The sequence below is a fragment of the Trachypithecus francoisi genome, unplaced genomic scaffold (assembly GCF_009764315.1).
Source record: "Trachypithecus francoisi isolate TF-2019V2 unplaced genomic scaffold, Tfra_2.0 Lachesis_group5, whole genome shotgun sequence".
Classification (NCBI taxonomy): domain Eukaryota; kingdom Metazoa; phylum Chordata; class Mammalia; order Primates; family Cercopithecidae; genus Trachypithecus; species Trachypithecus francoisi.
Window position 1 is genome coordinate 29,447,538 of NW_022681470.1, and position 144,179 is coordinate 29,591,716.

At 38.7% G+C, this 144,179-nt stretch overlaps 1 long non-coding RNA gene across 1 annotated transcript; it reads left to right on the forward strand.

Annotated features, from left to right (window-relative positions):
- Window positions 1-348: 348 nt before the first annotated feature.
- LOC117075555 lies at window positions 349-119,789 on the forward strand. The gene is made up of 4 exons (XR_004434051.1): window positions 349-1,318; window positions 51,178-51,310; window positions 81,092-81,398; window positions 119,678-119,789. It is a non-coding gene; the product is annotated as an uncharacterized LOC117075555 (long non-coding RNA).
- The last annotated feature ends 24,390 nt before the right edge of the window (window positions 119,790-144,179 follow it).

Here is a 144,179-nt window from a genome sequence, read left to right on the forward strand (position 1 = left end):
AAGAGATTACAGTCACGTTGATAGGACAGGCTTTCTATGTAAATGTTTAGATGATCACAAAGAGATTAGAACCATGGCAGTTCTGGGCATGACAAATGTCAAGTAAAAGTTCTGGATCAGCTCTGGTCTGAATTACAGGAGTCAGGGGATTCATTTCTAGAGAGAATGTGGGTCAAGAGCTCGACCTATATCCCTTGAGAGATGGATGGGAATGACCCAGCAGGCAGATGTGAACAAAGACAAGAAACAGCAATGCTCTCGGTGTGGGCAAGGCCCAGTAAATCACTCCTTCTGTCACCGTGCTGAGCAGATGTTTCATGAATAGGGGAAGAGTGGGAAAAACAACAGATGAGAGCTATAAATCCTTTTAAGGTCTCCTTCTAGTCAATAGTTGTGACTTCCCAACTCAATGAACCTTTAGTTTTTAAGTCACTAAGAAGAAACAAAACTAAGAAATTGTCCATTCTTTAAAGGCAGACCCCCTCACCTCTTCCCTGCTGTGGGTGGTACTTATAGAGATGGCACATGCAGAGATGGGCAGAGAGAGGAAGAGGACGTGACACCACTCGGACAGACAGGTCAGAGGGATCAACAGCCTGCTGTCTGCCAGGACTTTTAAGAAAGTGCTCCTTGGTCTTTGACTGTGTCTTATTGACTTAACCTGTGTGTAGAGGAAAGGAATTTTTGTAGGTCAGTCAAATGTATAAGTGCCCTTATAAATTAATATGTCAATGACATATTCAATACATACACCACCTTTCAACTTCTGTAGCTTTTATACCTTGTATGAAAAGAAGGAACATTGAAGGAGCTTGCTAGATTATCCAGCTCAGACCCACCCAGGCAATTCATAGGGAAAATGCTTGTTTCCTCAGAGGGTTTGCAGGAATAAGCTGGTGTGGGGCGAAGGGGGAGGGAAGGAAAGGAAAGTGAAAACAATGTGTAGAATAAAAATCACGAAAAGAAGGCCCTGGCTTTGTCTCCTTCCACTGTCACTTCCCCATCTCAATAGCACTCTCTTAGTGATTCCTTCCTGTCCCTCACTCTGGCCTCTTCCAAGTGCACTCCCAGTTACCTTCCAGGCCTTTGTGTCAGGAAACCAGCCTCTGCTTATCTGTGGTTAGGATGAATCAGTTGTCAAAAGCAATTCTCTAGCTCCAGACCTCTCATTCTCCTCCTAAGTTACCTTTCTGAGCCCTCCTTCTACATAGCCAAATGTCTCTTTCCTCCCAGAACAAAAGAAGAGAAAACTGCTTTCCTATGAGCCCCATCTTATGAAAAGACATTTCCTGGCAGTGTGCTGTGGTCTCGTCTGAAGGTAGGCTTTAGTTGCTTGAGGTTTCAGTAATTTTCATAACGAACAAGAGCTACAAGTAGGTAAGCCTTATTTACTTTTGGTAAGTAGACATTTGGGGGGATAGATGATTCATTTTGACATGTTCTGCTACCATTTTACCATCATTGCAAGAGATTAAACAGGAAAACAATAGCAGGGACGAGCACTGGAGAAAAAACCAAATAGATAAGCCCACTCCATCTTATAACACTATAGTTATAGCCATTGGACAGAGAGGTTTTCATTTAGCCATGCCACAATGTGTACATATTTCAAATTATGTTGTACATGATAAACCCATTAGATTCCCAATTAAAAACCTAGTTAGATTCTGAACAATGTGTGCCATAGATAAAAGACACTCCCAGGAACCTTGGAATACTTTAAAATATGGTTGATGGTTGTTTAAAATCTATTCCTTTTCAAGAAAAATACAATTCAAGTCATTTGCTTGTTTGTATATAGTGGTCAATAGTTATTACATTTGCTTGCTTGTATATAGCAACACATTTACTTGCTTGTATATAGTGGTAAATAGTTATTAAATATAGATAATAGTGAATATAAATGAAATAGGGTCTCCTTAACTGAGCATATAGACATCTTATTTAATCATGCCATTGAACACTCATGAATCCAAATGTGAAGTATCTGCATTATTCTCTGAGGCTGTTTTGTTCTCCTCTTTGTGGATCCAAATACTAGGACTAATAAAAGTCATGTGCTGACATGTCCTGTTGATGTCTCTTTGGAATAGAATAATGATGGTCCAGGCGGTGTGACTTTCATGAAGACAGCCTGTATTGAGCATGGAAGAGCTTAGACAGTGGGATAGAACCCTTTTTTAAGATTTTATTTTTTCAATCTCATCGAAGATCATCTCTGGTCATCTCAGAAGTACAGAGTGCTGTATTATGGTTCTTTTATTGATCTTCTGGAAAGAGAAGCAAAGCGCAACATACTGCGGGCCCCTACCTTAAATGGGAATGTTGGGTAGTTACTCCAGCTAGAAAACCACAAGGGCCAGGTGTGTGTATTGGTCATGGAGGCTTTGTTGTGCATATAACTAAGTACCCAAATTCAGTGTTGAAAATAAGATCCCCAGATTTCTGAGCCTACTTTTTAAATATTTGATCAACATATTTCTTGAGAGAGATAGAGAGCAAACTTAGCTGTCTCATATGTACCTGAAAATGAACATTCCTTAAACTAAATTATGGCCCTTGTCCTCCTCCCTATCACCTGCTCCACCCAACTTCCCTGCTCTGAATCTCAGTAAATGGCATTATTCTCCATGCATGAGGCCAGGGATCAGGGATCTCTTCTGATGACTCTCTCTCCTTTACTCATCTCTCCCACCCATCATCAAGTCTATCACCTCCGTGCTTTCCATCCCCTCAGATTCTTTCCCATCCTTGTCCTTTCACTTAGTTTCCTGCTCTTCTGGCCCTACTGTTGACCACCAAGAATCCATTCTTCACCTTGCTATTGGAGTATTCTTTTAGGATCACACATCACACATCTGGTTCTGCTGTTCACTTCTTTGCTTAAAACTCTTCCAGGGCTTCTCATTGAGGTTAGCCCCAATTTCTTAACTTGGCTCACCTACTGATGTGGCCACTGGCTACTTGTGCCGCTACACTGACTCTTACCCGTCCAGCCTCTGTTGAAGCCTCCCACTTTCTGTTCCTGCCATCTTCTGTGTGGACCTGAACACTAGGGCCAATTAAAGGTCATGTGCTGAAATGTCCCTTCATGTGCTGTCCCTTTACCTGACCCTTCTCCCCCCGAGTCACACACTCTTTGTTTAAATAACTCCCACTTATTGTTCCACACTCAAATTAAATATGACTTTCTTTAAGAAGGCCTTCTCTGACTCCACTAAACCCTGTAAGTTCCCCTAGTTGTACATGTCCAGAGGCCCCAGTATTCTTCTTTGTAGTACTTTTGCACATTAGAAATTTCTTCGTTATGTATATTTGTGTATTTAATGTGTGTCTTCTCCACTTGACCATAAGGGAGAATTCTCTTCTATTCACTGCTGTGTACCTAGTGTCCAGTGTTGTGCCTGGCACATAAAGGCACCCAAAAAACATTATCTGACTAATGTTGACTCCCAGGATCAGGGTGATTTTGCCAGCAAGTAGCAGAATTCTCACACTCAAATGTGCCTTTAACATAAGGTTTGCAATTCTTTCACGTGTCAGAAAGTTCAGAGGTAGCGCAGGTTTCAAAGTGTTGATTTAGCAGCCCAAAGAGTTATAGTATTCTGCTTTCTACCATGCTGGCTTCTTCTTGGGTCAATTTCTCTGTGTGGTAATCAGAATACTTGCACAGAGTCTGCCTTGTTTCTCAGCAAGAGTGAGTGGGAAGTGACTGTGGCCATGGATGCATCAGAGAGAGCCAGTCTTAGGGCCTTCAGAAGGGACGAGGCCCCATGGGTTGGCCACGGCACATCCTGCCTGCTGGTACTACTAATTCAGCAGTGGTTTCCAAGACCCCAAAGATTCCACGAAAACTAGCACTTAGGTAGTATGCTTTATTGAAGATCTCTTAAATAAAGTATTGACCATCACATTCTCAGTTCAATGCGGGCTTCTCTGGCAAAAGAACAAAAGACAGCGAAATCAACCGAGGGTGAGAGCAAAATTGACCCTCAGATTGTCTTCATTTTCCAAGGATTCAAATTGAAACAACACTTGCAAGCAAACCCTCTTTTCCAGGAGAGCTAGAAGTGGACCTATTTCACCTTTTCTGAAAATAAATGAAGGTTTCCTGAATGTTTGACATCTTAGTGACTTCAAAAATACCACCAAATTTCCATTTTGGAATCCTATGGAGATGTTTAGATTCTGAATATAAACAAGCAGTACTTAACATTTATTTTTATCCTTTAGATAATGGGCCTGAATTTATGTATACTGAGTTAAAACCTCATGCTCTAATTAAAAAGAAACAAGATTGTCTTTTTCTGTTTTCTAAATTCTGTGGGAACCAATAGTTAACCTTCAGACTCTTTGCTTTGACAAGACATTTAAATTTTTAAAAATTACATATGAGGAGCAGAGAGAGTGAGAACAGATCTCGACAATAAATAATGCATGAATTGACTTTAGTGGCAAAAGCGTGGCAAGTGCTGTGGCTAGGGCTTCATTCATGGTGAATGAAGAATCCTTGGACACTGACAGATTCAAGTAAACGAAAACCCTCGGAACCCTCGGTTGGTGACTGCTGAGAAAAATGTTTTCCTGGCGGGGGTGTGGGAATCAGGTTCTGATGTGTCTGTAGGTACAGCTCATTCTCTCTGATGGTCTTTTTTTTTTTTTTTTTTTTTTGCTTATAACTTGATGAGACTGCATTGTTGTTCTTTCTAACCTTTTATTTTATTGTTCTTAAAACAACTTAGTGATCTAAAGATACTGGGGAAATCTGTTCTCAGGTAAAACTTTTGTTTCCAAGTGGGATGTGGGAGGTGGAGGTCACCTTGGGTACTCCCTGCTCTACCTATTTCTGAGTGAGAAGACACCTGCTTCAGTTGACAGGCTGAAAACAAGCTCAACAACGAGAGCTTTTTCTTTTGAGCTCCCCCATGGTATGGGATTTCCTCACCTCGCATTTGCTGAGCATTGATTTCCACTGCAGATATAAGGTGTGTGAGCTTGTCATTGTTTCCCCACACTGTTTGTCAACTTTTACTTTTTGTTTAATCAGGTAACCCCATGTGGGTGGAATATTATTCATTGTTCCAAGTAGTGCATAATCAGACAATGTGAGGATGTTTGCAGTCTTTGATGCATAAAATTGTCTGTCTCTGGGGACTCCTCAGCTGCAGATCTGATGGGTGTTTTCCATGTTCGCTTTGCAGGCTGAATTGTCTACTCGTTATGTGGCGGGGAGATGAGAAGTAGGGGAGAAGAGATGAGAAAATTGCTTCTCTTTTCTGCTAACCTATGCATTTGTTTTTAAGATACTTGCAGAGTACCGAAGAAGATAATCTAGCTTTGAAGTCTGTACCTAACCTTCTCCCCATACTTACACCAAGTGACTCTGAAATGACCCAGTGGATGGGACTGGCTGGTTGGGGGCAACTTCTTTATCCTTTCTCTATGTCCCTCCAGAAGCTTCAGCCTCAACAGTAGGGACTGCATTTTATAAACAAACAAGCTCCATTCTGGTGTCAAGAGTATTTGAGTAATTTTCTCTTCGGGTTGAAGAACAAAATAAAATGATCAGAAAAAAGCTAACCAATTTCAATTAGTAGAGGACTATCCTTCTTTTACGCATCTCACTCAAACCTTTAAGATCAAAATGTTACAACAAAATTTCTTCATTCAACCGAAAAACTAAATCCCGTCTCAAAGAGGTTAGTAACTTTCATGACAGAACCTGATTTACAAAGCACTTGGGCTCCTCTTGTTCATTTTCATGCCAGCAGCCACAGTAATGATTTAGAAAACGTAAATTAGATTGTACAACTCCCCAGCATTAACCCCTTCATAACTTTCTGTTACTCTTAGGATAACATCTAAACTTTTGACCATGGCCTGTCTGGCCTGTGTGGTCTGGCCCCTTCCTACCTCCCCAGCCTCATCTCGCCCCACTTTCTCCATGCTTCAGCTGCACCGGCCCCTTCAACTCCAGGAACCATCACAGTCTAACCCCAGAGTCTTTGCACATGCTATTTCTTCTTTTTGAAATGCTTCTCTTTACTCTAAACTCCCTACATGGCTTGTTTGCTCTCAGGTAATCTCAGTAAGGCCTTCCACAGTCACGCTAACAAGAGCCCTCCCCGCTACTCTGTATTACACACTCTGTTCGATTATCTCACGCATTTACCAATAACTTTATATTATCAGTGTGCTTATTTGCTTGTGAATTGTCTGTCTCTCCTTATTGGACTACAAAGACTATGCCTGTCTTTTATTCTTCTCTTTTCTTCTCTGTTTTCATTTCTTTTTTTTTTTTTTTTTAAGGTGAGCAGGTAAACTAGGAGAAACACTTATATATAGGTTTATTTTAAAAGTTATGGTATAATTCACATAAAACAAATAAGGAATATTTTAAATTTTCAGTAACCACCATGCTTAATAAGATGTGGAGTTTTCCCAATATCCTTGAAAGTTCCCTTATGCCCTTCTCCAGTTAATCCCTCACCAAAGGTAACCATTTTTGGACTTATATCACTATACATCAGTTTTTCCTGTTCTTGGCTTCTTACTTTCATTATGTTGTAATGTCTTTAAGATTCATTCATGTTGTTGCTTGTATCAGAAGTTCATTTATTTTTATTGCTGAATAGCTTCCATTGTAAGAATACACTAAAAATTGTTTCTCCATTCTCTGTTGATGACATCTGGGTCATTTCAAGTTTTTGCCTTTTATGGATAAATTTGTTATGAACATTCTTGTACAACAAGTATTTTATAGGCATATTATTCATTTGGGGGGGCATTTACCTAGAAGTGGAATTGCTGACTCATGGGGTAGATGCATATTTAACCTTATGAAAAATGACCAAAAACGTTTCCATGAGCAAGGGCTTAGCTTAATTACAGTGATTGATTTGCATTCAATTGATGTAGGATAGAATCTTGCAGTCCTTAAAGTTTATTACAGAAAGTTTATTACAGAAATTAACATTTACCTTAGTAAGTAGAATATACTTTTATTCATTGAAATATAACTGCTTTTTTATTTTAGGGCTTGTTTTATTCTCTAAAATATACCTGATTCTTTATTCTAGGGCTTGATACATGGTGGTTATTTATGATATCTCTGTTGAATGATTTAATGCTCTTTTTAGCCTTCTGACTTCCTGAGAGGCATTGATCAATTATTCAAGGATGGAATTTGTATTGAGAAATTATGACTCTAAGGTAAAATTTAAGTCATCATTATGATAAACAGTCAAATACAAGGAAAATACACAAGATAAATTTTGAAATTAGGCTTCAGTCTCAGGATTGTTTTGCCCTTTCTTCCTTCTTTCCTTCCTTCCTTCCTTCCTTCCTTCTTCCTTCTTCCTTCTTTCCTTCTTCCTTCCTTCTTCCTTCTTCCTTCTTTCCTTCCTTCCTTCCTCCTTCCTTCCTTCCTCCCTTCCTCCCTTCCTCCCTTCCTTCCATCCTTCCTTTCTGTTTTCCTTTCTGTCTTTCTTATTTTCCTTCTTTCTTTATCTTTTTCTTTTTCCATGACCACTACTTCCTAAGCAGAAAATATTTTCTACCCTTTGGTACTGTAAGTTAAACCTTGTATGGGTTTTGATTATAATTTTTCTTCCTGAGAGATCAGAATACTTTGTAAGGAGGGCTAGTCATTTAGCATCCATTGAAAAACTGATGGGTAAAATATGCTTTGGATCTTCCAACAGGTCAAGGGCAGAGCAAAGTTACATCACTCAGCTATCCTTACTCCTGATCATGAATTCACTATGAAAACTCATTGCTTCCTGTCAATACCAATGAGTCAGGCCCAAATCGACGTTTGGTGGGTGGGCACATGGGGTGCTTCACTCAGGGCGAAGTCTCAAGGAGTCTCATTCCTGATTTGAAATGATTCAAATGGGTTACCACTTCTCTTTTGGAACCTTTATTCCTTTGTTTTTCCTGGAAAGTCTTCAGGAAGCCTCTGGAAGTTCCCTTAGATGAGTGAATCTGGATTGTGGGGGAATGAGAGTGACGATGGGAAAGGGAGGAAGAGAGTAGGAAGTGGGTGGCAATTACATTGATTTAAAAAATCAGATGCTGGTTTTGTGAGTAACTCCTTAAAAGCCAAAGTCCTTCCGCTGTTCATGAATATTTGCATAACTGTTAATTAATGCTTGGGAGAACTGAATCACTGGAATATCATGAGGGCAGATTATTTTTACTAGGCCTGGTGGAATCCTCTTGTGGTGGGCATGACCTGCCTGGGCTTCTACAAATGCTATCCAGGTGTAGACTCCATTTCTAGCAGTGGATTAGGGTTGTAGTGCTCATGAACATTGATGACTCAGAAAGTGTCTAGAACTTAGATGGGGGAGGAGGAGGTAAAGACTCTTTGATTTTCCTTTCCCAGAATGGGAAAGAGCTCATACAATATGTTGATAGAAGGGCTTTATAATATATTCTGCAAAGCCATTAAGAATAATTTGTTCGTATTTCTCACTCTTCCTATTTCAAAAAACATCTTGTGTCAAGCTATAATTTTTAAAAGTATAATATAGGACACGTAAAAGAGTATAACAGAAACTATTTTAAGGGAAAGGAGGCAACTTTACAGCAAAACTGAGATGATATTTTCATTATCATTAGGTACTACATTTCGCTCTGACTTTCCGGGCAGTCTTAGCAAAACAATGGCAACAACTAGTTCCTGTGATCTGGTTAAACAGAACTATAAAAATTCATTTCTAACAAATTAACTTAGTGGGTTTCCTTATAATGGATAATAAATACAGAAATCGGCAATGCCTGTGCAGATATTCTATGGGTAGATGCCTCTTATAATCACTCAAAATTCAAGGGCATCATATTAAGTTGTGCTCATTGAAGGAAATCTTATGGGGAGCTAAGCTAATATTATTTTGTTTAAAGATTATCTAATTTGACATGGTAATAGCATTTTGTTGGAATTGACAATTTATTACTAGAGTTAACTTTCTAATGCTATGGACCTCTTTTAAAATAGTATTTTATATGCATACAACAAAGTATATAAGATTACAAGGAAATTAATCATATTGAAATACAGTTATTGAACTATGAAAAATTGTGATATATTAATATATATTAACACATTAAATAACAAGATCAGCTTGTGTATAAACTACCATGGTTTAAAAGTGATAAATGTAAGTGCTATCTCAACAAATTTGTATAACTTTAATGTGATAAGAAAAATATCTGTAATTTCCCTTATCAGTCATATATACTGCTAATATTACTGTGGTTTATTTTGTGCATTCATGTAAGAAGAGAATGTAAAATATTAGTTAGAAGTAAGCAAAAATAAAGATGTATTTTTTTTTCCATCTGAGTTAATGAACCCGTTGTATTTTATCCATGGGATCCTTGGAAAATACGGACATCAGTTGATAAGTAATAACTCTGAGAAATGAAAGTAGGTAAGATAACCTATCTTCACTTAATTTTGTCAGGAACTCGATAAGAGTCAACCCAATACTGATTGAGTGACTTAAGTAAAAATATAATTGTGGATTATGGCAGAGATTCTTCAGTTTTAGATAACAAGAAACAAAGTTAACATTATATTGTAAAAACATTTTCAGTCTTCCATTTGCTTTTCTTTGTTATCTTGATTTTTAATTATTTCTTGAATAACTGTTTAACAACAATGAAAAATATGTCTTATTTCATTTTTATCTCATGCCTTGGCAAGAAGATAGAAACATACTTGCTGATGTTCGAATAAATGAAAGAATGAGTGAATGAATTTGTTCTTTATATTCTTATTCTCTAGCTTCAGTTCTTTCAATAAGTCTTTCTCTGAGATGCTAACAAGTAATACATAAAATTGATTACAGTAAATGACGAGTTAATGGGTGCAGCACACCAGTATGGCACATGTATACACATGTAACAAACCTGCACGTTGTGCACATGTACCCTAGAACTTGAAGTATAATAAAAAAATTAGCATAGAAATGAAGAAAAAATTGATTACATAGAATTTCCTTTTCTTTTATCTCTCCAATCTATTGCTTTGTGAAGATTTCAACACTTTTAGCAATAAAAAATAATGTATTTGTATATTAAGATCATTGTATCATCAGCACCTGATTCATGGAAATTTCTTAAATTTAAGGACATCAGTGAATGACTGTATGGTACTCAGAAAGTCTAGACAAGTGAGGCCTTTTCTTCTGCTTCCATTTTCTTTTTCTATGATTCATAGCTGACAGTGCAAAAACAGAGGGGAAAGAAGCAGTGTAAAAGGAGGAAGACAGAAAGGGTGGTGAGAAAACAGAAAAGTAATAGGGAGACAAAGGGATGGAGGAGGAGAAAAATAAAAGGAATCCTTAGTTGTGCCAAAAATGTACTATCATTTCATCATTCACATGGATCATTCGTAGTGGCTTTGTGTATACCTATGGGGTGATAAAGTTTCTATAAAAGGGTATCTCAAAGCGTGGACTGAAGAACACCTGTGGTGTTTGTTTCTAGTATAGTTTCCTAGACCTGCCTCCCAATATACTGAATCAAAATCCCCGTGGGACCCAAGATTGTACATTTTTACAAGCTTTCCAAGTGGTTCCAGTGCTCATGGAGAACGACTGATCTTGCTAAGAGGTAAAAGCTTGGTTGACTCTTGCTAAGGTAAAGTGTATATAATTTCCACCGTCTGCATTAGGCAGGAAAGAAAATCTGCTTTTTCACCCACAGATACCAACACTGCACTACAGTTCAGGGATTTTGACATTTGGGCAAATAATAGGTTAAGCATTTTATTCATCTTAGCCAATGATTAACAAGAGAAAATGGTAGCTTGTACACTTGAGTTAATTTGCAGGGGCCTCTTGTTTTCCTCCTCAGCTTGTAAGAAAAGAAGGGGCAGAATCAAGCTCTCCTGCTGATCCTGAGTATGTGAATTTCTTTAGGGGAGATTTTTACCCATGGGAATTTGCCAGTCATTCTTGGATGATAGCTAGCAGAGGCAGAAATCTATATATTGAAGTACCTTTGTATTATTCTCTAGAGAGAAAGAGCTATAAAACCAACCCCCAAATAATTTACATTAGCTTTTGAAAGTGTAGTCTTCATTATATTGCCTTTTCTGTTAGCATTGGGATTTGTGTTCTTAAACCTCCTTTAAAATTCATTTTTTTTTTCATTTTTGCGAGGGTACTTCATGAAGCTTAAGTATCCAAAATAGCTGTATTCACTGTAGAAATCATCTAGAGCACTTTTCTAAGCTCTCTTTAGTCCACAATATTTCTATTAATTCCCCAGAGATACCAAACAACACTAAAAGGACCTCTGGCAATCCGGCCACCTCTCTAGCCTCATTCCACATCTCAAGATCAGAAACAAAGATGCCTTAAATGTAAATGTAACAGTGAAACAAAATTAGATGAGAATGACTATTTGAAAGTGCAAAATTCTGAGACAGAAGTAAACTATCAACCTCCCTCTGATAACAAATAAAATACAATTTAAAAAGACAATACTAGTGTTTTTGAAATCTGTGATTTCTTTTTGAAGAAGATTCTTCACATATTTCTTTTGAAGCTACATGGGACTGGACTTTTCCACCAACATTCAAGTTATCCTACTGTTAGACACGATATGGATCTGTCACACAAAAAGCATTTTCACTGATATTTAAGTAATTTCAAAACTGGCTATACAGCATTTAACTGAGGCACTAACCACTTTCTTGGTTTTCTTGGAATCATTGTCATTTAAAGGAAAGAGGCCTAAATCCTGGAAAAATAATCTATTTGAGAATGATGATAATTCCTTTCTACCAATCACCTGAATGACACACTGTCATGCTTTTCAGGACAGACTCTTTACCTTAAGAATTAGTCAATCTACATTACTCTGCTAACATTTTGTTATTTCATAGGTTAAATAATATAGCATCACTTCAAAGTTTAGAGTATTCTGAAGCATTAATTACAGAATTAACAGTTGTAAACAGGCTGGAAGAGATGGAGAAGTCAACCAACATCATCTTTCATTCTTCTGGGTACACCGCCTAGTGGTACTGTATCTGTTCATATTTAATAACTTCTCAGAAGTTGCTAAGTTGACTCCTAGTTGCTTTTTTTTTTTGTAATGTTCAACGTTTCTTTGAGAAATTACTTCATTTATCAACTATGTAATAGGAACAAGTTTTAACCATGCAGGACTGATGAAAGTCTGTCTTAACTTATATGGACTGGCTTCTGTGTCTTTCTTATGACCTCCATACACTCTTGACTGCCAGTTCTCCTTTGCTCATCTGGATTGGGTTGGTCTAGAGTTGAAATATAACCAAGGACAACTGGATATGTGTCCAGTGGATTATAATGTTTAAGTATTTTTACCTACTTTTGGAGAGAAGGCTGTTGAGGAAAGGTAGAAGCAACGATTGTATATTTCTGACTCAAATGTGGTCCAAGCGGCTGCCCTTGGAACAGAACATGGAAGGTGATCTTCCATTCTCCGTACTGGTTAGACTATACTTGGAATTCTGTGCCTAGTTCAGTGAGCATCCTGTGGAAATGTCCTGGACAAGCTGCGGCATGTTGAGTAGAGAATGATCAGGACATTTGAGGGGGTTTTCATCCTTTAGATAGGTAAAGAGTTCAAAAGAATAAAGGTGTGTAGCCTGGAGAAAATTAAGAGTAATAGGAAAAGAAAACAGGTTTTTGTACTAAATGACTTCCAAGGCCACACGCAGCATTAACACTGTGAGTCCAGGAGAAATCTACCCCAGTCTTGCTCTTTTACTTGAAGTTCGTCTCCATGGCACCACCTCTTTACTGCCCATCTGGGGGCCTAGAGGCTTTGCAGCAGTGACCTCTCCTGATGGACTCCTTTGTGTGCCTTTAGGGCTCCATGGCACCACCTCTTTACTGCCCATCTGGGGGCCTAGAGGCTCTGTAGCAGTGACCTCTCCTGATGGACTCCTTTGTGTGCCTTTAGGGCTCCATGGTACCACCTCTTTACTGCCCATCTAGGGGCCTAGAGGCTTTGCAGCAGTGACCTCTCCTGATGGACTCCTTTGTGTGCCTTTAGGGAGACGCCTGAGCAGCATGTCTAAAACAAACCAGTTTCTATTTCATCAGAGTGAGCCATTGGAGAGAGGTCAGGATAGTCTGCAAAGTCATCCAGCAGACACAGTCTATTCCGTGTTTGTCACAAAAGTTATTGTTCAGGCCAACCGACTTGCCCATAATTCCAGAGCTGAGCTTCTTAACATACTTTAATAATCATTGTTCAGAGTATCACCCAGTGTATGTGAAGATAAAGTTACTGATTTGCAGACTTTTGGACTTACCCTCCAGAACCATATGTAATCACTGTTCCCCATTCAAAGCATTATTTCTCTCCCTGTTGGCATAGGCTGGCGTGGTGTCATTTAGAGACCTGTCTCTCATCTTCCTCCACTTGTGCATAGGCAGGGTTTCCTATCCTCGCCTCCTCTTCTCCCTCCCTTTGACTCTCTGTCATGTGATGGAAACATGCAGAGGAGATTCATCTTGTGCTGCTCTCTGGGGAGGCCTATTCTAAAGTACAAACAGAAGACCAAATAGAATGATTGAAAAAAATAGTTGAGATTATTTTGGATAGTCAATAAGAAAACCATGTTGCAAAACCCACATCAGAAGCCCAGCTGCTGGGGTATACCTTTCAAATTCCACTGACTACAGAGGCCACATACAGAGGGGGTCATGGAGGAGGAGGCGTGCTTGCAAAAATACAGAAAAGGTCAGGGTGATAATGAAAAATAATTGCTTGAATAACAAGCTGGAAGGAGTGAGGCAGAATATTTCTACCATGAAGACTGAAGAGTTTAGCTGCCAAGAGACACAGGTGACCTCTTATTGTCATCTTACTTTGTGAGCAATTATTTTCAGAAAGTCTTTCTGATGGATATCACTGGAAAATATTTTGATGAGTTTTCCCCCTCTTTGGGCTTTTTAATTTTTTAAATCATGAAATAAACCTTACAGATCCACCTTAGAAAAGGGTGATTTTGTAGCTTGGCTAAGTGAAAGTGGGCAATGGGCAATTTGAGCATGGTGGGGGTTGGGGGACATTTGAAAGCCTTTTCCCAGACTCAGTCTGAGAGTGGAGACCGAGCCGTTCAAAATCATATCCTGGAGGTGCTTTGGATGATGCTGTGGGTTTGTGATCTGGCTCTCATCTTCTTGGCAAGTGTGCTACCAGCAATGTGTTTATGAAGCCACATTGTCGCAATGTTTGCTTTGACTCTGTTTTGCCCGGCAATGTCAGTGACTAGAGACATTTTTCTGTGATGTCACCAGAGCTCCAGGAATGATTGCTTCTGAGCGTAGAGAGATCATGTGGAGACATGTGATCAGTTCCTGGCCTGGGAATCACATGGAACAATTCTGTTTGTTCCCAGGAGCCTTAATCATTAATCTAGCAGCATTTTAGTCCTGTGGATGTGTGTGATTAGGTGAAGTTATTTAAAAGAGGTTCCGTAGAAAGCCTGAGGGTTAAGGGAAAGGACTAAGGCGAGCTCCCTTGCTAATGCCAAAGGGAAAGACACAATTTCCTCTTTTAGGGATATTGATATATGAATGCAGTAATTTGCAGTTAATGGTTAAGGTTTTGGGGCCAGACCATTCTGGGTCAAATCTTACTCTAACAAAAGTAAGATTGGGCAATTTTCTTATCCACAAAACAGCGATAATGCTAGCAATTATATGTGTCAGTTAAGATGGAGTTAATGGGTGCAGCACACCAACTTGGCACATGTATACACATGTAACAAACCTGCATGTTGTGCACATGTACCCTAAAACTTAAAGTATAAGAAAAAAAAAAGATGCCTTTGGTTGTGAGCAACAGAAAGTTTAACCCAGGCCTGTTTAAAGGAACTATATTTGTGAAGTCCTGAAGTGGGCCTGACTTCAGGTGTGGTTTGATTCAGATGCTTACAACGCCCTAAGGTCTCTTGCATCATTACTCTGCAATTCTCTTCACTATACTTCCCTTCTGCTATTAGCTATGTGCTCAGGCAGACTTGCTGCAAGGCAGCGTCAACGATTCTGGACCTTATGTCCTCACATTGCACCACATAAAAGAGGGGAATTTCTCTTCTGGTAGTTCCCATGGAAGAAGGAAAAATCATTTCTGAGAAGTCTTCAACAAAATCTCCTTATGTCTCAAGTCCTGCATTAGTTCACAAACACAATTCTGAACAATCATTGGGCCAAAGAGATCGAATATTAGACTTAAGGCTCACTCCTAGATGGGAGAGTGGAATCAAATTCACATCGACCACCTTGCAAAGGATGTAAGAGAGGCAATTCCCCAAAGGAAACATGCATATTGTTCTAGGAAAAAGAGAAAAATGATGCTATGAGGCATCCAACAATACTAAGATGGTTGTGAAGGGCTTAGCAAAGTGCCTGACCCTTGGAAGAACTAGATAAAATAACCAGTGATTATTATGCTGGTGTGAACATGGAGCCACTGTTTCAGCCAAGAAACAGTGCCACCTCACCTTTTGTTCTTTCATCTGTAATCCCTGCCTCTCCTCTTTACCACATGTGAATAACTGGATTCTAGCCTTTGTGCTGTGTCTGAATTGCTGGATGGCCTTGGCCAAGTCCCTCAATTCCTATCTGTCAAAGAGAAATTTGAATGAAATATGAACTAAGGCACGTCTCCAGAAATAAAGTAGCATTTTTTTTTTCCTTGGCTCCCTGGGAAGCCTCACATAAAGTTGGTTGTTTGAGGAGCTGTTTTGTGGTTTAACGTGAAGAAAAGACTTTGAAGTCAGGCATATCTAACTTGCTTGGCATCTGCGAGTGCTATGATGGTAGCGAACTTAATCACTCTGAGCTTCAGCCTCCTTTATGGTACAAGGAAAGGAGCGATAAATAATACCTAACTTTCAAGGCTGACTTAAATGAATACGATAGAGTTCAAATGAGGCACAAAAAATTTATACACTGGCAGAACAAGTAGAACAGTGACCTACATTTAAAAAATGTACGTTGATTATTTCATCTGCTTTCATTTTCAATGTCCTATCATTTGTCTGATGATTTCATATTTTTCCCCTTCAGGGATATTGAGATGTTGGAAAGCTAAATTGGGAGAATACCTGTGGATATATCATGATGTGGAATCAGAGGGCACATGTCTCCCTCCCCTACCAGGCTGATGATCATCACATATAGGTCTAAATGAAATATAAGTAAATATTCAACCAGTATTAGTAAATATTCAACCAATATCCCTCCTTTTCTTCTCTCTTTCTTTTCTGGAGTTTTGTTTTTGTTTTTGTTTTTTTAATCCCTGCATGTACCTTTGGCTCACTGGTTCTACCTAGTGGCAATTGTAGGTATTACTTAAGCTTGATGGTGGCATCAGTCTTTAAAGAAGTGTATGATCCTTAAAGCCTAACAGAGTCCTGAAGTTGAGATCCTGCCCTATCCCAACCGTGGAGCATCAACTGTGAGGCTCAATGCTGGGGAGCTTGGAAGAAACCTGTCCTGATAATGAGTGCTTGAATTCTTCTGCCAGTTGGCAGCTTAGTCAGCAAAACCAGATTTTGGGGACTGGAATTTTGTAATACATCAGTGCTTTTTACCTTAACAAGCTGAGATGAACTGATTCAGATGAGTGTGAAAATCTGAGGGGAACATAAATTGGAGAACAGGGGTTATTGAGCTGGTAGATGAGATTGACAAGACAGCTCCCCAGCTCCTATAGAGTAGGGGTGTTATGCCCAGACCGTTTGTTCCCCGAAGAAGACCACCAGAGTCCAGAGTCAAAGCCAAGCGGCAAGGATCTTTAATGCAAGTTCGAACTTGGTCCCTCCGTTCTACAACATACAAGAGGGCCCCAAACAATGCGTGCGCTTGCTATTTATAGCTCGAGGTAAACAGGACTTGTCAGGTTACAGAGGAACAAGGCATTTCTCTAGGCTACAGCATTACAATTGGTTTACATGTTAATGTGAAGTTATGCTTTTAACAGCCTTCTTATCGGTTCCTGCGCTTTTACAAACGGTTGTAACCTTATTGGAGCTTCCCCAGGTGTTGTTTTTCTTCATGTGTTTGTGTCGGGCAGGCATATGGGGCTCAGGAAGTTGGGACAAAATAGAGGATTGTTTGTACTGGGCCCAGGACTAAGATATGTGGCAGACACTGGTAATTAGAGCAGGACAGAGACTTTCACAACGTTTGTCCTTACAATGTCTGGAGTCTATAGATAACCTTAATCGGTTAGGTCCGGGGTCGATCTTTAACTAGGCTCAGGGCGCCACCCGGGCTGTCAGGGCGCCGCCCGGGCTGTTTGCCTGTGGACTTCATTTCTGCCTCTTAGTCTCTTCATTTGATCTCTTTCAGGGGCTGTTATTGGTAGGTTCCTCAGGTGAAACCATGTGTCCAAACACCTGAGTGCTCTGTATTAATGTAAAAATGTTGATGATGTATCAAACCTCCAAAGACTTTGAAATAATATTTTTTATGGCATTCCTGTCACTGTAGGAACAGGATAAATTCTAAGTAATGGAAAGGATAGAATGCAGAATTGTTTTAGTTTCAAAAGACTGCGGGACTTCTTTACTCTCCAGGTGGTAAATACAATGGAGGAAGATGTGTCCTCAGGGTTAATTCCAGCAGGCCTGGAATTAGCCTGAGGCATTTTGCTAAAGTTCTTGCATGGCATTACGTTGGTTACTGAATACTAGTGTTACTCTGAGGAGTTTTGGGGCAGTTTGTACTGGCTTGTGAGAGTAAGATTGTTGATTTGCACCTGATGTTAGTGAGCTTTCTGGAGGGCTCTGCTATTGGGTTTGTTGCATAGCAGGAATATGTGGGGGCTTTTTTGTTTTTGTTTTGAGATGGAGTCTCACTTTGTCACCCAGGCTGGAGTACAGTGGCACTATCTCAGCTCACTGCAGCTGTTGCCTCCTGGGATCCAACGATTCACCTTCCTCAGCCTCCTGAGTAGCTGGAATTACAGGTTCACACCACCACACCCGAGTAATTTTTGTATTTTTAGTAGAGACAAGGTTTCACCATGTTGGCCAGGCTGGTCTCGAACTCTTGACCTCAGGTAATCCACCTGCCTTGGCCTCCCAAAGTGTTAGGATTACAGGTGTGAGCCACTGTGCCCAGTCAGAAATATGCGTTTTTGATCAGCAAAATAGATATACATAAAAGAACAACCCTCAGTTGAGATTCCATTTTGGGCTTTGTGGTTCCAAGTTGTTCCATGCGTTTGTAATTGGAGAAAGTGTGTTCAGTCACAGCCTTCACAGAGAGGGGATAGTAGGAGCCTGTACCTGGTCTCCCCAGACCCCTTCCTGTGGGTCAGGCTTTAGCCATGATGTGTATCCTTATAATAATGCTGTTACAATAGTGTATCCTTTGTGTGAGCCATCATCATTTTGGGTCCTGTGACTCTTCTTTGGCAATCCAGCCCCGTTTAACTGCCACTGTTTGTTAGTGATGGAGTAACATATTTTTCTCTTCTTGCACAAAAACCCTGGATTTTGACCCGGGAGCCAATAGTAATTAGCTTTGCAACCTTGGGTAAGTGATCCCCTAGCTTAGGGTTTTTAGGCTGTGCAATCAAGAAAGCAATATTATCTACTTTATTTAACTTTGGTATGAAAGAGATTAATTTTGAAGCATTGTGTAATAATTTATTATCTTTATTATTATAAAAATTAATACTAGTAACAGTTTTAGTAATAGTAGTAATACTTTTAGGTGATTGTAGAACAATTAGGCAGTATAGAGAAACTCCTGGAATTGAAATGCAGGGTCAGGGAAAGTTGCCTTTTAATAAACAAAATAATGAAAATCAATCAATAATTAGTACATTTTGTTTGCTAAGCTATTCCTGGAACCAGGCCAGGTCTGACTACATTTTCTCCAGGCCCAATAATGAGAAGCAGACAAACTAGGAAAGAAGGGAATTTATTGCTGTAACCAAATACACGGAGAAGGCCGGATGTAATTCCACCAACTCACAGTGTTACAATTTTCTTAGTGCTTATATAGGCTGGGGTTATGTGCCTGTGTGCAGTATAACATTCACCTGAGTCTATTGGTAACTAATTTTGTTTCAACTAGAAGGTCAGAGGCAAAAAATGCTAGCTAAGTCCAATTAAAAAGGCCTCAGTACCTTCAAGGCCTGTCTACTGTGGTACCACAGTGATTATTTCTATCTTACCTCCTTTACAGTTTGGTCTGGAGAGCTGCCTTACACTCTCCAATGAATCCATTCAAACAGCTGCCTCTGTTACCTTGACTTGTCTCAGATTTTGTCAATGCGAGATGGGTCCTGGCACTAGGAATATAAGACTGTCTCTATTATTTTGGCTTGCTCCAGGTTAGGGAGAAGCCCATGCAAGTTTCCTACTGACCATATGTTTCGTTTCTAGTTTTGATGTCTGGGCATTGATTTCCCTAGGTTTGACTATTTGCTCAGTGGTAAGGCAGTGCTATGGAAATCTGTGTGTGTAACTGGAGTGTTATGTAGGCCTGTCTGTGTGACTGTCATGCAGGCCTGTCTGTGTGATTGTGTGATTGTCAGGGAGAAGTGGCCTGCCACAAAGCCATCTGTAAAATATCCTACTCTAAAGAATAATTTCTAACTATGTTGCTGATGGGAATTTAAGAGTTCTTCACATACAAATAAGAATAGTTACATGTAACTAACTTTTACTGACTAAAATGTATATTTTAGAGGCAGGGCACAGTGGCACACACCTGTAATCCTAGCACTTTGGAAGGCCAAGGCAGGCAGATTGCTTGAGTCCAGGAGTTTGAGATCAGTCTAGGCAATATGGTAAAGCACTGTCTCTACAAAAAATACAAAAATTAGCCAGGCATGGTGGTGCATTCCTGTAGTCCCAACTCCTCAAGAAGCTGAGGCAGGAGGATCACTTGAGCCCGGAAGGTTGAGGCTGCAGTGAGCAGAGATCATGCCACTGCACTCTGACCTGGGCAACACAGCAATACCCTGTCTCATACACAAAATATGTATTTTAGTGTTAGACAACAATAATATTTTGATAGTATGCATTTTTCTCTTTAGCTATTACTATTTCATGTTGCAGACATCAGTTTTGGGTTTCACATGTTTGAAGTGGCCTTAAAGGACATCTAGTTTATTCCAATCCTTGACTGTAAACAGATTCTTAAAATGAAGAATCTACAATCTAGGTGGGCTGGAACTTCTCCAGATGAGGTGCAAATTATTAGCAGGGTAGAGCGTAAATCCCAGATCTGACTTCCCATCGCATATTCTTTCAGATATTGTGGCTTGATTGGCCTTATTCCGGACCCTTGGAAGTTCAGGTGTCAAGGGTAGGGAAGGTCTTTTTCGGTAAGAACTTTGCAGTCTAGTGGAAAAAAAACAAGTAAGGACTGAACTCTGACATTTTTACTTTCTCAGATTTCCTTCTTTTCTTTTCTTTTCTTTCGAGATGGAATCTGGCTCTTGGCTCACTGCAAGCTCTGCCTCCCAGGTTCACACCATTCTCCCACCTCAGCCTACCAAGTAGCTGGGACTACAGGTGCCTGCCACCACGCCCGGCTAATTTTTTGTGTATTTAACAGAGATGGGGCTTCACCGTGTTAGCCAGGATGATCTCAATCTCCTGACCTCCTGATCCGCCCGCCTTGGCCTCCCAAAGTGCTGGGATGACAGGCGTGAGCCGCTGTGCCCAGTCTCAGATTTCTTTTTAAGGGGCTCGGAGGGAGTCACATCTACAAGACATAAAATTATGTTAAGTTTTTTTAGCCCAGTATATTGTGACTTACTTTTGTGACCAGACTCTGGTATGGCATCACATAAGAGATAACAGAACCCCTTGTCTTAACTGAAGTATTCCTTTCTACTGACTCCAGGGTTTTAGACAAAACTAAACTCTTTCAACCAATTGCCAACTAAAGAATTCCTAAACTCACCTATGGCTTGTAAGCTCCCACTGCCAGATACCCTGCCTTTTTGGATAGATTCAATGTACAGCTCCCATGTATTCATTTATGTTTTGACATGCAATTTCTGTCTCCCTCCCAAACGTTAACCCAACTGCCTTGGGCACACCTTCTCAGGACCTCTTGAGTCTGTTTCCTTAGGCTATAGTCACTCATATTGGCTCAGAATAAACCTCTTTAAATATTCTGGCAGAGGTTGATTTTTTTTTTGTTGTTATCGGTAACTGGCACCTATACTAAAAGATAGAATGCAATTAGGGATACAGTGAATATATAAGCAACACACATGTTTTTAGAAAACGGTTGAAGAGATACTTTGCTCTTCTTGTAAAAGATTAAGGAAGGCTTATAGAAAACTTTTTAAAAATATATATAGCAGTATTCATTTTCAGGACTCTGAAATAACAGGGAAAGCTCCCAGGAGCTTTGGCATTGTGACCCGTAAACAGTGACCTGAAAGCATGAGCATGAGATGTTTTTAGCAATTTCAGTCCAATATGCATAGCATAGTCTCATTTACGAACAATATATGTGTATGTCATGAACACAGAGTGGAAAAATAGACATTGGAGATAACAAAAGGTGGGAGAGTGGGAGGGGCATGATGAGAGTTGAAATATTACCCATTGGATACAATGTTCACTATTCAGGTCATCGGTATACTAAAAGCGCAAACTTCACCACTAAGCAATATATACATGTAAGGAATCTGTGCTTGCACCCGCTAAACATCTAAAAATTTAAAATATTAAAAAATAAACAGAATATTTGTGTATATGTGTGTGTATAATCGCAGAAAGAAGTCTCTAAAGTTATATAACAAAATGACTGTAGTTTCTCAGGAGTGGGAGGGGTGGGGTTAAGATGAATAGGGATGGGGTAGGCTCAAAGCATTCTAGGAATGAAAGGGAAACTTATTTAGTTATTTATGTCCTTTTTATGTGATGAAATTATGTGAGGTTTTTACTTTACTGTATATATTTCAATTAAAGAAAAGATGTGCAAGTCTCTTTCATCCTTGTTTTGCTCTATGGGTTTCAAATCAGAATCCTTTGTACTCTTGATGTAATGGCAAAGATTCTTGGGAAACAGTTTATTTTTTAATTCTCTCTTTATTAGAGCTCCTCCTCTCAAAGATTCTGGCATAACATGTAGAGCCCTGTCACTGGATAAGAAGGCACACTATTCTCTCTCTCCAATTCCACCCTTGGACCAAAGTCAGGCACATGCACTCTTTCTGCCTTGGAATAACTTCCTTCCCTTGTATTTGAATAACTTTCTGCCTTGGAACAACTTCCTTGCCTTGTATTTGAGGCTACTTGATAGATTCTCTAGATGAATTCAGACAACTGAAGCTATTAATCTGTGACCTCAGTACACAGGAATTATTATCCCCATCATGTGGATGAGGCAGCTCAGAGAAATTGAAAAGCTCACCACAGTCACCTGCCAAACAAATGGCAAAGCAAAGCTATCTGAAGCGAGATCTACCTGACCCCCTAAGCCCACGCTCTCCCCTAGCACCATCTGTGTCATGTCTAATGTACAATTGTCTCATGCTCTAAGATTGTAGGGGTGCTGTGGTCACCTAGTAGCAAAGCTTGCTGGCAAACAGAGAAGATCTTCCTCTTCTTGAAGCCACCTCAAACTGCCTCTGGGAAGGAATTAGCATGGCTACTAGTAGAAGCCTAGGTCCTCAGGACCTGTGTGAAAACTAGAGTGGACATAGGACACAGGTGGTAAGCAGAGAAGACCTCACTTCAGATAGCTTTACTTTGCCATTTATTTGGTAGGTGACTGGGGTGAGCTCTTCAATTTCTATGACCTGCCTCATCCTCATGATGGGGATAATAATTCCTGTATACTGATGTCACAGATTAATAGCCTTAGTTGTATTCGTTCTGAAAGTCAATCTTGTCTGAATTCATCTAGAGAATCTACAAGCACAGGTGGTAAGCAGAGAAGACTTGCTTCCTCTTGAAGCCACCTCAAACTGCCTCTGGGAAGGAATTAGCATGGCTGCTAGTAGAAGCCTAGGTCCTCAGGACCTGTATGAAAGCTAAAGTGGACCTAAGGAGAAGAGGGCTAGAGACCTGACACTCAAGCTGTTTGCATTTACAACTAGTGATCTCTATATTACGGATTTTCAAACTATATCCCAAAGAAGAGTTCAGTGAAAATATTTCCTGGATTCCATAAAAATGTGAGTCATATATATATATATATTTTTTTTCTTCTTTTTTTATTTTATTATACCTTAAGTTCTAGGATACATGTGCACAACGTGCAGGTTTGTTACACATGTATACATGTGCCATGTTGGTGTGCTGCACCCATTAACTCGTCATTTACATTAGGTATATCTCCTAATGCTATCCCTCCCCCCTCCCCCTACCCCATGACAGGCCCCGGTGTGTCATGTTCCCTTTCCTGTGTCCAAGTGTTCTCATTGTTCAATTCCAACCTATGAGTGAGAACATGTGGTGTTTGGTTTTCTGTCCTTGTGATAGGTTGCTGAGAATGAGAGTTTCCAGCTTCATCCATGTCCCTACAAAGGACATGAACTCATCCTTTTTGATGGCTGCATAGTATTCCATGGTGTATATGTGCCACATTTTCTTAATCCAGTCTATCATTGATGGCATTTGGGTTGGTTCCACATCTTTGCTATTGTGAATAGTGCCACAATAAACATAAGTGTGCATGTGTCTTTATAGCAGCATGACTTATAATCCTTTGGGTATATCCCCAGTAATGGGATGGCTGGGTCAAATGGTATTTCTAGTTCTAGATCCTTGAGGAATCACCACACTGTCTCTTGCACAGTGGTTGAACTAGTTTACAGTCCCACCAACAGTGTAAAAGTGATCCTACTTCTCCACATCCTCTCTAGCACCTGTTGTCTCCTAACTTTTTAATGATCACCATTCTAACTGGTGTGAGATGGTATCTCATTGTGGTGTTGATTTGCATTTCTCTGATGGCCAGTGATGATGAGTATTTTTTCATGTGTCTGATGGCTGTATGAATGTCTTCTTTTAAGAAGTGTCCGTTCATATCCTTTGCCCGCTTTTTGATGGGGTTGTTTGATTTTTCCTTGTAAATTTGTTTGAGTTCTTTGTAGATTCTGGATATCCGCCCTTTGTCAGATGAGTAGATTGCAAAAATTTTCTCCCGAATAGGTCACCTGTTCACTCTGATGGTAGTTTCTTTTGCTGTGCAAAAGCTCTTTAGTTTAATTAGATCCCATTTGTCAATTTTGGCTTTTGTTGCCATTACTTTTAGTGCTTCAGACATGAAGTCCTTGTCCATGCCTATGTCCTGAATGGTATTGCCTAGGTTTTCTTCTAGGGTTTTTATGGTTTTAGGTCTAGCATTTAAGTCTTTAATCCATCTTGAATTAATTTTTGTATAAGGTGTAAGGGAGGGATCCAGTTTCAGCTTTCTACATATGGTTAGTCAGTTTTCCCAGCACCATTTATTAAATAGGGAATCCTTTCCCCATTTCTTGTTTTTGTCAGGTTTGTCAAAGATCAGATCAGATGACTGTGGATGTGTGGTATTATTTTTTTGCACATGACATGATTGTATATTTAGAAAACCCCATCGTCTCAGCCCAAAATCTCCTTAAGCTGATAAGCAACTTCAGCAAAGTCTCAGGATACAAAATCAATGTGCAAAAATCACAAGCATTCCTATGCACCAATAACAGACAAACAGAGAGCCAAATCATGAGTGAACTCCCATTCACAATTGCTTCAAAGAGAATAAAATACCTAGGAATCTAACTTATAAGGGATGTGAAGGACCTCTTCAAGGAGAACTACAAACCACTGCTCAACGAAATAAAAGAGGACACAAACAAATGGAAGAACATTCCATACTCATGGATAGGAAGAATCAATATCATGAAAATGGCCATACTGCCCAAGGTAATTTATAGATTCAATGCCATTCCCATCAAGCTACCAATGACTTTCTTCACAGAATTGGAAAAAACTACTTTAAAGTTCACATGGAACCAAAAAAGAGCCTGCATTGCCAAGACAATCCTAAGCCAAAAGAACAAAGCTGGAGGCCTCACGCTACCTGACTTCAAACTATACTACAAGGCTACGTATCCAAAACAGCATGGTACTGGTACTAAAACAGAGATGTAGACCGATGGAACAGAATAGAGCCCTCAGAAAGAATACCACACATCTACAACCATCTGATCTGTGAGTCATATCTTTTTAAAATATATTGTAACTATTTAGAAAAGCTTTTAAAAACCCTTTTAAAAATAGACTGCAGAACAAAACTTCTTTTGCCATCACTGTAGACATACATGAATACCTTCTGAGAATTAAGGAAAGATAGCTGTATAGCAGCCTTGCTTTGAATTTAGAGCTGAATATGTCTGCTGGTATAAAATTGTATCAGTAGGTATGTGTGTATTTTCCCCAGTTGTGTCAAGCACAGATCAGACACCTCTCCTCCCCATGCTATAATACACATTACGAATGCAAAAACAAGTTAAAGTGGAAGAAGATGGGTAACATAAAACCTTAATTTTGATCATTTTAGTGTTTAAGTTCTGGGTGATTTTGTCTGATTTATAGTTATGATAATGAATAGAATCAGTTATTAAATATTGTTGGTGACTTGACTTTAGAACCAACAATTAAGACTCATGATTTTTTAAGTGTCTCGATCAATTTAATTGAAGCTATCCTGAGATTTCAATGTGAGCTGTTAACAATTAACAATTGCTTCTCCGTTTGACTTGATTTCTAAAGATCTGGCTCCCTCAATGTGTAAGTCTCATGTAAGTGTAGCAAACCAGTAATTTTCCTTCTCAACCTTCAGTTTTCTGGTCTGTACATTGAAGCATTTGAAACGGATGATCATCATGATGTCCTTCAGCTCTGTAACTCTCTGAGGGTTCTCTTTAGTTCACAGCTCATTTACACAATTAATAAAATTCACTTCTGGGAACTCCTCTGCATGTCCTCTGACTACTAATGTCAAAACTGCAGAAGTATACTAAATAGTAAAGTGACTTATAACTACAAGTAGATTAAATGCTTACTTGTACTTTATATTAGGTTCTCAATGACATTGCAATTTGTTAAGAATTATGTAAAAACTGGAAGGATTAAACATAGCTGACTAGATGTGGCTGGGATGCACCTCTTCCAGGCAGAAAAACCAACATATTGAGTAAACCTTCACACTTCAAACAGATCTTTTGAGAGAAAACACTGAAATTTAATAGAGAAGTAACAGAAGACTTTGTGGCTGAAGAAAGAGAAAACAGGGCTGCCTGCTTGGCATCAGGACTGACGCCTAGACCCAGGTCAGACCCAAGGAAGCAGTGAGTGAAAGAACCCTGGGACACCTCATTCCTACTGTGGACCTCTGAGCTCCTAGCTACACGAGTTCCTATGACCTCCACAGACTGGCAGGGAGAGCTGCCTAGAGACCACACCAAGGGACTGCCTGAAACTGCATGGAGCCTAAAGGTCTTTTTTTCACAGTTGCAGCAAAATGCAACTCTGTGTGCCCACCCTCCAAGGTTTTACATCCTGCCCTAAGAAGTTGCAGCTCCTGTTGTCTGCCAGGCCAGGAGAGAGTGGAGGTCAAGCACTCTCATGCACCCAAGACAAGCCTCAGTGCCATTGCCACAGGACCAAGATGCATCCAAACCACATGGCCCCATGCCTGCTGGTTCCTCCTAAGACTGCCTGCCTGGCCATTCCCAGGAGGAGCTGGGAGGAGACCCACAGTACAGCCTCTATTGCTCCGCCTGAGTGGTTTTTCGGTGGCAGCCTGGGAGCAGTTCACTCCCCCATCACAGCTGGTGCTTGACCCCAAGGAGACAGAGGGTAATTAAGTTGGCCTGGTTCTGGTTTTCTAGGACTCAAGCACTCCACCCAGAGGTATGGAGATAAGATCTATGGCCTAATCTCTAGTGGAGGATCTCCTCTGTCAGAACACAGAGAAAAGTGTGTCAGGTTCATCTGGTGGTACAGGAGCTGGGCATCCCTCTCTTCACCAGGCTGGTGGGAAGAGCGTGGCCTGATAATAGCGATTTCTGTTGCAGGGTGTCTCCTGGTCTAGAATATGTGGAATAGCTTGGTGATCTTGGCATGGATGGGTTGAGACTATCCTAACAGGTTAGGCCTGTTGTTCTTGGGGTTTTAGGAGCTGAGTGGGCCCGACAGCTGCCTGCTGGGCTGAAGACCCTGGGTGCCTCTCTTCCCCTGAATGTGCTCTGTGGTGTAGGTGAAGGACCTCTGCCCCTTCCTGGAGGGTTGTACCAGAGGCCTGAGAGCTACCCATAGAAACCCACCAAGCTTGGTGCTTGCACCCAGACAGGAGAGCTTGGTTGTGGGCTCACCTAACATAGCCTTGCTCAGCTTTCCCCCCTTCAGCCACCTTGGCAGCAGAACATGGGACATAACCCCTGAGAACTCCACACTCTGCCAGTCACCAGGGACACACTGGTACATTCCCCCATCAATAAAGTCCAAGTAAAAATTCCACTGCCATCACTGCAACTGCCTTTTGCCTGCAAGCACCACCTGCTGGCCAGGAGGTCAAACTGCATGGCCCATCACAACTGCTGACATCAGTGTATAGCACTTGATTGGCTCTTACCAACAAGTGTCACCTATTGGTCTGTAGGGTGAACCACACAACCCCAATATGATTCCTGCTGACACAAGGGCACAGTGCTGGGAAACAAGGTTCTCAAAACTTCTACATCCCCATTTCTATAGGAGGTAGTGAGACTGACCACATGCACAGCACACAAATACTACAATCTACAAGCAACTAGCATTTGTGAAAACACTACACTAAGGCTATCTATGACCAAATAATTCATATAGAGCCTTGGTTCCCTAAAATCACATAGAAACAAAACCAAAGAACTCTATCCCATATATGCAACAGTCACACCCTCAAGGGGGGAAGAAAAAAAAATCTCATCCAAATGAAAGTAAATTCACAATAAGAAGTGACAGCTTCTACAGATGAGAAGGAACCAGCACAAGAACTCCTGCACCATGAAGAAATGGAATGTTGTGAACACTCTCCCAAAAATACACTAGCTCTCTAGGAATGGATCCTAACCAAAATGAAAACTTTAAAATGACAAAGAATTCAAGATATGGATTTTTATTAGTCCATTTTCATATTACTATGAGGAAATACCCAAGACTGCGTAATTTATAAAGAAAAAGAAATTTAATGGACTCACAGTTCCACATGGCTGGGGAGGCCTCACAATCATGGTGGAAGGTGAAGGAGGACCAAAGGCACATCTTACATGGCAGCAGGCAAAAGAGCACATGCAGGGGAACTGCCCTTTATAAAACCATCAGATCTCATGAGACTTACTCACTATCATGAGAACAGCACAGGAAAGACCACTGCCATGATTCAATTACCTCCCACTGGGTCCCTTCCATGACACACGGGGATTATGGGAGCTAAAATTCAAGATGAGATTTGGGTAGGGGCACAGTCAAACCTTATCAGAATTATAGGAAAGCTCAATCATATCCAAGAGAAAGTTGAAAATCAACACAAGGAAACCAGAAAAACAATTCAGGAGATGAAAGAGAAGATAGACATCTTTCTGAAAACCCAAAAAGAGTATCTGGAAATGAAAAATTTACTGAAGGAATTTCAAAACACAGTTGAAATCTTTAACAATAGACTAGACCAAGCAGAAGAAAGAATTTCAGAGCTGGAAGACTGGTATTTTGAATTAATCCAGTCATACAAAAATCAAAGAAAAATGCTAAAAAATGAATAAAGTCTTCAAGAAATATGGAATTATGTAAAGTGACCAAACCCACAAATTACAGACATTCCCAAGGAAAAAGAAGAAAAAGTAAGAAGTTTGGAAAACATATTTAAGGAATAATTCAGGAAAATTTTCCAGATCTTATTAAGATGTAGAGATCTAGGGAGAAGAAATTCAGATAACACCTGGAAGATACTATACAAGACAAACATCACCAAGGCATATAATCATCAGACTATCCAAGGTCAATGTGACAGAATAAATATTAAATGGAGCTGGAGAGAAATGTTAAATCACTGATAAAAGAATTTCCATCAGACTAACAGCAGACTTCTCAGCAGACACTTTACAAGCCAGAAGAGAAAAGTGGGCCTTTTTTTCACTTCCTTAAAGAAAAGAAAATGCCAGCCAAGAATTTTATATCCTGCCAAACTAAGCTTCATAAATGAAGGAGAAATAAAGACTTTTCCAGACAAGCAAATGATAAGGAAATTCATCACCACTAGACTGACCCTGCAACAAATGATCAAATGAGTCCTAAATATGAAAACAAAAGGACAATACTTGCCATTATAAAAGCACATATAAATAGAAAGCCCACAGACCCTATAAAGCAATTGCACAATTGAGACCCAGGGCAACTAGCTAACAATGCTATGAAAGAAACAAAACTACGCACTGAATATTAACTTTAAATGTAAATGGCCAAAATGTTCCACATCAAATATATATACTATAGATCTAGGAAAACTGGATTAAAAGAACCAAGATCCAATCATCTTTTGCCTACAAGAGAACTACTTAATGGTTAAAGCACCTATGGACTCAAAGTAAAGGGATGGAAAACATATACCATGAAAATGTAAAACAAAAGAAAATAGGAGTGGCCATCCTTATTGTATCAGATGAAACAAATTTTAAACCAATAAAACTTAAAAAAAGACTAAAAAGGGTATTATGCAATTATAAAGGGTTCAATACAACAAGCAGATTTAACCATCCTAAATATATGTGTGCCCAACACCAGGGCATGCAGATTCATAAAACAAATACTGCCAGACCTAAGAAAAGAAATGGACAGCAAAACAGTAGTAGCCAGGGACCTCAACACTCCCCTGACATAACGAGAGAGGTCATTGAGGTAGAAAGTCAACAAACTCTGGACTTAAACTGAACTCTAGACCAAAGGGACTTAACAGACATTTACAGAACATCCTACCCAACAACCAGAGAATATACAGTTTTCTCACCTGCACATGAAACATTCTCCAAAACTGACCATATGCTTGGCCACAAAACAAGTCTCTATAACTCCGAAAAATTTAAATCATATCAAATGTCTTCTTGGACCACAGGGAAGTAAAATCAGAAATCAATGCCAAGAGGAACTCTGAAACTTACACAAGTACATGGGAACTAAACGACTTGCTCCTGAATAACTTTTGGGTAAACAAAATTTTGGCCAAAATCAAATTTTCTTTGAAACAAATAATATAGAGGCACAAGATGCCAAAACTTCTGGGATGCAGCAAAAGTAGTACTAAGAGGAAAATTTATAGTATTATATGCCTACATAAAAAAGATAGAGAAATAAAAAATTAGCAACCTAACTTTGCACTTCAAGGGACTAGAAAAGCAAGAGCAAATCCAACCCAGAGCTAGCAGAAGAAAAGAAATAACAAAGATCAGAACAGAACTAAATGAGATTGAGACAAAAGAAATGATAAAGAACCAACAAAATGAAAAATTGATTCTTTGAAAGGATAAATAAAATAGGTAAATGACTAGCTAGTTTAATCAAGAAAAAAGAATCATGTAAGTAAAATCACAAATGGTGAAGGTGACAACATTACAACTGATACCACAGAAATACAAAAGATCTCCAGAATTGGCCGGGTGCGGTGGCTTATGCCTGTAATCCCAACACTTCGGGAGGCGGAGGCGGGTGGATCACATAAGGTCAGGAGTTCGAGACCAGCCTGGCCAACATGTTGAAATCCCGTCTTTACTAAAAACAATAATAATTTTAAAATTGGCTGGATGTGGTGGTGGGTACCTGTAGCCCCAGCTACTTTGGAGGTTGAGGCAGGAGAATAAATTGAACCCAGGAGACGGAGGTTGTGGTAAGGTGAGCTGAGACTGTGCCATTGCACTCCAGCCTGGGCATCGAGAGTGAAACTCTGTCTCAAAAAACAAAACAAAACAACACAACTCCAGAATTACCAACATTCCTATATGTACACACTAGAAAACCTGGAAGAAATGAATAAATTCCTGGAAACATGCAACCTCCCAAGTTTGAACTAGGAAGAAATAGAAATCCTAAACAGACCAATGACAAGTAATGAAATTGAATCAGTAATAAAAAAAAATCTTTCAACAACAACAAAAAGCCCAGGACCAGACAGATTTACAACCAAATTTTACCAGATGTGCAAAGAAGGGCTGATACCACTCTTACTGTAGTTTTTTCACACCATTAAGGGGGAGATATTCCTCCCAAGCTTATTCTATGAAACCAGTATCACCCTGAAACCAAAATCAGGCAATGACACTGAAAAAAAAAAACTATGGGCCAATATTTCTGATGAACATGTTAACAATAGCAAAGTCGTGGAATTAACCTAAGTGTTCATGAACATTTGACTGTATAAAGAACATGGGGTATATATAGTATACCATGTTTGCCTAACCCAGATTCACAAAGATTTCTCCCTATTTTTTTTTCTAGAAGTTTTACAGTTAAGCCTATGATCCATTTTAAGGTAACTTAAAAAATATATATGATATGAGACAAGACTCATTTTTCTGCATACGAATGTGCAATTTCCCCAGAACCATTTGATGAAAAGACTATTGTTTCTCCAATAAATTGATTTTGCATCTTTGTCAAAGTCAATTTGTGTTGGTCTACATCTAGACACTTTAGTCTTTCTTTCTTTCTTTCTTTCTTTCTTTCTTTCTTTCTCTCTCTTTCTTTCTTTTTTCCTTCCTTCCTTCCTTCCTTCCTTCCTTCCTTCCTTTCTCCTTTAGTTTATTATCTTTTTGTCAATACCACACTGACTTTATTACTGTAGCCTTATTGCAGAATTTCTCACCCTTAGCCCTATTGATATTTTGGGCCAGATAATTCTTTGCCATGGAAGGCAACATGCAAATTTTAGCAGCATGCCTGACTTCTACTTACTAGATGCTAGTAGCATTCCCTGAGTCACGACAATCAAAAATTTCTTCAGATGAGCTTGGAGGGCATTATGTTAATTAAAATAACCCCGGTACAGAAAGAGAAATATTGCATGTTTTTACTCATATGTGGGAGTTAGAAGAGTTAATCTCATGGATGTAGAGAATGGTCACCAGGGGCTGAGAAGGGTAGGGGGCAGGGGGTATGAAGAGAGTTTGGTTAATGGGTACAAAATATCTAGTTAGAAAGAGTAATTGTTGGTGTTCAATGATGGCACAGTAATGTGACTACAGTTATCAATTATTTATTGTGTATTTCAAAAGCTCAAAGAGAAGATGTGGAGTGTTCTTGACACAAAGAAATTATAAACGTCCAAGTTGATGGATATCCCAACTACCCTTATCATTACACATTGTATGCATGGTATCACATGTATGCCATAAATATGTAAAATTATTGCATATTAATAAAAACATGTACTCAGACATTACTAAATATCCTGTGGCAGTGAGGTGGGGGTGGGGATTGTCTCCAATTGAGGACCACTTTTTTATAGTAAGTCTTGAAAATCAGACTTAATTTTTTATCCAAATGGTTTTGACTATTCTCATATCTTTGCTTTCTCATATGCATTTTAGAATCAGCTTGTTGATATCTACATAAAATCCTGCGGGGGTTCTGATCGATATTGCATTGAATCTATACATCTATACAGTTTGAGAAGAACTGACATCTTAACAATATTGAGGCTTTCAATCCATGAACACAGTATATCTCTACATTTATTTAGGTCTATTTTGATTTTTTTCCATTCATTTTGTGTTATTTTCAGCATACAGATCCTATGTATGTGTGTGTGTATCAAATATGCTATATTAATAAATATATAATGCTTAAATATTTTATTGTCTGTGCTATTGTAAACAGAACCTAAGATTTTAAAAAAATTAAAAGATTAGAAAATTGACCATTGCTGTTATTGAGAAATAGAATCAATTTTGTATATTGGTCTTGTATCCTGCAACCTTGCTAAACTCACTTATTAATTCCTGAGGTCTTTTTGTGGATTCCTTAAGATTTTCCTCATAGACAAACCTATCTGAATAAAAAGTTTTATTTCCTCCTTTTCAATCTGTATGTTATTTACTTCCTTTTTTTGTGTTACTGAACTAGCTAAATATAAAGTACAATGTCAAATAAGAGTAGTGAGAGCAGCTAGCCTTGTCTTGGTTTCAAGTATTCACTATTTCTCCATAAAAAAGTTAACTGTACATTTTTCATAGCTGCCTTTAATCAGTTTAAGAAGATAAGCTTATATTTATAGTTTGCTGTAAGTTTTTTAAAAAATTATGACTGGATGTTGAGTTTGGTCAAATGTTTTTTTTCTGCATCTATTAAGATAAGATAATCACATAGTTTTTCTTTTTCTTAATTTGTTGATATGATTAATTATACTGATTGATTTTCAAATGAAGAACATCCTTTCATTTCTTAGATAAACTTCTCTTGCTCATGGTATATATTCCTTCTTATATGTTCCTGGATATTACTTGTTAATAATTCATTGGGAATTTTTCATGACCATGTTCATGAAGGATAATGGTTTGCAATTTTATTCTCTTGCGTACATCTTGTCTGGTTTTGGTATCAGGGTAATGATGACCTCACAACAAATTTAGAAAATATTCTCTCCTAGTCTATTTTCTGGAAGAGATTATGTTGATTTGATGTTATTACCTTCTTAAATGTTTGGTTGGGCCGGGCGCGGTGGCTCAAGCCTGTAATCCCAGCACTTTGGGAGGCCGAGACGGGCGGATCACGAGGTCAGGAGATCGAGACCATCCTGGCTAACACGGTGAAACCCCGTCTCTACTAAAAACACAAAAACTAGCCGGGCGAGGTGGCGGGCGCCTGTAGTCCCAGCTACTCGGGAGGCTGAGGCAGGAGAATGGCGTAAACCCGGGAGGCGGAGCTTGCAGTGAGCTGAGATCCGGCCACTGCACTCCAGTCTGGGCGACAGAGCGAGACTCCGCCTCAAAAAAAAAAAAAAATGTTTGGTTGATGTTAGCAGTGAAGTCTTGTGGTACTTTTCTTTGTTGGAAGATTTTAAATGACAAATTCAGTTTTTACTATTCAGTTTACTTATTTCTTCTCATGTGAATTTTGGTAGTGTATCTTTAAAGATTTACTCCATTTTATTTAAGTCATTGAATGTATGGGCATAAAGTTATTTGTAGTATTCTCTTGTACCCTTTTAATGTCTGTAGTACCTATAGTAATATCCCTTCTTTCATTCCTGATATTGATAATTTGTGTTATCTTTTTTTCTGTCTTAGTCTGGCTAGGGGTTTATTAATAATTTTGATGTTTTCATACAATGGCTTTTACAGATGTTCTCAGTTTTTTTAAATTTTATTGATTTGTGCTCTTTCTTATTTTCTTCCTCCCATTTGCTTGTGTTTAATTTGCTCTTATTTTTCTAGTTTCTTAAGGTATACACTTGAAATATTCAAGACGGATTAGAGACTTAAATGTTAGACCTAAAACCATAAAAATCCTAGAAAAAAACCTAGGTAATACCATTCAGGACATAGGCATGGGCAAGGACTTCATGTCTAAAACACCAAAAGCAACGGCAACAGAAGTTAAAATTGACAAATGGGATCTGATTAAACTAAAGAGCTTCTGCACAGCAAAAGACACTAACATCACAGTGAACAGGCGACCTACAGAATGGGAGAAAATTTTTGCAACCTACTCATCTGACAAAAGGCTAATATCCAGAACCTATAAAGAACTCAATCAAATTTACAAGAAAAAAGCAAACAACCCCATCAAAAAGTGGGCAAAGGATATGAACAGACACTTCTCAAAAGAAGACATTCATACAGTCAACAGACACATGAAAAAATGCTCATCATCACTGGCCATCAGAGAAATGCAAATCAAAACCACAATGAGATACCATCTCACACCAGTTAGAATGACAATCATTAAAAAATCAGGAAATAACAGGTGCTGGAGAGGATGTGGAGAAATAGGAACACTTTTACACTGTTGGTGGGACTGTAAACTAGTTCAACCATTGTGGAAAACAGTATGGTGATTCCTCAAGGATCTAGAACTGGAAATACCATTTGACCCAGCCATTCCATTACTGGGGATATACCCAAAGTATCATAAGTCATGCTGCTATAAAGACACATGCACACGTATGTTTATTGTGACACTATTCACAATAGCAAAGACTTAGAATCAACCCAAATGTCCATCAGTGACAGACTGGATTAAGAAAATGTGGCACATATACACCATGGAATACTATGCAGCCATCAAAAAGGATGAGTTCGTGTCCTTTATAGGGACATGGATACAGCTGGAAACCATCATTCTCAGCAAACTATTGCAAGGACAGAAAACCAAATGCCACATGTTCTCACTCATAGGTGGGAATTGAGCAATGAGATCACTTGGACACAGGAAGGGGAACATCACACACTGGGTCCTATTATGGGGAGGGTGGGGGAGGGATAGCAACAGGAGATATACCTAATATAAAGGATGAGTTAATGGGTGCAGCACACCAACATGGCACATGTTTACATATGTAACAAACCTGCATGTTGTACACATGTACCCTAGAACTTAAAAGTATAATAAAATAAATAAATAAATAAATAAATTTAAAAGCTTTATTCTTTTCTTTTTTTCCTCATGTTTCTTGGCTGGAAGTCAACGGATATTGTCCAGAGTTGAAACATTATTTATTTATGTAGTTATGTTTTGAGACAGAGTCTTGCTCTGTTACCTAGGCCGGAGTGCAGTGGTGCAATCTTGGGTCACTGCAACCTCCGCCTCTTGGGTTCAAGTGATTCTCATTTCTCATGTCTCAGTAGCTAGGACTACAGGTGTGTGCCACCACACCCCTAATTTTTTGTATTTTTAGTAGAGATGGGTTTTCACCATGTTGGCCAGACTGGTCTTGAACTCCTGGCCTCAAGTGAAGCACCCGCCTTGGCCTCCCAAAGTGCTGGGATTACAAGTGGAAACCACCATGTCTGGCCCTGTATTTTAATATTTAGGTAATTTAGAATATTTTCTGAATTATCTTGAGACTTCCTTTTTGATCAATGGGTTGCTTAGAAGGGTGTTACTTAATGTCCAAAATTTTTGGAACTTTCCGAATACCCTCATTATTAATTTCTAATTTAATTCTCTTAAGGTCAAAGAATAAAATCTGTGCTTTATATTGTTTTAAATTGGCCATAGTTTGTTTATGGTCCAGAAGATCGGTAGGCAACTTTTTCTGTAAAGGGTCAGTAGTAAATACTTCTGGTTTTAGGGCCATATGGTCTCTCTTGCACTAGTCATCTCTGCCTTTGTGACACAAAAATAGCCACAGACAATACACAAACAAATTGGCATGGTTGTGTCTCTATAAGACTAATTTACAAAAATAGATGGTGGACGAAATTTTGTCCACAGGTTATAGTTTGCTAATCTCTGGTCTACCTTGGTGAATGCTCCACACTCACTTGAAAAGAATGTATATTTTCTTATTGTTGGGCAGAATACTTCATAAATATTAATTAGGTCAAGTTGATGGATAGTGTTCAGATCTTCTTCTTTTTTTTTGTTCAGAGTCACTTTATTTGAAAGGCTCTGTACATATCTTCGCATACCACAAACAACAAAAACAAATTATCATAAATTGGAGAATTGAAAATAAAACATATTGATACAATATTTGAAATATGAAAGATCTTGAAAAGTCATATTTGGTAGTACATTTCAGACATGACAAGCAAAAGTTTGCTATTCTGAAAAAGAATGAGAAAAAAGGATGAAAGAGATTTTATGTATTTCTTTCTTCTTCTGTCCAAAATCTAGTTCTTTTGTTCACTATTTTCACTGCTATAATTTAATTAAAAAGTATGTAATCATCTAAAAATTTCTGGTATAATGCTATTAAAAATACACAGAGATAATGTTTTCACATATGTGATATTTTCACATATTATATAATATGAAAGCCTATCATTTTCAAAATCAGTCTTCCCTTTTATAGACTGACGCCTGCCACAAGTTATTTATTTTTAAAAGATATTTCCTTTAAATACACTAGTAAACTATCAGATCACTACATTTCACAGTCTATTATACACAACTGATAACATCAGAACCTAGAAACTGAATTGGCAGAAGCAATGGTTAAATCTAGACATAACTAAGAAAAAACAAAATTAAGTCCCCAGGAAAAAGCTAAGAGAAGGTACTTTGGGCATTTCTGACACAATTTGTCATAATATCAAAATAACATTACTTTGTAAATAATAGTAACTATATGTAATATTTCTGCCATACAAATGACCTAGAGATTGAATTATAACTTCTGTTAATTTGTATAAAAGATAAGTCCTTTCCAACCAGTATTTAGTTGATGAAGAATAGTGTTCATGGAACTTGGGTCAAATATGGTTGTTCATAAAATAAATCCATTTTTATCTTTTCTAGAGTATGTTTTTCTCTCAAAAGACAAAGAAGGGACTGAGCAGCTATAAAATGTTCACTTTTCTGGTTGTTCAGGTCTTCTTAATTCTTGCTGATTTTCTACTTCTATTACTTATCAAGAGGTGCTTTGATGTCTCCAAGTATAATTGTAGATTTGTCCATTCTTCCTTTTAGTTGCATCAGTTTTCGAGTCATGTATTTTGAAGCTCTGTGGTTTTGCACTTACATACCTGGATTGTTTTGTTATGTGTTCTTGGTGTGTTTGTTCTCTTTCTCCCTGGTAATGTTCCTTGTTCTGAAGTCTGCTTTGATAACAATATAGTCATTCTTGCATTCTTTTTATCAGTGTACGTTGATGGTTTGTCATTTTCTATTCTTTTATTTTTAGCCTATCTATATAATAATATTTATAGTAAGCTGCTTGTAGACTTTAATTGTATCTCCCAATTTTTGATACTTTTTTCATATTTAAGTAGTTCAAAATATTTTCTGAATTCTCTTGAGACTTTTTGATCAATCGGTTATTTAGAAGGGTGTTATTTAATTTCCTTCCTTCCTTCCTTCCTGCCTTCCTCTCTCTCTCTCTCTCTCTCTCTGTCTCTCTCTCTCTGTCTCTCTCTCTCTCTCTCTCTCTCTCCCCTTCTCTTTCTTTCTTTCTTTCTTTGCAGAATCTTGCTCTGTTGCCCAGGCTGTAGTGCAGTAGCATGATCTTGGCTCACTGCAGCCTCCACCTTCCAGGGTCAAGCTATTCTCCTGCCTTAGCTTCCTGAGTAACTGGGATTACGGGTATGTGCCACCAAGCCCAGTTAATCTTTGTATTTTTAGTAGAGAATGGGTTTTGACATGTTGGCCAGGCTGGTCTTGAACTCTTGACTTCAATTGATCCGCCCACCTTGGCCTCCCAAAGTGCTGGGAGTACAGGCATGAGCCACTGTGCCTGGCCTTAATTTTCAGTTATACAGAGCTTTTAGGTGATCTTTTTTGTTTTCCCACTCTGACAATTTCTATCTTTTAATTAGCATGTTGAGACCATTTATATTCAATGAAATTATCAATATGGCTACATTTAGGTTTACTTTTTTATTATTTTATAATTTCTTCCCTCTGGTTTTTATTTCTCTATTACCATTCTTCGCTACGCTTTATATTACAGGCATACCGTGCCTTCAGTAAGTCATAATCTTTTTGCTGGTGGAAGATTACATTGAATCTGTAGATCACTTTGGGTAGTATGAACATTTTGATATTGATTCTATAATCCATAAACACAAGATATCTTTCCATTTATTTGTGGTTTCTTTTTCTTCCACTTCTTTCACTAATGTTTTAAAGTTTTCAGTATACAGATCTTTCATCTTCTTGGTTAAATTTATTCCTAAGTATTTTCTTCTTTTTGATGCTATCGTAAATTGAATTGCTTTCTTAATTTCTTTTTTGAATAGTTAATTGTTAACGTATAAAAATGCAACTTATTTTTTTACGTTGATTTTCTGTTTTGTAACTTTAGTGAATTCACTTGTTAGTTCTAACAGTTTTTTTGTGTTTGGAGTCTTTAAAGTTTTCTATATATGGCCATGTCATCTGCAAAGAGAGAAAATTTTACTTCTTCTTTTTTAATTTGGATAGCTTTTATTTCTTTTTCTTTCCTGATTTCTCTGGCTAGGACTTCCAGTCCAATGTTGAATATAAGTGGTGGGAGTTGGCACCCTTATCTTGTTCCTGATCCCAGAGGAAAGGCTCCCAACTTTTCACTATTGAATAAATGTTAGCTGTAGACTTGTGATATATGACCTTATTGTGTGGAAGTACATTATTGCTAAATGCAATTTGTTGGGAGTTTTTGTCATAGAAGCATACTGATTTTTTTTTTCAAATGCTTTTTCTGCATCTATTGAGATGATCATACACTTTTAATCTTTCATTTTGTTATTGTGGTGCATCACATTTAGTGAGTTACATATGTTGAACCATCCTTGCATCGTAGATATAAATCTCATTTGATTATAGTGTAGCATTCTTTTAATGTGCTGCTTAATTCAATTTGTAGCTGTTTTGTTAGTGGATTTTTGCATTTATGTTCATCAGGAATATTGACTTGTAATCTTTTCTTATAGTGTCTTTGTCTGACTTTGGCATCAGGATAGTACTAGCCTCATAAAAATCCATTTGTAAGTTTTCCCTCCTGTTTGATTTTTTTGGGAGAGCTTGAGAATGATTGGTATTCATTCCTCTTTCAGTGCCTAATAGAATTCACCAGTGAAGCCATCTATTATTGGGCTTTTCTTCGATGGGAGATTTTTGATTCCTGATTTAATGTCATTACTCATCATTGATATGTTCAGATTTTCTATTTCTTTTTGATTCAGACTTGATAGGTTTTATATATATATATGTGTGTGTGTGTATATATATATGTACACACACATACATATTTAGGATTTATCCATTTCTTCAGTTTTTTGGTGTATAATTGTTTCTTGTAGTCTCTTACAATCTTTTGTATTTCTGTTGTATTTGTCATAATATCTCTTATTCATTACTTTTTTTTTTTAGTTTTCTTTCTTTTTTCTTAGTCTAGCTGAATTTTAAAAATCTTCTCAAAAAAACCTTTTAGTTTCATTGATCTTTTATATTGCTTTCTAGTCTCTATTTAACTTATTTCTGCTTGGTTCTTTCTTCTACCAACTTTGGGCTTAGTTTGGTCTTCTCTTTCTAGTTCCTTGAAGTGTAACATTAGGTTGTTTACTTGAGTTCTTTCTTTTTAATGTAGGCATTAACTGCCATGAACTTCCCTCTTACAACTGCTTTTGCTGCATCCCATAAGTTTTAGTATGTTTGTTTTCATTTGTGCTTGTCTCAAGATATTTTAAAATTTCCCCTTTGATTTTGTTTTTTCACCCATTAGTTGTTCAGGAACACATTATTTAACTTCCACATATTTTTGAATTTCTTGTTATTAATTTCTATTTTTATACCATTGTGATCAGAAAAGATACTTGGTATTATTTCAATTTTCTAACATATTTAATTACTTCCTTTGTTGCCTAACATAGGATCTATCCCAGAGAATGTTTCACGTGCACTCAAGACAAATGTGTACATGCTTCTGTTGGAGAGAGTGTTTTGTATATATCTGTTAGGTCCATTTGGTCTAAAGTGTAGTATAAGTCCAATATTTCCTCATTGATTATATGAATGATCTATTAATTGTTGAAAGTGGGGTACTGAAGTCCTCCACTATTATTGTTTTACTGTCTATTCCTCCCTTCAGATCTATTAGTATGCGTTTTATGTATTTAGGCACTCTGATGTTGGGTGCGTATATATTTATAATTGTTGTGTCTTCTTAATGTATTGATTCCTTTGTCATTAAAAATTGCCTTCTTTGTTTCTTTTTACAGTTTTGACTTAAAGTCTATTTTGACATAAGTATAGCTCCATTTACTGTATTTTCCTTTCCATTTTCATGGAATATCTTTTTCCATCCCTTTGCTTTCAGTCTATACATGTCCTTGAAGCTGAAGTGAGTATCTTGTAAACAGCATATAGTTAGGTTTTTAAAAAATCCATTCAGGATGGCTCATCCCTGTAATCTCAGCACTTTGAGAAGCTGAGGCAGGCAGATCACTTGAGATCAGGAGCTTGGGACCAGCTTGGCCAACATGGGGAAATGTGTCTGTACTAAAAATACAAACAATTAGCCAGGTGTGGTAGTGTGCACCTGTAGTCCCAGCTATTTGGAAGGCTGAGGCAGGAGAATCACTCGAACCTGGGAGGCAGAGGTTGCAGTGAGCTGAGATTATGCCACTGCCCTCCAGCCTGGGTGACAGAGTGAGACTCCATTTCAAAAACAAACAAACGAACAAACAAAAAAACCCCACCCCATTCAACCACTCTATTTCAGTTAGAGAATTTAATCTATTTACTTTCAAGGTAATTATCAATAGGTAAGAACTTCCTATTGCCATTTTATTAGACCTTCCTTCCTTCCTTCCCTCCCTCCCTCCCTCCCTCCCTCCCTCTCTCTCCTTCCTTCCTTCCTTCCTTCCTTCCTTCTTTCCTCCCTCCCTCCCTCCCTCCCTCTCTTTCTTTTCTTTCTCCTTTCTTTTTTTTTTTTTTTTTTGCTTATTTTGAATCTTCTTTTGTGATTTGATGATTTGTTGTAGTGGTATGCTTTGATTTTTTTCTTTGTCTGTTATATATCTACTATAGGCTTTTGTTTTGTGGTCACCATGATGTGTATATGTAACGTTTTATAGGTATAACGGTACGTTTTAAGCTGATAACTCGTTAAATTCCATTGCATAGAAAAACTACACTTTTCCTGCTCCCTACATGTTATGTCTTTCATTTCATAATTTACATATTTTAAGCCATTATTTCTTCAAATTTTTTTTCTGTGCCAATCTCTCGCTCATCTTTTTCTGGGATTTCAGTGATATGAATATTAGACTTTTGAATATTTTAAATATTTTCCCTCTGAATTCTTCAGATTGAATAATTTTTATTGATCTATACTTGCTTGCTGACTCATCTGTCATCTCCCTTGAGTACATCCAGTAAATTTTATATTTCATATATTATACTTTTTAGTTCTAAAATCACCATTTGGTTCTGTGTTTGTAGCTCCTGTGTCTCTACTGAGCACTTCTATTTTTATATCCATTTCAAAAGTGGTTCCTTCTAGAAGAACAATTATAGTAGCTGCTCTAAATTCTTTGTCTGATTCCCATATCTGGGTCATCTCAGGATTGACAACTGTTGATTTTGTTTTCCCTTATGAGTGATTAGATATTTTTGGTGCTATGTTTGTCAAGTAATTTTGGATTTTATTGACAATTGAGTATTATATGGGGAGACTGTAGGTCCTAACAAAGTCCTCTGGGGAAGGTTATTTTTTGATTGTTGCTATTTTGCTTTTGTAGATACTCAATTTTGTTAGGTTCAGTCTGCAAGTTTTAGCTCACCTTTCTGGATGGTGGTTCCAATGTTAGTTACATTTTCATGGCCTTTGCTCTGCTGCTTTGGGTCTGCCTGTACATGTGCTACTCAGAGATAATTCCAGTACGTCTTTAGCTGCAGAATTAGAAGATTTCCTTCTCCATCTCTTTCCTCTCAAGTATTTCCTTCCCCCAAACTCTCTGACTTCCAATGGCTTTTTTTCCTAGTTATGTGGTCCCTAGAAAGATAAGGTTTAACTTGAAACTATAGTGACCATAATACCCATAATTCCTCATGATTAGGGCTGCCTTCAGGGCAAAGTGGTAGACAAAAGAGAGAGGAAGATAAAAATAAAAGTGATTCATCTACCCTTTTTGTACTACAGGATTTCCTTTTGGTTCCTTTCTAGTTCCTCTGGCCCGAAATCTGGTTTTCCCTCAAGGTGTTAGGTACTGGAGCCATTGTTGCCACCATATTGTAGGTTCATGGGTGGGCTGCCCTTGGTGTAGAACTGGGGAAAAATAGAAAAACTGATGGGAATTTTCTACCCTTCCCATTTTTCCCAGTCCTCTTTTTATGGGGACCTCTTTTCTGGGCCCTCTGATCAGAAATACTCTTAGAGCTTTTCCTGCTTGGTTCCATGATGGAACCACTCTTGAGTCAAAGTGGGAAAACAAAAGAAGAAAAATACTAAGGAAATTCACCTGTGAATGGATTTTTCTTCAAGTTTAGCTTCTCCTTCCTAATCTGCTTGCATTCTTAATTTTTTAGAGCTCTCAACTAGTTACAGTTTATGTTTTGTTCACAATTTTCAGTTGTAATATGTGAGAGATAGTGGCTGTAGTGGACTTGTTCTATCTTGGCTAGCAATGGGAGTTCTCTGTATCTATGCACGTTTGTATTGATTCTTCATAACTCACAGTGCCTGTCACCTAGGTGATGAGCAAAACTTATGTATTGAGTGAAAGGATGAATGAACAAAGGAATGAAAAAATAAGAATATGAAAAAAATAAAAGAAGGAGGAAAGAAAATGAATAGATGGATGGGCAAGGAACATGTGGTTCCTACAGGTGTGTCAATCTTTAGGCATGATTCTACTTTATGGTCGGCAGATGGCAGTAGAAGACAGTGCCTACTCAGTGATTTTTTTTAAAAAAAATGTATTGAACACTTATTGACAGTCTACTATGGGCAAGTCCCTTTATTAGGAACTGAGAGGGATGAAAGTGGGGAGCAGGATGGGGTCCAAAGAAAAATAAGAGTCAATTTCTGGCCTTTAATAATTCACAAGTTGACAAGTACAGAAAGATTAACCAAATTATGGACATATATGGTATATAACTAAATTATGGACATAATGGGGTGAGGGTCCATAGCCTCTACATTCATGAGGTCATGGCCCTGTCTGCAGGCTGAGAACTAGGTGGGTGGGCAGATTTTAGCTGCAGTACACTGTTCTTTGGTGGTGGGGTGGCCAGCCACTGCTGGATCAAAAGCCAAAGACTCAATTGCTTCTAGGTTCGCAGATGGAGGCTGAGTGACTACTGCAGCCTGCTTGTAGTAGTCACTTGACCCTCAGAAGGGCCTGGATGGACTCAGCTTGTTCTCATGTGGAAGATGTGTTACCAGATCTTCCATTTCTCATGACAAATCAAAAATACAAACTGATATGAAATTTCCTGATTTGTAAATGCTGGCACTAATTCACAGTTTACAGAGCACTGAGTGAGTCAGTCAAAACACATCTATGGGCTTGGAGTTGGCTCTTGAACCATCATCACTTCATGGTCTCTATTCCAGAGAGTCGTCTGTGAGTTCCTTTCATGGTCTCTGCCATGGATGAGATCCAGACCAAAGTGTCCTTTGAAGGAGCTCCTCCTTTTTCCCCCCCTCTTCATTCCCCATTCCTAATGTACAGTGATTCCCTTAAGAGAGTGACACTTATCAGCCTTTCTTCCTGCCAGTGAGCCCTACCTGATCTCTCCTCTAGGAAGGAGCCACCAGGCTGGCCAGTCAGGGCAGGTGGCTGGGTTTCAAGCACTCCATTTCTGGTGTCCTTCTTACATCTCAGATACATCAGTTTGAGCATGACCCTAAATGTTCATTGATGTGCAGAAAATATTCAGAAATTATTTTGATTTTAAAGGTTAATTTTCTTTTTAAATCTATTTAAAATTTCCCTCAAACATTTAGGTTACATTTAAAATATTATTATTCTATTTACATGTCTACATACATACTTTATTAATTGTTTAATTGCTTCTTATTTTTTAATAGTTAGATCTGAAGGAGAATTTAGATTTTGAGTTTCTCTTGCTGATTCCTTATTACAACTATCCAGGACAAAGGTAAAGGATGATTAGTATTCCACATTCCTTAAGGCCATGAAAGCTGGGAATCTGGTCCAAGGGCACTAGGGTGCCTGAGAAATGCAGTACCAAGAGGCACCGAATGTCAACTCAGGAAGGAGGTAGCAAGTTTCTTTCCCTCTTTCTCTCCTCCAGTGATCAGTACTCCAGGTGGCATAGCAAGAGTCAGAAAAGTACAGCAGTTGCAAGGACGTTTCTCTCTGAGGTTCAGCCTCAACTCTTCCCCTAAGCAGAGACATCACTTTGGACACATTGCCTAGCCTCTCCACGCCTGAGTTTTCTTTCTGTGAAGTGGGAGTGTTAACATATCTCTGGGAGGTATGGGGAAAGGGAAGATGTTGATCAAAGGGTATAAAGATTCAGTTAGATTAGAGGAATATATTTTAGTGTTCTATTGCACTGCATGATGGCCGTAGCTGATAATATGTTATTATATATTTCAAAAGTACTAAAAGAATAGATTTTTAATGTTCTCATTACAAAAAATGATAAGTTGGTGAAGCGATTGATATTTTAATTAGCTTGAGTCTTTCTACAATGTATACATAGAAGAAAACATCACATTGTACCCCATAGATTTACACAATTACATATATTATCTCATAGAGCTATTCTGAAGATTAAGTAAAATGTCTGGCCTAATATAAACAGGAGGTAAACAGATAGGTATTTATTTCTTCTTTCTTTGATATAAATGTTGACATCAGATTTATTTGTTAAGACCAACTGTAGACAAGATGGTGAGAACCAGCAAGATGTCCTCAGGAATTCCAGCTTCACTTATCCCACAGGGCTGATCGTGGCCCCTTCAGAAGTCCAGATACTTTTTATTCTCATTTTCTTTCCAGTCTCAATGTGAACTCTTGGCAAAGAACTGGATCCTTCTCAATCAGCTATTTCCTTCCTATAGTGCTAGGGCTTCAGAGAGGCAGAAGAAGGATAGATGGGTGAGGGCCTCATCCCAGAAATCCTAGTGGCCAGGCCTCTTCTGGGAGCATCAAATGCCTCCAATATATTTACGGACTGACATCTGTGAGTGTGTCTGTTTTCTTAGTGTTGGTGTCAGGGTGTGTAGAATTTGAAAGTGAATGGCAACTCTAGTGTCTTGTGTGTTACGAGCTTTCACCAGGTGGCAGAAGAGTACTGTGAAGACAAGTCACAAGGATTCACAATCACTCTCCAAAGTAGTGGGAAGTCAAGCAAAAAAGGGTGGCTTGTTGAGAACAGTCGCGATCATCCTGAAAGCAACTCATTAGGGTGGCAAGTTAAGCTCCAATATGAATTCATTTAGAAACTAGAAAAACAAGAAGAGACCAGTCTGCCAGATGAGAGGAGATACTGTGTGAAAGGAGAGACTTCTAGAAGTGTGGATGGCAAACCATCCCAAAACCCTGAACAGTAGGGTAACACGAATGGACCTCATTTAGTTTGATTACCTGGAAGTTCAAATGTGGGTATGAAATGTAGGATCAGCTCATAGGGTGGCAGAGGAGTTGGTTGCCTATACAATTTAATTGGAGAATTCCTGAATCTATTTTCTTCCACCCAGTTTCACTATTATGGTTTATCTGGGGTCAGCCTTTTCTCTAAAAGGTCACTATTATAATGCGGGTACAGGACACCCCTCCAGCCCCTTAGTGACAAAATATTAACTCTTGCTAATTGATATTAATTCTTCTGATTAGTTTATGTCACTTGGAAGAGTGAATTGTCCCAAGGAAAGAATGGAGAACAGGCTAGACCTTGGTATTGCTAAAGCTAGTGCTGCACTCGTGGCTAGCCTGTGTTCTTGTGTTGAATAGAAACAATTTCATAGAATGCCAACATCAAAAAAGGCACTCTGTGATCGCAATAGAGAAAAAAAATCCACTCTATAATCCTGTCTGAACACGGATGAAACCAAGAGCAGTGTCTAAAAGTGACCACAAAAATGCCCAGTGTGCCCCTATCCTTATTGATATAAGTGATTGCTGCTGCTTTGCCAAGAAGTGCTTTAGTCAGTCTTGTTTTATTCGTCACACCTTCTAGGTAAGAATTATTAAGATACCCAGTCATGGGATCCCAACAATATCCAACTCAGAGAAAAGTTCCGCTTCCTTAAACTCTGTCCAAAATCACTTAACACAAGGTTTGGCAAGAGAGCACCTGATGTTCAGAGAGAGATGGAAACTAGGGAAAGAAAGTACCAAAGGAAAGGAAAGAGATGATGAAGCCAAAACCTCAGGGCTTTACAGTGGGGCCTTGAGAGGGCTCTTGTTTCATTGTATTCAGTAACCAGAAGCCAGGGACCCTGCTTACACTGCCTGCCACTGACAGTTCTCCTCTGATCTAAGTCTCTGCTTAACAAAGAAGTCTGTGGATACTCTTAAAGGCTCCCTGTCTGGAATGGGGGTGAGTTTGTTCAGCTCACTCCTTCTTCTCCTTCCTGAGCAGCTGACTTATTCTGATGTGGTTTTGTGGTTATACAGTAAGCAGCACTGCTTATGTGGACATGGTGTACTTTCAGTTTCTGAAAGTGAGTCATGTTGACTTTCCTCTGAGGAGTAAGAGTGACCCTTGCTCAAAAGGACAATATGACTAGAAAGAAGAAACACCAGAGGCCACCAGTACCAGAATGTTTACCAATGTAGGCAGTCACTAGTTTTTAGGAGCAGTTTGTGTCATCTTTTTAAACAAGGTAAACTAGGAAGAAGCATTTGGTTTTGAATCTTTGAGTGTTTGCCAGTGTTTGAAGTACTTATCTATTTTTACTCATCATTTAAAGTGATGTTGGTGGCTAAAGAGTTCAAGATCTACAAACATACTTAAATAAGTTTACATTTGGTCAGCCGGTACCTGATGGGGAAATTTCCAAGAGGATCACTTGCTAGTATTAACATGTTTAATTTTTGTGTCTGTTAATAGCTTGTGATATTGGACTATTCATTCAGGCCCTAAGAAATCTCAGCAGGCCTATTGAGAATCAAAACTGAGGCTGTAAATAGTCAGCCAATATACAGAATAAGGGGTTTCTTGTAATCTAACTCTCCTTCGTGGTCCCATTTGGTTAATTTTTTCATGATAACATGTAGATCCAAGATGGGCTCTTGTCACCACTTCTGCGCCCTTGACAAGCATTGTTAATTGTCTTATGTTTTTCTTGCTTAGCCAGGATGTAGCCTCAAGATGCTTCCCGTCACCATGCTCCTGACAGCCACTACTGTCAGATCACAGTAGATAAGTGAGATGAAGCCCATTTGCATGTCTGCCCTAGAATCTCCATTTAACTTTGCTCTTGGGCATGCAAATCATAAGAGTGCCATTGTCCTCTAATTGAGGAGACTTTCTTTCCTCCATAATTAAATCCCTCTGGGTCCAAGAAAGTGCAAATAGAATTATTGTCAAATTCTGTCTCACTGAGTCATCTTCACTACCTGTTGCCTTGGTAAGTCATTTGGGCAATTGGAGAGAATAAGAAAAGCCCAGTAGTGAAGAAAGTATGTATTAAATAATTAGTGAAATATTCAAGACAGTTTATATTTCATAAGTTATAAAAATTGCTGTTACTTCATGGGACTGAATTTTCTTCTTTTCTCCCTTCCTTTCTCTCCCTTCCTCCCTCCCTCCCTCCCTCCCTCTTTCTTTCTTTCTTTCTTTCTTTTTCTTTCTTTCTTTTCTTTCTTTTTCTTTTTCTTTTTTTGAAATGAAGTCTCACTTTGTTGCCCAGGCTACAGTGATCACAGCTCACTTCAACCTCTGCCTCCCAGACTCAAGGGATCCTCCCACCTCAGCCTCCTGAGTAGTTGGAACTATAGGTATGCACCACCATGCCTGGCTAATTTTCATATTTTCTGTAGAGATAGAGTCTCACAGTGTTGCCTAGGCTGGTCTGTGAACCCCTGGACTCAAGCGATCTGCCTGCCTTAGCCTCCCCAAGTGCTGGGATTACAGGGTGCTGAATTTTCAAGGCAAGGCAAGTCCCCCTTTCAACTTTTGTTAGGTACTAGGCCTGTCATTTGGTAGTTGCTATAAAGTAGATGACAACATCTATTAGGGTAGAATAGATTCAGTAGGGAGACTTACTAAACTCCTAATATTTCTGAAATTTAGTGTGTGATAGCTATTTGTGTTTCTTAATAAAATATATTTATTAAAATCATAATAGACAAGTAGTGATTAAATATTGTTCTAGCTGAGAGTCTTAGTTGCAATTAATAGGTATAAACTCTAGATTATATAAGCAGGAAAAGGACTTGTTGAAAGGTTCTAGAGTAGCTCAGAGAAGCAACTAGAAATCTAGAAGATAAGACTTCAATCAAAAGACAGTCACCACACTTCCATCAGGCTGGTGCAAGAGCTGTGTACTTGTCTGATTCTCAGAGAAGAGAGTGGAGGTTCTTTAAAAAAAAAATTTAAGGACATATCTATGCATATATACAATGTATTTTTTAAACTTTTATTTTAAGTTCAGAGGTACATGTGAAGGTTCATTATATAGGTAAACTTGTGTCATGGGGGTTTGTTGTATAGATTATTTCATCACCCAAGTATTAAGCCTAGTACCCTTTAGTTATTTTTCCTGATCCTCTCCCTCCTCCCAACCTCTACTCTCTGATAGGCCCCAGAGTGTGTTGTTCAACTCTATGTGTCTGTGTGTTCTCATCATTTAGCTCCTATTTATAAGTGAGAACAGGCAGCATTTGGTTTTCTGGAGAATGGGGTTTCTTAATCTTCTGTTACGTAAACTCCCTTGGCCATAGGGTAAAGCCTATGAACCTCTTCTCAGAATAATATTTTAAAATGTATAAAGCAAAGTGCATGGGATTACCAAGGAAACCAATTCTACTGAAATATGGTTATCAAAATAGTAAAAAAGCCCAAATATATGCTACAGTAATATATGTGCTTCCTTATTAAAGCATTAAATAACATTAACTGGTGGGTCTAATTATTAATGTAACTTCAGTAGTGATGAGCACAAATGGATCTTGGTTATCCACAAGCTCTGTAGCTTATAATATCTGCAATGAGTGTTAGAAATATTATAATATCTGTAATTTCAACCAGTGACAAAGTCACAATTACTGCTTCTACAACTGTGGTTAGTTTAATGCCTACATTCATAATTAAAGAATATTCCAAATTTTAGTTTGCAGTTAGTGAAAATAAAGTCGTATTTTTTTTTCTACTCGTTTTCATGGATTTCTTTGTATTTTATTTATAGGCTCCAGGTTAAGATCCCCAATTTTAGACTGTGAACTTCTTGAAGGGGAAATTTTGCTTTATTCAGTTTTGCACTTATGTTATCTCTATTTATATAAGTGTTGTGTGTCCTTTTACTACTAATAAGTGACATATTCCTTCTTCTGAGCACTTATGCAAATATCTGATAATTGGGGCAGGAGATCCCAAATACAGTGCAGATTACCATTCGATACTGATGATTCTTGGGTTATCTTGTGCAGAAAAGCTCACTCACCTCATTCTACAGCCATACACTTCATTCCTCTTCCCAATCACACTAGTGAAATTCTGTGGAGCAGTCACTCATAGGGTTCTACCACAGGATCTGACTGCTCCTCTGGACTGTATGGACAGCCATTTCTTTAATGTCGTCCTCTGGAAGGACTTGGATTTTACAATAGCGATTGTCTGCCTAACCTTCTCTGAGTAAAGAAAATTCACTCCTTTCCAGAAAGCCACAATTATTTTCTCATCTGTCTGTCATTTTAATTGCTTTATTGGAGAGTTTCTTTCTGTCATCCATTGGCTCATGTTCAGCTAGTTGGCCTTCCAGCTGACTATAATTTCTTGTTTTACAATGAGGTTAAATTTGAATTGAGCAATTTGTGCTTGGTAAAAATTCAAGAAAAGTTATTATGCTAACAGTATTGAAGAACTTCTTGATGAATTAAAGTGTGGCTTGTCCCTTTAACATCCCACATGTCTGGTCCTTGGATTCTTACATGTGCAGCTGTGATGCTTTAACTGTCATGCCTTATTTCACAATTTATTGACTTCATTTAATAGTCGAGAGAAAATGAGGACTGAAAATGATTTATCAGATGGGATATTTCTTCTCTTTACCTCTTTCCTGCCATCTTTATCTCATTACAAAATATGGAAAGTAAAGAAATACAATGTGAAATATCAAAATGTGTTATAAGGAAAATCTCTTTAAACTATATGGTCAATAAAATCAGAAACAGCACCAACAAAAAGATCTCACAATGACATGAGCTTTGAAAAACTTTTGGATGTTACTGAATACTTTTCATCTTATTGATCAAAACATCTTTCTGAAAGAATGACTAAGTTTATTTGAAATCAGAAAATTAAGCCAGAAAATTCATTCTGTCCTGTTCCATTCGACTTATTTCACAAACAATTATTTTCTCATTGTTTAGACACAAAGAGCCGCTGTTAGAGGATCTGAGGAGCTTAAACTGCTGAGAATTTGATCACATAACTGTTTGGAATTACCACAACTCCGAGGTGTATCAGAGATTGTTATACGTCTCGAAGAGACAGGAAACTGAGGTACAGAAAATGAAAATGACTTGTTAAAGGCATCTATCTATTAACTGTCAACGACAGAATTAGAATTCTACATTTCTGAACTTCTATCCAATTGTCTTTTAAAAGGGCAGGCACGGCCGGGCACGGTGGCTCATGCCTGTAATCTCATCACTTTGGGAGGCTGAGGTGGGCAGATCATGAGGTCAGGAGATTGAGACCATCCTGGCTAACATGGTAAAACCGTGTCTCTACTAAAAATACAAAAAAAAAAAAAAAAAAAAGAAAGAAAGAAAAAAAAGAAAAAAAATTAGCCTAGTGTGGTGGCGGGCGCCTGTAGTCCCAGCTACTCGGAAGGCTGAGGCAGGAGAATGGCGTGAACCGAAAGGCAGAGCTTGCAGTGAGCCGAGATCACGTCACTGCACTCCAGCCTGGGGGAGAGAGCCAGACTCCGTCAAAAAAAAAAAAAAAAAAAAAAAAAGGCAGGCACAAATCCATATTTATAGTAAAGTAACTTTTGCAGATTGTGCCTCTATAGTCTCCTTTTCAAAGTTTTTATTTTTCAGTTTTACTAAAACCAGCTATTTATTCACTATGAATTAATTTCCCCCTCTCCTAGGGAGAGCACTAGTCATCAGTTCTAACTTGGAAAGCTGAGCCTAAGCTTGCTTTCTTTGGTCATTCTGGAGCAGTTGGTGCAGACTTTTGTTTCCCTCCAGTGAAAATGTAATTCATTTCAGATGAATTGTCTATTTCTTCAAGGCATTCCTGTGTAACTTTGCTAAGTATTTATTGAGGAGGTGCTATATGTAGAGCCTTGCACTTCCACTCATTTGGAGGACTGGGATGTATAAGTTAAGCTATTCCTAAGGGCTTTTAAGCCTAACAGACATCCTGGTCTTTTTCCGGGAAAGGAACTACAGAGTTTCCAGACCAGTGATCTGAAACACTTCCCAGACATAAGCTGCTTTTGAGAGATGGCCTCATAGAAAGAAAAGTTGACCTACTCTTTCAACACATTGTCTGAAAGTCTGTTTTTGTTCATTCCAATCACTTCATGTGAGCAAAGAATGAACTGAATTCTTGTCCTCTAGAAATAATTGCTTAAATAAAGAAGGTTTTATTATTTTTTTTCCTCTTCCTTTCTTCCTTCTTTTCTTTCATTATTTTGTTTTTCCCAAGAATGTTTATTGAGGTTAGAACCAAAGAACAGAGATAGGATATGAATAAAACATGGTTTTTGCCCAAAGGAGATAGACATGTCATAAACTACAATGTAATATTTTTTCTGTAATAAGGATATCTGTAAAATTTAATGGCAGCACAAAGCATGAGTGCCTAACTACCGGGGTAATTAGGGGAGTCTTTATATTGTATGTGAAATCTAAACAGGGTCTTGGAGAATGAATAAAAGTTTGACAGGTGAGTTATTTATACTTGTAAATTAAAAATTTAATGTACCCCAAGAAATAAGTGACAGAAGCCACATAAACAAAACTATTTTCTTATTACCTTAATTAGACTTGGGGGGAAAAGAAAACTAAGGTTGAGAACTAGAAAATGATAGAGAAGCCCAACTCCAACTCCAAAATGTGGCCTTTAAGAAATTGGCCAGAGACTCTGAGCTGCCAACGGTTCTACCAAGCACTTCCTGCTTCTAGGTGATCTGAAGTTTCTGACAGGAGGTCTTTAGAGCTAGTGTCTGGCTCTCTATCAAATATCACTTTCCTAGCCATCGGAGGGGCCCCAACTACTCAAAACTGAAATTGTTAGTTAAACCACAGCTTTGACTACTCAGCCCCCCAAGTCTCCAGTCATACTTTACTTGTTAATTATCTCTACTCCCACACAGAACCTGCCCTTTTTTGCTGGGTGATGCCAGTAAACTCACCTCTGACTAGGATTAGGTTATATGGGAGGTCAAAGCCCTATGGGATTTTTAGAATGTTTAGCAGAGTATTAAAGCATCCCTGGGGGCTGCCCCTCATAGATGTGCCAGTGTAACCTACCCCCATCCTAACTCCTCACATAAACATGGTGGCTTTCTTCTAAAGTTCACTTGCGGTAAATGATTATGAATAAGTACACGACTAAAATGAACTATTTACTAGCTAATTTTTAGAGACATTTTACTTTTAGGACAAAAAGCCAAATGACAAAATAAAACTTCTAGGAGATCAATCCAGATTTTGTTCAATCTCCCCAATCTTCTATTCTACATCTATTTTCCATATATGTAATTATAAATAATTAGGCTGACAACCTAAAAAAAAAAAGATTGTTGATTGTTTTGTACTTGTGAATGCCAAAAACATTAGAGGAATAAAAATTAAAACAATGTATACCTATGTAACAAATCTGCATGTTCTGCATGTGTATCCTGGAACTTAAAGTAAAATTAAAAAAAAAAAAAAAAGGAAGTGACTGCAGATTAACCACAGAATTAACTTGAAAATTCTCTTCTCTATGTGTTTGGGTTAATTGATTTCTTTCTGTGAAACTTCATGTATTCTGCTTTCTTAAACTGAAAAGAAGTTTTAAAAGCATTGTTTTACATATCCAGGAAGAGAATGTAGTCAGTGAAAACTAGGAATCATATTCTAATTTTAATTTAACTAATTGCTTAATATGTGTTGGATAATTTTTGTTTCCTTATACCTGATCACTGCACACTTTTTGTTTCAAAACGAACAGGAGGAAAATAGACACAAAAATAAATGCTCAGGCTCAATTACAAATTCTATCTGCATTCAGCTGGTGACTTTAGATAGGGTTGATAATCCAAATCACTTGTGGAGCTTGGTAAAAATCACACTCTTTTTTCCACTCCCTGACATTTTTATTCACTGGATCTGGCTGCCGTCTGGACATATTTATTTTGGAGAGGCATTCTGTGTGATTTTGATGCTTTTCCATTTTGAGAACTACCAGTTTAAATTATTTTCTTTTTAGTCTTTGTGTCCTCTATTGCACCTTCTCTAATTTGCTGCTGTTTATTGAGCAATTTTTATTTCCTTGTATGTATTACTTCACACCTCCTAACTCCAAAAAGAACATGGAAAATTCAGAAGAGATAACTAGCAATATCTAGATATCCAGTAGTTCCCAGTCAGTTAGTTAGAACTCAGCATAGGGTTCCTTGGAGGAGGCAGAGACCCAAGAAAAATGGAAAAGTTTTGTGTATTCAGAGACCTGGGTAGGAGTGTATAGACCGGGTAGCTCACGGGGATGCAGGAGCTGTGTCAAGGGTGTTTCTGGAAGGTTGGAAAAGGTCAGCTGTTTTCTAGCTACCCCTTTTCTCAGGAGCAAAGCAGGCGATCATGATTCTTAGGGTAGGGGAATTTATATTTTGCCTAGTTCGCTTCTTGGTTCCGTAAAGGAATTGATGGTCTCCTTGGGGCCTGCTGAATGGACTGGAACTACAGAAGAAGGGCTCAACAGTCTAAATTCAAATGGTCTCACAAAGCTTAAACTCTCACTGGACTGCCGAATCGTAATCCCTTTATCCTGGGGCACAATTGAGACCACCACCATGAATTAGGAAGTAAACATCTATCATTAGTGAAAAACCATCCGAAGAAGTGAATCTGTCAAAAAGAGGGCACTTGAACTGAAATATTCACTCTGGTACCTGTATTCTTCTCCACTTGTAACTTAAACTTCTAATTTGAATGTACTCTAAACTTGAAATCCGGTGTCTCAGTTTTTTGCTTTCCAGACTTGGAGGAATTTCCCCAACGTCCCAATGCCCCACTGGGTTTCACTCTGCACTGGGTCTGTAGCTTTCCAGGAGTTCTGTTGCTTCCTCTTCTTTCTTTCCCGTTTTTGCAAACATGGTGACACAATGACTGTCCCTCTCCTTTTATGAAACCACATAAAGTCATAACAAGCAAATGATCATACTCCAGCATGGACTTTACAGTTATTATTATTTTTTTCTATGTGTCTTGTGGGAGGGTGGAGTGGAATTCGTCTCAAATTGACAGCATTTCTAGTTGAAGCTATGTAATCTCTTGCCCCTTTCTCATTTTTCTTTAGGTATTGGTACAACAAAGATAATCAGTTCCTGAACCTGAATAAAAGATTTGATGGACAAGGATGAAAGGAGTTGAGGATTTTCAAAAAAGGGATTTCTCTTTCTCTTTTAACCTCTTTAGAGAGAAACATCCCTTTATTCTCAGAATTTTGAAACAAAATGTCATTTTGTTCTTCGAAAACCTGAAGTTAAATTTTATACAAAAGTTGTTATTGGTAGAGTCACTGCATATGGAAAAGAAGATATATTCATTGTAAGCAGCATTTCCTAGTGACAAATAGCTTTAAGATTTGTTTCAAACATAAAACACAGTTACCAAAGAGGGCAATTGCTGGATTGCAGTTGTTTGGTAAGACCATGCTTCGCTTCGTAAGAAATTTTCACGCTGTCTTCCAAAGCAGCTGTACAATTTTTCATTCCCACAGGCCATAAATTAGAGTTCCTGTTGCTCCACACCCTCACCAGCATTTAGTGTTGTCTGTATTTTGGTTTTGGAGTTTTGCCATTCCAATTGGTATATGGTGGTGTCTTGTTTTAATTTGCAATTCCGTAATGACATATGATGTTGAAGATCTTTCCATGTATTTATCTGCCATCTGTATACCATCTTTGCTACATGTATATATCTTTTCCCCATTTTTAAATTGGGTTGTGTGTTTTTTAACTTGATATTTCAAGAATTTTTGGTGTATTTTGGATACAATTCCTTTATCAGATATTTGTTTTGCAAATACTTTCTTCCTGTCTGTGGCTCATCTTTTCATTCTCTGAAGGGACCATAGTTTAAAAATGACATATGTTATGTCATGCAAATAAGCAGTATTCTTGGTTTCCTGAGAGTGCTCAATTATAATGTTAGGAAAGGGGAAAACAGGGAAACTTAAAAATTAAACTCTCTTAACTATGGAAACTTAAAGAGAATGATCACAGGAGCCATAAGGGAGATTATGTGAATTATCAAATTTTGTGGAATAAAGTGGACATCTTGCCAGTGTTTAGTGCCATTTAAGAGATAGCCCCATCCTGGTGGCGCATGTATGCCCTTGTTTAGGTCTGGTGCTTGTGATCTTTCCTTCTGAAACCTCTATCTTGCACTTTATTTCATTCTTCTAAGATCATTCTCTCTTGATGAATCTCCTACCATTTACATCACTGAAACCCTGCATTTGACACCCAATGTGTGGTACTGAATCATGAGCTTGGGTTTTAATGCCAGAGAGATTGGGCCTTAGCACTCAACTTTGTGACTTAAGAACTGTGTGACTTTAAGGAAGTTGTTAGCATCCAGTAGCCTGTTTCTTTGTGTGCCTAGCTCACAGTTTTACTGAGAAGATTAAGTCATATTAAGCATTCAGTGCATTGGATGGCACTGGTGCTCAGCAAATGCCAGTTCTTTTTTTATCCTCCTTTCTTTTCCTCTAGGTTCTCTCTACCTTTATAGCCTACACTCTTTTGTTTGTTTGTTAGACTAACAATTTTCCTTGAGTCTGAATATTCCTCTAAAGAACACTGTGAGCATTCCTTCCTCCCTCCTATTGACTTTCTCTCTTTTAAATGTCCTGTGGTCAGTCCTCATGTGGTCTTTTCTGGTCTCAAGATGAAGCTCCCACACAGGTACAACAGAGGGTATTTCTTGGATCTGCACCTTCCTTTTAGCTTTTACTATTTTTGTTATTTCTAACTTTTCTGCTCTTTTTAGAGGCTCTGAATTAAGGAATTCAGTGATATAAGTATTTAATGTTGAACCACTATGTTCCTAGTATTGTGACAAACCTGTGGGTCTTGAGAGAATCAAAAGATACAAATTTTCTCTTCAAATTAATGATCTACTCAGGAAGACGATATATATACACACAAAATAGACTTTAGCATTAGACAGCATGTGTCTAAAGGTAAGGTGTGGTCAGAACATGAGCCGATGGCTTCATGGTTTTCACTGGAATATCACATGGGTAACACCTCTTGGCTAAACGAGTTCAGGGAGATGAGGATGGGGTTGATAATGAGCAACAACAAAGAGAGAGGATAATTCAGTGTGTGAGTAGAGTTGGGAGGAGGAGACTGGTGATCTTTGGAGGGTTATCGAAAGAAGTTGCTCTAGGGATTAGGGGAGAACCTGACCATCAGGCATAGGCTCCTGGAACAGGAGAATTTCTCCTTTCCTCCCCTCCCACTTTCTTTCTGTAATTTACTTTCCTTTTTTTTTTTCTGGTCATGAACATATATCTAGTGAGAACTGTGATATGCAGGACTTTAACCATGTAACTATTAAATCAATACTTTAAAAAATTCTACATTGTTACAAAGAGGATTTATGAAATCTTACAAAGCTAAAAAGAAAGTAAATGAATAGGAAAAATAAGGCATTGGAAAAATAAATGTGTGGGACATTATGTGGGTTCAGGGGTGAAACTAGAGCAAAATTCATCCTAGAATGTACTATGCTTATTGGAGATGGGCCTGTTTAGGAACTGATATAATTGTTCACAAAGTGAATATAATTGTTCACAAAATTTCTAGGATTCATCAGGTAGCAACCTGTGGTATAGGAGAAAAGGATTCATTCCTGATACTAAAGCCATGAAAACTTTTTCCCCACAGTCTTTATAGATTAAAGATTCAGAATATAAAAACCCGACTTTGACTATTATAAGAATTTCATTGTATTATAAGAAGGAAGAAAGAGAATATACACTAACCAGAACCCATCATACTCAATTTTTTTTTCACATTAAAATTACAAGGTTTATTTTCAAATTGAATACGTCGAAGACCCCCCCAGCATTTCTTTATGACTCACGGAGCTAAGGAGGGCATCTCATGACACTCAGGAAGGGCAGATGGGAGATTTTGATATTCAACTTCAAAAATCATCCCCTCTCCTCTCTCACTTTCTGCTAGGGGCTGAATTGCTTCCTCTCAAAATTCCTGTGTTCAAGCCCTAAGCCTCGGTTCCTCAGAATAGGGTTGTATTTAGAGATAGGGCAGTCAAGTTAAATGATGCCATTAAGGTAAGACCTAATCCATTGTGACTGGTGTTCTAGTAAGAATAGGTGATGGGAACACAGAGTGAAATAGCAGAATCAGGTATGCACAGAGAAAACCATGTGAGCACATAGCAGGAAGGCTGGTATCTGCAAGCCAAGGAAAGAGCCCTCAGAAGAAACCAAACCTACTGACGTCTTGGTCTTGGACTTTCAGCCTCAAGACTGGGAGAAAATTCCTACTATTTAAGTTACCCAGTCTATGGTATTTTATTAGGGCAGCCCTAGCAAACTAATACACCTTGCAATTGCTCTTATAGGCCACAGCAAAATTCCCCTTGCTTAAATTTACTGTGATAATGTTAATGTTCTTTAAAAACCAAATGTTTCATCTTCTTATTCTGATTTTCACAGTCTTTGAAAATTTGGTTCCAACTTGTCTTTCCCTACTTAAGTCACACTATACAGAACTCGTCTAGCAAAATTGCTTTATCCATCACCCTCCTTCACCCCCAGGTGTGCTTTGTACTTCGTATGTTCACGTCTTTGCTAATTCTACCTCGACTATTGCCATTTTGATCCTTAACCCATCGGTGTGCATCTCAAATACGCACTCATCCGCAAAGCTCTTGGTTACCTTAACTAGCATATCTTCCTCTCCTGAATTTTTGTAACATATTGTCGTCATTTATTCATGTCTTATTCCTCTGTTTTGGAGGTAAGATCCTAGAAGGCACAAACCATGTTTTTATACCTATGTATAAATTTCCCAGCACAACACCTTCCAAAAAGAAGGTGCTCCATTTCATCATTTATTCATCCATACATTCTATTAGCCACATATTGTATTAATTTTAGGGGCTGCAACAGAGGACAAACATATGTGGTCTCTGTCCTGTGGAGCTCACATTCCATTTGAGGCACAGATAAATGAGTAATTAAGCAGTTGTGTTGTTGCCAGCGTCTCCGATGGAGAATGATGCTGTAATCTGTGTCAGGTAACATGCTCGGAGAAAGTCTTCTGTGATTGTGTCATTGACATGTACAATATGAATAAACCAGCCCCATGGCAGGGGATAAGCAAGGGCTGAGCTCCTGGGGCAGGGGTGAGTTTGGGGTCCTCCCAGGGGTGAATTTGGTGTGCCCCAGACTGGCGTACTGAGAGTGCTGTGAACAAGAAGGAGGATGGAGAGGAAGGCCAGGGTCAAGTCCTGCAGGGCTGAAGTCCTTTTGAAGCTTTCAAAGAATATTAAGCAGGGAAGTGTTCAAAACACAATTCTAGCATCGCTGCTGTAGAAAGGATGAATTGTCAAAGCAAAAGCATGGAAACACGTTAGGAGACTATTGTGGTACTCAAGTTAAAAGTAGTGGCTCATGAATGGGGATGGTGATATTACAGAAAGAGAGAAGTGGGTAGGCATAGGATATCCTAGAGGCAGAACTTACAAATGGATAGGATGTGAGGAAGGAGAGATATCAAGGATTATCCCCAAATTTCTGTCTCCACTAACAATTTTTTTACTTTTAAATTTTTTATTGAAAAGTAGGACTTGGGCACTAAAAAGTATCTTATAACACATACACACATACACACACACACACACACACACACACACACACAAATCTCCCAACTTTGCTAAATTACAGCCATTAGGGATAATCTCTTTGATAATTGAGTACATCTTCCAGAACATTTTAGTGCTTGTGTGTGTGTGTGTGTGTGTGTGCATGTGTGTGTGTGTTCGTAGTGAAAAGAAAAAGAATGTTATTTAAAACAAAAATCAACTACACCCATTTCTACCTTCCACAGGTATAGTATAAATCTGTCTTAAGTAGTGTTTTGCTGAGAAAAATCACCTTTGTTAGTGTTTTTGATGAGTAACCTGGTGAGAGAGGGGAAAACAGAGGGAGAAATTAATTACCCTGCATGGTAAAGTATGGAGACTAATATACATGGGCAGTCTGTCTCACAGGTTCAGAGGGAAAAAAAAGGGGGGGACATACACGGAAGGGGCATCCAACATGAGGCCTGAGGAAATTGTTGGCATGGAAGGCATTGTCTGTGGTGGAGATGATCAAGGATCTTTAGGATAGCAATAACTAATATCTCTATAAATTTCTCAGCTCCTCTATACTTCTTCCTAAACTTTCATTAAAATTTAATTACACACAACAAAGTGCTTTAGGGAATAAAAAGAAGGTTGGTATTCAGGGTGGGAAAGGCAGTGTTGGAAGGGGAGAACAGGCCCAAGAGTGAGAGCCAGGTAGTCATGGAGAGTCAGGCTGCAGAATGAACTGATGGAGGGACAGTAGACATCACTCCATTTTTCTGTCTTATGACCAAGGAATTCCCACAGTTTGGAACTTGGTGGTTTGAGAACTGGACTTGGGCCGTTTTATTTGGGTAGTTAAAAAACATACTTCAGAAGGCTGGAGTGTTTAGGGATCTAGGCAGTGAAATCTGGTTGTGTGTGTATTTGTCATTGGAGAAACTTCTCATGCATCTCCAACATATTACAGTTATAGATAACTCTTATCTATAGCTGAACATACTTCCTAAATATCCCTTACTAGGTTTCTAGACATAAAACAAAATTCTTATGATACATTTCTGAGCTGTGAGTCATAGTTCTTTCATCACTTAAAAAACATCAGCATCACTGGAAAGGCATTGCAATGCTGGTAAGGGGCAGGGAATCTCCGGAATTTCAGAGTCTCAGTTGCCCCATAAATAAGAGATGGCAGAATTGTTGCATCACTTTTAAATTTGGATTTTTCAATTATGCCATCTCCTGCATTTAATTATTCTGTATCTGAAAGGTCACTAGAAACTAAGAGAAAAAAAGTAGTGTGGAAACTGAAAAAAAACTTTAACCAATTTCCATTCAAACAAAGATCCCTTCTTGCATTTTTTTTTCCCCTTTGGGGAGGTGATGAGGCAGAGAGAGGTTGTGGGGAACAAGGTGGTTATTGTTTTTGTGAAACTCTTTGGTTTTGACTCTGACCTTTATTTTATAGTGGAAGGTAGGGCGTTCTGTATTAAATGGAAGAAACTTGTGGTTAAGGAGTAGAGAAGCAGTAATTGGAGAGGCTGAGATATGGTCTACCAGAGACCCCATACTGGCTAGTGAGAATCACTTAGCAGCAGTATATAAGCTCTAATTAGGACAATAGGGTGACTTGTGGCTGAATTCCAAGGATCAGTATTGTTGAGACATTTTATAAGCTTGAGAAATTTGATTTATTGCCAGCCTTGATCAATACTACTCTTTCTCCTCCTAGCTTTGTTCATAATTCCTCTTGCTTCTCATTCTCCCAGTTCAAGAAAATGCTGGCATCTTCAGATGCCTTTAGAAAACACAGGCAGGGTTCCTCAAGTCCATACATAGCCACATCCTCCCAAACATGCCTATTGCCATAAACTCTCCTATGTCCTCAGAAAGTAGGAGGAATAAAGGAAGAGACATAAACGGTTTTGAGATCAAGTTCACCCTTCAGTATTCCCTAGGCTTATCATATGTGTTAATAAAAGTGGGGTTCTGTTCTTGTTTCCGTAGCTGACTTTGGGAAACTTTTGAAGAACCTAGGTGGTTTTTGTAATAAAGTACCTGTTGGCATTGTGGGAACTAAACTACTTTGACTCTGTTTCCGTAATATTAACATAATATATAATTGTTGCTTTCAATCATTATAGTTTATTGTTCTAGGTTCTGTATTTGCAGGCTGACATGATGTAATTGGTTGCGCTCATTTTTTTTTTGTTTTGTTTTGTTTTCATGAAGATTCTTCCTTGGAAGTTAGATTTGTCATTCTCTAGTGAGCTATTCAGAAAGCACAGTTGTATTAGGACAGCAAATTATTCATGAAAGTGATGATTCTGGCAACTTGTCAGAAGGGAAAACCAAATACCCAAATGAATAAATCTGTTTTCCCCTTTCCTACAAGTTCAATTCATCTCTATCCCACAGAATCCACTGTAAGGCTACAGAAGGTGCTGTCCCTGATCCCAGCTGGGGAATTCCTTGGTTCTTTCCAGCAATTATGGTTTACCAAGAATTGTCCTTACTCTGTGCTATAATCTATGTTATCGGTAACACTGTGCTTGCTCAAGGAGTTGTCTGCTTATGGACTTGTCTGCTTACCAGACTTAAAGCTCCTTGAAGACTTGGGTAGCATTTTCCTCATCTCTTCATCCTCGGGGATGGTACATTGTAAAGGAAGACTTTACTTAGAGGTGCCCAGGAGTTTAATTTACATGCCCACCTCAGGAAACCTGCTATATGAGGGCAGACCAGAGGTAGTGTTTGCATTAGGATCTCCTGGCCTAACTGGAGAGAGACATTCTGGAATTGATGATACCAAATAAACAGTTATTTAGATAGAGAACAATGACTTGCAGGATAGGAGGAGAGATGTCTTGGGAGATGGGCAGCGAGTGCCACTAAAATAAAATGTTGTGGTGGCTGGGATGCTGGCTTATAATTAGGGGGATCTGTTTTGAGTTGATCCTAGCATGGTGTTACTTTAATGCATTCTGGCCAAATCTTTGGGACAATGTCCCAGATTCTTTGATAAAGAACTCTATGAGATAAAACATTAAACCTCCTTTGGGTATTGACTTAGAGCTAGGGCAGGGGATGTAGGCATCTTATTGGTGAGGTTTGCAACTACTGTGGGTTAGTCTCTCATTTCTGGTGGGAGTAGGGGTCCACAGCCAAATGGTCACCGTTTTACTGAGAAGAGCACCAGCTGTAGAGATAGAACCCACAGTGACAGAGATCAGCATCCATTCAACAGAGCAGTAGACACTGGGATACTAGAGAAAGGATGAGACTTGGGAGCCTTGGAGCCATGTCAACACAGTTGAAGAAGCTGAAGAGATCAAAGATACTTTAGTTGCTACTCAGCATAGGCCAGGGGGCTTGAGTTACAGCTACCTAATTGTATAATCATAGACCCCTTGAGTCAGGCAGTTGACTTGATAAACAGATGGAAAAGCAGTCAGCTTTCTTAACAAACCTATCGTTCCACCCTTTCAGTGAGAACAAATTATTTGGTAGTTCCCAAGGGAAAATCATGCTTTTGGGCAGAGATGCCATTTTCCCATGAGAGAGGTGTGTTTGACCAAGTCTATTCTCTGATTAAAAGGTCTCTTCAGATTAGATCAGATGCACAGTTGGGGTTTGCGTAGGGGCAACCCACAGGTGAGAAGCACCTCACTTGGGTTTGTATTTGAGTGGGCTGAGCCAATGCAGAGGGTTGTGAGGAGCCTAATGGGCTTCAGAACATCAGTTTCAGTCCTGTGTGACTGGTTGGCTGGCTGCCCACCTGCTGCTCTATCTCTAGCAAAGCTCCACATTCAACCTTTGAAAGTGTTCTCACATGTAGATCCTGTTTATGTAGGAAGTTTGATCTAACGCCCACAGTCACACAAGTACTTTAATTACATACTAGAAGGGTATCCTCTTGCTCCTACCCGTGTCTTAATACTGCACAGAGCAGATATGCTGCTGTGTTCTCTACACCCTGAATTTCTAAAGTGGAATGACCTCCTACAAAACTGTCTATCTCTCAGTGGGTACTGTTCTGACCCGCTGGCCTATATGGTTTGCATTGCTCCATGTTGGGAGTTATTGATTAAAAATAAAATAAAATTAATCAAGATGAATTGCTTACTTCTCTACATTAGATTTCTTTCATTCTGATGCTCTTCTTCCTCTCCTCTATTATCTTTATACTATATCCCTCTTTAGTAAACCAGAATGAATTGCTCAACAAATTTGTTATTCAAATATGAGACATCTTTTTGTTTATAAATTATTTTCTTGAGTTGCAACACATTTTCTTTTGAAAATGCTGTGGTAACTAATGACCCCAAAATCCAAGTGCGGCATACAGGTTTATTTCTTGCTCAAGTTACATGTCCATCATTGACCAGTTGAGGCTCTGGTCAATATCAGCTTCATTATGGGACCCAGGATGCTGGTGTGGCCTCTAACCAGGATGCTGCTGGGCTCATGGGAGAAGGAAGTAGGGCCTAGTGATCACGTGCTGTCTCTTAAAGTTTCTTCTTGTAAGTGAAAAGAAGCTTTTGAAGCTCCCCTACTTAAATTTCCCTAAGAATTCCTTCCAGGGTTTATTTGACCCAAAGAGAGATGAGTCCTTTCTAATGCTAGATATAGGGAGAACTGCGCTTTGAACAGTATGTTACCCATCACCCCTTGGGGTTGCTGCTGAAGATAAGTCAGGTATATCCCTCCAGTGGTGCTTGTCCACTGAAGCAGCATGGCCCTGGGTCATCCAGACACCTCTGTTTCTGAAGTGGCTATACTCAGTCCCTGTGGATATAGCTTTAACAGAAAGCTCTTTTGGTTAACACACACAGGAACATCTAAAGGCACAAGCTCACCAATACTGAGGTCTGGTTGGATTCCAATAACTATTACTCAAAGAGCCAATAATATTCAGTATTCTTCCTTGTTAACCATTATCATTCAAGTGGCAACACAGTCTTTATAAAGCCTCTCAAAATTCAACGTTTTATATCTTTTTCCTGTAAAAATACTACCTTAGTATAGCAGATAAAATGTAAATGTTCATGGAACTATTTTATTTTCTTCCTGGTCACATAGGAAAATTTCATTTTCCAGTCCTCCTTACATCTAGGTGGAATCTGTGATGAAATCTGCCTAGAGAATATGAACCTTACCTTTCCTAGGCCTTGCTATAAAAACTTTCCTGTGAGATCTTCCATGAGCTCTTTAACAATGTGTTTAGAAATAAAGGATTCCAAAGTGGTTACATTGCAAGTTAGGAACAGCATGAGACTTAAATCACTGCTTAGAGGGGAGCCATCAGGAGAGTGGTTAACCTGCATTGGAGCTCGTCTACATGAGAAATTTTTATTTTGTGAGTTTCTGAGATTTGGGAATCTACCCATTGTTGTGACAGAACCTATGCTTCTTTAACCAATATAGGTATTACTCAAGGCATTTTGCCCTCCCTCGATAATATCACTCAACTTCTCTGCATAACCAAGAGGAGCCTTTTACATGTATTAGACTTGAACTAAAGCGGTTTGCTTTAGGGGGCCTTGTTTAATGGCTCCCAGTCATTAAAGAGGTTGGCAAGTTATAGGACTTACATCAGTCAGCTTGGCTAAGTTATGCTGTGGTAACTGATGACCCCCAAATCCAAGTGGGATATACAGGTTTATTTCCTGCTCAAGTTACATATCCATCATTGACTGACTGAGGCTCTGGTCCATGCCTTGTTCACTGTGGGACCCAGGATGATGGCGTGGCCTCTAACTGTGGTGTTGCTGGGCTCATGAGAGAGGGAAATAGAGCCTAGTGATCACATGCTGTCTTTTAAAGCTTCTGCTCATAAGTGAAAAAACATCACTTCTGCTTGCATGTAATCAACCAAAGCAAATCACATGGCTAAAGCTGATGTCATGGAGGATAATACATAATCCTCCTACAGGGAAGGACATCACAGAAAGGGGAACTGGACTATTTGGAAGAATAGTAATGCCATCTGTCACAACCCCCAAAGGACACTCTTCTTACTTTATGTCTTGAAAGTCACCTATTATTTTTATTTCATTATTTATCTATTTATTTTTTGAGACAGGAGCTTGCTGTGTCACCCAGGCTAGAGAGGAGTGGCACAATCATGGCTCACTGTGCCCCTAATCTCCTGGGCTCAAGTAATGCTCCTGTCTCAGACTCCCTAGCAACTAGGACATAGGTGTGTGCCACCACACCTAGCTAATTTTTAAAATTTTTACTAGAGAGGAAGTCTTACTATGTTGCTCAGATTGGTGCTGAACTCCTGAGCTTAAGTGATCCTCCTGCTTCAGCCGCCTAAAGTGCTGGGATTATAGCCATGAGCCACTGCACCCGGCCTATCCTGTTATTTTTAAAAGGTACAGATTAGGTTGCTGGTGAGACCTTGCTTAATTTAAGTTCTTTGGAAATATATCCTCCCCTAACACTGAGTCTGGAGATAGACAGATATATTAATGGAAAGACAAGAGTGTTAAATAACCCCAAACTTAGTGCTCCTCAAATAATGTTGTGTAAAAGGATACTCAACCACTCTCTGCTCCTTTCTTAATCAGATGCTCCTTACGTTAGCCTCATGATATAACTTTCTTGGGCTGTATTAGTTTTCTATTGTTGCTGTACCAATTACCTCAAATTTAGCAGTGGAAAACAGCATCCATTTATTGTCTCACAGTTCTGTAGCTCAGAGGTTCAGGCACAGCACCTGAAACTGCTTTGGGTCTCACAAGGTTGAAATGAAGATGCCAGGATCTGGGGATGAGCTGGCTTCCAGGCTCACTCAAGATTTTGGCCAGATTCAGTTCCATGCTGTTGTAGGACTGAATGATTTATTTCCTTGTTACCTGTTGGTCCAGAGTTGTTCCAGTTTCTGGAGAGCACTTGCGTTTTCTGATGCATACCCCTAGCAACAGAAGTTGGAGTTCTTTTCATCCTTTATCTCTCCATGACCTTCCTTTCTTCCTCATTGCTCCTCTGCCTATGTTTTCTGTCACATCTCTCTGAGTCTTCTGTCTCAGTTTCTGCTTTTAAGGGTTTATGTGATTACACTGGACTTAACGCAGATAATCCAAGATAACGTCTCTATTTTAAGGACAGCTGATTAGTAACCTTAATACCATCTCTTCACAGCGGTACCTAGACTAATGTTTGATTGAATAGCCAGAGTGTGGAACTCTTGGGGAGATATCTTTAGAAGTCTGCCTACCTTACGGGTTTTGGGTATATCTGGGTGCCAGATAATTACTCAGAAAACTGCCTTAAACCTTTTCATATGGCAGTAAAGTCTGGTAGGTTCTCTGGTATAAAAAAATCTTCCTAGAAAAGAAATTTCTATCAGCAAGGATAGTTCTCCTGACCAGATGTTGAAGATAAGGATAGAACTTTATACCTTTTTTCCCCCAGGACCTCACACAGTGCCCCATGTCCTGTAGACAGTCCGTGGATGTTTATTGCTGCTGCTGCTATTCTGGCTGCTGATGAACAAAATAGGCCCAGGTCGCTTGTGCTTCAAGCAGATCATGAAGCCCTGGGCCATGTGTAGCAGAGTCTTTATAAATAGACTGTTTCACTTAGTTCACAGAAATGGCCACCACATGATGGCTCAAAACCTTTTCCCATTCCGTCATTCAGCATCAACTTTGCTGAGGAATGGGGTGAAGATATTTGCATGTTGTTTACTAGCAGAAAACCTGAAAGTGTAATGTTTTCTGAAATTAATAACAAAAAATTTAGGTGCATTCTAGTGGGAAGACTCTTTTCTTCCCCACCTATATTTCTCTGAGCCCATATGAAAAGGAAATCCCACCTATCCTTCCATCCTTTCTAGGGAGTTCCTGAGAGGGGGTTTCTGTGTTTCTATCACTTGCATGGTATTCTCTAAGGGAGGAGGAGTAGTTAACCTGATGGGTAAGAGTCTGTTAACTTCTAGGTTGAGGCCAGTGTCATAGAAGGTATGGTTTGCTTTAAAAGCAGGAACAGACTTCACACTCTGTCTCCTGCACTGACCACAACACGGAGAGGTAAGGACACTGTACTCTCTGCTCTTCTTCCTTTTGTACAAGAGTTGCAGCTGGGTCAGGCTGGAGCAGGCCTAGAGGTGCCTTACTCTGCTGGGCTTTCTTGGCCTTTCCGTCCAACAGTTGATAAGCCTCTTGGGCAGCTAGTTGGGTAAAAACTCATGTCATCTTCTTGGTAGGCCATATGCAGCCCAACTCTGGATTAAGGAATGTTATCTTCTTGGTAGGCCATATTCTCCCCAACTCTGGATTTAGGAAAGCCCTATTTTGGCCTCAGCTATAAGCTGAGTGTTTTAGCAGGGAGCTCTGTACTACAGGAATTACTGAGTTTTCATTAATGTATATTTACTCTCCTTTTAGCTCACTGTAGATTTACTCAATAGTTAGTTACAACCCAGAGAAGAGTTGGGGACAGTGATTCGGCCCATCTTGGTTCCAGCATTAAGAATATTCCTATAATCTTAGGGTAACAAGTAGGACATTTTTGGAGCATGGTAATAAATTCGGAATCCATAGAGGAAAAGATGACTAGATTTGATTACCATATTAGCTAGACAGTTAATATTCTTAATCCCTCAAAATGGTACAAAATGATGAAATCCTCAATTAAAAAATGGTCAAAGATGTATAGGTAATTTATTAAATAAGAAATAGATAAAGAAAAGTAGCCTCTTCTTTACACTGTCATTATGCTATCCCTAGGTGATCTCATCTAGCATTTTTTTAATTTTAATTTCTGTGGGTACATAGAAAGTATATATATTTATTGGGTACATGAGATGTTCTCATCTAGGCTTGTGGCTTAATACCATCTATAGGCTGATTCCCGAATTTTTATCTCCAGTTCTGATCTCTCCTTAGAGTTTCAAATTAATGTATCCATCTGCTCATTGACATCTCTTCTGCAACGGCAAGCAGTCATTTAAAACTTACCATGTCTAAAACAAAGCTGTTGATTTCCCAACCTCCCTGCCCTCCCCACAAACCTTCCTTCCTTTTCATTGCCCCCACATAGAATCTATCAGCAAGTTTTGTTGGCCCTACCTTCCACATTTCTTCATTCTGTTTTATTTATTCTTTCTTTTTTGGAACTAAACTAGTCCCTAGTTCAAACTACCAACTCCCTCTACTTCTACCCTTGTTTCTTCCAATCCATTCTTGTCATAGTAGCATTCAGAAAACATAAGTCCAATATTTTTATCCCCCGTTTAAAACCTTTCAGTGACTTTCCGCTTCTTACAGAGCAGTGATTCCAAAACAAAGGCAGTTTTACCTCCAGGTAACATTTAGCAATGTCTAAAAACATTTTTGTTTGTCACAATGGAGTTGGGAGGAGCAAGGTCTCCTACAGGCGTCCAGTGGATAAAGGCCAAGGATGCCACCAAACATCCTACAATGCGTAGTACAACCTCTAACACCAAAGCATTTTTTAATCTAAAATGTCAATAGTGCTGAGGTTGAGGAACTCTATAAAATCCAACCTCCTTATTTTGGGCTATAAAACCTTTTGGAATCTGTCCTGCCTACCTCTCAGCCTCAACTGCTATCACCTTTCTTTTCTTTTTCTCTTCATTCTTTGCAAAGGCCTTTCTTCCTTACAGCATGCCAGGCTGGTCTCTGTCTCTGGGCATTTGACTTTGCTATCACATCTCTCTAACGTCTTTTTTTTTTTTTAATTAAATTGTTTTTATTTCTATATTTTAGAGACACGGGATCTCACTCTGTCGCCGAGGCTGGAATGCAGTGCCACAGCTATAGTTCACTGCAGCCTCAAACTCCTGGGTTCAAGTGATTCTCCCACCTCAGCCTCCAGAAAGTAACTGGAACTAGAGGTGCATGCCACCATAACCCGCTAAGTTTTTAACTTTTTGTAGAGACAAAGTCTTCTTATGTTGCCCAGGAGTGTCTCGAATGCCTGGACTCAAGGGATCATCCCATTTCAGCCTCACACATGCTGAGATTACAGGCATGAACCACCACATCCAGTCTACAATAAAACTTTGAAAGAAGATTCTCCTCAGATGAAAAAAGATGACTGGGCGAGTCTATAACGAGCCTCTCTGGAGCTGTCCTACAGGCAAGGCAGCTGCTTATATTTGTAAACTATAAAAACCTATTTCAGACAACCAAAAAGAAAACCAAGCTTTAATTTAAAGAAAAGAGTGAAAGGGATTTAAACCCCAGTTAAACCACTAGGGAAGAAAAGGCAAATACAATCTACGATAAGAAAAAACACCTAGTGAAAGTTTTTTTAAAAAGATTTAAAGTTGCCTTAAAAAATGTACTGATCGGGCACGGTGGCTCACACCTGTAATCCCAGCACTTTAGGAGACAGAAGTGGGAGAATCTCTTGAGACCAGGAGTCTGATGTTGTTTGTTTGTTTGTTCATTTGTTTTTTTATTATACTTTAAGTTCTAGGGTACATGTACACAATGTGCAGGTTTGTTACATATGTATACATGTGCCATGTTGCTGTGCTGCATCCATTAACTCGTCATTTACATTAGGTGTATCTCCTAATGCTATCCCTCCCCCCGCCACAATAGGACCAGGTGTGTGATAATCCCCTTCCTGTGTCCAAGTGATCTCATTGTTCAGTTCTCACCTCTGAGTGAGAACATGTGGTGTTTGGTTTTCTGTTCTTGCAATAGTTTGCTGAGAATGATGGTTTCCAGCTGCATCCATGTCCCTACAAAGGACATGAACTCATCCTTTTTGATGACTGCATAGTATTCCATGGTGTATATATGCCACATTTTCTTAATCCAGTCTGTCACTGATGGACATTTGGGTTGATTCCAAGTCTTTGCTATTGTGAATAGTGCCGTAATAAAAATACGTGTGCATGTGTCTTTATAGCAGCATGACTTATAATCCTTTGGGTATATACCCATTAATGGGATGACTGGGTCAAATGGTATTTCCAGTTCTAGATCTTTGAGGAATCACCACACTGTTTTCCACCGTGGTTGAACTAGTTTACAGTCCCACCAACAGTGTAAAAGTGTTCCTATTTCTCCACATCCTCTCCAGCACCTGTTGTTTCCTACTTTTTAAAGATTGCCATTCTAACTGGTGTGAGATGGTATCTCATTGTGGTTTTGATTTGCATTTCTCTAATGGTGAGTGATGATGAGCGTTTTTTCATGTGTCTGTTGGCTGTATGAATGTCTTCTTTTGAGAAGTGTCTGTTCATATCTTTTGCCCACTTTTTGATGGGATTGTTTGTTTTTTTCTTGTAAATTTGATTGAGTTCTTTATAGGTTCTGGATATTAACCTTTTGTCAGATGAATAGATTGCAAAAATTTTCTCTCATTCTGTAGGTTGCCTGTTCACTCTGATGGTTGTTTCTTTTGCTGTGCAAAAGCTCTTTAGTTTAATTAGATCCCATTTGTCAATTTTGGCTTTTGTTGCCATTGCTTTTGGTGTTTTAGACATGAAGTCCTTGCCCATGCCTATGTCCTGAATGGTATTACCTAGGTTTTCTTCTAGGGTTTTTATGGTTTTAGGTCTAACATTTAAGTCTCTAATCCATCTTGAATTAATTTTCGTATAAGGAGTAAGGAAAGGATCCAGTTTCAGCTTTCTACTTATGGCTAGCCAATTTTCCCAGCACCATTTATTAAATAGGGAATCCTTTCCCCATTTCTTGTTTTTGTCAGGTTTGTCAAAGATCAGATGGCTGTAGATGTGTGGTATAATTTCTGAGGGCTCTGTTCTGTTCCATTCATCTATATCTCTGTTGTGGTACCAGTACCATGCTGTTTTGGTTACTGTAGCCTTGTAGTATAGTTTGAAGTCAGGTAGCGTGATGCCTCCAGCTTTGTTCTTTTGACTTAGGATTGTCTTGGCAATGCGGGGTCTTTTTTGGTTCCATATGAACTTTAAAGCAGTTTTTTTCCAATTGTGTGAAGAAAGTCATTGGTAGCTTAATGGGGATGGTATTGAATATATAAATTACCTTGGGCAGTATGGCCATTTTCACAATATTGATTCTTCCTATCCATGAGCATGATATGTTCTTCCATTTGTTTGTGACCTCTTTTATTTCACTGTGCAGTGGTTTGTAGTTCTCCTTGAAGAGGTCCTTTACATCCCTTGTAAGTTGGATTCCTAGGTATTTGATTCTCTTTGAAGCTATTGTGAATGGAAGTTCATGCATGATTTGGCTCTCTGTTTGTCTGTTACTGGTGTATAAGAATGCTTGTGATTTTTGCACATTGATTTTGTATCCTGAGACTTTGCTGAAGTTGCTTATCAGCTTAAGGAGATTTTGGGCTGAGACGATGGGGTTTTCTAAATATACAATCATGTCATCTGCAAACAGGGACAATTTGACTTCTTCTTTTCCTAACTGAATACCCTTGATTTCTTTCTCTTGCCTGATTGCTCTAGCCAGAACTTCCAACACTATGTTGAATAGGAGTGGTGAGAGAGGGCATCCCTGTCTTGTGCCAGTTTTCAAAGGGAATTTTTGCAGTTTTTGCCCATTCAGTATGATATTAGCTGTGGGTTTGTCATAAATAGCTCTTATTATTTTGAGGTATGTTCCATCAATACCAAGTTTATTGAGCGTTTTTAGCATGAAGGGCTGTTGAATTTTGTCAAAAGCCTTTTCTGCATCTATTGAGATAATCATGTGGTTTTTGTCTTTGGTTCTGTTTATATGCTGGATTACATTTATTGATTTGCATATGTTGAACCAGCCTTGCATCCCAGGGATGAAGCCCACTTGATCATGGTGGATAAGGTTTTTGTTGTGCTGCTGGATTCGGTTTGCCAATATTTTATTGAGGATTTTTGCATCGATGTTCATCAGGGATATTGGTCTAAAATTCTCTTTTTTTGTTGTTGTTGTATGTCTGTCAGGCTTTGGTATCAGGATGATGTTGGCTTCATAAAATGAGTTAGGGAGGATTCCCTCTTTTTCTATTGATTGGAATAGTTTCAGAAGGAATGGTACCAACTCCTCCTTTGTCCTCTGGTAGAATTTGGCTGTGAATCCTTCTGCTCCTGTACTTTTTTTGGTTGGTAGTCTGTTAATTATTGCCTCAATTTCACAGCCTGCTATTGGTGTATTCAGAGATTCAGCTTCTTCCTGGTTTATTCTTGTGTAAGTGTCCAGGAAATTATCCATTTCTTCTAGGTTTTCTAGTTTATTTGCATAGAGGTGTTTATGGTATGCTCTGATGGTAGTTTGTATCTCTGTGGGGTCAGTGGTGATATCCCCTTTATCATTTTTTATTGTGTCTATTTGATTCTTCTCTCTTTTCATCTTTATTAGTCTTGGTAGCGGTCTATCAATTTTGTTGATCTTTTCAAAAAACCAACTCCTGGATTCATTGATTTTTTGGAGGTTTTTTTGTATCTCTATCTCCTTCAGTTCTGCTCTGATCTTAGTTATTTCTTGCCTTCTGCTAGCTTTTGAATGTGTTTGCTCTTGCTTCTCTAGTTCTTTTAATTGTGATGTTACGGTGTCAATTTTAGATCTTTCCAACTTTCTCTTGTGGGCATTTAAGCTATAAATTTCCCTCTACACACAGCTTTAAATGTGTCCCAGAGATTCTGGTATGTTGTATCTTTGTTCTCATTGGTTTCAAAGAACATCTTTATTTCTGCTTTCATTTCGTTATGTATCCAGTAGTCATTCAGGAGCAGGTTGTTCAGTTTCCATGTAGTTGAGCGGTTTTGATTGAGTTTCTTAGTCCTGAGTTCTAGTTTGATTGCACTGTGGTCTGAGAGACAGTTTGTTATAATTTCTGTTCTTGTACATTTGCTGAGGAGTGCTTTACTTCCAACTGTGTGGTCAATTTTGGAATAAGTGCGATGTGGTGCTGAGAAGAAAGTATATTCTGTTGATTTGGGGTGGAGAGTTCTGTAGATGTCTATTATATCTGCTTGGTGCAGAGTTGAGTTCAATTCCTGGATATCTTTGTTAACTTTTGTCTTGTTGATCTGTCTAATGTTGACAGTGGGGTGTTAAGGTCTCCCATTATTATTGTGTGGGAGTCTAAGTCTCTTTGTAAGTCTCTAAGGACTTGCTTTATGAATCTGGGTGCTCCTGTGTTGGGTGCATATATATTTAGGATAGTTAGCTCTTCCTGATGAATTCATCCTTTTACCATTATGTAATGGCCTTCTTTGTCTCTTTTGATCTTTGATGGTTTAAAGTCTGTTTTATCAGAGACTAGGATTGCAACCCCTGCTTTTTTTTGTTCTCCATTTGCTTGGTAGATCTTCCTCCATCCCTTTATTTTGAGCCTATGTATGTCTGCATGTGGGATGGGTCTCCTGAATACAGCAAATGGATGGGTCTTGACTCTTTATCCAATTTGCCAGTCTGTGTCTTTTAATTGGACCATTTAGTCCGTTTACATTTAAGGTTAATATTGTTATGTGTGAACTTGATCCTGTCAGTATGATATTAGCTGGCTATTTTGCTCGCTAGTTGATGCAGTTTCTTCCTAGCATCAATGGACTTTACATTTTGACATGTTTTTGCAATGGCTGGGACATGTTGTTCCTTTCCATGTTTAGTGCTTCCTTCAGGATCTCTTGTAGGGCAGGCCTGGTGGTGACAAAATCTCTAAGCATTTGCTTGCCTGTAAAGGATTTTATTTCTCCTTCACTTATGAAACTTAGTTTGGCTGGATATGAAATTCTGGGTTTAAAATTCTTTTCTTTAAGAATGTTGAATATTGGCCCCCACTCTCTTCTGGCTTGGAGAGTTTCTGCCGAGAGATCTGCTGTTAGTCTGATGGGCTTCCCTTTGTGTGTAGCTCGACCTTTCTCTCTGACTGCCCTTAAGATTTTTTCCTTCATTTCAACTTTGGTGAATCTGACAATTATGTGTCTTGGAGTTGCTCTTCTCGAGGAGTATCTTTGTGGTGTTCTCTGTATTTCCTGAATTTGAATGTTGGCCTGCCTTACTAGGTTGGGGAAGTTCTCCTGGATAATATCCTGCAGAGTGTTTTCCAAGCTGGTTCCATTTTCCCCGTCACTTTCAGGCACACCAATCAGACGTAGATTTGGTCTTTTCACATAATCCCATACTTCTTGGAAGCTTTGTTCATTTCTTTTTACTCTTTTTTCTCTACACTTCTCTTCTCACTTCATTTCATTCATTTGATCTTCAATCGCTGATACTTTCTTCCAGTTGATCGAGTTGGCTACTGAAGCTTGTGCATTTGTCATGTAGTTCTCGTGTTATGGTTTTCGTCTCTATCAGTTCTTTTAAGGTCTTCTCTGTGTTGATTACTCCAGTTATCCATTCATCCATTCTTTTTTCAAGGTTTTTAGTTTCTTTGCGCTGGTTACGTAGTTCCTCCTTGAGCTCTGAGAAGTTTGATCGACTGAAGCCTTCTTCTCTCAGCTCATCAAAATCATTCTCTGTCCAGCTTTGTTCCATTGCTGGCAATGAGCTACGTTCCTTTGGAGGGGGAGATGCGCTCTGATTTTTTGAATTTCGAGCTTTTCTGCGCTGCTTTTTCCCCATCTTTGTGGTTTTATCTACCTTTGGTCTTTGATGATGGTGACGTACTGATGGGGTTTTGGTGTGGATTTCCTTTCTGTTTGTTAGTTTTCCTTCTAACAGTCAGGACCCTCAGTTGTAGGTCTGTTGGAGTTTACTTGAGGTCCACTCCAGACCCTGTTTGCCTGAGTATCAGCAGCAGAGGCTGCAGAAGATAGAATATTGCTGAACAGTGAGCATTGCTGTCTGATTCTTGTTCTGGAAGCTTCGTCTCAGGGGTGTACCCCGCCATGTGAGGTGTGAGGTGTCTGTCTGCACCTCAGTTGAAAATGCAGAAATCACCCCTCTTTTGTGTCACTCACTCTGGGAGCTGGAGGCTGAAGCTGTTCCTATTCGTCCATCTTGGGCACACCCTCCCTAATGTTTTTTTAATAGTACTTTTCACCATCAATAAGTTTCTTTTTTGTTTGTTTACTTGTTGTATTAGTTTGCTGAGGTTGCCATAAAATACAGCAAAAAGGGTGGCTTAAACAAGGGGAATTTATTTTCTAACTCTTCTGGATTCCAGAAGTCTGAGATCAAGGTGTTGGCAGGGTTGGGTTTTTTTAAGGCCTCTCTCCCTGACTTGTAGGTGGTTGTCTTTTCCCTGTGTCTTCACACTTTCTTCCTTCTGTACCTGAGTCAAAATTTTCTCTTCTTTTAGGGACATCAGAGATACTGGATTAGAGACCCCCAGTGGCTTCATTTTAACTTAGTTACTTCTGCAAAACCTGTCTCCAAATATACTCACCTTTTGAGACACTGGGGTTAGGACTTCCACATATGAATTTTGTAGTGGAGGTCGCAATTCAGCTCATGACCTCATGTATATCATTAATGTTTTCCCTGCTAAAATGTAAGTGCCATGGTGGAGGAGACCTTATGTCTCTTGTCTGATACTATATCCAAAGCACTTAGATTGATAGCTGGTATACAGTTAGTACTCAATAAGCTTTTGCTCAATAAATGAATAGACTTGGTTAGTGGTGATAATTATAGGATTTGGTTACTGATCACATGTGAAAGCAAGGCAGAGAACAAGTCTTGGATGACTCCCAGGTTTGTAGTTTAGAAGATTGAATGGCCAGTGTTACCCTTAAACATGATAGGAAACACAAGAAAAAAATCATGATTTGGGGGAAAGCTTTAGACATGCTGGGTGAGAAATACTGGGAATATATTCAGGTGGAAAAATGAAAAAGACCTGTAGATATATGGCCTGGAATGGAATGAAGAGATCTTGGTCAAACACATAGATTTGGGGATCATCAATTTATAGCAAGTAGTAATATCTGGATAGCAGATGAAATCATTCAAAAAGAACATGCATAGGAAGAGGCCTAGTATAGAAGCAAGGAAAATACTAATGTTTAAAGATTGAGTGGGGAAAGCAAAATTTGGTTGAGAAGTGTTAGGAGGCAGGAGCAAAGGAAGAAGTGAGGAATCATAGGATCAAAGGGGAAAAGATATTTGAATGGAATGATCACCTACATCAAGGGATAAAGAATTTCTCAAAGACTGTTCCAAGGAATAACTCTTCCATCATTTACTCTTTGGGAAAACTGGTCAATTTAGTGAGATAAATGTGGAAATCTACATACTTCTCTTGCAGAATCCCCCAAAACATTAGCATAATAATGTCTCTGAGAAGCCTTGCTGTACAGAAATACATACATTTTAATTTCCAAATTAAAGTTTCCAGAGCTCTTTATTTGGGCACGTGTCTCCCTTTTCCCCCTACATAACAACTGTTAATAATAGTACAGGGAACTGGATCCCAAGGAATCTTGTGAAACAATGCTATCCCATAAACAATTAGGTAAACATTGAGAGAATTCCTTTGGATTTGACTATTAGGGGCCTTGTCTGAGTGGTTTCCATAGAATGGTGGGGTCTTAAGGGTGAATAAGGTGGGACGGAATTAAAACAGTAGGCATAATCTGCTCCTTCTATAAGGTTGATCTCAAAGAGGAGGAAAAAATAGGGCAGTGTCTTGGGTGGATGGTTGTGTAAGGTGATACAATTTTTTTTAATGGAAAGTATATGACTAGGTTTATAGATAGTAGAGAGATTGAGGAATAGTAGCAAGAGGAGTTCAATAATCAATAATCAATAGTAGAACAAGGTATACAAGGAGAAGGGAGAAACTAAGATCAAGAAAAGTTTCTTCCTTTTTCTGGAGCCTGGAGAAAAGGAAAGGGGAGGCTGCAGTGGTAGACATAGGGTAGGAGGTTGTGGAAGCCCATGATAGGCTTCAATTTCTTAGATAAGAACATGTGCTCAGAGTTTGTCTTTGGTGCTAGAAGAGAAGGTGCCCTCCCCTACTTTCTCCTCCACCTGAAAAAGGTCATGTATGATCTCGTTCATGTAAAAATCCTTTCCAAATGTTATGATTATTACTGTTATGGTCAGGGCATGGCATCACCTCTTTTTTGTACTCCTATATAGGCCTCATTGTTCTGACCTTCAATTATCTAGTTTCTTTCTGGTCTCTGCTTCTGGAGCAGAGATTTATTTTATGCATTTCTGTTTCCTACTACCTTTTACAGAGTGGAGTGTTATAAACATTGTGGAATGATTAGTGAGTCACAGGCAGCATCCCAATTTGTCCTCAATTGAGAATTCAATGAATTGCCTTATTTTAAATTGAAGAATCCTAGTACCACGGTGTAGCTACACAATTCAGTTCTGTACACTTTCCGTGGTAAATCTTATATAGAAATTTGTCCTGATTTTATTTCTCTACAATCAGTTTTTATGATCCATGCCCAACTCAGTTGATTTTTATCCCAGATTGCTCTACCTGGTTGTCCCAAAGTGTGTTATCTTTGTATGTAAAGCATTTATCATAGTGAAAGACATAATGCAAACTTAACAAATGGTAGTTGTTATTGTTACTATTATAATAGATTCAACAAAACCAAGGAGAGCTACATTATCAAAGTTGCAGTTTTATATTTCTCAATTATCTACATAGTCTTCTAGGTCCTGCCCTTTTTGTCCACATTTTCTTTAATATTTTTCCCTTATGAACTACTTAGTCATTTTTATCCCACTGTCTTGTTAGCACCAAGTCTCTTATTTGTATTTATTTACTTACTTAATATACATATTTATACTTTGACATTTTCCCTACCCAGTATTTATCTTATCTTTCATTTTTCTTTATTTCAGGCACTCCAAAATATCATTCTTTTATTCATTTCTCCCCCAGTCATCAGTTACCAATAAGCCTGAAAGCCATCATTGTAAAATTTCCATGTGCACAACAATGCTTATTTGTTGGGCACTTACTATGTACTACTTACTATTCCTGGTATTGAAGACACAAGCATGGTAAATTAAAAAAAAACCACCATCTATATGGAGCTCATAGTCTAATGAAATACATAGACAATGAACTAACAATTGGATAACTAATGAACTTGTAAACATTAGTTTTTTAGGTGGGTCACCAGACAGTAAAAAACTAACTTATAAGGAATGTGTGGCTTGGGCAGAAAATATTCCTGGAGGAAAGAAAGTATAGGCAAGTTGTAGCTGAAATTCCAGACTAACGAAGTGAAGGAAGATTATTAGGTAATGTAGTACAATAAATCTATCAGGATCCACAATGGAAAGACTCAAAACATGATTAACGAGGCAATGTGTGGATGATGGTGGGTAGTTGTTAGATTTATGACCATTTTGGTTAATTCCATCACTATTGCTTGAAAGTAGCCTTACTTAAGAGTTGTTGCTGATAACCCACTAGGGATCAGAACTTGTTTTGTTGGGGTGTCAGGAGCAGTGTAAGGCATTTGTAAAAAATAGTTTGTGATTTGGATCTTTTGTTTACATTTGTAAACAGATAGGCATTTGCCATTGTGCAGATGAAGGCAGCTCACTCCCTAATGGATTACAGAACCTCACCCTATTTCAGTAGAAAACGTCTATTGGGAAAATTATTAGTTCAATTATGAAGATGCTGAGTTTTTGGTGTTTATGGAATCTTCAGTAAGAAATAGCTACTCAGCACTCTGATATGTAGAACAAGAGTTTCACGGGGGATTGGGAGTTTCGGCAGGGAAATCTCCGTTGGAGAAAGAATATTTGGTATTGTCTTACCCAATGGGACTGAATGAGAGTGCCCAAAAAGGTGTACTGCATTTTACAATGTTTAGAGTAGATTCCAGGTAGGGAAAGAAGTGACAGTAGAAAGGGCTAACTGAAAGTTGAGAGGGTCATTGGATGACAGATCTGGTTAAGATAAAGAGTTGGCATAAGGAGAGTGAGTGAGAGAAATTGAAGAGTGAAAAGTAAAAGTGTGTATTCAGAGAGTGGGGTGACTGAATTTAATCTTTTAAATCTGGAACTATTCTAGGTAAAACAGTTTTGGGCATGTCTGGGGGTGACTGAAAGTGAGGAAAAGTCCTGTGGAAAGGACTGTTAGGGAGGGCACAAGAGTGGAATTACAGAGCAGTGACCATAATGAAGGTACAAAAAAGATTAAGACAGGGAGGGGCTTAGGTGTCAGAAGACAAGTAAAGATACCAGAAATGTGAGGCATGGTGAGCTATGGAATTGAGAAGACAATTGGCCCCAACTTTCCCCTGGATAGATGACTGTGGCAAGAGGCACTTAGGTTCATCTAGAGCCAGTCATAGCCTGGACAGAATATTGGTTGTTGAGGGTGTGGCAATGCAGATCTCTGTGGGTCTTCATTGCATTGGTTCTGGGGTCAAACTTGCTGGTGTTAGACTTTGTACTAGGACTGCTGCATGGACTCCAGGAGTTGTACACAGTACAATTTAATTGAATCCATATTAGCTGTTACCCTTGAGGCCCTTCAAGTGTGTCATCCCATGGGGATTTTTATAAGCTCAGATTGGGGTTGAGGAGCAGAGCTATATAAGTTTCTGGATGCCCTATGGGGTGGATGGAGGTAAGGAGCTGAAAATGGAGAATGAGAACTATTTGCATCATGCATTGAGTTGGAGGATTGAGCAGAGAGGGAATCAATACCAGGGATGAAGTCAGAGCCAGGTGAGGGATCAGAAGTCACTTCTAAAATTACTAAAACAAGGAGATAAAATTAGAGGATTAGAAGATCACATGTACCTCAGATATAAGATAGAATGGCTAGATATGGAGTGGGTAAAAACAAGGTATAGTTATTAGGGTGAAAGTAAAGAGGGGGTCTGGTTATATGGTATATAGTATATAGTTGATTTGGTATTAGCAGTATGTCTTCTTTTTTTGCAGAAAGTATACAATAAAAAAGCAAAACAAAACATGGCTACATTGGACAGTTAACTCTTGGCAGCTTGTAACCATTAAGATGATCTTGAACAGTCTCTTTTGTGTATGGCACTCTGTTTTCTCATCTGTAAAAATTAAGCTATTGGCTCGGGTGATCTCTGAAGTTTCCAGTAGCTCTGTGATTCTATATCATTTATTTTGTCTTATTCAGGTCCCAACTATCCTCCAGCAACCCCTAGGATTCCCTCTAGGGCCCCAAATTACACTGAAGAGGTCCACTGCTCTCAGACAAGGCCAGCTCCATTTTCTTCCTAACATTTTGCGTTGAAGTAACTGCAGAGATTTGGGGAGAAATAATACATATCCTTCTGGAAAGTGAATGACCTAATCTCTCTTGAACAGAATGTGGCTGTGTTGTTTATGTTTTGTTTTATTTTTGTTACCAGGCAATCAAGATGGAGCCTATTGGAGTGATATGTGCCAGCTGGGATTTGTGCCTCCTTACACTGGCAGAGAGAAGAGTGTGAAGCCTGCCTGGAGAAGTGGAGGCTGAAAAGAAGGCAAAGAGTGAAAACAGAGAAACGAGGTGGAAGTGGGGGAGAAAAACACGGATAAGAGAATGCCATGGTGGTGCTGAGAAGGAAACAAGAGACTTTTTTTGCTTGTGAAGGGCAGAAGATGGCAGAATCCAGTGATGCAGGGGCATCTGGCTCCAGAAATAATAGGTCACTTGGCAGCCACTCCTTCAAAACGGTGAGCTTCATGAGCATTCTTATTTATTTTATGTGAATATTGCATATCCAGCAGATGTGTTCCACCACAAATTCTTGGTGGGAGTCAACCTAATCAAAGTGAAGGAATAGTCTTTGAGAGAAGGGCATTACTTATGTGACAGTTATCTGCTTTTATTTGAGAAGTAAGGTGGGAGGATTTGGATTACATATGGCCAGTGCATTCTTTGTTTCTCTTTTGAAATGTGAGAGTTGACTCGGACTGTGCAAACTATTTTCTTCTCATTTCTTTATTACCACATATTTAACGTGTGTCAACAAGCTGACTCTTAATTGGCTGGCTCAAGTACAGAGACAGGATCCTATAGGAAGGGGGAGCAAAGCCATAAGCAAACTTAAACATTTCTTAATACCATTATGGCTCTCAATGGCCATCTTATATTAATGGCTATTTCTCTACATCACACACACACACGCGCGCGCACACACACACTCACCCCTCGCGTTCAGCACTTTGTATTATAAAGTGGCAAAAACCACAATTACTTTTGCACCAACCTACTAGTAACTCACTACATGTAAGAAGATTGTGGAGATGCAAACTTCTCTTCCCTTTGCCTTACTGGCTTCTTTCTAATAAGCTGAATTTGGGTGTGAGGGTAGTCAGAGTGAGGCAAAGTTACTCTAATTTTCCATTTGAAGGATATCTCTATTTGAAAGAAGATAATTCAAATGCTGTCTTTACCCATGTAGCAGCAAATAATTTTTACTGTTACTTTTATGGACTTCAGAGGGGCTACACAATCTCTCACAAGTCCTTGCTGACCATGATTTTTAAAGGAATGTTATTTTGTAAGTGAAGCAACTGTGATTTTCAAAGGAATGTTATTTTGGAAGTGAAGCAACTGAGAAGTGACTATAATCTTCAGGGGTAGAGGATCAGAAAAGATGTGAGGTTGGCATAATAGCCTTGGGAAGATAAAATAAGCCAATGAAGAGCTTATAGTTTTAGAGCTGAACTCAAGTTGGATCTTTTATCTGATAACATTTTAAATATTCAGTGTTATTCTCTATCATTTCAAATAGCCAGAAGATAATTTTGTTTTCATAAGGAAGTGATTAAAAAAGGAATAATTTAGGGAAAAATTTACAAGGCATGATTCTCAGTGAGGGTTGGCTACTTGACAGTTATCAAAGTAGGCTTCAGGAAGCTTAACTGTCATGTATCCATCAAAGAGTGAGAGGAATTAATGAATTCTACATGAATTCAGTATGTTCTACAAACATAGGAAGATCTAAATTTCATGTTATACTAATATTTTTTCACTTAAGAATTGTTACCAGTTACCTCATGATTGGTACACTGGGTTAAGATTTAAAAGATCTGAAATTGGGAGGAAGAAAGAAAGAGAGTGATGTATCTGGAACCATGACAAAGAAAGTTTTTAAACAATTGCTTATTTATCCTTAATTCACCGTAATAACCATTACTGTTCTCAAATCTAAAAAAAAAAAAATCACTTCTGCCATTTTACTTCCTCTTCTACCTTTTTTCTTCCTTTTCTTGTACTCATATGTAAAATATTTCTGTGACAACTTGAGTAGTCATCTGCTTATGCCATTCTGGACAGACACAAAGAGATGGTGTCCCCATGTGTGGGAATTAGTCCCAGTGCAGCGGGAATGAAATTAAACTACAATCTCAAGTCCTCAGAAGAAATCCCTGAAGAGTTCAGCACCTGGTTAAAATCCATGTGTGCATATTCAGGCCTGACCATAGGCAACTACAATGGCTTTACCTGGCAGGCCTTGTGGGGAAAGCTGCCTTCCCCACACTAGACTTTACAGCCAGTGCACTGCAGCCTCAGGAGAGAGTGGCAGTCAAGGACTCAGGTCCTCCAGCCAATCATGCTCTTTCACATATTTACCTTCCTAACCCAGGAACCTTCATTCCAAGGTCTCTGACACCTCTGACAGAGGTGTTCTTCAGGTTCCTCTGCTGAAGGCGTCTTATGCAGGAGGAGGGTAAAACCTTGAAGACACTTCCACATTCTGACTCAATACTCAGGATTCTTCCCGCTGCTAGCCCTTCTCCTCTTCCTTCCCTAGCACTCCTCTTCTCATGTCTGTGATGATCCATCTGACTCTTAGTTGGTGTGCCTTTCTGTTGGGAAAAATGGAACGGGGGAATCAGTGCCTCCACCAGTTTTAGCCTCTTCCTTATGCCATTGCAGCATGTGATTAAAAGCTGAATCCTGTCATTTTTGACTAGTTGGTTTAATAGGCTGCTCTGATACCTGGCCACTCAGCTCTCTGTCTCTGTCTCTGTCTCTGTCTTTCTCTCTCTCTCTCTCTCTCTCAGCTGAGTTCCTGACAGTCCCAGCTTTGCCTCTTTCTGGTTGTGTGACCTTAGCCGAATCATTTAATGTTTCTGAGCTTCATTTTATCATATGTAAATTTAGTACAATAATACTCGATTAATTTCTTATGAAGATTATATGAGGTGCTTGTGAAAAATACCTTACCTGGTACATTGCGACTCAGTTCTTAATCAGAAACAGAAACAGAAACAGAAACAGAAACAGAAACAGAAACAGTGGGTCACTAACCTAGGGTCCTCTAGGGAGAACTTGCACTTACGTATTTTCCTGCAATGCCTTCAATTACATCATATGGCAAAGCCCTTTTATGTGTAAATGTTAGCGTCTGTTTACTTTCTTTGTTACCATTTTCTGGTTAATTCTGGAAGGAAAAATTTTTTGTCTTCTTGTCAGTATTTTTCTCTTATTTTGATGCTTTTTGTCAGATATGTTTTCCCCTAAGAGCTGACATTTATGTTGTATGGTGCATATGTTAATGTGACAATGAGATATTGCAGTAAGATTACAGCTCCACAAGGGGTACATAAATGACAGTCTCCAAACAGAAACCAGCGTAGCTGCCAAAAAGGAAAGCTTCAAGATTCTCAGCTTCATTTTCAGTTATGTCATTAGAATAAACACGTTCTCTAATGGCAGAAGGAACTTCAGATAAGGATCTATACGTGATATAGGATATCACTCAGCTACTCACAGACCTAAACAAGGCAACGTTTCCCAAGATTATAATGTATCTGTGAAAGGTAGTAGAAATGACTAAATTTATTGCCCCATATCATCCTTTATGATCTCATATGTCAGGGAAAAGCCCAACGTCGGAAACCCAGATTGTGCTCATGTCGTCAGGCAGAAGCTCGAGCATGAGCTCACAGGTATCTAGAAAACTTTGCCCAAACTGGGACAGAGCAGGCTACTTTCCTTTCAGCCAAACTTTGTAAAGAGGCTCTTTGCTAAGTTTATTGTTAGATTTACTCCATTTTGAGTTTATTTTCAAGTGGTATTGCACTTGAGGTTGGCGCTAAGTTGCCCTTAATTCTCTGATCTTGATGTTGGCTTGCCTCACCATATGAAGACTGAGTCTAAGAAGAGGGAGATCTCAGTCCATGGGTCAGAAAACTGACTATTTCCATCACATGTGAGACATTTAGGTTCTGAGGGAAGAAGTGAACCTTTTCTAGTTCTGGCAAAGTTTTGTTTAGACCAATGAGCTCATGCTAGAGTCTTTCGTGACAAATATGAGCACCATCTGGATTCCTGACATTAGCCTTGTTCCTCATCTCTGAGATCAACCATCAAAATAAGCAAGTGCTATCCAGAAGTGTTTGTGTGTGTTGGGGAACGGGGAGTAGGATTCCGGACACACATTACATATGGTTTCTCAGCCCCAGTTGTCCACACTGATAACCCACTTGTTAATATATTCCTTATCGGCTTTTCTCTTTTCCTTGTTTCATTTTTCCCACTTTCCCACTTGTGTTTCTTAGATCACCTCTCAAAATAAACTGCTTGTACCCAACTGCTTGTTTCAGTGTCTGCTTTTGGGTAACTCTAATACAGAACCATTTTAAAAAAAATCCTTGAAGGATGAAAATCTAACACACAAATGTGTTGATACTACATGTACAATCCAGATTTTGGTAAGATGAAAAATAATAAATAAGCCAAAAACCAAATAAACAGATTCTACATGGTTGTCAAAACAGATGTACATATGCACACACACATGCACACACATGCATACACACACATCTCCCACTCAGATTGGTCTAAACAAGTGGAAGATAACTTGAGTAAAAGCAAATAACTTGATGAGACACAAAGTCAGAAAACAGAAAATTTTCTTCATATCATAAACAAACTGCAGGTTACAAATTAGAAGTTGTGGACCACAGTCAAGAATGACCACAGTCAAAAAAGAAATAAAATGCACTGGAGTCTGGGGGGATTTACTACAACCAGGATTTAATGTGACCGGAATGAGCTAACACAACTAGAGTTGTATAGTGACATACCATGCATAATGGTATGTATAATGACATAATGTATGTGCTTTGTAAACTGTAAGCTGAAATTCATACTCAAGGTATTATTTTCAATAGATTACCTAAAGGAATGTCTGCAAATGACGTGGATGACTGTGAAGGAAAAATACTGCATTAAGATTTTTATTTTAGTTTTTCTGAACTTTTTGACATTTGAGAAATCAATTTCTCTCTGTGTGTGTTTCCCTGCCCTAACCCATAAAATCAATATGAACTCAAATTTGAAAATGGATATGAAAAGACTGAAAAATATAAAATTATGTGCAAATGTTAGAGTTTTTTATTTAAAAAGACGTGGGATATGATAGTTGATGTTTACTCCTCTCAACTTCTTTTGGGCCTTAAGGATGTGGTGTGTATCCCAAGCATTACCAAACCCAGAATTCTCTGAGAGACAAAGGGTACACATACCTTAGTTTATTCATTCACTTATAATTCTTGTACAATTAAATGTCTTTTTTGAAGAGGCTGATGTCAGATTCCCTTTTCTTATGGTAAGCCCCAAACACAAGCATTTTTCCATCTCAGGATCGCTTAACAAACCAATAGCTTGTACTCCTGAAAATCTGACAAGGTTCTGAGTTAGCCCAAGTACTCTGAGGAAGGGGTACTCTTGATGGCATCTATTTCTTCTAGATTCTTCTAGGAGATCTTTGATTGTGGATTCCTATAATATGCCCAGAATTGTGAAATATATAATGGACTATGCAACAGAATTATGAAGGAGTTTCTTCCTTCAAGGAGCTCATAGTCTAGCCTGGAAAGTAGGGAGCAAAAGTACATCTATGCAATTCATAGAAACAAACAAAAGTCAGTAGTAATTTTTCTACTTATTGAGAATCGTTTATAGGCATAATGTAGGTGTTTTGGAGGAAAAATAATCCAATGTGTCTTTGAATATGACATAATAGTAATTCTGTCAATTCTGGGGGCCAGAACTGTTCATACTATTCAGTGGTATCCTTTCACATTATTTTACCAATCATCTGGTAGAGTGAGAGGTGAATGTCACAGATAATTCCCCTTCTTCCTTCTTCTTTTTCCTCCACACCCCAGTGAAGAAAAACCCCTTCTATCTCTAAAATTCTCATGAAAAACCAGCAAAACAGTCCAGTGATATTGCTAAGATTAGTAACCCAACCCCTGCTTGACTGGTACATTTCTAAACCACATATGTCAAGGTCAATTTTGCATATAGGTCAGTGTGTGGTTTCCTGCACTGTGGCCGTTCCGGGGAGAGAAAGCAGGACTGTTTTCTCGTGAAGAAACGTGCTCACTGAAGAAAACACTGGGTAAAGATGATGGGATGAGAAAACACAGGAAAACCTGAAGGTCATCTTATTCATACGAAAATCCTCCCATTTGGTCACTGTCCCTCCCAGGCTGTGGCTCTTGTTCTGAGTGAGCTGTTCCTTTTCTAGATGAACAGGCTCCAGGCCAGAGAAAGGATGGTGTGACAAAGTGGGGTAAGTGAGGAGACAGCAGTCATCCTGTGTGGGCTGAATGCCCATTTCCTAGTGGTTCTTATATTAATAGGGTCAAGGATTGCTGCTAAGATACCCTTAAGGACTGAGGGAGCAGGAAAGAGATCTTCAAGGGATATCTTCATGGGCTGGTAGAGGAATTTTGGAGAGGAAGGCAGGAGATAAGGCCATGGTGACTGCTAAGGGGAGGATTGTTGATTGTCAGTCCCTGTGTGGTAGACCTTGGAAATGGTGTAGGGGTATTCTTTTATTGGAATATTATACCCCTTAGTCAATTTAAGAGAAGGGCTGATTTTAAAGAAAGAAACTGGTATTTTTTTTTATACTACTTTGTGCTCAGAAGAAAACTTTGATGATATTCTATTAGGTAATCTCTCCCACACCGAAGCAGTATAAGGTAATGGTTAAACGTCTGGAGTCTTGAGCTAAATGGTATGATTTAATAATTTGTTTCCACCACTTACTAGCTTTGCAACCTTGGGAAATTTACTTAAACTCTCTGTGCCTCAGTTTCCTCATAAGTATAATGGAAATAATAAAAAAATCTATCTCACAAAGTATTGCAAACATTAAGTGAGTTAAAAGATGCAAAATGTTTGACACATGGTAAGCACTCAATAGTTGTTTCCCATGGAAATTATGTGCAAACTGACCCCTAGCCCAGGCTGCATAGCCTAGCAATGCAACACATGGATTTTGCACTTAGACTGGATCTAGGGTCAGCCCACTTGTCCCTCTTGCTGGCTATGTGATCTAGGTCAAGTTATTTATTTTTATTTTGTTTTGAATTTTCCCAGCCTCTGGTAACCATCCTTCTACTTTCTATCTCCATAAGTTCAATTGCTTCAATTTTTAGCTGCCACAAATAAGTGAGAACATGTGATGTTTGTCTTTCTATGCCTGGCTTATTTCACTTAGTATAATGAGCCGCAGTTCCATCCATGTTGTTGCAAATGATAGGATCTCATCCTTTTTTTTTTTTTTTTATGGCTAAATAGTACTATGTTGTGCATAAGTACCACATTTTAATCCATTCATCTGTTGATGGATACTTAGGTTGCTTCCAAAATTTTGCCTATTGTGGACAGTGCTGCAACAAACATGGGAATGCAGATATCTTTTCAGTATACTGACTTCCTTTCTTTTGGATATATACCCAGCAGTGGGATTGTTGGATCATATGGTAGTTCTATTTTTAGTTTTTAAGGAACTTCTAAACTGTTCTCCATAGTGGTTGTACTAATTTACATTCCCACCAACAGTATAGGAAGGTTCCCTTTTCTCCACGTCTTCATCAGCATTTGTGATTGCCTGTCTGGTGGATATAAGACATTTTAACTGGGGTGCGATGACATCTGATTGTAGTTTTGATTTGTATTTCTCTGATGATCAATGATGTTGGGTACCTTTCTATATGCTTCTTTGACATTTGCATGTTTTCTTTTAGAAATGTCCATTCAAACCTTTTGTCCATTTTTAAATCAGATTATTAGATTTTTTTCTTAGAGAGTTGTTTTAGCTCCTTATATATTTTGGTTATTAATCAAATGGATAGTTTGCAAATATCTTCTCCCATTCTGTGGATTGTCTCTTAGCTTTGTTTATTGTTTTGTTTGCTGTACAGAAGCTTTTTTGCTTGATCTGATCCCATTTGTCCATGTTTGCTTTGGTTGCCTGTGCTGTGGGATATTACTCAAGAAATTTCCACTCAGACTGATGTCCAGGAGAGTTTCTCCAATATTTTCTTGTAGTAGTTTCATAGTTTGAGGTCTTTGATTAAATCCTTTAGTCCATTTTGATCTGATTTTTGTACATGGCAAGAGATATGGGTCAAGTTTCATTATTTTGCATATGGATATTTAGTTTTCCCAGTCTCAGTTGAAGAGATTATCTTTCCCTCAGGGCATATTCTTGGCATATTTGTCAAAAATGAGTTCATTGTAGCTGTGTGGATTTGTTTTTGAGTTCTCTATTCTGTTCATTGTCTATGTGTCTGTTTTCATGCCACTACTATGCTGTTTTTGTTACTATAGCTCTGTAATATAATTTGAAGTCAGATAATGTGATACTTCCAGTTTTGTTCCTTTTGTTTAGGATGATTTCAACTATTCTGGGTCTTTTGTGGTTCCATATAAATATGAGGATTTTTTTCTATTTCTGTGAAGAATGTCATTGGTATTTTGATAGAGGTTGCATTGAAACTGTAGATTACTTTGGATAATATGGATATTTTAACAATATTGATTATTCCAATCCATGAACATGGAATATCTTTCCATAGTCCTCTTCAATTTCTTTCATCTGTATTTTGTAGTTTTTATTATAGCAATCTTTCACTTCTTTGGTTAATTCCTAGGTATTTAATTTTATGTGTGGCTGTTGTTAATGGGATTACTTTTTAAATTTCTTTTTTAGATGGTTCACTGTTAGCATATGGAAATGCTACTGATTTTTGTATACTGATTTTGTATCCTGCAACTTTACTGAATTCGTTTATTAGTACTAATAGTTTTTGGTGGAGTATTTAGGTTTTTCCAAATGTAAGATTATATCCTCTGAAATCAAGGATAATTTGACTTCTTCCTTTCCAATTTTCCTTTATTTCTTTCACTTGTCTGGTTGCTCTTGCTAGGATTTGCAGTACTATGTTGAATAACAGAGGTGAAAGTAGAAATCCTTCACATGTTCCAGGTATTAGAGGAAAGACTTGCAGGTTTTCCCTGTTCAGTATGATACTACCTGTGGGTTTTTTGCATGTGGCTTTTATTATGTTAAGGTATGTTTCTTCTATATCCAGTTTTTTTTTTTTTTTTTAATCATACTTTAAGTTCTAGGGTACATGTGCACAATGTGCAGGTTTGTTACATATGTATACAAGTGTCATGTTGGTGTGCTGCACCCATCAACTCATCAGCACCCATCAACCCGTCATTTACGTCAGGTATAACTCCCAATGCCATCCCTCCTCCCAACCCCCTCCCCACAATAGTCCCCAGTGTGTGATGTTCCCCTTCCTGTGTCCAAGTGATCTCATTGTTCAATTCCCACCTGTGAGTGAGAACATGCAGTGTTTGGTTTTCTGTTCTTGCGATAGTTTGCTGAGAATGATGGTTTCCAGCTGCATCCATGTCCCTACAAAGGACATGAACTCATCCTTTTTGATGGCTGCATAGTATTCCATGATGTATATGTGCCACATTTGCTTAATCCAGTCTGTCACTGATGGACATTTGGGTTAATTCCAAGTCTTTGCTATTGTGAATAGTGCTGCAATAAAAATACGTGTGCATGTGTCTTTATAGCAACATGATTTATAATCCTTTGGGTATATACCCAGTAATGGGATGGCTGGGTCAAATGGTATTTCTAGTTCTGGATCCTTGAGGAATCACCATACTGCTTTCCACAATGGTTGAACTAGTTTACAATCCCACCAACAGTGCAAAAGTGTTCCTATTTCTCCACATCCTCTCCAGCACCTGTTGTTTCCTGACTTTTTAAAGATTGCCATTCTAACTGGTGTGAGATGGTATCTCATTGTGGTTTTGATTTGCATTTCTCTGATGGCCAGGGATGATGAGCATTTTTTCATTGTGTCTGTTGGCTGTATGAATGTCTTCTTTTGAGAAATGTCTGTTCATATCCTTTGCCCACTTTTTGATGGGGTTGTTTGCTTTTTCTTGTAAATTTGTTTGAGTTCTTTATAGGTTCTGTTTTGTTACATATGTATACATGTGCCATGTTGGTGTGCTGCACCCATTAACTCGTCATTTACATCAGGTATATCTCCTAACGCTATCCCTCCCCGCTGCCCCACAATAGCACCTGGTGTGTGATGATCCCCTTCCTGTGTCCAAGTGATCTCATTGTTCAATTCTCACCTGTGAGTGAGAACATGCAGTGTTTGGTTTTCTGTTCTTGCAATAGTTTGCTGAGAATGATGGTTTCCAGCTGCATCCATGTCCCTACAAAGGACACGAACTCATCCTATTTGATGGCTGCAGAGTATTCCATGGTGTATATGTGCCACATTTTCTTAATACAGTCTGTCACTGATGGACATTTGAGTTGATTCCAACTCTTTGCTATTGTGAATAGTGCCGCAATAAACATAAGTGTGCATGTGTCTTTATAGCAGCATGATTTACAATCCTTTGGGTATATCCCCAGTAATGGGATGACTGGGTGAAATGGTATTTCTAGTTCTAGATCCTTAAGGAATCGCCACATTGTTTTCCACAATGGTTGAACTAGTTTACAGTCCCACCAACAGTGTAAAAGTATTCCTATTTCTCCACGTCCTCTCCAGCACCTGTTGTTTCCTGACTTTTTAAAGATTGCCATTCTAACTGGTGTGAGATGGTATCTCATTGTGGTTTTGATTTGCATTTCTCTGATGGTGAGTGATGAGCATTTTTTCATGTGTCTATTGGCTGCATAAATGTCTTCTTTTGAGAAGTGTCTGTTCATATCCTTTGCCCACTTTTTGATGGGGTTGTTTGTTTTTTTCTTGTAAATTTGTTTGAGTTCTTTGTAGGTTCTGGATATTAGCACTTTGTCAGATGAGTCGATTGCAAAAATTTTCTCCCATTCTGTAGGTTGCCTGTTCACTCTGATTGTTGTTTCTTTTGCTGTGCAGAAGCTCTTTAGTTTAATTAGATCCCATTTGTCAATTTTGGCTTTTGTTGCCATTGCTTTTGGTATTTTAGAAATGAAGTCCTTGCCCATGCCTATGTCCTGAATGATATTGCCTAGATTTTCTTCTAGGGTTTTTATGGTTTTAGGTCTAACATTTAAGTCTCTAATCCATCTTGAATTAATTTTTGTATAAGGAGTAAGGAAAGGATCCAGTTTCAGCTTTCTACTTACGGCTGCCAATTTTCCCAGCACCATTTATTAAATAGGGAATCCTTTCCCCATTTCTTGTTTTTGTCAGGTTTGTCAAAGATCAGATGGCTGTAGATGTGTGGTATAATTTCTGAGGGCTCTGTTCTGTTCCATTGGTCTATATCTCTGTTTTAGTACCAGTATCACGCTGTTTTGGTATATCCAGTTTTTTAAGAGTTTTACTATGAAGGAATATTTAATTTTATCAAAAGTTTTTCAGCATCAATTGAAAAGATAATGTAGTTTTTGTCTTTCATTTTCTTCATGCGATGTATCATATTGATTGATTTGTTTATGTTGAGCAACTTTTTTTCATTCCAGGAATAAATTCTACTTGGCCGTGATAAACAATCTCCTTAATGTATTATTGAATTGAGTTTGCTAGTATTTTGTTTAGAATTTTTGCATCAGTATTTGTCAGAGATATTGGCCTGTAGTTTTGTTGTTTTTGATGTGTCTTTGTTTGGTTTTGGTATCAGGGTAATACTGCCTTCATAGAATTAGTTTGGAAGTATTCCCTCCTCCTGTAATTTTTTGGATTAGTTTGTGTAAGATTGGTATTCTTTTAATGTTTCATGGAATCAGCAGTGAAGTCATTGAGTCCCATGCTTTTCTTTACTAAGAGATTTTTAATTACAGCTTTGATTTCATTACTTGTTATTGGTCTATTCAGATTTTGGATTTCTTCCTGGTTCAATCATGGTAGATTGTATGTGTCTAGAAATTGGTCCATTTCTTCTAGGTTTTCCAATTTATAGTATATAGTTGTTCAGCCACTAATGATCCTTTGAATTTATGTGGTATCAGTTATAATGTTTCCGTTTTCATCTCTGATTTTATTTTGATCCTCTCTCTTATTTTTAGTCTGGTTAAAGATGTGTCCATTTTGTTTAACTTTTCAAAGAACTAACTTTTGTTTTATCTTATGATCTTTGTATTGTTTTCATCTTTTAAATTTTATTTATTTCTCTTCTGATCTTTATTATTTCTTCTACTAATTTTGAATTTGTTTTGCTCTTGCTTTTCTAGTTACTTAAGATGCATTGTTTGGTTGTTTATGTGAAGTTTTTTTTTTTCTTTTTTGATCAGGCTCATATAAGTTTCCCTCTTAGTGTTACTTTTGCTGTATCCCATAGGTTTTGATATGTTGTGTTTCCATTATCATTTGTTTCAAGAAATTTTTCAATTTCCTTCTTAATTTCTTCATTGATCAACTGGTCATTCAGGAGCATATTGTTTAGTTTCCTCATGTTCGTACAGTTCCAAAATTCCTCTTGTTATTGACTTCTAGTTTCATTCCCTTGTGGTCAGAAAATATGTTTGGTACTATTTTACTTTTTAAAAACATTTCAAGACTGTTTTATAACCTAACATATGGTCTGTCCTTGAGAATGATCCATGTACTGAGGTAAGCAATGTGTATTCTTCAGCCGTTGGATAAAACGTTCTATAAATATCTGTTAGATCCATTTGATCTATAGTGTCGATTAAGTTCGAATGTTTCTTTGTTGATTTTCTGTCTGGAAGACCCATCCAATGCTGAGAGTGGATTGTTGAAGTCTCCAGTTATTATTGTATGGGGTCTGTCTCTCTCTTTAGTTCTAATAATATTTGCTTTGTATATATGGGTTCTCCAGTGTTGGGTGCATGTGTATTTTAAATTGTTACTTCATGTTGCTTAACTGACCCTGTAATCATTATATAGTGACCTTCTTTGTCCCTTCTGACAGTTTTTCTCTGAAATTGATTTTGTCTAAGTATAGCTACTCCTTTTCTGTTTTGGTTTCCATTGCTGTGGGATATTTTTTCCATCCTTTTATTTTTAGTCTATATGTGTCTTCATAGGTGAGGTGTGTTTCTTTTAGGTCACAGAACATTGGATCTTGCTTTTTCCTTCATTCAGCCACTTTGTGTCTTTTGATTGGAGAGTTTAATTTATTTATATTCAGTGTTATTATTGATGAATAAGGACTCACTCCTGCCATTTTGTTATTTGTTTTCTGGTTGTTTTGTGGTCTTCCCTTTCTTTATTCTTTGTTTTCTGTCTTCCTTTTAATGAAGGTAATTTTCTCTGGTGATATAATTTAATTTCTTGCTTTTTATTTTCTTATTTATCTATTGCATATGTTTGGTATGAGGTTACCACGAGGCTTGCAGATACTATCTTGTAACCCATTATTTTAAGCTGATAACAAGTTAACACTGTTTGCATAAACATATAAACAAGCAAAAAGAAAACTAATAAGGACTCTACACCTTAACTTCATGCCCATGCTTTTTAAGTTTTTGTTTTTTTCTATTTATATTTTATTGTACTATCTTTAAAAAGTCATTGTATAGGGCAAAATCCCATCTCTACTAAAACTACAAAAAATTAGTCAGGCATGGTGGTGGGTGCCTGTAGTCCCAGCTATTCGGGAGGCTGAGACAGGAGAGTGAACCTGAGAGGTGGAGCTTGCAGTGAGTAGAGATCGCACCACTGCACTCCAGCCTGGGTGACAGAGTGAGACTCTGTCTCAAAACAAACAAACAAACAAAAAGTTGTTGTAGTTATTATGTTTGATTGGTTCATCATTTAGTCTTTCTACTTAAGAGTAGTTTACACACCACTGTTAACAGTGTAATAATAGTCTGTGATTTTCTGTGTACTTAGTCTTACCAGTGAATTTTGTGGCTTGAGATGATTTATTATTGCTCATTAATGTGCTTTTCTTTCTGATTGAAGTACTCCCTTTAGCATTTTTTGTAGGATAGTTCTGGTGTTGATGAAATCCATCAGCTTTTGCTTGTCTGGGAAAGTCTGTATTTCTTCTTCATGTCTGAAGAATATTTTCACTGGATATACTATTCTAGGGTAAAAGATTTTTTCTTCAGCACTTTGAATATGTCATGCCACTCTTTCCTGGTCTGTAAGGTTTCACTGAAAAGTTTTCTGTCAGACATACTGGAGTTCCATTTTATGTTATTTGTTTCCTCTGGCTGCTTTTAGGATCCTTTCTTTATTGTTGACCTTTGGAAATTTAATTATTAAATACCTTGAGGTAGTCTTCTTTGGGTTAAACCTGCTTGGTGTTCTACAAGCTTCTTGTACTTGGATATTGAAGTCTTACTTTAGGTTTGGGAAGTTCTTTGTTATTATCTCTTTGAATAAACTTCCTACCCCTATCCCTTTCTCTAGCTCATCTTTAAGGCCAATAACTCTTAGATTTGCCCTTTGGGGACCATTTTATAGATCCTGTTGATGTGTTTCATTTTCTGTTATTATTTCTTTTGTCTTCTCTGACTGTGTATTTTCAAATAGCTTGCCTTCAAGCTCACTAATCCTTTCTTCTGCTTTATCAATTCTGCTATTAAAAAGCTCTTATGCATTCTTTAGTAATCCAATTGCATTTTTTAGCTCCAGAATTTATGCTTGATTCTTTCAAATTATTTCAATCTCTTTGTTCACTTCATCTGATATAATTCTGAATTCCTTCTCTGTATTATCTTGAATTTCTTTTGAGTTTCCTCAACACAGCTATTTTGAATTCTCTGTCTGAAAGTTTACATATCTGTTTTTTTTTCCAGAATTGGTTCCTGGTGCCTTAATTAGTTCATTTGGTTAGGTCATGTATTCCTGGATTGTGTTGCTGCTTGTAGATGTTCTTCAGTATCTGGGTGTTGAAGAGTTAGGTATTGATAGTAGTCTTCCCAGTCTGGGCTTGTTTCTACCTGTGCTTCACGAGAAGACTTTCCATATATCCAAAGAAGCTTGGTGTTGTGATCTAAGCTGTATCTGCTTTAGAGGGCATGCCAAGCCCAGTAATGCTGTGGTTCTTGCAGACTCTTAGAGGTAACACCTTGATGGTCTTACCATCTGGAAGAATGCTCTTCCAGACAAGATCTGGAAGAATTTTCTGGATTACTAGGCATAGATTCTTGTTTATTTATTTATTTATTTATTTTTATTTTCTCCCAAACGAAAGAAGTCTTTCTCTCTGTTCTGAGCCACCTGGAGCTGGAGTGAACTGACACAGGCAGCTCTATGGCCACCACCACCAGGACTGCACTGGGTCAGGCTTGAAACCACACAGCACTGGGTCTGTCCCAAAAACCACTCCATGGCTATATCTTTTTTTTTTTTTTTTTTGAGACGGAGTCTCGCTGCCGCCCAGGCTGGAGTACAGTGGCTGGATCTCAGCTCACTGCAAGCTCCGCCTCCCGGGTTCACGCCATTCTCCTGCCTCAGCCTCCCGAGTAGCTGGGACTACAGGCGCCCGCCACCACGCCCGGCTAGTTTTTGTATTTTTTAGTAGAGACGGGGTTTCACCGTGTTAGCCAGGATGGTCTCGATCTCCTGACCTCGTGATCCGCCCGTCTCGGCCTCCCAAAGTGCTGGGATTACAGGCTTGAGCCACCACGCCCGGCCTCCATGGCTATATCTTATGTTCACTCAAGGCCCTGGGGCTCTACCATCAGTAGGTGGCTAAAGCCTGCTAGGCCTGTGTCCTTTTCTTCAGGGTGGTAAGTTTCCCCAGGCCCCAGGTAGGTCCAGAGGTGCCATCTGAGATTCAGGGATTGGAGTTAAAAACCTTGGAAGTCTACTTGGTGTTCCATTTTAGTATCACTGAGCTGCCACTCAAACCACAAGATGCGGTCCTTTCTACTCTTACTTCACCTTTCCAAAGGCAGAGGAGCCTCACCCCATGGCCACTGCCACCAGAAACCCATGAGGAGTATGGCTAGACTACCGTTGATGTCCTTTTATGGCCTGAGGGCTCTTCATTCAGCTTGCAGTGAATGCTGCCTAATCTGAGACTCACCCTTCAGAGCAGTGGGCTCCCCTCTGGCTCAGGGAAGGTCCAGAAATGCCATCAAAAAGCCAAGTACCAGAAGTGGGGACTCCATAAGCCTGCTTGGTGCTCTAAACCCCTGTGGCTAAGCTGGTACATAAAGTGCAAGACAAAGTCCTCTTTATTTTTCCCTCTGCCTTTCTCAAGTGGAAGCAATCTTGCGCCATAGCTACCACAGCTGGGAATGTGCTGAGTCTCACTCAACACCAGTAAGTCTCCAAGTGTCACCCAAGGCCCTCAATGTAGTACCTGGGTATCACTGCTGGTTATTCAGGGCCCAAGGGCTCTTCAGTTAGCAAGTGATGAATACTGACAGGGCTGAGTTCTTTCCTTCAGGGCAGTCAGTTCCCTTCTGGCCCAGGGTGTATCGAGAAATGTTGTCTGGAAAGAGGGCCTCATGACTCTGACCAGTGCCCTATCCTACTGTGGTTGAGCTGGTTTCCAAGATGCAGGAAAAAGTCCTCTCTATTCTTCCCTTTCCTCTCCTCAACTGGAGAAAAGGGGACTTTTTTTTTGAGCCAAGAGCTGTGCAGCCTGTGGTGAGGGAAGGAGTGATGCCTGCACTCCCTTAGCTGCCCCAGTTGGTGTCTCAGTAGGTCCTGTGGTCCCTCAGTCCATTGTTTCTGGGACCAGTTCAGCACTAGGACTTGCCAAAGCATTGCAGTCCTTGTGGCCTAGACAGCCTTTCAAGAACTCCAGGGCTGGTTTAAATGCTCCCTCCATGGGCAGGCATCAGCTGAGTTTGATCTGGTGTTGTTTTCTGTTATAATAGGGCAGCACTGAGTTCAACGCCTCTCAATTGCTGCGATCTCCCTCTCCCCAGAGCACAGAAGTGTCTGCACTTTGCCATTGCTGCTGGGAAATGGGGAAGGGGTAGTGTCAGCAGTTCAAGACTGTTTTTCCTACCTCTTCAGCAGTATGAAGTTAAAACCAAGTGCTGTGAATGCTCGCCTGATTTTTGGTTCTTATGAAGGTGCTTTTTTTTTTTGGTGTAGACAGTTGTTAAATTGGTGTCCTTACAGGGAGAATGATCAGTGGAGCCTTCTATTCTACCATCTTACTCGGCCACCTTGCCTATTTAATTTTTCCAGGAATCATTTTCTTCATCTGTAAGTTGGAATAATAGTAATATTTACCTCATAGTTCATCTTGAGGAATAAATTTGATTACATACACAAAATTCTTGATGTAGTCTCTGGCACATAGAAAATGCAACTGCTTTAATATATGCACACATACATACACATACCACACTTCATTCTCTCATCTTACATGGTTGACTCTTTCCTCCTTAATTAGAAAGAAAAGCTGAAAAAACCCTCATCTTCCCTAGGGAACAGAATGATGACCCTCAACTGATTATTTATGTACTTGGGAAAATACATTCTTCTCAACTCTCCCTTACCTTTTACCTTTCTATCTGCCACATCAGGAGCAGGAGAAGATCAGAGAAATCTGTTACAAAACCAAGGAGGTGAGGGAGAAGAGGACCAAATACTGACCTAGCACATGCTCGTTCTTCTCACAGGTGACTGTGGCTATGACTGGTTAAATAATTTGCGGGATTCAATGAAAAATGAAAGTGCAGGGCACCCACTTAAAAAATCATTAAGAATTTCAAGACAGTGACAGCAGAGCATTAAACCAAGCATGGTGTCGTTCTAAGCATATGGACCTCTGTGACTGCACAGGCTACATGTTCATAACACTGACCCTGCTGCCAGTTTTGGGGCAATGGAAGAAGGTGACAAGTTGAAGCTTCTTCTGTTGTTAGTATGAAGCCAACTTGTCTGTTTTTTCTACCTCAGAGCCTACTTAAGGCACGTGGGTTTATTACTTGGCTATTAGCAACTCTCTGCCCCGGAGCCTAGAACCTGGAAATATGAGGTGTCAGAGAGAGCCCCACACTCACTCCCACTTCTGAGGGGAAATAAAGAGAAACTGGGCTAAAACTATTCTAATCCAATCAATTTAATCAGTTTTTAGGAAACTGTCATAGCTGTAGCAGGCAAGATCACTCACAGAGGCAAAAATTACAGTAATGCCAGGCATTCAAGCCTCTCTCGCTCTCTTTGAGTGTATGAGTATGAGTGTGTGTGTGTGTGTGTGTGTGTGTGGTATAATGATGTTAAATATTCACTTTCATGATCTATGTGTCAGTTACTTTCTTAGGCTTAACTAAGTTTGTTAGATGCTATTCATGATACTCATAGGTGTTTGGAGGAAGATAAAATACGTACAAGGAATAAGGCTTCAGAAGCTAACAATGCATGTTAAAGACTACTTGCTACTTTTATCCATTATATATGCAGCAAGGAAATTTGCCAATTAACTATAACACATGGCCCAAACTGCCTATATATTCTTGTTCTACTGTCAGATTTGAGAGAGTGAGCCTGGGGATGCATCAGCAGAGATTTCTGGAGGAAATGTGGGGATAAATGGAGGAGGGAAGGAGGTTCAGAGGAAAGCTGCTAGAGTCAAAGGTGGGTAGGGTGAGATGTAGAAGAGAGGTTTGGGGAGAAAAGGAAAATGTAATGGGAGGCAGAGGATAGAGGAAAGAGGAAGAGAGAGCCCAGGAAGAAAAAAGTCTAGGCTGGAAGGCCCAGAAGTTAACCCATGAGTTAGTTAACTTCTCAGGGAAGGAGGGTCATCCAGGTGATTCTTAAATCCTTAGCAGACCCTTTTCCTGCGCAGGTAAATAGGAAGCACTGAGGGGCCAGAGAGAGAAAACTTCTCATTGCAGATCCCCTGGCTTGATCACTTCTTCACTCCAAAGCCTTGAGTGGGTCACCTGTCCTCTCTGTGACTCAGGGTACTCATATGCAAAGCACAGGGGGCAAGGCAGAGGGCCTTCAAAATCCCAAGGTGAACCAGGCTGATGATTCTAGGAGACTCTGAATAAGTGAGATGGAAGAGAAAAGAGAGAGCAAAGGGAAAGCTCAGCCTGAATGAGGAAGGATGGAAAGGAGGAAGGTCATAGAATACAGAAGGACTTGTAGGGGGGCAGTTAAGTATGGTCATTTTTGCCTATTATACTCCTCCTAATTTGTTTTTTAAGATATTAATATACCATAAAAGTCTACCTTTTAAAGGTGTACAATTTGCTGGGTTTTAGTATGTTCACAGAGTTGTAGAGTTATACAACTATCACAACTATCCAATTCCAGAACACTTTCATCACCCCCAAAGGAAACCTTGTATCCATTAGGAATCTCTCCCCATTATCCCTGACCCTAGTCCCTGGAAATAACGCACCTGTTCTCTGTCCCTATGGATTTGCCTATTCTGGACATTTCCTATAAATGGAATTATACAATATGTGTGCTTTTGTGAAAGGCCTCTTAGCATTATGTTTTCAAGCTTCATCCATGTTGTAGCATATCTCAGTACTTCATTCCTTTTTAGTTGTTGAATAATATTCCATTATATAGATATATAACATTTTTTTCATTCCTCAGGTAATGGATGTTTTGTTCTTTCCACTTTGGGGCTGTAATAAATAATGAGGCTATAAATATTCATTTTTATACAAGGATTTGTGTAACATATGTTTATATTTCTCATGGCAATACACCTGGATCATATGATAACTCTATGTTTAATATTTTGAGGAAATGCTAAACAATTTTCCAAAATGGATGAACCATCTTATAATCCCACCAGCAATGTATAAGAGTTCTAATTTCTCTAATCTTCACCAGTACTTGCTGGCTTTTATCTTTTTGGTTTTAGTTGTCCTGGTGGAAATAAAATGACATTCATTGTGGTTTTGATTTGCAATTTCTTATTGACTAATGTTGAGCATCCCTGTATGTGCTTATTGGCCATTTGTATATGTTTCTTGGAGAAATATGTATTTATATAACTTTGATTGGGTTACTTATCTTTTTATTATTGAGTTGTAAAAGTTCTTTATATATTCAAGGTACAAGTTCCTTATGAGATAACAACTTGCAAATATTTTATCTCTTTTTTTGTTGTCTTTCCATGTTCTTGATTGCTTTCCTGAAGCACATATGCTTTAAATTTCAATAAAGCCCAATTTATTTGTTTTTGTCTTTTTTCTCATGCTTTTGGAGTCACATCTAGAAATCTATTGCCTAGATTTAAGGCCATGAGGGTTCAATCCTTTGTTTTCTTCTAATAATGTTATGGTATTAACCATTACATATAGATCTATTATCCTTTTTGAATTAACTTTGTGAGGGAAACGTCCAATGTAATTCTTTTACATGTGGATAACTAGTTGTCCCAGCACCATTTGATGAAACAAACTATTCTGTTCTCATTTAGTTTGCTTTGAATTGTCATGATACACTTGTCGAAAATCAGTTAACTATAAATGTAAAGGTGTATTTCTAGACTCTCATTTCTATTCCATTGATCTATATGCTTATCCTGATGCCTGTATCACACTACCTTAATTACTGTAGCTTTGTAGTCAGATTTTGAAATAGTGAAATAAGTCCCCCAATTTTGTTCTTTTTGATGATTGTTTTAGCTATTCTACTACTTTTTCATTTCCACATGAGTTTTTAAAATCATTTTGTCAATTTCTGCAAAAAAACTGTTTTTGTTAGGCATTATATTGAATCCATAAATTAATCTGGAGTATCCCCATTTTAACAATATCAAGTTTTCTGATCCATGAATGTGGGATATCTTTCCATTAATTTCTATATTTTAAAATGTCCTTTGGGCTGGGCATGGTGGCTCATGCTTGTAATCTCAGCACTGGGAGACTGAGGTGGGTGGATGACTTGAGGTCGGGAGTTCAACATCAGCCTGGCTAACATGGCATAGCCCCATCTCTACTAAAAATACAAAAATTTGCTGGGCATGGTGGCACACACCTGTAATACCAGCTACTCAGGAGGCTGAGGCAGGAGAATCATTTGAACCTGGGAGGCAGAGGTTGCAGTGAGCCGAGATCGCACCATTGCACTTCAGTCTGGGCGCTGGGTGACAGAGTGAGACTCTATCTCAGAAAAAAAAAAATAAGTAAATGAATAAAATAATAAAATAAAATGTCTTTCAACAGTGATTTGTTATTTCAGTGTATGTCTTGTACTTCTTTTGTTAATATTTAATTTTTTTGATGCTATTATAAGTAAAATTTGTTTTCTTAAGTTTTTAGGTTGCTTATTGCTAGTGTATAAAAATGCAGTTAGTTTTTGTATATTTTCATTGTATCCTGAAAATTTGATGGACTCCTTTTTAAATTCTAATAGTCATTTCAGAATTTCTTAGAATTCTCCATATTTAAAATTATGTTGTTTGCAAATAGAGATAGCTTTATTTCTTCCTTTCCAACTTGAGTTCCTGTCATTTGTTTTTTCTTTCCTGATTTCCTTGACAGAATTTCTAGTGCACTGTAGGATAGAAGTGGTGAAAACAGATACCTTTGTTTTATCCCTGATCTTAAGGGTAAAGCATTCAGCTTCACCATTAACTATGATCTTATCTGTGGGTTTTTCATAGACCGTCATTAGGTCAAGAAAGTCCCCTTCCATTCATGGTTTCTTGAATATTTCAAATGCTTTTTACTGCCTCCGTTGAAATAGTCTTCTGGTTTCTGTCTTTCATTCTACTCATATGATGTATTACATCGAATGATTATTGCATGTTAAGCCAATCTTGCATTTCTGGGATAAATCCTACTCTGTCATGGTGTGTAATCCTTTATATATGTTTCTAGAAATAGGTTGCTAGTATTATGTTAAATATTTTTGATTCTCTATTACTAAGAGTTATTGTTCTGTAGTTTTCCTTTGTCATGTCTTTTTTCTGGCTTTGATTTTAGGGTAACACTGGCCCCATAGAATAAATTGGAAAGTGTTCCCTTCTTTTCTACGTTTCAGAAGAGTTTGCAAACAGTTGGTATTAATTCTTCCTTAAACATAGATTCCACTGAGGCCATTGAGTTGTTTTTTTTTTTTTTTTTTTTTTTGGAGGGAGACTAATTTAATCACTTTATTTGTTGTAATCCATTCAGATATTCCAATCCTTCTTGAGTCAGTTTCTGTAGCTTGTATCTTTCCAATAATTTTTCCATTTTATTTATCTAATTTGTAGGCGTATGATTGCCCCCAGTATTTCCTTATTATCTTTTTTTTCAGTAAAATTGGTAATGGCGTCCTCTTTCATTCATGATTTTAATAACTGAGCCTTGTCTGGTTTCCCCTGGTCAGCCCACCTAAATGTTATCAATTTGTTAATTTTTTTATAGAATCTAATTTTATTTTGTGGAGCTTTTCTATTGTTTTGCTATTTTATTTCCACTCTAATCTTTAGTATTCTTTTCCTTCTGTGTCTTTGCATTTAGTTTGCTATCTTTTTCTAGTTTCTTAAGGTGGAACATTATATTTACTAATGTTATCCTACTTCTTTTTTTAGAGAGACAGGATCTCACTTTATTGTGCAGACTGGAGTGAAGTGGGACAGTCAGAGCAGCCTCAAACTCTTGGGTATAAGTAATATTCCTGTCTCAGCTTCCCAAAGTGCTGGGATTACAGGTACATGCCACCACATCTGGCCTTCTTCTATTTTAATATTGGGATTTACAGCTATAGTTTTCCTTTTGAGCACTGCTTCAGCTTCATCCCATAAATTTTTGTCGTCTTTCATCTTTATTACACCTCAATATAGCCTCTAATTATTTTAACTGTTTATTATTTAGAAAAACATTGTTTAATTTCCACATATTGTCATATTACCAGATTTCTTTTTGTCATTGATTTCTAGTTTCATTCTATGTGGTCAGTGTGATACGGTCATATCACAAGGAATATATGTTTGATCATTGTCCCTGGTTTCTGGCACATAACTCTTAAAACCCTTGGAATTTTCAGGATTGACAGGAGTGTCTTTTTTTCTTCCATTGTCTTTTAAAAAAATTTTTTTTTAGGTTCAAGGGTACATATTCAGGTTTGTTATATAGGTAAACTTCTGTCATGGGGTTTTTTTGTGCAGATTATTTCATCACTGAGGTACTAAGCATAGCACCTGATAGTTTTCTGATTCTCTCGCTCCTCCTAACCTCCCTCCTCAAGTAGGCCCCAGTGTCTGTTCTTCTCTTTGTGCCTATTGGTTCTCATTATTTAGCTCCACTTATAAGTGAGAACATGTGGTATTTGGTTTTCTGTTCCTGTGTTAGTTTGCTAAGGATAATGGCCTCCAGCTTCATCCATGTTTCTGCAAAGGATATGACCTCATTCTTTTTTATGGCTGCATAGTATTACATGGTATATATGTACCATATTTTCTTTATCCAGTCTGCTGTTGATGGGGATTTAAGTTGATTCTATGTCTTTGCTGTTGTTTATATTGCTGCAGTGCATACACTTGCATGTGTTTTTATGGTAGCACAGTTTTATATTTCTTTGGGTATATACCCAGTAATGGGATTGCTGGGTCAAATGGTATTTCTGTTTTTAGCTCTTTGAGGAATCACCACACCACTTTTCACAATGATTGAACTAACCCACACACCCACCAGTAGTGGTATAAGCATCCCCATTTTGCTGCACCCTCACCAACATCTGTTATTCTTTGACTTTTTATTAGTAGCCACTCTGACTGGTATCAGATGATATCTCATTGTGGTTTTGATTTGCATTTCTCTAAAGATATTGAACATTTTTTTCATATGCTTGCTGGTTGTATTGCATGTGTCTTCTTTAGAAAATGTCTGTGCATGTCCTCTGCCCACTTTTTAATAAGATTTTTTGTTTTTTGCTTGTAAATATAAGTTCCTTATAGATACTATATATCAGACCTTTGTCAGATGTATAGCTTCCAAATGTTTTCTTCCATTCTCTAGGTATCCATTTACTCTGTTGATAGTTTCTTGTGCTGTGCAGACGCTCTTTGGTTTAATTAGATCCCGTTTGTCAATTTTTGCTTCTGTTACAATCACTTTTGGCATCTTCGTCCTTAAATATTTGCCCATTCCTATGTCTTGAATGGTATTTCCAGGGTTATCTTCCAGAGCTTTTATAGTTTTGGGTTTGCCATTTAAGTGTTTAATCCATCTTGATTTTTGTATATGGTGTAAAGAAGTGGTCCAGTTTCAATTTTCTGCATATGGCTAGCCAGCTAATCCCAGCACCATTTATTGAAAAGGAAGTCCTTTCCTCATTGCTTGTTTTTGTCAGTTTTGTCAAAGATCAGATGGCTATCGGTTTCTATTCTAGTCCATTGTTCTATGTGTCTGCTTTTGTGCTTAAATTATGTTGTTTTGGTTACCGTGGCTGTGTAGTATAGTTTGAAGTTGGGTAACATGATGTCTCTAGCTTTGTTCTTTCTGTTTAAGATTGATTTGGCTATTCAAGGTCTTTTTTTGTTCCATTTGACTTTTACAGTAGTTTTTCTAGTTCTATAAAGAATGTCATTGGTAGTTTGATGGGAATAGCATTGAATCTGTAAATTGCTTTCAGCAGTATGGACATTTAACAATATTGGTTCTTCCTATCCATGAGCATGGAATGTTTTTCCATTTCTTTGTGTCATCTCTGATTTCTTTGAAGTTTTTGTAATTTTCATTGTAGAGATCTTTCACCTCCCTGGCTAGCTGTTTTCCTAAGTACTTTATTCTCTTTGTGACAATTGTGAATGGGATTATATTTCTGATTTGGCTCTCAGCTTGGGTGTTGCTGATGTACAGAATGCTATTGATTTGCTATTGATTTTGTATCCTGTAAACTTGCTGATGTTGTTTATCAGCTCAAGTGGCTTTTGGGCAGAGACTCTGGGATTTTCTAGATATAGCAATATGTCATCTGAAAACAGGGGTAGTCTGACTTCCCCTTTTCTTATTTGAATACCCTTTATTTCTTTCTCTTGCCTGATTATTCTGGCCAGGACTTCCAATACTATGTTGAATAAGAGTGGTAAGAGAGGGCACCCTTATTTGTGCTGGTTTTCAAGGGGAATGCTTCCAGCTTTTGCCCATCCTGTAGAATGTCAGCTGTGGGTTTCTTATATATAGTTCTTATTATTTTGAGATATATTCCTTCAATATCTAGTTTATTCATGGTTTTTAATCTGAAAGTGTATTGTATTTTATTGAAAGCCTTTTCTGCATCCACTGAGATAATTATGTGATTTTTGTGTTTAGTTTTGTTTACGTGATGAATTACATTTATTAATCTGTGTATGTTAAATCAACCTTATATCCCAGGGATAAAGCCTACTTGATCATGATGGATTCGCTCTTTGATGTGCTGCTGAATTCAGTTTGCTAGCATTTGGTTGAAGATTTTTGCATCAATGTTCATCAAGGATATTGGCCTGAAGTTTTCTTTTTTTGTTATGTCTCTGCTAGGTTTTGATATCAGAATGATACTGGCCTCAGAGAATGGGTTAGGGAGGAGTCCCTCCTATCAATATTTAGAAATAGTTTCAGTAGGAATGGTACCAGCTTCTTAGTATATCTGGTAGAATTTGGCTGTGAATCAATATGGTCCTGGTTTGTAAGCCAATCTTAATAGAATTCTTTAAGAAATTTCTGACTGACTGCTAGATATTACCATGTAGCCGCAACATACGACATAATATATGTACACATGCATTAAACACATCAAATCATACACACACACACACACACACACACGAAGATCTTACAGCTTTCATCTCAGAATGTTCGTTATGAGATAGTAACACAAATTTCCTTGTGTATTAAAAAAAACTATTGGGACCAAATTGTATTTCTGACAAAATTGGAACCTGTTCACATGCCTAGACTTTATTTGCCCCAGTAGGTAATCTAGTGAAGGCTGTGGACCAAAATTTTGGGTCAAGCAATTCTGAAGCAGTTTGATTTTTAAAAATCCTCTTTCACCACATGTTCCTCTTTTTACATTTTCAAATGAGTTTAAATTAGCAATGTTTACATTTTAGCTAGGACTGGCTGAATTGTATATGAAAACAAAAATCTCCAAGTGGCCTTGGATCTGTTTTGTTTCCTGGTCTGGTTTGTTTGACCAGTCAGTCAATTGTGGGTAGGGGAGCATTTTAGCAGTTTTTAAATTTTCTTTTTGGCCCCTATATGGCAGACACAAAAAATTTTGTGCTGGAAAAAGGTGTCTTATATTATTGCTCTGAGTTCAGGATTGTGACCTGTTTGATCTGAAAGCCTTACCTTTGTAAACATATTTATCTAGTTCTTTCCTTTTAGATTATTAATCTTTCAATTAGCTATTTCATCCCCTAAGTGATTGTTGATCAAGAAAACCTAAATTTACCTTTCCAAGTGGCACCTAGGTTGTTGGTTACCATGAAGCTGTTGCAATTTGTGAAGTCATTAATTTGAAAGCCCTTTAAGGACATTGAAAAAATTTTGGCTAGAATGCCATGGACAGTAAGTTTTATCTCAACACCAGTAGACAAGTCAGCAGATTCAAAATTAGCAGGAACAAAAAGAGAGAGAGATAGAGAACTCAGTAGACTCTGCATGTTAATTCCATAGTTGCAGATATTTTTAAAGAGATTTTGAATAATGGCCATCGGCATTCTACACTTTCCTTGACATAATTTGCCCACTGGTTTAAAAATATTCATGGGAAGAGACCATAATATGTAGTTAGCTGGATTCCCAGAAAACCTGGCATGCCTTAATGTTTGAGAAACCCATTCTATGTCTTATTAATTTCTTAAGAGCAAAGAAAATCCTATAAATTCTGTCAGGGCATGTCAGGAGTTTAGATGATAATGACTGCCATAGTAACTTTTAATTAACCATCTTGCATGCATCACTTAGAATGCTTATTTCACTCTTGGAAGATTTTTGCAAATAAGCAATGGAAAAGAGCCGAATCATGTACAGACCAAATTAAATCAAACCAAGATAAAAGTATTCACAAAAGTTTTAACTTGGGCATGCAGATAAAACAAAATATTGAATTAGGTATATAGGCCAAATTGAATTCAGCAGAAAAGATATGCCTCACAGGTAAAAAGTAGAAACCAGAGTACTCTGTCTTTATACCTGGAAGGATTTACCAGAGAAGGCAAAAGGTATTTTTTTTTTTTTTTATCATTGCGGGGGGCATGTAAGGTTCTTTATTAAGAGGTCCTTACAATCAAACTACATTTCAAATAATATCAAAAGCCTCTACCAAAAATAGGAAGGCTTGGCCTAAGAAAAGACTCACCAGGGCAGAAAAGGCAAGCTATGGCAATGGTGAGCTCAAAGAGCTCTTTTGAGTACTGCATATTGGTTCCAAGAATCAACAATTTCTTGTGATAGTGATCTTTCTTCAGGTCCCATTTCTGACATCATTTAAGTAAACCTAAATAATAGACAGAGGCTCTCTAAAAGAAAAGGATATTTACTTGGGACTAGGACATTGCAATGGGAATATGTGTGCGTAGTAAACTGTGCATACTCAGGGAGGCAAAGGAAGACAAAGGTTTTCACAAAAAAACTGAAGAGAATTATATGATTTTTTTTTGAAATTATTATCCTTGGCTACAATAGTCAATAAAAAGGGTGGTGCCAAGTGGTTTCTGGGCAGATATCCTTGTAGAAGTATTTCTGTGGAAGGCTGCAATGGCCTCTGCATAAGGTTGTGGTTTTTGCTCTCTTTTGTGATAGTTTTGTTATCAGGCATACAAGTGTGAGAACTCTCTCTTCATGCCCTTTCCCAGCTCTATTTTGCAGTATTTTTTTTTAAACACAAGTGATTCCATTTTGATTCTGATAACTTTCACAAAGCAAATGATCAACCCTGAGGAGGGGGTTGTGGGAAACTGATGTATAGCTGGTAAGCCAGAGGTACAGGAGGCCTGGACATGTAATTGATGACTGAAGTATGTATGCAGCTGAGCCCCTTAATTTGTGAGATCTGATGCTAACTCCAGGTAGATACAGTCAGAATTGAATTGAATTATATGATACCCAGTTGGTATCCAGAGAGAACTGGATAATTATTTGCTGTGGAAAATCCACACATTTGTTGTCAGAAGTTCTGTGAGTACAGAAAAACAGCCTTTTTCCTATAGTCACAAAATGTACTTCACATACTTTCAACCTTTTAATTGTATTGATTTGCTTTATAGCCTAACTTATGGTCAATACTGGAGAATGCTGCATGTGCTCTTGAGAAAAACATGTATTCTGCTCTTGATATGGTGGAGGAGTGGAAGGCAGCAGTGTTCTATAGATGTTTGCATTAGTTAATTCTAATGCTGCTAATAAAGACATACCTGAGACTGGATAATTTATAAAGGAAAGAGGTTTAAATGACTCACAGTTCAGCATGTCTGGGGAGGCCTCAGGAAACTTACAATCATGGCAGAAGGGGAAGCAAACATGTCTGTCTTCACATGGCAGCAGCAAAGTTAAGTATGAGAGCCGCGTGAAGGGGAAACCCCTTATAAAACATCAGATTTCATGAGAACTTACTCACTATCATGAGAAGAGTATGGGGGAAATTGTCCCCATGATTTGATTACCTCCCACCGGGGCCCTCCCATGACATACAGAGATTATGGGAACTATAATTCAAGATGAGATTTGGGTGAGTACACATTCAAACCATATTATTCCACTCCTGGTCCCTCCCAAATCTCATGTCCTCACATTTCAAAACACAGTCATACCTTTCCAACAGTTCCTCAAAGTCTTAACTCATTCCAGCATTAACTCAAAAGGTCAAGTCCAAAGTCTCATCTGGGACAAGGCAAATCCCTTCCATCTATGAGCCTGTAAAATCAAAAGCAAGTTAGTTACTTGGTTTTGGTACAGGCATTGGGTAAATACACACGTTGGGGTACAGGGCATTGTGTAAATACACACATTCAAAATGGGAGAAATTGGCCAAAACAAAGGGGTTACAGCTCCTGTGCAAATCCAAAATCCAAAAGGGCAGTCATTAAACCTTCAAGTTCCAAAATGATCTCCTTTGACTCCATGTCTTACATCCAGGGCACACTTAGGCAAGAGGTGGACTCCCACAGCCTTGAGCAGCTTTGCCCCTGTGGCTCCTCAGGGTACAGCCCATTCCCAGGCTGCTTTCATGGGCTGGCATTGAGTTTCTGTGGCTTTTCCAGGTGCATGGTGTGAGCTGTTAGTGGATCTACCATTCTGTGGTCTGGAGGATGGTGGCCCTCTTCTCACAGTTCCATCAGGCAGTGTCACAGTGGGTACTGTCTGTGGGGGCTCCAACCCCACATTTCCCTTCTGCATGACCCTAGCAAAAGTTCTCCATGAGGGCTCTGTTTCTGCAGCAAACTTCTGCCTAAACATCAAGCATTTCCATACATCCTCTGAAATCTAGGTGGAAGTTTCCAAACCTCAATTCTTGACTTCTATGTACCCACAGGCCCAGTACTATGCATAAGGTGCCAAGGCTTGGGACTTGAACCCTCTGAAACAATGGCCTGAGCTGTACATTTTCCCCTTTTAGCCACAGCTAGAGCTGAAGCAGCTGGGATGCAGGGCACTATGTTCTGAGGCTACATAGAGCAGGGGGGCCCTGGGCCCAGCCCATGAAACCAATTTTCCCTCCTAGGCCTCCAGGCCTATGATGGGAGGGACTGCTGCATCTCTTACATGCCCTGGAGACAGTTTCCTCATTATCTTGGTGATTATGCAAATTTCTACTGCTGGCTTGAATTTCTCCCCAGAAAATGAGGTTTTCTTTTCTATCACATTATCAGACTGCAAATTTTCCAAATTTTTATGCTCTGCTTCCTCTTAAATGCTTTGCCACTTAGGAATTTCTTTCACCAGATACTCTAAATCATCTCTCTCAAGTTCAAAGTTTTATAGATCTCTAGGGCAGAAGCAAAAGATGCTGCCAGTCTCTTTGCATAGCAAGAGTGACCTTTATTCCCATTCCTAAAAGTTCCTTATCTCCATCTGATAGTACATTTTCTACTGACTGCTTGTGTGTGTGTGTGTGTGTGTGTGTGAGAGAGAGAGAGAGAGAAAGAGACTGTGTGTGTGTTTGTGTGTGTGTGGGGGGGGGCGCCATAGTTCCCTATTTCTTTGTGTGTCTTTTAATGTTTTTGCTGAATAGTGGACATTTAAAATAATACAAAGTAGCAGTTCTGGAAATCAGACTTCCTGCCTCCTCCAGTGTTTTTTGTTGTTGTTGGTTGTTGTTGCTGTGGCTATTTGTTTATTAACTTTTCTGCATTAATTCTGTAAAGTCTGTATTATTTGTGAAATGAAGTCATAGAAATCACTCCTTGTTTAGCTTGTTCAGCTAAGGATTAGGCAGGAGTTTTCTTAAATATCTTTTGTTAATAAATTTCTCACCCTTTACTGAGAGGCTCTTTGTGGGTGTTTTGGGGCAGGCTTTCAATACTTTTGAAGTCTTGGGGATGCACATAGCTCTCTAATGCAAGCATCCTTCTGGATCCCCAGGAATAAGCTGGAGTTTTTCAAAGCCCCCAGAAGTGTCTTATTCCCCAGATTTTTCATAAAGTTTTCTGACAAGCTTCTTGTTTGCCTCAACTGATATCAATGCCACAGGCCACTGCAATGTTAAACAATTAGCAGATTGTTTTCAACAAGTGTTAATGGAGATAGAACTTTTCTCATTGTGGGAGCTCTGAGTCTGGTCAGATAACAAACCTTATGAATAGGGCTTTTCCAGGGAGTTGCTAGATGATTCTCCAGGGATGGGGCTTTTTGGGGAGGTTCAAAACCATTCTGGATCTTTCAGTGGCTGCTAGACTGCTGGTTTCACAGCTTCCATGGTTCCAAGATTGCTGGGATTTCAAGACTATTGTAGAACTGAGTAGAGGAAGATGAAAATATGCGAGATCAAATGCCACAAAACCCAGTGGTCTTAATGATACTTAGCAATTTTTCTTGAATAAATGCCCCTCTTACCTTTGCAAACCTTTGGTTAATTACCAGATTTCTGAAAAAGCTGATTTTGACATTTTTTTCCCCAGTATTCTCATTGCTCTTATGGAGGGGCAGATTTTTGGAGGCTATTACACTGCCATTCTGAAAACATTTCCTTCCCTCATCTTTAAAAGCTTTTTCTCTCCGGACCATAAGAAAAAATTTAGAAAGTGCACAAAAGTACACAGAAGTAGAAAAAAAAGTCACATGTATATATAAGTTCATCACCACTTAAATATCTTTCCTTCTGGATTTTATTATATGCATTTCCATAAAATTTATTGATTTTCATCTGACTGTAGTCATCATGCATCATGAGAAGAAAAGAGATTTCGGAAGTGGAAGATATTGTGTTTGGTGGCTAAGAAGATGGTGGATTTGAGGAATAAGTCCAAGTTGGAAAATATGAATAATGTAAACACAAAAATTAAAACTACTCATAATCCACCCTTAAGAAATAAATACTGATGACATATTGAGGTGATTTTTTGGTTCCTATGAATATATTTACATGATATATACCCTATATGGATACAGACATACACAAACATGTATATATCTATTAGTATATTTTTTAACAAATTATTATGTGGTAGTTTATGTTTTTTCCCTTAACATTATATAATTAACATTTTCTCATGTCTTTAAATATAATTATTTGAAAACAGAATATTCCATCAAATAGATGTATTCTAATAAGGAGTTCCTTCACATTGGGCAGTTTTGCTATTTTCAGTATTATTAATAACTTTGCCTCAAATATCCTGTGCATTGTCTGTCTACATTCCTCATTAATTCATTAGAATAAATTGGTAAAAATTAAGTATTAAAATCCGTAATACATATTTGTATTTTCTATAAGAGTCATTGCTGTGTTGGAGAGCAGGGATGTCTGAGCATATTTTCTCTATTTTATGTAATATTTTTCTAGAGCTATATATTAGACACAGTAAAGTACATAAATCACAGGGCTGGTGAATTCTCACAAAGTGAATACACTAGTGTAACCATCACCCAGATCAAGGTCATGATGATGGTAGTGCAATACAGCACCATGCCAGGTACAATGGGAGAAAGAAGGCACACAGAAGAGATCTGCCTTTCATGTACACATGAATAAATTATTAGTTGTATGACTGTCATGGAGGTCCAGACATTTTAAGGTTATAGAATGCTGGGTAAGGAATTTTTAAGTGGGAACTGTTGTATAAGGGAAATAAAAGAACAACAGTCTCAAGTGCCAGGGATGGGAGGGATAATATTGTCAGAATAACAACCAAGATTTGGGGCAAGAATAAAACCTGAGATGAGAAGAGAGACTTCTTGGCTTGGCTTTACAGTTATCACCTTGGAAGTCTTTCTTAAAGGCAAAGTCAGCCATATGTATTCTCTGAGTACCTATTATATGTCTAAAACTGGGGAAGGTCCTATGCAAGTAGGAAGACTAGAAGAGTAGTGACAGATTAATTTGAGATTGAATCCTGGTCTTCCTACTTTCTGTCCAGGTGATCTGGAACAAGAGATTTAAATTTTCTGTATCTCAGGTTTTTCATTTCTAAAATGGGAACAGTGATATGTACTTTGCAGAACTGTTATCAGTATAAAATGAATGAAAGCATGTCAGTGTAAAATGGATTAAGGAATGTAGTACCTGACAATAGTAAATACATGTTAGTTCTTCCCCCCGCCCCCCACAGGATACAGATTTTTTTCTCAAGAAATTTGGTCTGGCATGGTGGTTCATGCCTGTAATTTCAGAACTTTGGGAGGCCAACATGAATGATTTGAGGTCAGGAGTTCAAGACCAGCCTGGCCAACATGATGAAATCCCATCTCTACTAAAAACACAAAAATTAGTCAGGCACAGTGGCAGGGGCCTGTAATCCCAGCTACTAGGGAAGCTGAGGCAGGAGAATCACTTGAACTTGGGAGGTGGAGGTTGCAGTGAGCTAAGATAGCACCACTGCACTCCAGTCTGGGTGACAAAGTGAGACTTCATCTAAAAAAAAAAAAAAAAAAGGAAATTTATAGTCAAGGTTAAGGCGAGAGAACAGACAGTGCAATGGGTAGAGATCCTGAGTAGTTAAGTATGAAGTGATGTGGCCAGATAAGAGAAACAGTTGTATAAAGAAGGAAAATATAGGTTATCCTTCATCTGCTGTGCCTCTATTTCTTCTAACAAGAATTTATTCACGTTAGCCCACATGCTGCACTTAAACTAACTAATTAACTGTAGATGTCAAGATCTGTGAGGCGACATGCATTTTACACATTACCTAATGTTCAGCTTCGATTCATTGAAGAGACAAATATCAGGTTCTGCTAGATATGAAATGATAATGAAAATTATCTTATTTTGGATACTTTGGAAGCCTGCTTTGTATTTTCCCTCCAGAGTCAGTATTATATTAATGTCCTATGAATTTTCAATACCATTTACTGAGCAACTATTAGAGAGAAGTAATAGTCTTTTCTCCTCTTATTGATCTCTTTTATTCTTCTATTTAATCATTAAGAAATATAGCCTTTTATAATAGTCACTAATATGTGACTATTTATAATAGAAAACGATATGATAATCACTCATATGCAAGTTGATATAATATGGCACAATTTGCCAGAGAGAAGTTACACAGAAGGAGGAAATAAGAAGAAGAGCAAGTTGAGTGTTCTACGGTTTTGTCAGTTTTGTCCCTTCCAATTTGCTAAAGGTTATGTGTTTTCCTTTACTACACTGAGTAGGCCAGGGAAGAAGCTTGAAACAAGGAGGTCCTATTATATGCCAATATTGATCTAAAAAAACTCTAGGTGAAGCTGAAAATGTTCTGGGGTAAAATCCAAGGACACAAGTAATGGACATTTAAGAATCATTACATTTTCTTTCTAAGTAAGAATGTAGAAGTCAAGCTTTATATAATTCAAGAGGAGCAGAAAGGTAAGAATAACTTAGGGAGAAGAGCAGGGAAGTGGGATTCTAGGAGAAAAGGTGTTTTTTTTCTTTTTTCTTTTTTTTGCAGGAGGTGTGACAAAGATGGAAAAGAGAAAGTAAGAAAAAATATGGGTAACCCCACAAGAAAAGCAAATACGAAGGTCAAATTGGATGAGTAAGAAGAAGTGCATGAAATAAAGAGGGATGAACAAACAGGGAGTGGGGAATTTTCAGGGTAGGAGAAAAAGATGGGAAACTTGAAAAAAATGGGAATACGGGAGAAAAGGGTATCAGTATTGAGCTTTGAAGGAATAGTTGAAGGAATTATAGAAGGTCAAATCATGGAAATGGGTGCAGCTTGAGGGGAAAAAAAGAGTCACTGGGTGAGGATGACAAGAAAGGCAAAATGATGAGGCTTTGCCTTTGACTCTTGAACTGTGTTTAGTGAAGCTAAAGGCACAAACTTATTAGGTTATAAAGTGAGGTAAAGTACTATCAAAGGAGAGAGACTAAGAGTACCTCATATCAATTCCTATTACAGTTCTTTAAGATTTCTGTTTTATGCAAGGATCTCACTTTCTTCCCACCTCATTCTATAATGTAGTAGTATTCTAACACTCATGTACTTCAAGGTACTTGTGGGAGACAACATTCTGTAAGAATAACATATACAACTTATAGATTTCTTATTCATAGCACATGAGGAGTTCATTAAAACACACAAAAAATAACAAGACAAAAACTCTGGACCACCCCGCTCCCGCTCACCCCACCAAAGTTCATTCATGGGTTCCGTCCTTTAATCTCATCCATTTACATAAATGTGAAACACCTGACCAAGTTTTCAAGTAATTTGTCACTCATCTTACCTCCTAAGGAAGACTATGTTTTCATTTAACAACAAATAGGCCAGGTGCTGTAGCTTATATCAGTAATCCCTTTAGAAGGCCAAGGTAGAAAGATCACTTGAGGCCAGGAGTTTGAGACCAGCCTAACATACTAGGACCCTTGATTCCACAAAAGACAAAAAGCATTAGCTGGGCATGGTGGTGCTCACGTGTAGTCCTAGCTCTCCAGGATGCTGAGGCAGGAGAATCATTTGAGCAAAGGAGTTCAAGGTTACAGTGAGCTGTGATCGCATCACTGCATTCCAGTCTGGACAACTGAGTGAGAACCTGTCTCTATAAAACAAATGAACAACTTAACAACAAATACTTGTTAACAGATATTTAATTTACTATGTGCCAGATATGTACTCCATGACCTGAACATGAGAGTAGAATTCATCATTTTCCTCTAGCCATGTCTATTTGCTTATGTACTCAGACAGTTTGGGGACAAGGAGAGGATTGCAGTGTTGTTGATGGTGGTGAAGGTGGAAGGATCATCCCAGGGATAGCATTATTAATCCCATATCATAATAAGGCCTGAGTGAAAAGACCCTTGACCTGGCAAAAGTGTAAACAGTAGCTACAACTTTGCTGTCCCTAGGGCCCAATGTTTGGCTGAGGTGTCCTCACTTAGGGTGCATGTGACCAGACCTCTGTAGTAACTCAGAGCAGCAACAGGAGAAATAAGGAAGTGGCACCATCTCAGGACCTGAAAATCAAGCTAGAAGATCCCTAATCGTTCATCTGTCATCAACACACAAACATCCCTTTTCTACTGGTACTCAGACAAGGCAGGCTTGCTTGAATGCGCTACTTGCTCTAAAGATCTTAATTTATAAAATAATAGACCAGGAATGGCGGAAGGGGTGTGTGTATATGTGTGTATAATGTACATCTCTTCTTTGACCCCCTTTAGTTTCCGATATTTGCGTTATTAACTAAGCTGATTGTGACTGCCCTCTACATTTATTTAAATAAGAGTATTTAAAAAAGAAACTTAACATAGGCCTTGGCACTGAGGGATGCTCAGTTATAGCGCCTGTGTATAAAAGCACCCAAGGGGTTTACATGGCCAGACTTTTCACGACTTCTGTATTCTTGGCTGGCCTCCCTCCTCTGAAACCTCAGCTGAGGAGGGACCCAACTGTAAGAGATTTATTTTCTGCGACATTTGCTAGTTGTTGCTGGCTCACTGTTTCGGTGGGGGAGGTGTCATGCTAAAGTCTGTAGGGGTAGTAGACCATGCACTTTTTGAGACTATTACTCATCTCTCTTATGGAGAATGTCACCCGGTGTCACTTCCCCCATTTTTTGGTGTTTTAGGGCCGGCTAAGTCCTTGTCACTCATGCAGCAGGAAGCAGACTTCAGAGTCTCAGTCAGAGAAAGTGGGGGAGGAGGCATCTCGCTTTCCCTCCCCCTTTCTTTTCAGCGTTTCTGCATTTAGGTGAGCCCTTCTGGCTGTGTGTCCCTTGAGGAGTGTGGCAGACTTGCTTTGCCCTTCAGCTTTGTGGTGAAGAGTCTCTTGCTTATTTTAAATAATATGACAATCTTCCTGGGCTGTAGGGCTTGGGAAGGTGAACTTGTCAACAGAAATGTCTGTTGGTTTCAGTTTCTGCCTATTACCCTGTGAAACCAAGGCACAGGGTAAAATTTCTCAGTTTTGTTTTCTCATATTTCAAGGTCTTCGTATTTTACCCTCAACATTTTAATGCACGAGAGCTTTCTATCTAAACTGTGATTTGCGCTTAAATTTAAACTAAATGTTTTCTCTAGATTGAGGTGAATCTTGGATGAACTATCCCTTTCCTCCCCATGTGCAGTGGCATGCCTCAGTCCCACAGAGCCGCTTTCCCTATGATAGGCTAGGTCAGGGGACAGAAGGCTTTTGCATTCAGCTGTGTATGCGGGACACTGGATTAGACAAAGTTGCACAGCTTTCCTTGGGAGTCAGTCAACACATATGCATTATTGAGTCCTCTTATATGCCAGGCACTGTGTGGGTGCTGCAGACGTAAGGCCTCTCACACCTCTAGGATCACTGACTTTTATTTTATTGTGTAGCATCTCTTGAGTCTGGGGTGCTAAGGATCATGCTTTGGGAAAGCCTGTCTAGCTTGAAGAAGAGCTAATCTATTATTTTTAAAAACCTTAGGAGGTGATTCTATAATGGCTTTTTATATTCTATTCATGGAGGCTTACTGTCTAGAAGACCTTATGTCTAATTCATATATTATTCAGATTAGGCTAGCTTAGCAAGGCAACATGATTGAATGCAGACAAAGGAACTATATAGTCCTGGCCCTGTTACTCCATTCCTCTGTCCTCTCCATGTGACCCACACTTCCACTAGTCTCAATGGGTCTGAGAACAAATCTGAGAGGCAGAGCCACGTTAGCGGCTAAGAGCTCCAACCTCAGACACATGTGTTCAAAATTCTTGCTGCCTCTAATTTACTGGCAGCTGTGTGTCCCTTGAGCAAATTACTTATCTCTCTGCCTCAGTTTGACCTCACAGGGTTATTTGCAGGAATTAGATGTGATAGAATATTTTAGAAATTATCGGTATGCTTAGCACATAGGAAATGCTTAACAAATGATAGTTACTATTATGAAAAAATATCTTGCTCCTCAGATGAGCTGAAATTTTATAGCCCGTTACCCCATTCACCTGCTAATTTGGGACTTTGAGCACTCACAAATTCTCTTCATTCTCCTCTTCCTCCCCCTCATCAACATTTTGTAATTGAGCATCTACTTTGTCATGAGTCATGTGTAGTAAAAGCATTTATTTGCATTATGGCTTGCAGTCCCTCATCCTTTAAGCCTCTGCTGAATTGTTTTCTTCTGAACAAAGTCTATTTTAATCAAGTTATTTAAAATTGCAAATTTCTCCTCCCTGAAACTCCTAATCTCCCTCATCATGCTCTCCCCCACTCCACAGGGCTTACTTTCTAACATATTGCATATTTACCTACTCTATTTATTGTTTGTTTATAGCCCCTTTTAGAATACGAGGTCCATAAAGACAGAGAAATAAACATTTTTTTAAAATTGATGCTTTCTAAATTCCAATTCAGTGCCTAACATATAATACATGCTCCATAAGTATTTGTTCAGCAAACTGGTGAATGTCCTTTATTGAGCAATAACAAAAAAATTGTGACCATAAAAATGCTTATTTTACATATAAAGAAAACAATTTCTCTTAAGTTATGAAAATTGCCTAAGGTGATAGTAGGATTTGGAGTCTGGGTTTGACTTAATCTGATTTGAGAGCCCAATCCTTGATGATTTTTCTCCACTATCCTTGCCACATAACTACACTTGGGAGTTTTCAAGAAATGTTTCCTATGTGCTCACAAAAATCTCATTCCTGCCACAACTGGTGTTAGATGTCAGAGCTGTGTGGTCTGTGCAATAGGAGGGAGAAGGCCTCTGACTTCTTCATGTTACTCACTTTTAGAAGGGCCCCAGAGAGGTGGTGTTTGTGCTATTACGTTTTCCAGAGTGTTACCTGAGTCTTTAGTGTTACTTTGAGCCATGAGTACATAGGCTAGACCAGGTGTGATCTGAACAGCTTTACTTTTTAAAAAATCTTTACTTTCCTGTAACAACTAAGGTTTATAGATCACCACTCTTGTGTGAATCTCTAAACAGTGTATTGTTTAGCTTTTGAGAATTTGAGTGCTAAGCATAGATCTCGCTGTGTGTAGAAAGTGTAACATTGCCCCTGTTGAATGACAGCTTCCAGGAGATGATAAACTAACCAGTCTCTGGGCCATGGACTGTCTTTAGTTTTCCTGAGAGTTTATAGGAGCCTCTTGGGGAAGTTAGTGGGCACGATTACAAGCAAAAAACATAAGAGTCAGCACACTTGGGACATCTGGTGAGGCTGATGGATGGACCAGGCTCTGGGCATGTGATAGAAATGTGGTCAAATGGAGTGGCTACTTTTTATTTACTGCTGCTTATCTCACCACCACGTCTCTGCAGGCTTCAGGAGCAGGGCAAAGCAGAATGATTGTTTGATATGAAAGAAATGTCTTTAGCTGGCCTAGGCTGAAGGGCAGGAACTTCAATCAGCAAATGGTCAAGATAAACCAAGGACAGGTAAGAATCTGTACCTGGACTCCTGGCATATTCTGTACTCAAATTAAAAAGATGGCTCAGTTGACACAAGGATCTTAGTGAAGGTGGCCCTCACCATCACTGTTTCTTGCATCGTATTATGTCAATTTACACTGGTTGGCTAGATTCCAACTTCCTGCCTGGAAAGCAAGGGTCTTTCTACTAGTGTTCTGAAAGCAGAGTTGGGGAAGCCGGCAAGAGTGTGATGCATTTCCCATTCACAATGCATGGTCTCTCCCTCTTTGTGTTGGGTCAGTTACCTACACCCACAACTGTACATGCTGTCCCTAGATCCAGGGACCCTTTTTAGAAAACCAAACTTCAGGCTGAGGGCGGTGGCTCACGCTTGTAATCTCAGCACTTTGGAAGGCCGAGGTGGGCAGATCACGAGGTCGGGAGATCAAGACCATCCTGACTGACACAGTGAAACCCCGTCTCTACTAAAAATACAAAAAATTAGCCAGGCACGGTGGCGGGCCCCCCTAGTCCCAGCTGCTGGGGAGGCTGAGGCAGGAGAATGGCGTGAACCCAGGAGACGGAGCTTCAGTAAGCCGAGATCACGCCACTACACTCCAGCCTGGGTGACACAGCAAGACTCTGTCTCAAAGGAAAAAAAAGAAAACAAATCTTCAAATTCTACCAATGTGTGAAAGGGAAAATATGAAGAAGATAAGGGAATCAGGGATTCCAACTGCTACTGAAAAAAGTCCTTGCTTGGTTCTCCTTATTCTAGACAGCCCTTTCACCCCAGTTCCAGAGACCCTGAGCCCTCAGTTCCTGAGCCCCTTGAAGATTTTCTGGTGTTAATTGGGTTGGTTCTTCTCAGCTTTGTCCGCTGTCAAGATGAGATTCAGCTTTCTCAGACCTGCTAAGTTAGTTTTCGCTTGTCCATCTGCTTCTAGCTGAGAGACCAAGTTGTGTTGCTTTGGCCTTTTCTCCTATTCTAACTGTTCCCGTGGATTTGTGTGTTTTGAAAGATTCCTTTATTTTCGTTTTTAAGAGGAAGTAAAATTAGACGCATATATTAAATTTGCCACCTTAACTAGGAAACTCTGAAAAAACTGTCTTTCTTTTCTTCAGAGCTGACTTGATCCTTTTCAGGAGGAGCCATCTGTTGGCTACTGGAGGAAAAAAAAATTCACAGTGTTCATTTGGATTTAAATTAGTTAAATCTGATCATTTAATCCATTCCTTTAAGTAATGCTCAGACTCCAGGAAGCAACAACAACGACAACGACAACTGTGTTCTCTCTGACTGCTCCACTATTCTATGTTTCTCTCAAAGATGGTATCCAGACATCTGGATAAGGAGGTCTGAGGGGAGGATTTTGGCCCTCTGGGGCCCATGTTCTCTGGACTCTGGGTGATGTTTGTGTTTACCTGTTTGCTGTTTGCCTTCCTTGTATTTTGTTGTGAAGTCAGTGGCTGGTCTCCTGTTGCCCCGTTTCTCTCCTGGCTTGCTCAGAACCTAGTAGTGTCCCTTTTGGTGGCCTGGCTTAGCCCTGTCTCCCACTGGCTCCAGGCCCTGGGGGCTTCACTGTGTCCTTCTGCTAATTCACTAACTCCAAGGTCCACTTCAACCTCTTCAATAAGGCCACTGCCACTGTGGAATCAGCAGCTCGTGGCTGGATCTTGACTCATCCCTGATACCTCATGGGAACCAAAGGTTACTTTGGAAAGCTGAACTTAAGAGACTTCCTCCACACTGAGCTTCCTAATTGATGTAGTCACATACCAGATTAGTGTAATTATTCCCCAGATGCCTCAGCAGGGAGCAGGCAATAAGCAGCTCCTCTTGCCCTCAGTTTTACTCTAATGCATTCCCCAACCCATGGGTCAAAGCCTGGAATGGGGGCAATTGGAATACACATGATTAAGAGTCTTGCTCTCCTGCCTTCTAATATTCTCTGTTTTATTAAAAATTCAAGGGGGAGTGGACTTTCCTTTTATTTCCAGAGTCATATCTTTGAGCAGCAAGCCTCACGGGGGGTTTGCCATCAGAGACCCAGGGATCTCTCACCTCCACACAATGAGCCATGTCTGTGAGTTGGGTTCTTGATGTGCGATAATAAAAGAGTTTGGAAAAATCCTCTGTCGGAATATTGGCTTCAGAATAATTCTGTTTTGTATATCAGAAACTGAATATTAGTGCGTTTTTTTCTCTTTGCATTTCTTTTGTAAAATATCCTGGTATTTTCTCAGAAATGAACTCCTTAGGCTGGCTTAGTCAAGAAAAGCAAAAAAGTGGAGCAGGTATAATTTTACAAAATCGTATCCACTGCATGTGTGATGTAATCACATTGATGTAGTTTGAAAAGAATCAGAAACCCTGGGGCTGGCTAAGCATTCAGTATTTAGAAAATGTTTTGGACTATGGGACTCTGGTTACTGAAGGTGACACAATTCCAGGTTTTAGGATAGAGATGAATTATCTGAATATTAGCGGTGTGAAGGGCCATTACTTAACAATCCTCCATTTGTAAAGTTGGGTTGTTAAGATGATTAAATGAGAGGTTTGTAAAACATTTATGCTTTAAAAGGTTTATAAGGTGTTATCATCACCATTATTGATATCATTACAGTCGAACCCTGAACAACACACAGAGGTTAGAGGTGTCAACTCACCTGACGCTATGCAGTTGCAAATCTGCATTTAACTTTCAACTCCCCAAAAATGCAACTATTAATAGCCTACTGTTAACTGGAACCCTTAACTATACCATAAACAGCCATTTTGTACTGTTTTGAATTTTGTATGTTATTAATATATGTATTATATGCTATATTCCGACAATAAAGTTAGGGAACAGAAAATGTTAGTAAGAAAATCATAAGGCAGAGAGACTATATTTACTGTTGATTAAGTGGAACTAGATCATCGCAAAGATCTTCATCTTCATTGTCTTCATGTTAAGTAGGCTGAGACAGAGGAGGCAAAGTAGGAGCTGATCTTGCTCAGGGCTGGCAGAGGTGAAAGAATATCTCTGTATAAGCGGACCCACACAGTTCAAACCTGTATGGTTCAAGGATCAACTGTACTATTCAGAAGAAGTCCATTGCCTTGATTTGAAACATTTCAAAGCTTAGGTTATTCTAGTTTTGTTGATTTAGAGCACTCCCATTCACCAGAAGCATCTTTGGACCAGCAGATTAAAGATTCAGGGAGCAGCCAATGCCTTAAAGATTTTTAGAAATAATTAAAGACAGCATTAATGAACATGTGGGCAGTCTGGCTGAAGATGCCACCTTGCATAAACGTGGCCCAAACCTTGTCAACTTTGCTTTATTTTAACAGTTTTACATTTCTCTAAAGTCTTAAGAGTTGGTGACTCTTTTTGATTAAGTGGGGTTAATATGGACGGAGAGTGCAATAACTTCTGTAAACATAAGAAATCATTTTTTAACTCTTAGCTAATTCAGCAAGATAAATAAAATAATGAGGTTGATTTCTTTAACTTAAAAGCATTTTTAAGGGAGTAAAAATGCCAATTTTTTTTTTTAAATACTGTTGGGTTATGAAATCTTTTAGTGACGTTTATGTCTTTTTCCCCTGAAACCTTCACATTTTCTTTAATAACATCTGTTATTTTTATTATCAGAAAAAATGATAGAGAAAAGCAAAATGACAAAAGATATTATAGAACTGGCTTTTATATCTTAAGATAATAAACATATTCTAATTATCACCTTAGGATTGATCCTTTGTAGGTGTGCTTTCTGTTTTACCAATCTGTTTGAACTTGCAGAAATTAAAACTTTCCCGGAAATGGCTTGAATTTAAACAAAATATCATGTTAGCCCCAAGGCAAGATGTTGTTGCTAAAGATTAGTTTAGGAACAATGATCTCTGTGTATTGCTACATTTCATCAATATTTTTTACTTAAGACAGTCTGACAGGGATGCTCTCCTTGGGTTTGAATGAATACGGAAAGATTTTGTATGTGTTTTTTGTTGTCTGCTTTATATATATATAATCACTCATAATGTATAAAATATTCATAACAAGTTAAAATATAAGGAACTTTTGAAAAATTAGGCAAGTCATCTTCGCTCTCATTATCTGCAAAATAAAGAAAGGGTTTCTAAAGCTCTTTGAGCTGTAGAATTCTCCTTCTCTGGGAACTCAACCCAGTAGCTAGCTCTAGGAGGAAGCTGAGAAAAAATGCTATTCTCAAGAGTAGCCACATGGTGGTGGAATGACTCCTCACAAAAATGCTATTCAGCTTCCCTGAAAGCAAAATGATTACACCCCAAAATTGAGTTATTCAAGGAGCCCAGGAGACACATGACGAAAAGAAGAGAGGAGCCAGCTCTGCGTGCTTCTGGGTCCCAGTGAAAAGAGAAACATCATAATGTTCCTGTACAAAAAGTAGCTAGAAATCTACTTTGTGAGGCAATTCATGAAACTTCATTTCCCTTCTCATCTTGTGTTTGTTTGAAAGATATTTTTGAGTATTAAACTGTATATTTGTAATTAAATAAAGACCCTCATTTACTATGTGCCTCTGCAATCTTTATTCCTTTAGCCTCAGTCAGCTATTTCTTAGCCTTGCATCCCCTCTAGCTGTGCCCTAATTCTTCTCCTTTCGTTTTCAGCTAAGTAAACTGTATTCATGACTGCAATTCATTTACACTTCAACACATCACAGTTCGGAGTCTAGACTCACTTCTTCTTTTATTTTTTTTTTTATTATACTTTAAGTTCTAGGGTACATGTGCATAACGTGCAGGTTTGTTACATATGTATACTTGTGCCATGTTGGTGTGCTGCACCCATCAACTCGTCAGCACCCATCAATTCGTCATTTATATCAGGTATAACTCCCAATGCAATCCCTCCCCCCCCATGATAGGCCCCGATGTGTGGTGTTCCCCTTCCCGAGTCCAAGTGATGTCATTGTTCAGTTCCCACCTGTGAGTGAGAACATGCGGTGTTTGGTTTTCTGTTCTTGTGATAGTTTGCTAAGAATGATGGTTTCCAGCTGCATCCATGTCCCTACAAAGGATGCAAACTCGTCCTTTTTTATGGCTGCATAATATTCCATGGTGTATATGTGCCACATTTTCTTAATCCAGTCTGTCACAGATGGACATTTGGGTTGATTCCAAGTCTTTGCTATTGTGAATAGTGCTGCCATAAACATACATGTGCATGTGTCTTTATAGCAGTATGATTTATAATCCTTTGGGTATATACCCAGTAGTGGGATGGCTGGGTCATATGGTACATCTAGTTCTAGATCCTTGAGGAATTACCATACTGTTTTCCATAATGGTTGAACTAGTTTACAATCCCACCAACAGTGTAAAAGTGTTCCTATTTCTCCACATCCTCTCCAGCACCTGTTGTTTCCTGACTTTTTAATGATTGCCATTCTAACTGGTGTGAGATGGTATCTCATTGTGGTTTTGATTTGCATTTCTCTGATGGCGAGTGATGATGAGCATTTTTTCACGTGTCTGTTGGCTGTATGAATGTCTTCTTTTGAGAAATGTCTGTTCATATCCTTTGCCCACTTTTTGATGGGGTTGTTTGTTTTTTTCTTGTAAATTTGTTTGAGTTCTTTGTAGGTTCTGGATATTAGCCCTTTGTCAGATGAGTAGATTACAAAAATTTTCTCCCATTCTGTAGGTTGCCTGTTCACTCTGATGGTAGTTTCTTTTGCTGTGCAGAAGCTCTTTAGTTTAATTAGGCCCCATTTGTCAATTTTGGCTTTTGCTGCCGTTGCTTTTGGTGTTTTAGACATGAAGTCCTTGCCCATGCCTATGTCCTGAATGGTACTACCTAGGTTTTCTTCTAGGGTTTTTATGGTATTAGGTCTAACATTTAAGTCTCTTGAATTAATTTTCGTATAAGGAGTAAGGAAAGGATCCAGTTTCAGCTTTCTACTTATGGCTAGCCAATTTTCCCAGCACCATTTATTAAATAGGGAATCCTTTCCCCATTTCTTGTTTTTGTCAGGTTTGTCAAAGATCAGATGGCTGTAGATGTGTGGTATAATTTCTGAGGGCTCTGTTCTGTTCCATTCATCTATATCTCTGTTTTGGTACCAGTACCATGCTGTTTTGGTTACTGTAGCCTTGTAGTATAGTTTGAAGTCAGGTAGCATGATGCCTCCAGCTTTGTTCTTTTGACTTAGGATTGACTTGGCAATGCGGGCTCTTTTTTGGTTCCATATGAACTTTAAAGCCGTTTTTTCCAATTCTGTGAAGAAAGTCATTGGTAGCTTGATGGGGATGGCATTGAATCTGTAAATAACCTTGGGCAGTATGGCCATTTTCACGATATTGATTCTTCCTATCCATGAGCATGGTATGTTCTTCCATTTGTTTGTGTCCTCTTTGATTTCACTGAGCAGTGGTTTGTAGTTCTCCTTGAAGAGGTCCTTGACATCCCTTGTAAGTTGGATTCCTAGGTATTTGATTCTCTTTGAAGCAATTGTGAATGGAAGTTCATTCATGATTTGGTTCTCTGTTTGTCTGTTACTAGTGTATAAGAATGCTTGTGATTTTTGCACATTGATTTTGTATCCTGAGACTTTGCTGAAGTTGCTTATCAGCTTAAGGAGATTTTGGGCTGAGACGATGGGGTTTTCTAAATATACAATCATGTCATCTGCAAACAGGGACAATTTGACTTCTTCTTTTCCTAACTGGATACCCTTTATTTCTTTCTCTTGCCGGATTGCCCTAGCCAGAACTTCCAAGACTATGTTGAATAGGAGTGGTGAGAGAGGGCATCCCTGTCTTGTGACAGTTTTCAAAGGGAATGCTTCCAGTTTTTGCCTATTCAGTATGATATTGCCTGTGGGTTTGTCATAAATAGCTCTTATTATTTTGAGATATGTTCCAACGAGACAAAGTTAACAAGGATATCCAGGAATTGAACTAATCTCTGCACCAGGTGGACCTAATAGACATCTATAGAACTCTCCACCCCAAATCAACAGAATATACATTCTTCTCAGCACCACATCGCACTTATTCCAAAATTGACCACATAATTAGAAGTAAAGCACTCCTCAGCAAATGTAAAAGAACAGAAATTATAACAAACTGTCTCTCAGACCACAGTGCAATCAAACTAGAACTCAGGACTAAGAAACTCAATCAAAACCGCTCAACTACATGGAAACTGAACAACCTGCTCCTGAATGACTACTGGATACATAACGAAATGAAGGCAGAAATAAAGATGTTCTTTGAAACCAATGAGAACAAAGATACAACATACCAGAATCTCTGGGACACATTTAAAGTAGTGTGTAGAGGGAAATTTATAGCACTAAATGCCCACAAGAGAAAGCTGGAAAGATCTAAAATTGACACTTTAACATCACAATTAAAAGAACTGGAGAAGCAAGAGCAAACACATTCAAAAGCTAGCAGAAGGCAAGAAATAACTAAGATCAGAGCAGAACCGAAGGAGATAGAGATACAAAAAACCCTCCAAAAAATCAATGAATCCAAGAGTTGGTTTTTTGAAAAGAGCAACAAAATTGACAGACCGTTAGCAAGACTAATAAAGAAGAAAAGAGAGAAGAATCAAATAGACGCAATAAAAAATGATAAAGGGGATATCACCACCGACCCCACAGAAATACAAACTACCATCAGAGAATACTATAAACACCTCTACGCAAATCAACTAGAAAATCTAGAAGAAATTGATAATTTCCTGGACACTTACACTCTTCCAAGACTAAACCAGGAAGAAGTTGAATCCCTGAACAGACCAATAGCAGGCTCTGAAATTGAGGCAATAATTAATAGCCTACCAACCAAAAAAAGTCCAGGACCAGATGGATTCACAGCTGAATTCTACCAGAGGTACAAGGAGGAGCTGGTACCATTCCTTCTGAAACTATTCCAATCAATAGAAAAAGAGGGAATCCTCCCTAACTCATTTTATGAGGCCAACATCATCCTGATACCAAAGCCTGGCAGAGACACAACAAAAAAAGAGAATTTTAGACCAATATCCCTGATGAACATCGATGCAAAAGTCCTCAATATAAAATACTGCCAAACTGGATTCAGCAGCACATCAAAAAGCTTATCCACCATGATCAAGCGGGCTTTATCCCTGGGATGCAAGGCTGGTTCAACATTCGCAAATCAATAAACGTAATCCAGCATATAAACAGAACCAAAGACAAGAACCACATGATTATCTGAATAGATGCAGAAAAGGCTTTTGACAAAATTCAACAGCCCTTCATGCTAAAAACGCTCAATAAATTCAGTATTGATGGAACGTACCTCAAAATAATAGACTCACTTCTAAAGGTCACCAATGAACTTTGTATTGCAAAACTCAAGGATGCTTTCTCAGTCCGTATCTTATGCCCTACCTTAAAACCCTCTGGTTTACTTTCTTGTCTCCTCCTGCTTCTTTGAGTCATTTCTTTCTGGTCTTTGGGGGCTCTTCCTCTTCTGTGTGTCCAGTAACTACAATACCCCAGGTTTCTATCGTTACCCTAAAGTCTTCATTTCTTTACATACTTTGCTTGGGGAATTTCATCCCTGTCATTGTTTCGTTTATCACTGGAATGACAATTAATGTCAAACTTAATTTTTACCCTAGAACTCTTTAGCTTGATATGTCCCAGAGGAATCTCAAACTCAACATATCTGAAACTGTCTTCATTGTTATTCTCTGTTCACCAGTGGTTCCTTTATTTTTAGCTTAATTACTGGCATCACCATCTTGTTGCCCAAACCAGAGATTAAAGAATTACATAAGATTTCTCATTGTCCTGGGCCTTCTACATCTCGGCAATCAGCAAGGCCTAATGGTTTTAGCTCATAACTATTTTTTTAAATCTGTTTTCAGGCCCATTCCCGATAATGATGTCCCTCCTTCGGTCCTTGTCCTCTCCTTGGAGCATTGTAATCTGTAGTTTCTTTTCTCCTGACTTGCTTCCCTTAAATCTGGTCTCTACAATGTACGGAGCGCACTTTTTCTAAAAGCAAAACCCAGTCATTTAACCTCCTTGCGTAAACATTTTTAATGGTTCCTCATCATTTACAGATTAGAGTACAAAGTTCTTAATACAGTTTACGAAACCCCAAATGCCTGGCTTAGTCTCTCCCATCACTTCCCATCTCATCTCTCACCAGTTCTTGTTTCACAACATTATAGTCTGATGCTACCAGGCTTCTAGTTCCTTACCTCCTTCCCACTGTTTATGTCTCTGCATTCATTTGTTTTGTTTCCTCTGTCTCAAATTTCTTTCCCACTTTTGTCTTGGTAGCTCTCCCTCATCTTTAACATTCTTATCACATGATGTCTCAACTAGGAATCTTTCCTTAATCCCTCTCATTCTCACAGCATTGTGTTTGTCTCCATCTTAGAACTCGATAGCTTTTAATGCAATTGCATGTTTATATATTTTGCACCCTGCAGAAGGCAAGAATTCCTTGAAAAGAGAGATCATATCTATCTGTTTTTCTTGTCCCCAGTTCCTAGTCTGGGGCTTAGTGCATAATGAGTATTCAATAATTTTTTGTTGAATAGAATTTAATATTTTTGAGGCTTAGAGTTCCTGAGGGTGCTCTATGAAGTCTACCCCAGTTCTAAGAAAACTAAACTGTGGTTTTAGCTGAGGCCAGCTTCCTGGAAAAGACTTGAGTTGTGCCCTAAAGAGTTAGTTTAACAGAGTTTGGACTAATAGAGGGAAGTGAGGGGTATAATCAAAGTTGGATGAGCAAAGGCACGGAGGCTTGTGTGGAGGATAGTGCAGAAACAATGTTAAACAAACGTGTTTCTGAAGTGGAATAGTGAAATCTGAGTTGGGATAGGGAGAATCCCGCTTATGAGAAATCTCTACTGAGGGACTGGCAAATTGGGGGCTTGTCTCCATAAGCAGAAGGAAGCACTCAAAATTCTTGAACAGAGGAATGACATTTTCAGAGCCATGCTGCAGGAAGAGTAATTCAGCACAGGGTACACAATGAATTGAAGTGAGAAACAGGTGGGAATCAGTGAGTCCAGTAAAAGGTGATGGCAGTTAATTAAACAGATGCCACATGATGAGTCCTTAGACCAGCATGGCAGCTGCATGAAAAAAGGAGTTAATTTTTGAACCACTGGAGGAAAAATTAACAGAGACTGATTGCATGTGGTAATAACATAGAGAGAAGAGTCATGACATTTTAGATAAAGCAGCAGAAAGCTGGGGATACAATTTGTAGAGAGAGAAATTATAAAGGGCAGGATGGAATGTGGGACAGCAGCTGAATTTGGTTAGAAATCTTTGTATTTGAGATGATAAAACTTCACAATATTTAATATTTTGTAGGTATGCACAAGGGATGCTGTACACATTGGAGTGGTAGATGAATGAATGAAATCTTAGAAGGATCTGTCAGTAAAATGAAACCATAGTAACAGTTTATAGAGGGGTCTGAGTTAAGGATAGTGACATAGATTTAGGAAGTATCAGCTCAGAGTTTTGAAAACTGTTGAAGTGCATTCACCTCTGAAGGAAGAGATAGCAGTGAGATAAAACACAGTGGTGCGTCTATCTTTCAGGCAAACAGAAGAGGCATTGAAAGCCAATGAGGGTGTAAGGTCAGATAGGTACAGATTTGTTGCTATAAACCTAAATAGACTATAACTCAGTTGCTTGCTGTCTTAGCCCATTTTGTGTTGCTATTACAGACCATCACAGACTGAGTAACTTGAAAAGAAATTTTTTTTTTCATATCATTCATTGTCATTTTTATTGTTAAAATGCCTATTGCAAAAAAATTCAGAAAATATGGCAAAATAGATTTTTTTTATTATTATATTTTAAGTTCTGGGATACATGTGTAGAACTTGCAGGTTTGTTACATAGGTGTACACATGCCATAGTGGTTTCCTGCATCCATCAATCCGTCATTTACATTAGGTATTTCTCCTAATGCTCTCCCTCCCCTAGCCCCCCACTCTTCAACAGGCCCCAGTGTGTGATGTTCCCCTCCTTGTGTCCATGTGTTCTCATTAACTCCCACTTACGAGTGAGAACATGTGGTGTTTAGTTTTCTGTTCCTGTGTTAGTTTGCTGAGAATGATGGTTTCCAGCTTCATCTATGTCCCTGCAAAGGACACGAACTCATTCCTTTTTATGGCTGCATAGTATTATATGGTGTATATGTGCTACATTTTCTTTATCCAGCCTATAACTGATGGGCATTTGGGTTGGTTCCAAGTCTTTGCTATTGTGAATAGTGCTGCAATAAACACATGTGTGCATGTGTCTTTATAGTAGAATGATTTATAATCCTTTGAGTATATACTGAGTAATGGGATTGCCTTCCACAGTGGTTGAACTAATTTACACTCCCACCAACAGTGTAAAAGCATTCCTACTTCTTCACATACTCCCAGCATCTGTTGTTTCCTGACTTTTTAATGATTGCCATTCTAACTGGCGTGAGATGGTATCTCATTGTGGTTTTGATTTTCATTTCTCTAATGACTAGTGATAATGAGCTTTTTTTCATATGTTTGTTGGCTGCATAAATGTCTTGTTTTGAGAAGTGTTTGTTCATATCCTTCTGCCACTTTTTGATGGGTTTGTTTGTTTTTTCTTGTAAATTTGTTTAAGTTCCTTGTAGATTCTGGATATTAGCCCTTTATCAGATGGATAGATTGCAAAAATGTTCTCCCATTCTGTAGGTTGCCTGTTTGAGAAGAAATTTCTTTGTCACCTGGTTCTGGAGGCTGGAAAGTACAAGAACATGGTGCTCGCATCTTCCAAGGGCCTTCAAGTCATGTCATTTAATGGTGGAAGGCAGAAGGACAAGTGAGGGTAAAGCAAGAAAGAGCAAGAGGGGGCCAAATTCGCTTTTCTAATAACCTATTCTCATTCACTCATGAGATAATGACATTAATCCATTCATGAATGTGGAATATTCATGGCCTAATCAGCTTTTAAGGGTCCCACATTTTAATATCATCACAAGAGCAACTGAATTTCAACATGCATTTTGGAGGAGACATTCAAATGATAACACTTGCCTCTTAAATAGAATAGAACTGTTTAAAACAATTAAAAGGAAAATTTCTAATCATGAAAAATGTTTTAACATAGATGATGTATAAATAGCCAGAATATATGAATGTTTCTTTAGGCCAATAAGATAAAAATGATTATTCCAATGGAAAACTTCGTGGGGGCACAAGCAGGAAATTTCTAAAACAAATATTAAAGTTTAAGAAATATGCAGAAAGGTATTCAATGTCACTGGAAATAAAAGAGAAATTAAAATAATAAAGTTTTGTTGCTTAGCAAATTGGAAATTTTTTTTTTTTTTTTTTTTTTTTTTTTTTGAGACGGAGTCTTGCTCTGCCACCCAGGCTGGAGTGCAGTGGCCGGCTCTCAGCTCACTGCAAGCTCCGCCTCCCGGGTTCACGCCATTCTCCTGTCTCAGCCTCCTGAGTAGCTGGGACTACAGGCGCCCGCCTCGTCGCCCGGCTAGTTTTTTGTATTTTTTAGTAGAGACGGGGTTTCACCGTATTAGCCAGGATGGTCTCGATCTCCTGACCTCGTGATCCGCCCGTCTTGGCCTCCCAAAGTGCTGGGATTACAGGCTTGAGCCACCGCGCCCGGCCGCAACAATTTGTTAAATTCTGAACAACAATTTCGTGATTAAGTGATTTGGTTCAGCAAGTCCTTGAAAATTATCTTAAAGCAATAATTGCTTGGCACCAATATTTACGTATAAAGATGCCTATTTCTGCTTTACATTTTAGTTATATGTCATAACATAAACTCTAGCTGATAGTAGTAGTTATTAATAAAATTATAATATTCATTGAATTGTGTTTAACTTTTATCCTAAATATCATGCATTACAGTTGTCATAACTGTAACGTATTTCTTATGCTGCTATACATTGATTCTTTTCATTAATCAATACTTTTATTGATTAATCTATGCCATTTAGCTCTCCTCTTTTACAACTGTGCTTGCCTTCCTTCAAATTTCCTGGCCAGCATCACTGTTGTTGAATTTCATTTTGATTTGGTGGACCGTCTGGTCTCCCTTCAGTGTTTCATGAATATCTCTTACAGTTCCTTATAGTGTCTTGCACCTCAATTGATTGTTCATGAATAGATCATTTTATCTTTCTTTAAACTCTTAAACCCTTGAAAAAAGTAAACATCATTCAAAAAATTAATAAAATAGTAAATAAACTGTCAGAAGTGCACTCAAGTTTTGTAAACTTTTAGTGCTCCATATTAAGCTAAAAATAGATGACTTGTTTAATTTTACATGTTTTGGAAATTCTAAATCTACTTTTAAAAAATATTAAGTTAATAGAGGCTTATACAATTTTTATAAACAGTAAATGAACTCATCAACTGCCACGGTCAACATTTATAAATAAATTAGTTAACACCAGATGCTAGCATTTTCATTTGTTGGGTGATCATATGCAAATAATTTCCTTCTGACCCTCAGAAAGTAGTCCTAAGAGTCTTTTAGATAATGACAGCTAGCTAGCTAGCTAGCTAGAAACTGTTTGAAAATAATGGGGGAATTGATTACATACATTTTAAATGCATAATAAAATAAATCATGTTACTTTTCTAACAAACACAGAATGAAGTAAGTCACTGCATTTATTAGTTTTTGCCTTTTTGATAACACTTCTGTTTCTTTGATATTGACAAGAACCAGAAGGGACATAGTAGAAGCAGAGCAAGTGTTCAGGTTTAGTTTAAGTTGATATGAACTCTCACATTGCTTCTCATTTTTGTGGAAATTGATTTTTCTCCCTAGGGCAATGACATGTATTAATATTTAGCATAAAAGGCACTGAAAAACACAGCTTTATTATTTTCTGCTGGAAAGCAGTGGAAACATGTAGTCTTTTATAAATCTTATTGGAAGTGAGCCACTGTAACTTAAGCAAATGTGTTGTATTTCACAGGTGTGCTGGGGTAGACAAAGGATTGCAAACCACTTATCCAGGGTTGAAAAATCCTTGAGTTCTGTGCAGCTACTGCCACTTCCTGTGTTGATTCCAAGAGAAATATAGAGATCCTGGTAATGCAAAGCATGTTGTATATTTCTATAAAACTTTTGGTATAAACCCCAATAGAGTTATTTGTTGAGTTCATTAGGCTCCTCTTTACCTAAGCCTCAAGCAAAGTGAACTCTGCCCCCTGTCTTTTTTCTAGCCCCCTTTGGCATTGACATCTGAATAATTTCATTCTCAAGATCAGAGGAAGTCTGAGGAGGTGCAAGTTAGAGAATGACTTCTGAGGATCCAGCACATCTGTGGTTTAACCTGCAAACCCCAGGGGAGCATCCTCAGCCACATAGGAGAAAATGTCACCTACTTAGGCTTGAGGCTTTAATGTCTTGGTCATATCAAAAGTTCTAGTTCCTGGCACCTTAGATCTGCTTGTGTTTTTGAACTTAATCTAAAAATGATGGGTGGGGGAAATCGGAAGAGGCCAATGTGTAACAATTGTTGAGAGACAAGATGAAGGCCACATAGCATGATGATCGAGAGAGCAGGCTCTGCTGTGGTACTGAACTGCCTGGGTTAAAATCCTGTTTCTGTCACTTCATAACTTAGTCAAGTTACTTAATGACTTTATACCTCTGTTTCCTCATCTCTGAAATGGGAATTATATGAGAATTAAATTATGTAATACAGGCAAAGTACTTTTGGAATATATGAAGTACTAAATAAATGTTTGTTGTTATTATCCAGAGATACCATGTGACCATTCCATCAGGACGTCAGATAGTAGTGTTTCTAGGAAGTGGCTATGTATGTCAAAAATATTGTATGAGTATATATACACAGTTTATTCAAGTAGACTTGTTTGTCCTAACCACACTCAATCAGATTTTGAGCATAGCCAGCTGTTCTAGAATGTTTTGGTCTGATTGGTCAGTCTCTCCATTTAGAGAAACTACATGATATGGGCAGTTAAATTATAATCAGAAAGTTACATGGAACACATAAAATTTGATTATAAGTAGATTACACGGGATACCCAACTTGATGGTCAAATGCACTCATCATCTCTTAGAATAAATATACAGATTGGTAGATCAGAGGGTCATCTTTGCTAAATAGTGAAGAAGACACAAGGAAAATGTTGCTTTTTGGGTTATGTTTTTCTAGATTCTAAGCAGTCCGTTTCCCTTCCATTAACAGCTTCTACTTTCAGATAGAATAAACTTTACTTTTATTCAGACTTATTAGTTGCAACTGCACTCTACTCTTGTTTTCCCTGAGTCTATATGCTATTTTCCTGATTCAATTTGGAGGTCCCCAAATTTCAGTCACACATTACAGATACTCTTCTAGAGCAATGCTACTCAAATTTTAACGTGTACAGAAACTACCTGGATATCTTGTTGAAATTCAGAATCTGACTTAGTAGGTCTGGGATGGGGCCTGAGATTCCATATTTCTAAGCTCCAAGTGATGTTGATGCTGCTGGCCCATGGATTCACTGTGAGCAGCAAATTTGTAAATTATCTGTGTGGATTCTAATGACATCCATTGCCTATAAACTTTTCCTGATTTTACATTTGTGGAAAAATATAATCTCTAAGTTCTTGGAGTCCATATGGAAAGTGCAAGTAGAAAGGGAAGTAGAAAGAGGGAGGGCGTAATTTACCATTCCACACAGGGAACTCATTTCTCTGTGTACTAATAGCAAATGACTGACCTGATCACCTCATATGGCTATTAGAATGTTTGTGAGTGCTTTATAAGTGTGAAGAGATGCACAAAGTGACCGGCTATGCGCCTCTTAATAAATGCTGCTGATTCCTGGCTATGTAGATTGTCCATGTGAGAAGAAACTGGAAGCAAAATGATGACTGTAATTTAGAGCATCTGTGCTTGTCTTTTGATATGGGCTTCCTTTGAAGTCACTACTGTTTTCTGTCTGTAATATCTAAGACAGAGTGCCACTCCCAATGAGTAAGTTTTTATCCTTGTTTTTAGCTTCTCTGAAGGGTGACTCCCTGTCTCTGAACAAACTGCCCAAGTGTATTTTTTTAACACCAAAATTTCTGTTTTAAGTCAGAATGTCTCAAACATATCTTCTATATTTGGTGAAAAATCTGGTTTTCTTTTTCTACCTGATGGGGTAATAGAGAAACAGGTTTGCTTTATTTACATATAGTATTTTTAGGGATTGTTGTTGAATAACAATCACAATAATAATTACCATGTTTTGAGTCCCTACATTGTACTATGAACTGTTACATACTTTACATACATTTGTTTCTTTTTTCCTAATCATTAGAATAACCTTGAAAGTAAGGATTTTGTATTGCTCAGGACATGTTCAACTAAGTTGCAGAAACAAAGAACTGCTAAAATTTCAGTGTTTTAGAAAAACAAATGTTGATCACCCTGTCATACAAGTCCAATGCTGGTCAGCAAAGATTCTTCATCTTACGAAACCATTATCTTAATTTGGGTCTAGGTCTTAATTTATAAAGATGACTGAATGATAACATGGAATGGTCAATGCCATTGGAAGAAAAGCTTATAGTTCCCCAGGTCCTCTGGAAATAGGAAGTACAGGGCACCACATAGGACCACGTGGGGAAGCACAGAGTCAGTCAGGAGGCAGAAGCAGGCACGAGGGGAAGGTCTGGCCCAGAGGCTTCCTCATGTTTTCTCATGGAAAGTCAAGGCAGGGCAGGAGAAGCATCTTAGGATTGGATAGTTGGAATAATGTTGGGGTACGCTGGGCTACTAGAGGTGGGTTCTGGGCCCTAGTTTTCTGGCACCCAGCCCTGAGTGATTTAGGGCAGGGAAAATTGTGGCTCGGTATGTGAGAGTTAGATAAAGAGAGCAGTAGGAGGTATGGACTCAGGATTGTTTTGTTTGTGATTTGATTTTTATGTGCTGGTAAAAGCTAGATCGCAGGGGAGATGTAAACAGCTTTGGCCATTAGTTGGTCTGTGATTGATGGATGTCACACAGAAAAATAAAGAATCTAAGAAAATACAGAAAACATCTCAACACACGGCCTCTGAGCTTACCATAGCAGAAGGAGAGAGAGTTGGAGCTCCCAATGGGGGTATTTTAGGAATTAAATCTCATTCTTCATAGCCCAGTTCTCCTGGCTCCAAGCTCACTGCAAGGAAGGCTGAGAAATGTTGTCTTTTTGCTGTCCAGGAAAAGGAAAATAAGATGGGATTTGATGAACGCATCTATGTTGTCTCTGCCACACTATAATTACCTCCAACTTGTAAAACAGTAAACTGTGGTTCTGATTCATAGTGACTTAGCCAAAGTATTCATTTTTCAAATGGCAGAGCCAGGGCTTGAATCCAGGCATTCTAAAGTGATCTTCTTTCCCTGTGTCACAGGACCTTTGAATTGAATATAATAATCCTGATCATGATAGATAAAATAGGCCGACATCATATTTTATAGATTCCTAATTGAGAAGGAACTCTGGATTATTGTTAGTGTGAAGGCCATTAGATAGTTGAGCTAAGACCTTAGGATCCAGTGTGTTCAGATTAAGGTCTGACATTCAGAGCATTGAATACAAAGTAAAGTGTCTGACTTTTCAGTTACATTATCAAAAGCTGAAGATCAATAGCCAGGGAGATTAAAACAGCTGGGTAAATAACAGTTAACAAAGTTTTAAAATTTTTCTCTGAAAAGAGGTATAAAGAGCACAGTCTTATCCCTAGCAGGTACTTTTTGGTGGTAAGAGTCTGAGCCACCATCCTCAGGGTCACCACCTCACATTCTTGCCAGTGCTACCTTGATAAGATAATGGGGAGTCACCTTCAACTGAGCTGATGGTAAGATCAGGGAAGGTACAGTTCAACACAAGTGGTGCAGAAAGTCCCCAGTTTTTACCACAGTGAGTTCCTGGAAGCTATGTCATAAAGCAGACCATTATGAAGTGGATCATATTTTGCCAAATAAATAATGCCACACATTGGATAAGGGATGTGCTACTGATCAAGAACTAATTCTCAATTAAGTCAAACATATGAGCAGATGATTTTTGAAAACAAGAGTATATAAACTATACAATTCTATTATAACTTTAAAACAGTAATGCCAGCCTCTAGATTGTATTAAATTGACACAAACATAGAGTTCACATTGAATCTGGATAGAATTTCAATAGAGTGTGTCTATATAATACATGCATCTCTACTGTTCTTTAAACGTGACTGCTATTAATAATTTTATTTGCAACTTTAGAATGTAAAGTTTTGTTGATTTTATCCAGATGGCTCATATCTCTTTAAGAAAATGAGGGCCGGGCGCGGTGGCTCAAGCCTGTAATCCCAGCACTTTAGGAGACCGAGACGGGCGGATCACGAGGTCAGGAGATTGAGACCATCCTGGCTAACACGGTGAAACCCCGTCTCTACTAAAAAATACAAAAAAAAAAAAAAAAACAAAACTAGCCGGGCGAGGTGGCGGGCGCCTGTAGTCCCAGCTACTCAGGAGGCTGAGGCAGGAGAATGGCGTAAAGCCGGGAGGCGGAGCTTGCAGTGAGCTGAGATCCGGCCACTGCACTCCAGCCTGGGCGACAGAGCGAGACTCAGTCTAAATAAAAAAAAAAAAAAAAAAAGGAAAATGAGAAATATAGTCTTTCTCTTGTCTTCTTCTGCCTGAGGAGGTCTGAGGTGAAATATATATATCCATAGCTCTGTGACATTCCTAATATTAAGTATGCATTTTCAGAATCATTCTATGGATTTATTGAGTAGAGAGAGGTATACTTGGAAAATGTGCACCTGTCCACAATAGGGTCATCTATCTACAACAAGGATTTTCTACAATAGGGAAATGGCAAGGATTGACTCTGGGCTTAAACCAGTTCAAAAAAGATGAATAAATTCCTCCCTTAGGCTTGGCATCAATATACATGAGATGGATCTTGTTACAACTATTGGGTCTAATTTCCTTCATAATTCATAGAAAATATTTCATTAACAAATATTTCTATATTAAAACCACCTGCTAATAATTCAGCAATTCCACTCCTAGCTATATACATAAGAGAAATGAAAGTTGAGTTCTCCAAAAAATCTGTTAGCATTACTCATAACAGCCAAAAAGTGTAAGCAACCCAAATGTCCATCAAAGATAAATGAATAAATAAACCGTACTATATCCATATAATGGAATATTATTTGGCCATAAGAAGAAATGAAGTACTGATGCATGTTCAGCACAAATGGGCCTTTGGAAACATCATGCCAGCTGACGGAAACCAGTCACAAAGGACTAAATATTGTGTGGTTCTATTTATATGAAAAGTCCAGAATAGGCAAATCTATAGAGACAGAAAGTAGGTGAGTGGTTGTGAGTGGCTGGGACATAGGGTGGGTGGAGGCTGAAATTAAGTCTATGAGATATGAGATTTCTTTTTGAGGTGACAAAAATGCTCTAAAATTTATTGGAATGATGGTTGCACAAGTTGGTGAGCCACTGAATTGTACACTTTGAATAACTGAATGTATGGTATATGAATTATATGTCAATAAAGCTGTTAAAACAATAACAGTTCCATCCGCTAGACAGCTCACCACCTCAAGAAGCAGTGAAAAACTTCTTTTCACATTATATGTCCTGATTTTGGGACCAAAAATATGGAATTTTTAACAGCATTCCTGATATTCTGGTGTGAAGGAAGGAAAACATATAAATGACATAGCTTCAGCTCATACAGAGTTTAAAATATTGTTGAAGAGGTGAGAATTACATCAAGGAACACTTGGAGAACACACTCCCGCTTGCTATCATCCTTATGACTTTTTTTGGCTCTGGTTGTTAGGTCAGAGTATTATTTTTTTTTGCCCAAAGTGATGCATGTTTGATATATTCATTCCATAGATGCCTATAAGCACCCGCTGCATTTCAGATACCATGTTTATAAAGGAGGACTGCTGTTTCATCTTCTGTCTCTCCTCAAAATATCATGGTCCAGGGCAATAATGGAATAAACGCCGAGGCTACCTCTTCCAGAAGCATCATGGATGCTGGAAAGGGCTCTGTGATGAGACTCAGGAGGCCTGACTAGTTTGGGCCTGACTACCCATTGCCTCTGTTTTCTTGGGCAAGTCATTTATTTCTGAATCATAGTTTACTTTCTTTGTAAAATGAGGGGGCTAGTTTCTCTCATGTTCTTTCCAACTCTGTATACTATTAGGTTGCATAAGATGCTGATATTGGTCATTTTAGAAAGCATTTTCCCCTTTCTGTTGCTTTTAAGGACAGAAAATGAATGCATCTAAAAAGAGAGACTCTTTCTATAATTTGTTACACAAATAATGTGCATCTGCCATGATGATCTGAAACCCCAAGGTTTTATGGTAAGCAGTTGTTACCTTACCTCCTACTTGAATATGTGTGAGTAAATTGCATGCAGAGTTGAATAGTACTGCTGGGAAGGCAATTTCTTTCTACTCCCAGATGGTATTAGGATAGTGTCCTTTGCCTATTGTGCTACATTTATTTATAATTTTAGGAAGAAGAAAATTAATAATGAAACTTGAATAATTACCCATCAAATGTTACCGGTTTCCACATACCCCATTATTGAAGACTCATTTATTTATCTCTTGCCATCTGTTGGCATTTGATCAAAAACCAAAAGATACAAAAATGAGTCATGGCTTACTCTCTCTCAGTACCCTTTACCTTCATGGCTGTGAGTGAGAGAGAAGGTGTGTCATACCCAAACCCACTGATAGCCAGTAACAGAGGAAATGAAGGGAACTCTTCAAAGCCCAAAGCAAGAATGTGCATTTGTTGTGGTAACTACCTTGGAAAATGAAAGTTTGATGTTGTTTTTCTGTGATAACTATTTTGATTCTCCAGCTACACCCTTAAAAGGGGAGGAAAAATAGGGAACAGAGGGCATTTTTATAGGACATATTATATTCCCTGAGATAATAAAAAGTCTACATATTCCACATGCTCTTGGGAACATTGACTTCCGGTGCCACTGGACAAAGATACCTGTGTGTCTTTGAATGTACCTGCTACAAAGGGGAAATCAGGCAGCCTTTCCTACTGTAAGGGTGGCTGCATTCCAACCAAGAATAGACAAGGCTTCTCTCCTGGAACTAGGACAAGGTAGCTGTTGTAGGTGGGGGAACCCATCCCACAGCAAATGTGAATAGTAACACAAAAGCATTTTTAAAACTTTGAATCAGATACCCAAATTTTGGAGGAAGCCTAGAAGTCATCTACTGTAATCCTTTGTTTTACAGGCAAAGAGACACAGGAAGGTGAAGTGACTTCTTCAGGGTCCCACAGCCACTCGTAGAGATCAGCACCTTGATCTCTTGAAGCTAAATTTCATGTTTCTTACAGGGGGTTATTTAGAATAGATCAGATAATAGTTCCATATATATATATATATAGAGAGAGAGAGAGAGAGAGAGACAGAGAGAGAGAGAGGATGTTTTTAAAATTTTCAAATAATTTTCACATGTAGAGTAAGAAACTGGGTTGTTATCCTCAATTTTTCCTTCTATAATGGTGAGCACTATTGTACATAAGCATATTGTACATGATTGTTAGTCAATATTTATCTCCTGGTTTACTCTGTAAAACAGTTAGGAAAGGAATTAACTACCCTCACTTGACCAGTGTAGAAATTAAGGCAGAGGTTTGTCTGGGCCTACCAATTCTCTGTGCTTTCAGTAGTTTCATCTGAAGACTAGAAATGATAGGATTATTATGGCAGATTAAAGGTGGCCACAAATTCATTGCCTCTTTTCTCATCAAGGCGGGTGTTTAGGTCGGGCCCAATGGCTCATGCCTGTAATCCCAACACTTTGGGAGGCTGAAGCAGGCAGATCACTTGAGCCCAGGAGTTCCAGACCAGCCTGGCCAACATGGTGAAACCCCGTTTTTACTAAAAAAAAAAAAAAAAAAATACAAAAATACAAAAATTAGTTGTACATGGTGGCACACCCCTGTAGTCCCAGCTATTCAGGAGGCAGAGGCAGGAGGATTGCTTGAACCTCAGAGGCGGAGGTTGCAGTGAGCCAAGATTGCACCACTGCACCCCAGCCTGGGTCACAAAGCAAGATGCTGTCCCAAAAAATAACCAAAAAAGTGCTGGTGTTTGTTTGGTGTTTATTTCTCCACTCTCCAAATCTGGGCTGGGCTGTGACTGCTTTTACTGATGAAGTAATATGGAAGGGATGGTGCGTTAGCTCTGGACCTAGCCTTTATGACGACTGGCAACTCTTCCTTGGTCTCTTAGAGCCCTGAGCTTCCATGTAAGAAGTCCAGCTACTCTGGAGACACCACGTGGAGAGGGAGAGGAGGAAAGGCTCAGTAGAGCCCAGCCTTCAGCCATCACCACTAAGGCTCCTGGCATGGGAATGAGGACATGTTAGACCTCCCTACCAGTCTGGCTGAAGATTACCAAGTAAATGCTGTGCAAAACAGACAAATGGTCCATCCCAGTTCTGCTCAGACTCCTACATGACATAATTGCGAGCTATAATGAAAATGCCTTTTGTTTCAGTCACTAATATTAGGGATAGTTAATTATGCCAGGACAGATAACCCTAGCAGTTGTTATAAGAAGTAAATGAGTTTATACATAAAAGCATTTAGAAGAGGACCTAATGAATAAATATTAGCATTTCCTCCCCTTCTCTCTGCCCCTTTCATTCTCCTTCTCCTCCTCTCCTTCCTCCTCTTCTCCTACTTCTCTGTCTCCTCCTCTTGTTATATATATTCTTTTTTTTTTTTTTTTTTTTTTAGATGGAGTCACGCTCTGTCACCCAGGCTGGAGTGCAGTGGCACGATCTCGGCTCACTGCAAGCTCTGCCTCCCAGGTTCACGCCATTCTCCTGCCTCAGCCTCTTGAGTAGCTGGGACTACAGGCGCCCGCCACCACGCCCGGCTAATTTTTTTGTGTGTTTTTAGTAGATACAGGGTTTCACTGTGTTAGCCAGGATGGTCTCGATCTCCTGACCTCGTTATCCACCTGCTTCAGCCTCCCAAAAGTGCTGGGATTACAGGCGTAAGCCACGGCGCCCGGCCTATATAGTCTCTTGTAATAGCTTGTAAAATAAGTCAAGAAAATTCTGAAGCACCAGGTCTTCAGAAAATTCTGAAGCTCTAGGTCTCTGATATTCATTTTATGTTTTTGTTCCATGATGCTGTGCCACACAGTCTAGAAAGCATAAATGAGACTGCTGTGTTTCCTGGTTTTCTACTTTGTTTTAAAGCACGTTCAACCTGAGGCAGCTATGAGCCACTTTGGCACATGAGAATTCAATTTGGCATTTTATTTTTACATTTCTACTCTTAATTCATTCATTATTCAAGAAATATTTATTGAGCACCAACTGTATGCCAGGAATTATGCTAGCTGCTGAGAAAACAGGAGTGAATAAGGCAGACTCTGTCTTCAGGGAGTTTATAGTTTAGTGTGGACAATTTATTAATAAGTGAATAATTAACAATACTTTCAAGAAAAGTGCTACAGAGGAAATGAGTATGATGTGAGAGTGAACAACACAGGGATGCATTTCAGATAGGGAGGTCTGTGAAGCTGAGGAGCCTGCCATGGGAGGAGTCTGGGGAATGTTATACCAGGCAGAGGGGAGCAAGTGAGAAGTCCTAGAGGAGGGAAAGATCTGGAAGAAAAAAAGGAGCCAAAGTGTGTGGAGTCTAGTGTGAGATGAGGTGGTGGAGCCGGGTAGAAGTCAGGTGATGCAGGGTTTTTGTTCACTGGATCTTGGTAGGAAACTTGGGTTTTACTCTAGGTGAGATAGGAGATACTGGAGTTTAAACAAGTGGCATATATTTTAGAAAGATCACCCAGGATGACACAGGGAGAATGGATTAACAAAGGGGGAAGGTGGGGAAGCAAGAAGGGCCTTTCAGAAGCCATTTCACAAATCCAAGCAGAAGATGATGGTGGCTTCATCAGAGTGGAGGGAGTGGGTTTGAAAAGAAGTAGAGGGATGTGACTGATGGAAGCCAATGGCATATGGATGGAGAGGCAGGTTCTGGACTTAGACTCCCTGGGCTCATCCAAGCTCTAACGCTAGTTGTGAGATCTTTAGCAGCTTACTGAACTTCATTATGCCTCAGTTTGTCTGTCTGTAAGATCAGATAGAGGACATCTACTTATAGGGATATGATGAAGACTAAAGTTAATACTTATAAAGCACCTTTAAAAGTCCATGCCAGGCCGGGCGCAGTGGCTCAAGCCTGTAATCCCAGCACTTTGGGAGGCCGAGACGGGCGGATCACGAGGTCAGGAGATCGAGACCATCCTGGTTAACACAGTGAAACCCTGTCTCTACTAAAAAATAAAAAAAAATAAAAAAATAAAAAAGTCCATGCCAGAGTAAGCACTCA